This window comes from Uranotaenia lowii, chromosome 3 (assembly GCF_029784155.1).
Source record: "Uranotaenia lowii strain MFRU-FL chromosome 3, ASM2978415v1, whole genome shotgun sequence".
NCBI classification, from domain to species: Eukaryota; Metazoa; Arthropoda; class Insecta; order Diptera; family Culicidae; genus Uranotaenia; species Uranotaenia lowii.
The window spans coordinates 172,976,905-173,121,083 of record NC_073693.1 but is presented as its reverse complement, the minus strand read 5'-3'; the positions used below and the strand labels follow the sequence as shown (position 1 = coordinate 173,121,083).

The 144,179-nt window shown below is 36.8% G+C and overlaps 4 protein-coding genes, 1 long non-coding RNA gene and 1 pseudogene across 8 annotated transcripts in view; 5 read left to right on the top strand and 1 right to left on the bottom strand.

Moving 5' to 3' along the window:
- LOC129752853 (cell adhesion molecule Dscam2) overlaps window positions 1-47,785 on the top strand; it is a 507,703-nt gene extending 459,918 nt beyond the window's left edge. The window contains exons 8-18 of the mRNA XM_055748639.1: window positions 10,632-10,783; window positions 10,852-11,124; window positions 11,839-12,123; window positions 35,872-35,991; window positions 36,214-36,387; window positions 36,453-38,816; window positions 38,875-39,015; window positions 39,085-39,207; window positions 45,489-45,691; window positions 46,028-46,332; window positions 46,891-47,785. Of these exons, the coding sequence (XP_055604614.1) occupies window positions 10,632-10,783; window positions 10,852-11,124; window positions 11,839-12,123; window positions 35,872-35,991; window positions 36,214-36,387; window positions 36,453-38,816; window positions 38,875-39,015; window positions 39,085-39,207; window positions 45,489-45,691; window positions 46,028-46,332; window positions 46,891-47,218 (4,468 nt within the window). The 3' untranslated portion in view covers window positions 47,219-47,785. The remainder of the gene's footprint in view (window positions 1-10,631; window positions 10,784-10,851; window positions 11,125-11,838; window positions 12,124-35,871; window positions 35,992-36,213; window positions 36,388-36,452; window positions 38,817-38,874; window positions 39,016-39,084; window positions 39,208-45,488; window positions 45,692-46,027; window positions 46,333-46,890) is intronic.
- A 10,422-nt stretch (window positions 47,786-58,207) lies between these two features.
- LOC129755910 (probable methyltransferase-like protein 15 homolog) lies at window positions 58,208-60,931 on the top strand (annotated as a pseudogene).
- Window positions 60,932-70,410: 9,479 nt separating this feature from the next.
- On the bottom strand, window positions 70,411-71,024 carry LOC129757965 (uncharacterized). Its single transcript, XR_008739864.1, has 2 exons — window positions 70,667-71,024; window positions 70,411-70,545 (listed from the first exon to the last, which is right to left on the bottom strand). It is a non-coding gene; the product is annotated as an uncharacterized LOC129757965 (long non-coding RNA).
- A 5,711-nt stretch (window positions 71,025-76,735) lies between these two features.
- On the top strand, window positions 76,736-77,588 carry LOC129756728 (transmembrane protein 70 homolog, mitochondrial). The gene is made up of 2 exons (XM_055753723.1): window positions 76,736-77,285; window positions 77,347-77,588. Exons 1-2 carry the CDS (start codon window positions 76,818-76,820, stop codon window positions 77,551-77,553), a joined length of 675 nt encoding a protein of 224 aa, XP_055609698.1. The 5' UTR covers window positions 76,736-76,817; the 3' UTR covers window positions 77,554-77,588.
- Window positions 77,589-99,526: 21,938 nt separating this feature from the next.
- On the top strand, window positions 99,527-121,105 carry LOC129756772 (catalase-like). The gene is made up of 3 exons (XM_055753780.1): window positions 99,527-99,615; window positions 99,782-99,991; window positions 119,426-121,105. Exons 2-3 carry the CDS (start codon window positions 99,938-99,940, stop codon window positions 120,884-120,886), a joined length of 1,515 nt encoding a protein of 504 aa, XP_055609755.1. The 5' UTR covers window positions 99,527-99,615; window positions 99,782-99,937; the 3' UTR covers window positions 120,887-121,105.
- Window positions 121,106-131,129: 10,024 nt separating this feature from the next.
- On the top strand, window positions 131,130-141,580 carry LOC129755257 (deformed epidermal autoregulatory factor 1-like). 4 transcript variants are annotated; one of them, XM_055751648.1, is made up of 5 exons: window positions 131,130-131,390; window positions 135,607-136,246; window positions 136,925-137,512; window positions 137,572-137,804; window positions 139,628-141,580. In XM_055751648.1, exons 1-5 carry the CDS (start codon window positions 131,322-131,324, stop codon window positions 139,796-139,798), a joined length of 1,701 nt encoding a protein of 566 aa, XP_055607623.1. In that variant the 5' UTR covers window positions 131,130-131,321; the 3' UTR covers window positions 139,799-141,580. The 4 variants fall into 4 exon arrangements, with proteins under 4 accessions (XP_055607623.1, XP_055607624.1, XP_055607622.1 ...); XM_055751649.1 differs by having other exon boundaries at window positions 131,131-131,390; window positions 136,934-137,512; XM_055751647.1 differs by having other exon boundaries at window positions 131,131-131,390; window positions 135,607-136,255; window positions 136,934-137,512.
- The last annotated feature ends 2,599 nt before the right edge of the window (window positions 141,581-144,179 follow it).

Sequence of the window (144,179 nt, the reverse complement as noted above, 5' to 3'; positions counted from 1 at the left end):
CAACATCATGCAACGGTAGCACCTTTAGTTAGGTCTATGGGCTACAAAGTGTGCTTTCTAATGTTTCATCGTTTAAACAGTGTATATGTTTCCTGATGAAAGTATTATTATTTTTAATGTTATATTATCATGTTGTCGAGATATTTTTGAAATAATGCTGATGAATAAGCCTCTAACTAAACAAAATGGCTGACAACTGTAAAAATATTGGGGAAAACCAAGAGCAATTTATTTTGGCTAGATCATCAACCATGTGTCACATTTAGTACAAATTTGTGACTTTTGAGTAGTTAAAGTGTTTATATTAATAATTAGAATCTTTAATTTTTCAAATGCAACCAACGATGATTTTAAATATAATTTTATGATCCCCGGAAAAGATTGTATTTGTTCGTAGAAAATATTTTCAAATTTTTAGAAAATAATAATTAACATTTTTTTTCGGCTCACTACTTAATAATGTTATACCCTAGTTTGAAACATTAGTCCCATAATGTTCTTCAAATACTTTTTATCATTTGTATAGTATTTATGATAACAGCTTTAATGTTTTCAGTACGAATTTAATCATCATGGTGAGACGAAAATGGCAGTTCCATTTACATAAGTCCTACTTATAATTCTATTTACTCTTCCAAACGCGTACCATATTTAACAAATGTTATACGGGTAAAACCATTTTTAATGTATTTTATCCATCGGTTTTTTTATTATTAAGGAATAATAAAATTTTTTTTTTTTATTGTAGGTGTTTGAAGAAAAAACGTAATTTGTTTCTTCAACAATTTGTATTTCCTGATTTTCAAGTTACTTGATTCTTTGAATCTAAGTATACCATTTTTAAGGTTTTATAATTCAAACATTGTTATCAGCCGAGAATAAACTTGTTTCTAGATTGCTGTATATTGCGCTAAAAAACTATGAGCACGAAGAATACCATTAAACTTTTCACGAAAAATGAAGTTACTGCAAAAGAACTGAATACAAGTCCAAAACTTGAATGTTATCGTCAAAATATTGATTTTGACAAGGTTATTTTTCAAAAAAGTTTCAGCTTACCATATAGCACCTTCAAGCAAACGTAATGAATATTATCGCATAACTACCCTCCAGCTCCCAAAATAATACTGTGTCTGGGAGGTCTAGCCGCTAGCGAATACGCTGGCGTGAGTCTGGTTTTGGTATGCTACGCGTAAAGGGTTCGATTACGGGTGTCGGGAGAAAACTTTTAGGTCCAAATTACATAAATGGCCAACAGGTAAGATGTGCTTCCTTGAAATTCTCATATATAAGAATGTTCAATCAGTTTTCCAGGTCAGCTAAATATACAGGGATACCGGAATTTATGTAGTAAACTAGCCCACCAGATTGACATGTTCTTCCAAAATATACTTTCATCAACATAAGTGATACATTTACTCGATAACAGATCAAACGAAGCCATGGGGTCCGGGTGAAACGCTGCATTGGAAATTTGTCGAACTAATTGATCTAAATAATGCATGTAAGCACATACTTAGGCAGAAACTTAGGTGAATCCGTGCACCCATGGTGGGTAACCAACATACTTAGGTACTAACCCCAGCTAAATTTGGTCCAGACACTAGGCTTAGGGGGCATCCATAAATTACGTAACGCTCCTAGGGGGGGGGGGGGGGGGAGGGAGTATTCTCTAGCGTTACGAATTGTGACATAGGGGAAGGGGGGAGGTATGCTCATCGTTACGTAACGATTGTGTCCCTAAAAAAATTCAGTTTAATTGCAGCTTTTTTGATATCATGCAATTTTCGCTGAATGATAAGCAAACCAAAATCAGCTTAAAATTTGTTAGCTTTGACAAGATCTAAACTGATTTGTAACCATTCCTTTTTAAAGATTCTAAGATAGACTAAACGTGTATTGGATATCCGTGAATTAACCGTTGGAAAACCAAAAACTATTTTTTCTCAATTGATTTTGATTATTCCGATTAGCTATTTTGATTATTCCGACGAATATTACCAAATGGAGTATATTTTGCATAACAAGTTATGCTGCTTGAACAAAATTAAGTAAACAAGGTAGATCACCAGTTAACAAGCACAGAGCAACTCGTAATAAGGCAATTAATTTACTTTATCAGAGAGTTATCAACAACGAGTACTAAAGAAGCGATTGGATGGATAACAATTCCGTTTTAAAGAAAGTTAAAAAAATTATGTTAATTTTTTTTACCTTCGAAAATCATTGTTTAAAATCACGGGAAGATGGGGGGGGGGGGGGGTAATTGTTAGCGTTACGTAATTTTCATAGGGGGGGTATGTCGAAGCGTTACGATTTGTGACATACGGGGGGGAGGGGGTCAAAAAAGTGCATTTTTTGCGTTACGTAATTTATGGATGCCGCCTTACGAAGTTCTTGAGCTTTAACTACGATTAGTGCTGGATAAAATAGGAATAAGCATTTATTTCTAGCTGTATTGTATGAGGAACGAAAAGGTATAACCATTTCATGTTGTTGCAAATTTGCAACAATTAATATTTCATATCCTCGAAATATGAGAAAATAATATTTTTTCATTATTTTTCCCTTCATGTACTCATCATTGCGCACTATTGAGAATTTTTTCAAGAAAAAATAAAAAATCATGAAATGAAGGGTTAAGCACAGTTAACACCGTACAAACAATCGCCGATTTGAAATAGAAACTTTTCACTGTTCAATCAGTTAATTGTACAAAGGAACACTAAATCTACAATTCAAAACTATTATTTTCGCTTTAAATTGTTGAATTTTATAATCAAAATTTTGCAGCTCCGAAAATACGCGTGCTGCACGTTCAACCAACGCCTGCTTCTCATTTGCCTTAACTAATTTTCTGTTTCTATTTAAAAAAAAAACTTTAATAATATTAATAGAATACATTTCTGCATTAGTTGAATTTAGTTTTGAATTATTTTTCGAGAAAAATAAAACATACTCCAGTTTTACGCTCTGATAACAATCAATGCATTTCCCAGGACAGAAAGTTTTTGATAAATCTGTTGTGCATTAAACCATTCCTGAGACAAATATCTCTACAGAACAGACTAGGACCAAGCGATTGATAAAGTTTAGGATGATTTTAATTCTCTTCATAGGGGCGGGGATGAGCTAGCACAAAGCTGCCAAACTGTAATAGTCCGTCTTGGGGAAACATCCCCGATCAAAGTTTTCCATACCACAAATGGGGTAGTGCTCGTGCGTTCGGATGTATACATGAGTATAACCATGCAAGTTTTGCAAAAGTTTCAACAGATGAAAACGAAAAAGGGGAGCTTGTGACTTTCCGCCTCGCAAAGTAGCGACCCTGAATCCAATTATAAGGACAGAAGATTAAACTTGAATATTTCATTTACCACGGTTGGGCGAATCGGGATTCTCATAATTTTGAATATGTAATGATATGCTCCTAGCCCATGTGAGCCGCACTAGTGCGACAGGAATTTCAACTATTTGTAGTTTTTTTAGTTTTGAGGTTCTTAATAAAACTCATTAAGTCAATATCGCTGTCGAAAAAATCTGACTACAGTAAACTTAAATCCGTTTCTTAGACAAACATAATTTAAAAAAAAGGAAATCGAAATCATCAAACACAGGAAATTCAAACCATCCTAATGTACAGCCAGGTCCAGCCAGCAGCGTTTGATGTTTCGAGGATGTTGCTCGAGATTGGGTCAACCGATTGAATCTGCCACCTCGTTCCCTGGATGGCTTCTGGGATGTTTCATCTCGCTTGGTCGATAGCTATTTATAGTGGAATAGGACCTACCTATTGGCCGCTTTGGAATTGATTCCAGTCAGATCAGGCAGGAGAGACGTTACTGGGTGAAAGAATCGTTGAATTATTTACGTGAATAATTTGTTTATGCCAATTTACAACCGACATTTGATATCGAAGATGTCCGATCCATTTTAAATATCGCTCAATATTATAACAATAGTTTGTTTTGTAAAATGTGGTCCTTTGAAAGGACTCCTTTTCCTTTAATGTTAACCAAACTTTCAAATTCTAATTATTGTATTATTTATTTTATCCATATGAGAAAAATAGAAATTTGAAAAAATATATAAAAATGATGAAAGGTCCTAGTAGTGAATCTTTTAGACAACATCTGCACGAAAAAATAAAATATTAAAACTCAAGACGAAGGAAACTTTTCAAAATTAGTTTAATTTAAGTTTCCCATATTTTTGTTGCGGATTTGTTTTTTATGTTCACTGTTGTTTCACTGAAATGAAGACGGCATGAGCGAATGTGACTTCAAAAAATGAAAAAGTGAGGGGAATATGAATTCATAAACCATTACAGCTACATTACAGACTTTGAAGAGAGTTGTCAGTCCTGAACAAGCTTCTGTGATACCATTGCAAGTTTATTCGAAAGGAATAATTTGAACCAACCGTCAAATTATTCTTTTCGCGTCATGTAACAAAATTTACATCAAGTTGACTTCACGGCTTTAGGATATCCCGAATGACAAAAATATCAAAAATTACCTCAATAAAAAAAAACAAAAATTACAAAAATTTCAAAAATTACAAAAATAACAAAAATTACAAAAATTACAAAAATTACAAAAATTACAAAAACTACAAAAATTACAAAAATTCAAAAATTACAAAAATTACAAAAATTACAAAAATTACAAAAATTACAAAAATTACAAAAATTACAAAAATTATAAAACTTACAAAAATTACAAAAATTACAAAAATTACAAAAACTACAAAAATTACAAAAATTATAAAAATTATAAAAATTACAAAAATTACAAAAATTACAAAAATTACAAATATTACAAAAATTACAAAAATTACAAAAATTACAAAAATTACAAAAAATACAAAAATTACAAAAATTACAAAAATTACAAAAATTACAAAAATTACAAAAATTACAAAAATTACAAAATTTACAAAAATTACAAAAATTACAAAAATTACAAAATTTACAAAAATTACAAAAATTACAAAATTTACAAAAATAACAAAAATTACAAAAATTACAAAAATTACAAAAATTAAAAAAATTACAAAAATTACAAAAATTACAAAAATTACAAAAATTACAAAAATTACAAAATTACAAAAATTACAAAAATAACAAAAATGGCAAAAATTACAAAAAATACAAAAATTACAAAAATTACAAAAATTACAAAAATTACAAAAATTACAAAAATTACAAAAATTACAAAAATTACAAAAATTACAAAAATTACAAAAATTACAAAATTTACAAAAATTACAAAAATTACAAAAATTACAAAAATTACAAAAATGACAAAAATTACAAAAATTACAAAAATTACAAAAATTACAAAAATGACAAAAATTACAAAAATTACAAAAATTACAAAAATTACAAAAATTACAAAAATTACAAAAATTACAAAAATTATAAAAATTACAAAAATTACAAAAATTACAAAAATTACAAAAATTACAAAAATTACAAAAATTACAAAAATTACAAAAATTACAAAAATTACAAAAATTACAAAAAATACAAAATTACAAAAATTACAAAAATTACAAAAATTACAAAATTTACAAAAATTACAAAAATTACAAAAATTACAAAAATTACAAAAATTACAAAAATTACAAAAATTACAAAAATTACAAAAATTACAAAAATTACAAAAATTACAAAAATTACAAAAATTACAAAAATTACAAAAATTACAAAAATTACAAAAATTACAAAAATTACAAAAATTACAAAAATTACAAAAATTACAAAAATTACAAAAATTACAAAAATTACAAAAATTACAAAAATTACAAAAATTACAAAAATTACAAAAATTACAAAAATTACAAAAATTACAAAAATTACAAAAATTACAAAAATTACAAAAATTACAAAAATTACAAAATTACAAAATTTACAAAAATTACAAAAATTACAAAAATTACAAAAATAACAAAAATTACAAAAATTACAAAAATTACAAAAATTACAAAAATTACAAAAATTACAAAAATTACAAAAATTACAAAAATTACAAAAATTACAAAAAATACAAAAATTACAAAAATAACAAAATTACAAAAATGGCAAAAATTACAAAAAATACAAAAATTACAAAAATTACAAAAATTACAAAAATTACAAAAATTACAAAAATTCAAAAATTACAAAAATTACAAAAATTACAAAAATTACAAAAATTACAAAAATTACAAAAATTACAAAAATTACAAAAATTACAAAAATTACAAAAATTACAAAAATTACAAAAATTACAAAAATTACAAAAATTACAAAAATTACAAAAATTACAAAAATTACAAAAATTACAAAATTTACAAAAATTACAAAAATTACAAAATTTACAAAAATTACAAAAATTACAAAAATTACAAAAATGACAAAAATTACAAAAATAACAAAAATTACAAAAATTACAAAAATTATAAAAATTACAAAAATTAAAAAATTACAAAAATGACAAAAATGACAAAAATGACAAAAATGACAAAAATGACAAAAATGACAAAAATGACAAAAATGACAAAAATGACAAAAATGACAAAAATGACAAAAATGACAAAAATGACAAAAATGACAAAAATGATAAAAATTACAAAAATGACAAAAATGACAAAAATGACAAAAATGACAAAAATGACAAAAATGACAAAAATGACAAAAATGACAAAAATGACAAAAATGACAAAAATGACAAAAATGACAAAAATGACAAAAATGACAAAAATGACAAAAATGACAAAAATGACAAAAATGACAAAAATGAAAAAAATGACAAAAATGACAAAAATTACAAAAATTACAAAAATGACAAAAATGAAAAAAATGACAAAAATGACAAAAATGACAAAAATGACAAAAATGACAAAAATTACAAAAATGACAAAAATGACAAAAATGACAAAAATGACAAAAATGACAAAAATGACAAAAATGACAAAAATGACAAAAATGACAAAAATGACAAAAATGACAAAAATGACAAAAATGACAAAAATGACAAAAATGACAAAAATGACAAAAATGACAAAAATGACAAAAATGACAAAAATGACAAAAATGACAAAAATGACAAAAATGACAAAAATGACAAAAATGACAAAAATGACAAAAATGACAAAAATGACAAAAATGACAAAAATGACAAAAATGACAAAAATGACAAAAATGACAAAAATGACAAAAATGACAAAAATGACAAAAATGACAAAAGTGACAAAAATGACAAAAATGACATAAATGACAAAAATAAAAAAAAATTGCAAAAATGACAAAAATGACAAAACTACAAAAATGACAAAAATTACAAAAATGACAAAAATATCAAAAATGATAAACATTACAAAAATGACAAAAATTATAAAAAATACAAAAATTAAACAAAATACAAAAATTATAAAAAAATACAAAAATTACAAAAAAAAACAAAAAAATACAAAAATCACATACATGACAAACATTAAAAAAATTACATACAAATACAAAAAAAAAATCACAAAAATTACAAAAATCACAAAAATCACATAAATGACAAAAGTTACAAAGATGACAAAAACTACAAAAAATACCTACAAAAAGTACAAAAATTTCCATTGTATAGATCTTTGCAAATTCGGCATATCGATTTTGCTTCTTCTAGACAATAATACGGTGCTGGACAAATGGTCTTGTACGGCAAGAAGTTTTCTCATAACACGCTCTTGGGTCATTTTCAACACCTTTCCTGCTTCCTAATCTAATCTATCTGTCTATAACTTTCATTTGATAAAACGATTTAATATCTGCTGATGAGTGTTCATGAAAAAAGAAATTTCATGTTTTTTATTGTTGAGTAATTCTTGAATGTTGACTTATTTGCCCGGATTTTTTGACGACAATTTCGAAATCAAATGCCCGGATTTCGCCAGGTTTTTAGATAAAATTGCCTGGATACGTGCTGAAAAATCTAACGATCTTAGGATAAGGGTAATATGGCATGAAATATCACCTTGGTAAGCGATTGACCATTTGAAGGCAATATACTCCTAAGCAGTGATGGTAAATTTCGCCCGTCACGCTTGACCCGACTAGTTTTGTTTCATCAAACGACTGGCACTGTTCTCAATTGACGGAGCCTCACTACTCGCATGACGGATAAAGCACGACAACAATCAACATCAACATTTCTCCATCATTGACTGGCGAAGCTCCTACACATGGTCAAAATTTCTCCTGAGAGTGACTGGCAAATCTCTTCACACTTCGATCGGCAGCTGACGACAGGTACAACTAATTGAACGACTTGCTGGCAGAGAGCAACAATAATAATAAATGCTTTTCTTGTTCCTCTTCGGTCGTCTTCGGCTTGCTGGCAGGAGCAACAATAATAATAAATGCGTTTCTTTTTCGTCATCGGTCGTTTGAATGCGATTGCTTGACTAGGTCATTCTTTTAGCTTCAAATGACTGGGGAATGAATGACTGGCAAACGAAGTGACTGGTCGTTAAGGAACAGTCAATTGAGTTTGACGGACCAAGAGGCTTCACAGTCACAGCTTCACGCCTCATGACGATGACTTTTGCCAAGCCTGCTCCTAAGCTCCTAAATTTCTAAGTTTCCTTTTGGAATTTCTGATTTATCTTAAAAAGGCCTTAATAAGAGAAAAGAAAATTTTAGCTCGGCAGTTTTTGAAAAAGTTTAAACTAAATCGTATTATATTCATTTTTTTACGTTCAGAGATAACGTCATTACGACAACTTTGTTCCTACAATTGGCATAGGCATCATAGGTAAAACAGATAATTACTCTAAATTCAATTTTAAAATGCAACTTATTAAGCATCTTTTAATTTTCTGTACGTAACTTGTTCAAGCTAAGATCCCCAACCAATTTTCCGGCAACCACTGAGAAAAAATGCACATGAAATTAACATCATTATTCCTTCAGCAATAATTTTTATTATGATTGGATCAGTGTTTGTTCCGGAACGAATGGGTCACCGTGAGCAACCCTGATGAAGAAAATAACCCAGTAGCAACATGGCGATGCTGCGCGCATTAATGGCCGTGATCAGAGTTGCCAACTGGTTTTCAAAAAAGTCTGGAAGATTTTGAAAAAAATGTCTGGAAAAGTCTGGATAACAAACTCTTAAGGTGGTGACCTTTGAGTTTTGGTTTCAATGTATAAAATCGTATAAAAATCAAATATTGCTGGCACTATCAATGCCAGTGCTTATAATGCTCTGAATAGTTCTCTGTTCCACATGTTTCTTCGCAGCATTTCCCATTTCTTATATCTTTCAAACATTTTATATTCCCAATTATAATCATTTCTTGCCATATTACAATATAACAATTTTGAATTTTGATAGTTTTGTAGAACAATTTATGTCCAAGCCCAAAAGTCTGGAATAATCTGTAAGAAATGTCAAAAGTCTGGAAGTCTGGAAACTGTGATGCGCACCAAAATCATCAGCTTTTCCTCGGCTACGAAAAGGATTTTCCGAAGGGTCGAAGAAAAGTCTATCCTAGGCTCGATATCTTTCCCCAGCCAACCACCATCGGATACGGATCACGATAACGAAGTCAGCGGCCCATGTGGCCATTATTCGGAAGCCAAAAGTATCATATTTAAGAATTTAGAATAGTGCTAATCCGGATAATAATTTTTATCCGGGGTTTTCATCCCGAAGGATGATTCTTCCCTGAAGAAGGCTGAAGGAATAAAGTTACGGCTGATTATGGGATTGGATGGGACGTAACGCTCAAACTAAACAGATGCCTTATCTAGCAAGAAATATACATAAATAAGTGAACGAAGTATTGTTTTCTATGTTTGATATGACACTAAACGGAACTGAACTAGGAAAAATCAACTTTATCCAAAATCATTTGAAGGCAAAAACTAGCCCTCAATTGCTTACACAAATTAAATAAAAACATTTAATAAACCATTAGGTATTTTTCCGCTGAATTCAAATTGAGAATATGAATAAAGCGAGTTATCGATAATATAAGGACGATTATCATTTCAATTCATCTTTTGATCTCTTTTCAATAACTCAATTAATAAATTCAAATGTATTTGAAAAAAAACTGAAAAATACTTAGCTCTTGACAAAAGATATCTAAATCCTTGGACATCTTCTAAATGTTAGAAACTCCGCCGGAAGGAATGAAGGTAACCTCTTGTTTGGCTTCTTCCAGAAATTTCCACAGATCCAAATCGTTGTCCGAATGGTCAAAACTGACCAGTAACAGGTTATTGCACCAAAGCCTACTTTTGTTCACATTTGTCTAAAACGATATTTATTTATTTTCTCTTGTTGTATTTCTTTTTTTATTTTATATAAAACATTCAAACTAAATTCACCCTCATTTGAACACAATGACTTGAGGTACTTGTTAACCCTGAAAGAAAAAAAAAGTTATACCTAACTATATGTTAGAAATCCTGAAATGACCAAATTTCTAAAATTTTAATCCTTGTTCATTCCCATGTTTAATGACACCTACGCCAATTCGGCAATTTTTTTTTAAAGAAAACTCAGATAACTCAAAAATTTGAACTTACGATCTATCTAACATACAAAAGATGGTCATTCATAACTCTTTTCATTATTCTTCATTTCTAGATTCATGATCGGACAGTACGTTACGGTCCATGGCGATGTGATATCACATGTGAACATAAGTCACGTTATGGTTGAAGACGGTGGCGAATATTCGTGCATAGCGGAGAATCGCGCCGGAAAAACATCCCATTCTGCGCGGCTCAACATCTACGGTAACGAAACAATAACCTTAAATTATAAAAATCATGCTCATAAATGGGATCCTCTATTTCTCAAACAGGTCTTCCGTACATTCGTTTGATTCCGAAGGTGACGGCAGTGGCTGGTCAAACGTTGTACCTGAAATGCCCGGTCGCCGGCTATCCGATCGAGGAAATCCACTGGGAACGGGGAGGCCGGGAGCTACCCGAGGACATGCGCCAGAAGGTTCAAACCGACGGGACACTCGAGATCAAGGAAGTGCAAAAGTCACTGGACTCGGGCGTGTACACTTGCTGGGCGCGAAACAAACAGGGCCACAGTGCCCGACGGAGCGGCGAAGTGACCGTTATAGGTTGGTCTATTAATTGAATAATGGTTTCAAATTGTTTGTAAAAATTTGGAGCTGAAAGATACGGGGGACAGCTTTGATGTTTAAGTTAATAGTCCATAATTTAGGCATTCAAAATTTAAACTACAAAAATTGTTTTGGAAAAGAGTGGTACAACTGTCCAAGTATATTCCAGCTCCCGCTAACCTATCTTGTTGAATTACAGTTCCTCCGAAGCTCAATCCGTTCCATTCTTCGATATTGTCTCTGAATGTGGGAGACCGAGCCTCGATCACCTGTTCCGTAATCAAAGGGGATATTCCTCTAACCATAACGTGGCGTAAAGATGACCGTCCGATCGATCCGAGCCAGCGAATGTCTGTAACGAACGTAGACCAGTATAACTCCATTCTAGTGATCGAGAATCTATCGGCAGACCACACTGGCAATTACACATGCGTCGTCCGGAACACAGCCTCCGAAACCGAGGGCAGCCAAGCACTGCTCGTCAATGGTAAACGTGCCCTGTTATTTATACTCACATGTGTTTTTTTTTCTTTTTCTCTTTCCGTATCCGTTGTACTCTTCCACACTACCACCATTTCTACCACTACCACTACTACAACAACTACTTAAAACCACCTAACCCGTGAATGGTGGGATTAAAATACTTAAAACCACAAACAAAATAACGTCAAATGTGCGCAAAACTCGAAAAATATCAAACTACTTGAAAAGTTCCTCCCAATATCGAGCCCTTTACCTTCCAAGACGGCCTAGCCGAAGGGATGCGAACTCGCACCGTGTGCGGAGTATCCAAGGGCGATCCACCCCTGTCTCTCAAGTGGCTCAAGGACGGTGAACCGCTGTCCTCGCTACTCGGTGCCAACGTGTCCACTCTCGATCAGTACTCGTCCCTCCTCAATATCCCCTCCCTCTCAGCGGCACATTCCGGCGACTATACGTGCGTCGCCAGCAATCCCGCGGCCGAGGTGAAGTTCACTGCGTCGTTACAGGTAAAAGGTAAAGTAAAGTCATGCCACTGTTTGCAACACTGCACCCGTTCCTGCATTCGTTTCTTTTATACGAAAATCGATGCATACATATTACATAATCTTATGCGCGCAATTATAACCACCATTGTGTGTCCCTTCCCAGTTGCTTTGGCACGCAGTGGGTTTGCGGCCGATCACCAGGTAATTGTTTTCTGCACCGACTTTCTTTATTTCATTACTTTCCTCTTTCTTTGATTCTCTATTGGTTTATTTTTCTGTTGCTCATCCTTCTGGCGTTTCTATCTCGATGTCCTCTGCCCACATTCACCTACATTTCCTGAAACTGACATCCAATCGATCGATGGTGTCAATCCCTACAAACGCTTAATATTTCTTACGTTTCCTTCGATCTAACCTCGATCCTCGAATCGATCCTCTCGAATGAACTACCTCAAACGCTAAAAATGCTCTTCGAAAATTTATCTCTGTACACCGTTATGTCCATTTGGGTTGTGTTAAATTTTGTTCTGTTGTATTATTAGTGCTCGCATGCCGTAGTCGTTGAATTCACCGTAGCCTAGAGCAGTTAATCCTGATTCATAATTACTCACCGTTAACACATTCTCTCTGTTGAACTCCTAACTATCCCTCAACAAAGCTGTGTTCTCGATTCGGAATGAAAATATTCCTATGAATCTCATCCAAATGATATTTTTTTGAACCATTCCATCGGTTCGGCCTAGCGTTTGAGTGTTAACAACTGTCCACTCAAGCGGATTGGCTAAATAATTAGAGCATCAGATGAACCCGAACCACCGATATCTCTAGTAATCAAACCCCCTTTCCCTCGAACCTTGCTTGAATATCGATATTTCTAATCAGCTTCACTGCTTCACTGGTATAGTTTCAGTTCAATATTATGAGTTCTTCTTGTTTGCTTTATCAAGGTACTTTTTAAAGTTTTCATTTCTTTCCGTTGTTTACCATTTCAGTTTCGTTTTGGACAGAAGGCTTTCGCAAACCCCACTCACAAACGCTAGTGTTTTTTCTCTCAACCTTTCTCTAGCTCTATAAATATATAAATATCAATAATCCAAAATCTACATCCTCTTCATTTAGTTCCACTAACTATTCATCCAGTTATCAGTTATTTGTTCACCCATTCATAAAAAAAATTACCACCGGCAAATGCTTGTGATATTTGTCTATGACTAAACCGTACCAGGATATCTACCAAGATTGGACTCGATTATCGAAACTGTTTGCTTCACTGCACCAAAAACTAACAACCCCGTATCATCACAAAACCACCTCATTAAAACGTAGACCGGGAGGGAAATCTACGGAGATTCCATTAATGTCCGTCGTCCGTCCGCTCATTTTCTCCTGACGCAAGGTAGATGATCCTACTTGCTTGCTTTTTGATTGAAAATAATTGTATTAATCTAACAACTATTTCTACATTCTACAAGACCTCGTTAAACGTGTATAATTATAACTAAAACTATAATTTAGAAACGGGTTTTCATATCGCTACGAGTACCCTATACATCATGATGACGACCAAATGGTGGTGGTTAATCTAGCTTTTGCATAGTGCGGACAGAAATGAATGGCCCGCCCTTCAAGCATCTCACGCTGTTAAGTCATATTTTTGCAAAACAGTTTGACTTAGTAGATTTAACGATCATTTTAACTCCACATTCAGCATTCATACCAATGCACAATGGGGAAAAAGTGTATAACCGCGAAGGACCAGGGGGAACCAGGGGCTATTCCCTGCTCACACATATAAAAAAAAAGGAATTCAATATCTTCCCTCCTACATGAACTAAATCTGTGAAAATAGACTTTCCTATAATGAAAATGTCAGGAGAATCGCAACGGCGATATATTGCCTTTTTATACCCTAACTTCCCTATATTTTGTAAACAATCCAGAAAAACACCGGTTTGGACAAAACCAGTTTTTAACAAAAATAGACCTATCTACTGTGCGATTTTTTTTTCGTGGAATAAAATGAAGGTTGCCCAGACAACCAGAAGTCGTATTTAGATTTTTACAGATTATATCGTATAGAATGTTGTTTAAACTCATTTTCGTATATCCTTTTAAACATATTTCGTATATCTGCACCTACAATGTGCGGCCTGCTGCATTTCTTTATCGTATTTAAATACATTGCATGATTTTTTCACGACAATATATATATATTTTTTTTTATACGGGATTTTCATCCTCTGGGATGATTCATCCCTACTCCAGTCGTGTCAAATTGATGTGTTTTTTTTCCTTTTCTCTTTTTTTTGTGTTTTTTTTTTGTTTTTTTTCTGAATTTGTTTTTTGTATATTTTTCCAGTCTTTGTGTAGTTTTTTTTTTGTGGTTTTTTTTTGTAGTTTTTTTTTTTGTTTTGTTTTTGGTAAGGGGGAAAGAGAAGGATAGAAACATTGAAAAAAGAAATATTTTTGCTTTTTTAAGATAGGATAGTTAAGGATAGAGTAACATATGTATGCTGATGACGTTTCACGTATTTTTGATGGGTAGGAAGATTTTAGCTTTTTCTTCGTCAGGGCAATTTGTTTTTGTACTTTTCTGTGTTTTCTTTTTGAAATAGGGGGAAAGGGAAGGATAGAAACATCGAAAAGAGAAATTTTGTTTTCACATTTTTGATAGGAAAGATAAAGATAGAGTAACACATGTTTGCTGATATCGTTTCACACATTCGTGAAGTTTTTACGTTATATTTCGTGAATGAGTTTTGATTTATTGAGGAAGGTCATCAGCTTTTTTTCATCGTCTGGGCTATTGGAGAGTATTTCGCGTAGGTGTGGTGAAAGGGAACAAGACTGTCTGAGGTTTTGATACTGGAGACAAGATGTGAGGATATGTTTGATAGAGAGGGGGGTTTGGCATGAGGAACAGAGAATGGGGTTATTTTTGGTGATGAGGTGGCTGTGGGTGAGCCGGGTGTGTCCGATACGGAGCCTAGTAAGTGCTCGCCTTTCAGCAATGCTGTGTCTGTCCAACCACTTTTCGGTCGTGTTTTTGATCTCACGTAGTTTTGCCTGGTTATTGTTGGACCAGTTAGTGTTCCATGCATCATGAATGATGTTTTTGATAAATCTTGTGGCGTCAGATTGAGGAATATTGATGGTGGGAGGGACAAGTTTGGTACCAGCTGAGGCTAAACGGTCGGCCACCTCGTTGCCAGGTATTCCCGAGTGTCCCGGTACCCAGCAGAAGACGATGTTTTTACAAGGGGCTGTTTTGGTAATGTCCATGATCCAGGGATGTTTGACATTGCCTGCAGCTAACGCAGTTAGGACACTTGCTGAATCCGAGAAAATAACGGTGTTTGGAGTGGCTTGTTCAATAGCTTTCATTATGGCGTAAGCCTCGGAACTGTAGACCGAGCAAAGTTTTGGGAGAGGCAGGCTTCTATCCGATACGCCATCGTGGATTCCGCATCCAACATGACCGCTATTATCTTTGGAGCCGTCGGTGTATACGCGGGGGTGGTTGGGATATTTATTATGGATGAGTTGTCGAAAGAGAGGAAGAACGACTGTCGAGGAGCTTCCGGCTTTGATGTTTTGTTTAAGGGAAAGATCAACCTTTATGACTGCGTCGTTCCAAAATTTTATTTTGAGACCACTTCTAGAGCATACAGGAGGAAGGGTCAGTCCGGTTAGTTCCGTTAATAGAGAGTTTGTCCTAAGGACTATAGGGGAGTCATTATCCGAGCCGTTGGAAAGGGCTCGAAGGGCTTTAGCGGAAAGGTGTTTAGCTACCAGAAATTTGAAGGGAAGTTGACCACTTTCTCCCATTAGGGAGTGAATGGGGCTGGTGCAGAAAGCTCCGCTTATTAGTCGGATACAGTTGTTGTAGAGTGGTTCAAGTTTCTTCATCACATCTTCCATTGCCAAACTGATAAAGCCGAGACCGTAAAGGAATGAAGGGATAAGCCAAGCATGAAGAAACCGGAAAAGAGCGTCTCGGTGGGCTAGACTGGTTTTGTTCGTTAGTATACGGAGGATACTTATTTTGTTAGTGGCGTTTTTACGAACCTTGTTCAAGTGGGATGAGAAACTTAGCCGATCGTCAACCCATACTCCAAGTAGCCGGGTTGATCGGGTTAGAGGTATTGTTTGGTTTAGCATTTTAAGCGGGGGTAGTTTGCCAAGCTTTCTTCTGTTGGGGCCAAAGTGGAGAAGGGAAGATTTGGTTGGTGAAAACTGGAAACCAACAGTGGGAGCCCAATCGGCTACCGAATTAACAGCGCCCTGCAATCTTTTGCGGGCCATTCTGGCGAAGGGAGAGGTCGAAATGAGCAGGATATCGTCGGCATAGACTAGTGTTGAGGTGTTGTTGGGGATGTTATCAAAGATGCTGTTAATAGCTGTTAGAAAGAGGGTGGGTGCTATAACTGACCCCTGAGGCACCCCCCCGGGGACTGGTTTGATTATTGATCGAGTGCCGTTAATAAGGACATGGATGAATCTGTCTGATAAGAAATTTTTTATGTATTGGAACATTCTACCCCCAATGTTCCATTTGATGAATTGATTTGCGATTGCCGTCCTATCCACTCTATCGAATGCCTTGGATAAATCCAACGAGAGGAATTCAATGTGGTGTCGCTGATCTAATGACGAAGACAAGATAGATTCCAGCTTTTCAAAATAATCATCGGTTGATCTTCCGGTCCGAAAGGCGAATTGACGGGAATCAAGGAGTTGTCGCTTTTCAAGGATGGCGTGTAGGCGTCGATTTACCATTCTTTCTAAAATCTTTCCGGAACAATCGAGGAGGGTGATGGGTCGATAGTTGTCGATAGTGAGGGGGTTTTGTTTTGCCTTAGGTATTGGTATAACTAGTCCAATTTTCCAATGATCGGGGAGTTCCCCTTCAGACCAGATTCTATTTAGGATATCCAGAAAGCTTTTTTTGCCCAGAAGCGAGAGATTTTTTAAGAGGGGGTAGCCAATATCGTCGGGACGCGCAGATAGCCCCTTAACTTTTCGAAGAACGAATTCTAGTTCCTCAAAGGCAAAATTGCTGTTGTAGTCTAAGTCATTGTGGCAGGGAGAGGGGGGAAAGTCGGGTAGAGGTAGGGTAGATTGGGTGGAAACTGAAGAAAAATGATTACAAAACGAGTTGGCGAGAGCTTGGGGGTCATTAATGTACTCATTATTTAAGAGGAGAAGGTAAGGGTTTCTGCGTGAGTCGCCATTCAATGCCTTAATTTTGGCCCAGAGTACATTAGAGGGAGTATTAGGGTTAATTCCTTCGGTGAATTCTTGCCAGCTTGTGCCTTTGGCTATCCGTACGGCACGTCTGGCGCTAGACCGAGTAATTTTGAATTCTTCGAGAGCGGTGAATTTTCGTGGATCGTCGTTAGGAAGCTTTTTTCGTCGGAGTTTAACGGCATCTCTCACTTCGGGAGTCCACCAAGGGACTGCAGTTTTCCCTGGTATGCCAGTGGTTCGAGGGATGTGTTTCTCGGCTGATTCGTAAAGGATTTTGGAAAAGCAAGGGATGTTAGTTGGATTTTGTAAAGATAAAAGATTATCAACTTCTAGTTGATAGCTGAGCCAATCTGCGTTTTCATATTTCCATCTTGGTCTAGCGGCTACCAGCGGGGTAGGGTGTCGAAATTTAATAGTAATTGGGAAATGGTCACTGCCGAAAGAATCCTCGAATACGTCCCAAAAAAATTTTGGCCCAAGTTCCCAAGATACTAAGGTAAGATCCAGGGCAGACATATTGCCGGTCGAGGGGTCTAGGCGGGTTGGTTTTGAATTATTCAAGATGGTTAAATTGTAAATTGAAGCTAGATTTTCTAGATGGGCTCCTTTTCTACATGTACGGTTACTGCCCCAGAGGGTAGAGTGGGCGTTGGGATCCGTCATGACTATGAATGGTGATTGCAATTGGGAGAATAAGTCATCAACTTTGTCGGTAAATTCGGAGAAAGGAATTTGAGGGGGGATATAAAGCGAGACTACAGTAATTTCGAACGGAGAACGGAGTTTGGCACCTACAGCGTACAATGTGGTGTCTAGATTGATTAAGTCGTAAGGGATGTTGTTTTTAATTGCGAGGCCAGCACCTTGCCGAGCATTGGTGTTGCCAGATGTGTGGAGGTGGTATCCTTTGATAAGGTTTTGTGGAACAGTGGAGTTGATAAGGATATCTTGGATAGCCAACACTAGGGGGGAAAACTTTGACAAGATAAGCTGAATGTCAGGGAGCCGGCTGGTTAGGCCCCGAGTGTTCCACTGGATAGCAAAATCGAGACACTTCTTGTATGCAGGAGATTTTTGGGTCTTACCGGTGGAGAGATTATTGGAATTATTTATGGGAGTAACGAATGCAGAGTCAGAGGAGAAATTAGCCATTGCAGTGTGAAATTAAGAATGCGTTCGAAGGGTAAGATGCGATTTGTCAGAATAAGGGTCACTTACCGGAGGTGTTTTTATGGGCCGTGATACTACCTTGGTTTCTTGGATCCCTTGTCTTTTTGGATGTTGTAGCGAGGTCAGGTGGGCTATCAATAGAGCTGTTCTGGCGGTTTCGTTTGGGGGTGGATGTGTTGCTCGGGGTGCAAGAGGTCGTCATTCGGCGGTCACAGTCGGAAGCAGAGTCGTCGGAATCTTGGGTAGTTGAAGAATCCCCTACGAGTGTGGAGTTGTTGTTTTCTTGGAGGATTGCCAGCTGTTCCATGAGCTGACGAACTTGCGCTTCGAGTTCTTGGATCCGTTTGTCTTTGCCGGTTTCGATTTGTTCCGCCTGAGCCCGCTGCATCGCCGCTCTCTGGTTTAGAAGACGGTTCCGGTACTCCTTGGCGGCCTCTGTTTGAGAAATTCCGAGGTTGACTCTCAGTCGGACGATTGCTTGCTCCTCCTGGAAAACTGGGCAGTTTCGATCCATAACAGAGTGATTGCCCTTGCAGTTAACACAGTGCTTTGGGTTTGGACATTCCTTGTGTGCACCTGCTTCACCGCAATCAATGCAAATAGCTGGATTTTTGCACCGATTCTTGGTGTGCCCATAGGTGCCACAGTGGTAGCACAACAACGGACGAGGATAGTATGGCCGGGTGGTGACTCTCAAAAAGCCAAAATAAATGTATGGTGGGGGAATGGTGCCGTTTAGTGTGAGAACCATCGAATTAGTAGGAATGGATTGTTCACCGGATTTCTTAAGAAAGCGGTACACCTTAACGACGCCTTGATCTGCCAGGTACCCTTGAAGTTGGTCCTCGGTCAATCCGCCAATGTTATCGCAGGAAACGACGCATTGACAGTGGTTGAGAGTCGGATGATATTCGATAGAAATGGGAGTTTCGTCGATGAGTTTGTCCATTTTGAGAAGCATGTTGATTTGCGTAGGGCTCCTGACTTTTAGAAGGTAGTTTTCCCCCCGGTCGGTGGGATTTCCGCCTTCGATTCGTCCGACAAGCTGTTGAATGCTGGTGGAAATGATGAACGGATTTTTGGGGAGGTTGAATCCGGTGGCTGGTTTAAGACGGAGAAATTGGACATCGCCGTGTTCCCCTCTGGGATCCATCCAAGATGGAACAGTTCTCAGGTTCCGATTTCCTATTGGGTTTGGTGTGGTTCCCCACACCGGGGGAAATTCCCCCATCGTGCCAAACGAAGCGATAAACTTTTTCGTAGCACCAATTTAATTCAGTAGCACTCGCGAAAACTCAAACGAATTGGATGTCCGTGTTTTAGAAAGCGCTAACGCGAACGAAAAACTAACCACGATAACGTAAGAAAAGAAACGTCTGCACGCGACGACAGTTCGAGACAGAATGTTTCACGACAATACAATCCAAATCAAGAATATATGTGCTAATGTACCTATATGGCCTCCAAAATGATACGTTTATACTGGTTTTGCTGCATTATATACGATATGTTTACACGTATATTTGCACGTATATTTGTGTTGCAAATTCGAAACACCCACCAAATGGTTGTCTGGGTGAGCTACCACAACAAGCTTCGTAAAATGGAGTGTTGGCTGATCTTACCCTCGAATCCGATATATTTTTGTGGAAACCACAGAGTTCCAAATTGCCTGTTGTACTCATTCCTAAATACCTTCAGGAACGGTCCGTTGCACTAGTGACAGCCAACAGCGACAGTAGTGTTCAACAATGTCTTCATTATTTCAGGCATGCACTGCACTGTAGTTATAAGATAAGTTCTTTCTGCGTGTCTTTCGACAAGCATTGTAACTGCATTTAGCAATCTTTGCGTGCCCGGCTACTTCGAATACGCTAAATGCGCCTTTACCCGATCCGCTAAAAATGTGTTTTCCTATCTAGCAGAAATTTGAAACCTTTAGGGTAGCATTTCGAATTCACTAAGGGCAGCTTTAATATTTTGTTTGACAAGACACCTTCAAATCTCACAAATTTATAACTTCTTTAGTTTAAATTCAACGCAGCTCTTTTTGATTGCGTATTAGCACTTCTGCAGCTGCTCGGGAGTGCCTTTTTTGTGTTGAATGTAGCCCTTTTAGCTCGCGTTTCCAGCAGCCCTTTCGAGGGCTGCTTATTGAACTTGCACTCGGTTACAGCTCACTTGAATTTCATTCGTGCGTAGCATACATACATAACTATGGGTATAGCAATTTAAGCTAGCATTCTCTTGCAGCATACCTCACCTCTCGTACAGCATACCTCGCGCAGCATTTCTTGCTCGCATTTCTAGCGCAGCTCAACGAGCTCGTAACAGCGCAGCATTGCAAGCCCGCATTATTTCTGGCGCAACTCATCGAGTTCGCAACCAGCGATGCCACATTACCACATATACTGATTTAACGGTATTTAAACCGATTCTTGAGGAAATCTTCGACCAAGAATCGGTATGTGCAGAATACCGATTTTTGACAAAACATACCGATTTCATATCGATTCTTGAAATATTCAGTCAGGCAGAAAAAATGTTTATAAAATAAAATCAGCGTAGAGGATAGCATTCTTGTCTTCTATACTAACTGTTTTGAGCTCGATTCTTGGTCTTCGAATAATATGGTAGATTAGAGATTATAGCAGTTGTAGGCGTTAAAATGATCGCCAAATGTGGAAACCACATAGTGCCAAATTGCCTGTTGTACCTACTCTTTCTTGAATGCCTTCAGGAGCGGACCGGTGCACTAGCGACAGCTAACGAGCTAAGATGGTGGGCGATAGATGTGCTCGCATGATGTTATGACCCACACACACGTAATTTTTCAGTTAATTATGGAAACAGTAAGTTCGGACTTGACCATTTTGAACGAAATCAGACCTATCTTGTAGGGAGGAGCATCCATAAATTACGTAACGCTCCAGGGGGGGGGGGGAGTAAGCTCGAACGTTACGAATTGTGACATAGGGGAGCGGGGTAGGTATGATCATCGTTACGTAACGATTTTTTCCTTAAAAAATTGACTTAATCGCAGCTATATTGATGTCAAGCAATTTTTGCAGAATGATAAACAAACCAAAATCAACTTAAAATTTGTAAGCTTCAACATGATTGAAACTGGTTAGTAACCTTTCCTCTTTAAATATTCAAAGACAGACTCCTTTCAATGTGCACAGTAAACGAAAATTACCGAGTTCGGTAATTTTTTTACCGAAATCCTAACATGTGTAAATCGTTAAACTGCTCGGTAATTTTTTCGGTAAAAAATAAACAAACATCTGTAAATGAAGAATCGATTTACCGATTTTCGTTTATTTTTTACCGAACAGTTTAACAATTTACACATGTTAGGATTTCGGTAAAAAAATTACCGAGCTCGGTAATTTTCGTTTACTGTGTGTATTAAATATCCGTGGAATAACCGTTGGAGAACCGAATATTAGCTTAGCCAGCTTAGCTTGTTTGACTACTCATATCCACCTTAAATCATTAAGCCCGAAATGCTTCAATTAGTCTTCAACAATACCACCATTTTCTCATGGTTTTAATAAAAATATAAAACTATATTGTATCAAATCATTCAATGCATTTCGAATTTCATGATCGCTGGCGTGGCTAAGTAGAACGAGTTCCACATCGCCAATGGTTGCTACTCCGTGATTGATCGAGGCCATCAATTTTGTACAAGAGCCAAAAGAATGCAGCTTGAGATTAGCAACTCATTCTCAATGTACACATCTCATGCTCTCCCTTTCAAAAATGATCAATAACGGCGCCGGCCACGTCCTAGTTGTCAAAGGAGAATAAAAGCAGGATTGTTAGTAAGATACTTTTTAGGATCAACCATACACCTGTTATTCCAGTTTTCTTCAAAAGCTTGTTTTGAAAAACTCTGAACAATTATAAGTCAGTATCACCAGCTATAGAAACCGTCTATACGTCTGCGAATCTATATTCAAGTATCTCAGGAAGGGTTGTGTTTGTAAGGGAGAGGTTTGGATCAGGAGCCATTTTTGGAAAATGGTGCGATCTTCGTTTTACCTACACCTTCTATGCTCCTAGACATTTCCTGAGGAAACTCCTATTAACATCTACGGGGCGTTATTAGTTTTAAAATTTAAAAAGAATTCTGAACACTCAAATAATTTACAATTCCTGTGCAATTCTCTAATTTATAGAACGGCTTTTGAGATTTTATTTAACTCACCAACTATTTCAATATCCTAAATCTTCACGAACAGTTTTGTATTCAAGAATTATATAACACTTTTATATGATAAACATGATTTAAAGCTTTTATATGAAACTTGAAAAAAGTTGAAAATTCTGAATATTTTCTTTTGTGTTGAGGATAGAACCGTTCTTTAAATTGTTGAATTTGTTTCTAATCTTCGCCTCGCAACAATCAAATTCTATTATTATTCGTTGGAAAACCGAATATTAGGTACATTTTCCCCCAAGAACTCAAGTCAACCTTAAGACGGAAATTTTACTATTTTTTCACAATTGATTTAAAAAAAATGCAATTTTGATTGTTTCGACAATTGTTACTAAGTGGAGTAAATTTTGTCTAACAAGTTATGCTACAGTGAACAAGCACAGAGCAACTTGTATTAAGACAATCAATTTATTTTAACAGAGAGTCATCAATGAGTAGGTAATAAGAAGCGATTTGGGTAGATATTTATTCCGTTTTGAAGAATGTTACAAAAATTATTTTAAAATCTTTTTTTGATCTTCGAAAATCTGTATTGAAAAACATGAGAAGATGGGGGAGGGGGTAATTATCAGCTTTACGTAATTTTCATAGGGGGTACGTCGAACCGTTACGATTTGTGACATACGGGGGGAGGGGTCAAAAAAGTGCATTTTTTTGCGTTACTTAATTTATGGATGCCGCCTAGGCTGTTTGAGCTTCACACACGCTTAGGAAAATGGAGTTATGGTTGATTTCACCCTCAATTCCGCTACATTTTTTCAAATATTTCAGAAAAACCATGTTCGGACTTGAAAATTCCAAACATACTTAAGTAATTTTTTACCAATAAAGCTAATAAAAGGCTGTTTGGGCCACCGCACGCATCGTAAAATGGAGTTATGGCAGTTTCTACCCTCAATTCCCCCACCTTTTTCAAATTGTAAACCATGGCCATAACTCCATTTTCAGAAGCGTGCGGTGGCTCAAACTGTCTTCATTCGCTTTCTCAGAAACAAAAAACATAACCTAAGTCTCATTGGTTTAAAATGTTCAAGTCTGAACATGCTTTTTATGGACTTTTTAAAAATGTTTTGAAATTGAGGATAAATCGGCCATAACTCTCGTTTCCAATGCGTGCGGTGGCTCAAATAGCCTTCATTCGATTCCTTGTAAAAAATAACTCAAGATAAATCTCATATGGTTTACAATTTTCATGTCCGAACTTACTGTATTCATCATTAATTGAAAAAGATTGGGGAATCGATGGTAAAATCAGCAGTTACTCCATTTTCAGAGGCGTGTGGTAGCTCAAATAGTCTTCATTTGCTTCCTCGGAAAAAAATCACACAAGATAAGTCTATTTTCGTTGAGTTCTCCAGTCCAAATCAGTGTTTTTCTGGATTGTTTACAAAATAAAAGAGGAATCGGGGGTTAAAAAGGCACTATATCGTTTTTCCGGACATTTTCACTAAAGGAAAGTATATTTTAATAGATTGGTTCACGTAGGAGGGAAGATATTGAATTTCTTCGCGGTTTATACACTTTTTTCCCTATTGTGCAATGTTTCAAGAGAATTAGGATTAACTCAAATAATGCTTATATGTAGATTACTCTATCAAATCAAATGATCTGATAGCGTCTTTGGTAACATTTTGTTCCTGGCAGTTATAAAATTTTTAAAAGTGATAGTAAAACTTACCCGTATCCGCTCTAGAGTGTGAATATGACACTAATGGAAGTCTTAAGACTTGCAACTTTATTCAGCTGCATCAGAAAAAAACTGGGACTCTCGATTAATTTATGAAATCATTAATTTTCCATCATTACCATTTTTATGGACGCTCTCTGAAACCCCAGCCATAAAACTACCTCTCGCGAATTAGAGTGCCAATGTGACACTCCTTGCTTAAAATCGTTGTATCTCTCTTTCGGAAACCTTGTCACGTAAGTTAAATATGACTTGCGCCACACGGTTATCTATCAGTTTTATCAAGTGCTAAAAATTTTTAGATTTTTTTCTATTCTCTATAGCTCCAGAGCACCTTCATAGTAGCCAAAAGAAATTCCTATAATAATGTTGATAAAATTGGCAGATTTTTTCTCCTTTTAGGTACGAAAAGAACATCGTTGAATTTGTACAACTCCGATTCCGCTTTCTCTAATATCCTTCAAAACAGGGTGTCCGTTTCGAAGGATCTTCGGATAAAATTTCAGCTTTTTCGAAGCATTCTTGTCAGATTGTCAGATTGTCACACAATTTCACTCATGCTGAAATTTCATTTAAAACGAATCTAAAAACTTCATCTCTTTTAAAGAAATAAACATAGAAAAGAATTTAATCTGTTTCACTATACTGTGTGTAAAGTAAAGTTTTTTTTTAAATGTTCTAAGATTCTAAAAGTTCGTAAAGTCGCGAATAATCCTAAAATGGGTTCAAATTTCGGAGTTTTGAACAACCATTTATCAAGGTTTGTTTCCCGATGGGATCGGAAATTTTCATCCGAATATTGGTATGAATCTTCAATAAAAATAAATAAAAATAAAAATATTCGAACTACAAAAAATAGTCAGAACACAGCTTTTCTAAAATTCACATTCATTTAATCCTGTTTTCGTAGCAATTAGTTGTTGAACTGCAAAAAAACTCTCATGCAAGAGAACGCAATTTGTGGAAGCAAGAGCTTCCGCGTCGGGCAATTTTTCACATCTAGATGGTTTAAAAGAAGCGCACAAAAACTCACATCCGCTTCCGAAAGGGATAAACGAGGCAGAAGCGAATAGCGGCAGTCTCCCGAGCTTCGATGGGTTTCAATATCGCGAATAGCCAGCGTACCACCACTCGGATGCCTTCAAGGCTTCTTATGGGGAGATGGGAAGAGAGTGGAAAAAAACAACCGACAGACGAAATATAATCCTGGGTTTCGGTCGAGCAACCTAAATTTCCCAAGCATCAATCCTGGGCAACTTTTTAGTTCAGTCGAACAGTCAAACATCCATCCCCTCACATCCCTAGAAGCAGAAATAAAAATCCATACGAGGCACCTATGGAAATCCCGAGAAAATCCACCCACTTTGCACCGCGCGCACTCAATTAAGCTTGTTCCGAAGTAGGAAAAATCCATGGTTGCATCAATTGAAAAGAGAGATTCTTGGCTTGGAAAATAGTGGATGTAAATATTACTCATCCTTGTCGTTTTTAATACGTAAGAGATCGTTGTTGGTGAATTTGTTTTGAATTGGTTTTAATTGTTTCTTTTTATGATTTTTTTGCCGAAAACTGAGTCTGAAATATTCCATAGTGCATTCTTAAAAGAAGTTGTTGTACCACTGACTAGAAATTTCATCAAAATAAATGAAGAATGTCAATTTGAGGCACACGTTTGAAGGGCACAGCACCTTTTGTACCTTTGCTTTAAAAACTGAATTTGGAAGATATTGGCGCTCTACACCCAACTTACTTTCCAAACGCCTTGAAGTAGGCTATCAATTCCAATATGCAATATGCCAAGCAAAGGAGGTGAAAATGCTTTTATAAAAACTGAAACCCTTGGTGTCGAAAACTAAAATTTAATGTTAAGAGCTAGATTATCGAGAGGTTTTGATAAAAAAAATATACTTAATTTTAAAACTTTCGATTACTAAAAAAATTAAGAATTAAAAAAAAGTCTGACTAAAAAAAACAATCATATACTAAGTGGAAAGGCCAAATATTAGTCAATTAATTTATTAAATATGCGCTGAAACAAGCAGAGATCGTTGAAAAGCAGATATTTTATCCTACTGTTTTTTTTTAATTTTCTCAACTTCAATCCGCTCTTGAGTGTCAATATGACACTATTGGAAGTTTGGCGGCCTGTATCTTTATTCAGGCAATAATTCTTCTGGAAACCTTACTGAATTCATGAAATCTTTGATATTGCATCATTACTTTTTTACGGACGCACCCTGGAAGCCCAGACAAAAAAACTCCCTAATCAGTCCTTGAGTATCAATTTGACACTCCTCGCTTAAAATTGCTATATCTTTCTTGTTTCTCATAAGATTTTTACAAAATTTTTAGCCTTTTTTCAGACAATAGTCAGCTACAACTATGAATTTTGACATTATTCAAAGTCTAAGAAAAAATCCGAAAAAACATGCTTCGGAAAAAAGACTGTAGATCAGCTACGAAATGCTCAATATGATTTCACTTAGCGTTCAAGAAAGCTGAAGTTAGAAGCTATACGTTGCGCACAACGATATTTCTTTTTAATTTTTTTAAGATTGTAACCACAAATAATATTAAAAAGTGATGTACAAACCGTACTTTTCAATCAATGAACCGCCAAAATTGACGTAGCTGTTTTTTTTAAATTTCTTATTAAATCACAATTTCGCAGATTTTTTAACACCTGAATTCAACTTTGCACAGGGTTTTGAGTATATAAATGTAAAAATTTTGCCATAAATTATATTCACCAGAAAGGTAATTTTGTACAAATTCTAGTGGTGTAATTGACGGATTTCACATCAAATCGACGAAAAGTTGACATGACCCTCTTAGAATTCAAGGAAACTTTGTGGGCATAAAGATCTTACCTAGTAAAGCAACTTGGCATACTTAGTTTTCCCAAAAATTATCTATACTAATATTGGAAAAGGGCCAAACTTTTCAGGCAAAAATTTGATAAACATTTTTAGCTCGAGAATAACAATTTTTTCACAAATGTGGTTTATAAGAGAATTTAAAAAAATGCTTGAACTTTTAGAAAAAAAAAAATTGATTTTTTTCTAATGCTACACTGAGAAAAATGCATTTAAAAAACTAAAACTCAATTTCCCAAAAAATACCATCTCAGAATTTGATGATTTTTTTTTTGAGGGAAAAAGATTTTTATAACAAAAACTTGTTGATTTTTTTTTTTTTTGAAAATCATGTAATGTAATTTTTTTTAAACTTTCAATTCAAAAACTGCTTCGTTGAATTGATTGTACTAATTTTGAATAAATAAAAGCTACACTTGTAATAATTGATGGTAAAAGTAAGTAGAAACCCTACACTAGAAAAAAATCAAATCAAAGGCGTTAAAAAAAATTTTTTTTTTCGGAAATTGAGTTTCAATCTATAAAATGCATTTCTCTCAGAGTAGGATTGGAAAATATTTTTTGGCAATATTTTTTCTAAGAATTCTATCATGTTTCTAAAAATCTCCCGTAGAACACATTTGTGTAGGAATTGTAATTTTAGAGCTATAATTTTTCATAAACAATTCGCTTGAAAAGTTTTCCCCTTTTTAAATGGTGAGGACTATACACACACAAAGTTTCATTCTATTGTGAAAGGGTCATGCCAGATACTGTATTGAGTTGGCGCGAAATCCGTCAATTACAAAAATTCTTTTAAATATTATAAATTCCAGAATTTATAAAAAAGATTAACACTGTCTATATAACGACGTGTTCAAATAATTTGGAATGCTATTATTGAGATTAACATTTTTAATATTTTATTTATATAATTCTGTTTATACTCAAACACATGTATTCTATTTAAAAAAAATCCCCATTGCATTGCCTCAACAAATTTCCTAATAAAATTTTAATGAAAGATTTATTATTAAATAAAAAAAATATCTGAAAGAATAAATTTTAGCACATCACAACGAAAAATATATTGAAAAAATACTATGACACAATTATCAAATATTCTTTTGAAGAAAGTGTAACTCATTTTTTTTTTATTCCAATTGACTGGGATTCTCGAAATTTTTTATCATGATACAAACCTGAAATGAATCTTACCGAAAAACAAATGTTGTACCCTCGTCGAGAAGAATTATAACGCCAAAATTTATTTTTCTTTATCCCCGATCAAAAAATTAAAAATCGCCTAAGACTTGTTGTAGGATCCTTTCTTTTTGTCTGGTTTGGCTACTTAATGTTTGATTTTGACTTCCAGTTGATTTGAACGAATTTGAAAAAAATTATAGCCAAACGGGCTCACTCAAAAATATTTTCAATTTCAACACAAATACAACAAACGTATTTAACTATTGTTAAAACATAACTGAACCCAAATTTTGATTTTTATTACTTGAACGTAGGTATTCCTAGCGGATCTCTCTTTCGTTAATGTAAACCCGAGGATGGATAGAAAAAAATCACCATGCCAAGCGTATTTTTCCTATAACGAACTCTTAAAATATTTCTGTACCTTCTCAATATTTGTCACAGCCAAAATAAAATTTGCACTCTCTATCTGTCTGTATACAACACAGTCCATGTGTTTAGAAACGTTTGAACCCTCTTCAGCACCGTTGTTATGATCAGCTTCCGCAACACTTTATCCAATCCTACCGATGAAGGATTTTTTTTAACAAACAAAAAATAATACACTACACACTTGCACACATCCTTATCCGAACGGCGACACACATTTCAGTACTTATTATTTATATTTTCTGTTGGATAATTCATAGCAAAGCACGTCCGATTTGCAAAGCTAATTTTTGAAAAAAAGTCGCAGAAATAATGCATTTCTGAAAATATGTAACAACAGCATTAACAATTTCTGCATCTTTTTTTTAGAGAATGAAAACCCCTTCCTGATCCAAAATCCCGAGTGTTAGTTCTATTCCCCTAAATTTATGTTATAATTTATTTTGAGAATCAATTGGCTGTAAGCATAAAATTTTCGGAGAAGTTTGAAAACCAATATATTTGACAAAAATGATCCTTCTTAAAAAAAACTAAAGAAAATAAAAGTCCAAACGTAGACCCACAGCGTGGTGTGCATAACGAATGTAAATCTGATAGGAAGCTGTTGAGCACACATAGCTTAGCCGTACCATTTCAAGCTTAAATCCCTATTTTGTTGTACAACTTGGAATGCGCAGTTGTCTCCAATTCCCAGTATCAAGCCCTGTGACTAATTTGCTTTGTTCTTAGATGGATTCTTCCCCAGCGCTGATAACGGTAACTAGAAAATAAATCCTTTGCTTGCACCGCTTCTGGCCATCTGTATCAAATTGTATAAACAGCAAAAAAAAACAACAAAACAAAACAATCCGCCAATCTCTTGTTTCTTAGGAAAAAAAAACATTGACATTGTCCTGCACAAATCAGTAGTGCAAGCTGCAACAATCGACTTTTTAGTTCGTTGACAACCTCATGCAGTTTGTTTGCACTTCTCAATTCACCTCAATTGAAAGGTGCAATCAACGGCGATCGGATCGAAACTAATCCTGTTATAGTAACGCTACCTGACAGATTCCATCAGCAGTATTTGTATGGGAGAGAAACAATTGTCAGCGCTCAATTAGTTGAGTATGTACCTACACTGGATGAACTCCCGAGGTCATCAATGGAATAAACAAAACTATTTGAATCGTTCCTTTGAATACAGTGTGAAGTTAGTTAGATTTAACAACCAAATAATGCATTTCAATAAAAGAAAAGACAATTAACGAACATAAATTTAATGTTTCCTCGAAGAGATTCCATTAACTTAACACTTAACACTTACAAATGCTAAAACCACCAACGCATAGAAATATTTTTCACAAACAGAAGTCAGAATTTTCATAGAAGAAAATAAACAACTCATTTATAGCTTGAGAACAAAATTTGTTTTAAAATGAATTTTGTGATGCCTTGAAATAATTAACCACTCTATGGAGCCACTTATGCAAAATTTGCTATGAAAAAAAAAATTGTAATTTTCAGCAGAATTATATACCGTAAAATGAGGGGAGTAGGGACATGGAGGTAAATCGGGACGCAAATGGGAAAAATTGTTGTGATCCGAATATCGTTTAGGGTAATTTTTGAATTTCTCAAACCCTGGAGTCTAAAAAACTTTATTTTGGTTTCAAACTCATCTATGATTTTTGCAAAATTTTTGAGTAACGTTCATGATTAAATTTGCACATTTAGGTTTGTATGGAAAAATTGAATATTTTGTACTGAAAAATCAACATCATTTTTGTTTCGTCTGTGGAATCGAGTCTGCTTATAGAAATTATGAAAATTTATAAAATCTCTTCAAGAAAATTTTCCGCTGAACAACTTTGTCGAAGATCGGAACTTAGTATTGGGGGAAAAAAATGTCTGTCAAATTGGAAATTAAGCTACTTAACATGTCGGAAGGACCTATATTGAAATATGTTTACTTTTAATTGATTTAATAAATAAAAAGAATATTTCGAATTTAAAATTTTTAGCTTAGCTAAATATATAGTGAATTCGTTTTCAAAGGTTCAGTCAAAGCAAACGAATAGGACGTTAATCTATGTGTCCTTCATTAGGTCTGGTGACCAAAACAATTTAAGGATATTCGACAGTTTTTATCCGACAGTTTTTAATCACATTATTGCAGAAACTGGAAATACCGTTCCTATACAAAAAATAGACAGGCACAACATGGAACGAGAATGATAATTTCGATTGAAACTTTTTTTGTTTATTCGAAAGTTATGAATTTCCCTGGTTCGCACCGAATTTAAAGATGAATCCTTTATTTATTTATACATGGCTTGAAAAGTATGTAAACAAGCGGTACACATGCGACATCTGCGATTTTAAAACAGGAACACGAAACTCGACCGAACTGTCAAGTTGCCAGAGGGTTGACCTCGCTCATAAAGGGTGATACGGTCAACATTTGGTCAAGGGAAAACGCGTGTACATCGGTGAAATCGTTTATTTAAAAAATCAAATTAAATTTCTTTTTGAAGTTTAATTAGTATGAAATTCACGAAAAATATTCAGTTAGGCTTTTCCAAATCCGAATTGCCGGGTCTTACGCCTAACCCCTGCCATCAGATTTTGTACAGCCACCTTACCCACCTTCTTCAAAGCAGAAAGCCAGTTTGCCTTGAACTGCTGCTCGTCCTTAGCAGGTTTTTAGGACTTCTTTAGGTTCCGCTTGACAATAGCCCAGTATTTCTCAATTGGGCGGAGCTCTGGCGTGTTGGGAGGGTTCTTGTCCTTGGGAACCACCTACATTAGACTGTCTCAAATTTGTATGGGAAATTCAAAACCTGTGAAATGTTGTGCGCTGCAGGCTAAAATTGATGCTAGGCCTAGTACAAAATCTCATGCCAAATTTGGGCCAGATCGGACCACGGGAAGGGGTCGCTCAACAAGCCTGAAGTTTGTATGGGATTTTAAGACATTTTGTTCGGGAGAAACATGAAAATCCAGTTTTTCATCAATAACTTTGGTTCCCGTCTGCCAAAAACGGGTTTTCTCAAAGCCTGAATTATGACAAATATTTCATCCGAAGACTGCATATCGATAAGAGTTAAGATAAAAAAGTTATTAAGCTTAAAAAATGGGGTAACTTTTTTTACGGTGGTATTCATCACTGTTAATGAGGCGTCAATATGTTCGACCGCCCCGACTCATTAACAGTGATGAATACCATCCTTAAAAAAGTTAGCCCATTTTTGAAGCCTTATAACTTTTTTATCTTAACTCTTATCGATATGTTCATGTCTTCGGATGAAATATTTGTCATAATTTAAGCTTTAAGAAAACCCATTTTTGAAAGAAATCGGCCGACGGGAACCAAAGTTATTGATGAAAAACTGGATTTCCATGTTTCTCTCGAACAAAATGTCTTAAAATCCCATACAAACTTCAAGCTCATTGAGCGACCCCTTCCCATGGTCCGATCTGGCCCAAATTTGGCATGAGATCTTGTACTAGTCCCAGGATCAGTTTAAGCCTGCAGCGTATAACTTTTTCAAAAGTCGGGTCATTTGGGGCAGTCTAACCTACACGTTGTTGGCGCCGTACCACTCCATGGCCTTTTTACCGTAATGGCAAGATGCCAAATCCTGCCAAAACAGTACGGAACAACCGTGTTTCTTCAGGTAAGGCAGCAGACGTTTATTCAAACACTCTTTCACGCATATTTCTTGGTTGACAGTCCCGGAAGCTATGAAAATGCTGCTTTTCAAGCCATAGGTACAGATGGCTTGCCAAACCAGATATTTCTTCGCGAACTTTGACAGTTTCATATGCTTGAAAGCATCTGCTACCTTTCCCCTTCCTTTTGCCGTATAAAACTCCTGTCCCGGAAGCTGCTTGTAGTCGGCTTTGACGTAGGTTTCGTCGTCCATTACCACGCAGTCAAACTTCGTCAGCATCGTCGTGTACAGCCTCCGGGATCGCGCTTTGGTCGTCGTATTTTGTTTATTATCGCGATTTGGAGTCACTACCTTCTTGTAAGTCGATAGTCCGGTTCGATTCACAGTTGTAGACGATACACCCAGCTTATTTGCGGCATCTTGGAGAGATGTCGTCTCAGCGGCTTCCGGTTTTCGATTTACCCCCGATCCAGACTTCCTGGCTGTCGACAAACGTTCCTTAAATACTTTAATTACATTTGTAACGGTTGATTTGGCAACTTTTAGCGATTTTGCCAGCTTTCCGTGCGAGTAGCTCGGATTTTCCGCGATGCGCGAGCTAAATTTTGATACGCTGCTCTTCTTCCTTGGACTGCATTTTGACAACTGAAGAGTGAATTCCAAAATCAAAATAAGAGTAACATTCTACACACACACACACCTTCAAAATGAGGGATGTTCAGGTTTTTTAAATGCAAATTGAAAGAAATACGTCAAGTTGATATTGACCAAATTTTGACCACATCACCCTTTAGTACATGGAAAATAACAGGTAGGCCATTGCGCTTAACCTCACTTCGAAGCTCCGTGTATGTACCTACACAGCATGCTTGCATACCAACAAAAATAGTTATGAGAATTTGGCAATTTTATATAGAATGGCAATCAAAATTATTAATTTCTCCGTCGATAGCCATTCGATTCTTTTGAAAAAGGCTTCAGATTAAAGGTTGTTTTTTCAGGGTCATCAGAAACGAGTTTTTGCATTGGATTTTTGGATCTGAACCGACCTCGCTAGGCACCCAGCAGTGATGTCAATTGATTTTATTATTTTTCCATATCAAAAGACATGTCCCCATTTACAACCATTTTTTTTTATCTGATAAAATACGAAGTAACGGTCTTCGACAAAGTTGTTCATCGGAAAATTTAGATTTTTTTGCCCCTGGATGATAACTCGGGCTCGCAAAATTTAATGAAAATATCTGCAGATCGAAAAACCATGCACTAACTTGTCTTCTAAATGATGAAAGCTAAAATGAACGAATTTTTAATGTTGAGCAGTTTCTAAGAACACGATTTTCTCAATAAACAAACAACTGTCACTCCACTTTGGGGGAGAACAAAAATTAAAGTTTAAAATTGATAGTGAAAACCCCTTTCAACTTTTTTTAATTGAGGTTGGTTCAGGAGAACAAAATGCTTAAAAAGCCTCATTTGACAGAAATATTACGGAAATAGTCCAGAAATTGTCCTGATTCACCCCATTTAACGGTATTCAGTTTTTACTTGGTGAAGAATTTGAAATTTGAATTTGAACTAACAATCAAAATTACAAGTATGCGATCGATTGCAATTTGAATTTCCCAACGAAATAGTCATCTTGATAATTATATCTTGAATGTGAAACTCATTCACGAGAAGAATTTGAATCTGAATTTTAAATACATTTTAGTTTTAAATCTAGATTGTGACCTGAGCTCAGTATTCGAATTTCGGATCTGTTTCCAATTTTCATTGAATATGTATAAGGAAAAAAATATAAGGAAAAAAAAACGATTCCTGAATTAAGATTCCAAATCAACATTTTCATTGCGAGTTAAAAATGGAAATTTATTTCAGAATCTCAATCATTAATCTATAATTTTAATTCCTACGTTTTGAGTTTCAATTTATAATTTCTATTCAAACTTTAAATCCGACTTGCAAAGTCGAATTAAAATGTGAATAAAGTGAAAAAAGATTAACCTGAACCTGAAAACTCAGAAAATTTTCAATTCTAGATCCCCATTTTGAAGCTTAAAAATGTTTGAATTCTGCATAAGAACTTATGTTTAACTTTTTTAATAGGATTTCAAAGAATTGAGTTTGAGAACTTTGAATAAATATCAAACAATAACTCAGGATGTTTTCTATTTTTTTCATATTTGGTAAATTATTATTCAATATTAAAAAGGCATGTGAGTTTCAAAAATCATTAATCATTAATTTAAATTGTGAATGAAATGTAAAACCAAATTAAAACGATTTCAAAACAGCTTGCATCAACCACTCTAAGGAGCCACTTCGATGGATTATTCGTTTTAGGCTATGAATAGATAAAACATCACTTTCAATTTATAAGAACAAATTTTACTCCAACTTACAGAAGATAGACTCTAATTTGTTTGCTTAATTTACAAACAATATTGTTATCCTTTCAAACTCTCACCATACAAATACTACTGAAAACATAGAGAAGAACATCACTTCGTACCAAAGTGATGTATTTTCCAATCGAAAGGTGTAACACAAACCGCTGGCTGTATCCATGGTATTTTTTGCTGAGCTTTACCTGTTTCATGCATCCTGTTTGAAAACACCAGATTGTGCTTTTCCCAGAACTGATAATTATATATCTCGACAAAACGTGCTACCGTAGAATATGAAATTTTGTCCGTGATGTTGTAACATGCCGCCACACTGCCGCTCGAAAAATCCCACTGCAACAATACGCTCAAAGTATGTGATATCACGCGCTTACCAGCCAACTGAATTTCAAAGTAAATAAACATAACTGCACCCGTGCCTCCAAATAAAAAATCCGCACTTCCGCACCACACCGAGAATGGAATCCCGTAAAATCTGTGATATAGTCTTTCCAAGCACCGCTTCCGAATGAAACCGAGAACAAAAATTTAGAACTAACACTAATCTGACCATTGGCTCGTGGCGTATTCTCTGATAAGTTTCTTCAGAATGCATGTTGAAAATTTTAGAACAAAAAAGATAACTGACCACTTGAAAATTTTGAAATACGCCATGAATCAACGGGACAGAATTGATTCGGTAAAAACCATATGCTTCACTGATTTCGGTGAAACAAGCTCCGGAAAACATACCGCAAAATTTCCCAAACTTTCAACAACTTTCTCGTCTAATAGCAAGTCTGTCGTCCTCTTTTTTCCGTACGGTCTCTCCCATTCCATCTTTGAAATAAAACACGCTGATCCACGGAACATTACAACCGGCAAAAACAACAACAAAAAACTACCAGTTCCACCCCGTTGGATTGTCGAACCGACGGACGTGAGCGTGGAACGAAACCGGCACATTACTCTACACTGCCAAGCGCAAGGAGTTCCCACCCCAACGATTCAGTGGAAGAAAGCAACAGGTGAGCCCAACTTTTGGAACAAGTACTAGCAATAATAGCATAAATCACGCGTTACCCACAAGCAAGATACGATTCAGCTGCCAGGGCGGGTTTTTCCTGCTCGACATAATTCCAGCCAAATGTCTATAACGTTTTTTGTGCCCCTTAATTCCAATTGGCAAGACTATTTTCTACTTATACACTTGAATGTCTCCATGTTTCTTTTTCCCTTTGTTCTCGCAGGAAGTAAATCGGGAGACTATGAAGAGGTTCGGGAACGACCTTACACAAAACTGTTGACAAATGGGTCGCTTCTGCTGCAGCACGTGAAAGAAGATCGGGAAGGATTCTATTTGTGTCAGGCACACAACGGCATCGGGACAGGTATTGGGAAAGTCATCCAATTGAAAGTGAATTGTAAGTTGATTGTTGTTGAGCTTACTCGGCGGAAGAGGAAAATAATGAACGTAACTTACTTTTAGCTTCACCATACTTTGCTGGACAGTCCAAGATGGTTACAGTCAAAAAAGGGGACACTGCCATAATGCAATGTGAAGTTAAAGGCGACAAACCCATCAATGTGGTATGGCTTAGGAATGGTAAACATGAACTCAACCCTTCCACCAATTATAGAGTTTCGATAAAACAGGATGCGACACCAGAAGGAATTCATGCTGAAGTTCAAATATCAAGTGTGGAAAGTAGTGATAGTGGAGCTTATTTCTGTCAAGCCAGCAACCTGTACGGAAGGGATCAGCAATTAGTTCAACTGCAAGTGCAAGAACCACCTCAGCCACCTTCCTCTCTGGAGGCATCGATGGTAACTAGTAGAACGGTTAACTTGAAATGGCAACCACGCGGAGGTGACGCGGCTGAAGTGTCAAAGTACATTGTCGAATACAAGGAAATTGATCGTCAGTGGATGTATATGGAACTGGGAGATCCTCCACAATATGCAACCATGATCGAAAATTTAAAACCAGCAACTAACTACGTATTTAGAGTCATTGCTGAAGGTCCAGCAGGCAGAAGTTCTCCTAGTCAAGAGTTGTTCATTAAAACTGAACCACAAAGACCAGCAGGTGCTCCACTCAATCTTTCAGTAAGGCCAGTTTCCTCCACTGAAATTTTAGTCAACTGGATGCCACCGGCTTACGAATTGAGACATGGAGAAATTCAGGGCTATAACATAGGGTATAGATCAATGCACACCAACTCAAACAACTATAACTTTACATCGATATCCGGAGACGGTGAAGATGGGACGGGTGAGTTCCTATTGGGCAATTTGGCCAAGTATACAAGATATACAATAGTCGCTCAAGCATTCAATCAAGTCGGACCAGGTCCTCTCTCAGAACCTGTAACAGCTCAAACTATGGAAGACGTTCCCAGTAAACCACCTGAGGACATTCGCTGCGCTGCACTAACCTCCACCTCGATACAGGTATCTTGGCAGCCTCCGCAAGCTCACCACACCAACGGTCTACTGCAGGGATATAAAGTATTCTACGAATCTGCCGCTGAGGAGTTGATTAGCAATGGCGACATGGAAACACGCAAAACCACTGCCCTCACTATGCTACTGACCAGTTTGCGGAAGTTTTCCAATTACAGTGTTCAAGTACTCGCATATACTCGAATGGGCGATGGCGTCATCTCACCACCTTCATTCTGCCATACCGAAGAGGACGCCCCGGAAGCGCCATTCGATGTTAAGGTAGCTATAAGCTCACCATCGTCATTATACGTATCATGGCTACCACCTAACGAACCCAACGGAATTATAACAAAGTACAATCTTTACATCCGCGCCGTCAACGGTCGCGAAGAACTAAGTAATGATAAACGCAATCTACTGCCACATCAACTTCATTACGAAGCGAAACAGCTTCAAAGCCACACTGAATACCAGTTCTGGATATCGGCTTCGACACGCGTCGGAGAGGGGAAAAGCACTCAAGTGGTATCTCAAATGACATCGAACAGAGTTCCGGCCAAGATTGTTTCCTTTGGTGGTCTGACAATCCGTCCGTGGAAGACTTCGGCCTCCCTCAACTGTATGGCTGTAGGCCAACCTCGTAGAGAATGGTTCAAGGGCGATATTCTACTGCGGTCGGGCTCACATCACAATGTTCAAATTCTAGATTCTGGCGAAATCATCATCACCATGCTACAGACAACAGACACCGGAAACTACACCTGTCAGGTGGACAACGGAATAGGAACCGATCGTCTCACGCACAATCTATTAGTACAAGTTCCTCCAGGGCCACCGGTCCTATACATAACCAGTGCTACCTCTAGCAGCATACTACTACACTGGAAAATTGGATCTACAGGAAATGCACCGATAACAGCGTTCTCACTACATTATCGACGCTTCCACGGAAATTTAGAGGAGATGCAGCTCTCCAGGCATGCCTCCAGTCACGAGCTGAAGGGTCTTTTCTGCGGTAGCACCTATCAAATATATCTGGTTGCTCACAACAAAATAGGTCCATCCCCGGCCAGCACCATGCTCAATGTAAAAACTCAAGGGCAACCTCCAGGCGTACCCGTTAACTCGGTCTTAATTGCTCCAAACTCCACTGCTGTAGTGCTACGTCTCAATAGTTGGCCAGACAATGGGTGCCCCATTCTTTATTACGTTCTTCAATATCGTTCAATTTCAAACAGCCTGGACGACGAATGGCACTTGGTTTCGAACGCCTTGAAACCGCAGAGAAGATTCACTCTATCGGGATTGCTACCGACTACCGCGTATCAACTGAAAATGGAAGCTCACAATGTAGCCGGCTCAACCAATGCCGAATACACATTTATCACACTTACTAAAGATGGAGGTGAGTCATTGACTATATTTGACCATACACAAACCTAACCGATTGCTTTCATTCCCAGATCCACCACCACCAGATTTGATTCACCGGGGCAATCGGCCTCCGATATTTTACAACAACATCCAGCTGCTGATTCCGATCATCATCACGATTACGGCCACTATCATTTGCATAGCCTTCACGGTAGTTTGCTACAAATATCGTGAGTATATTGTCTTGTTCTGTTTAGGGTACGATGGGTCTGACGGGGCTCCTCCTCGTTACTTCCCAGGCCAACGCGGTCGCGAACGGAAGGACACGATGGACGGCAGCCAGCAGAGCACAGATGCCCAACGGGACCGGTACTACGCGACGATCCACAAGGTGGCGCTGCAGGCTGGAGACAAGATTCCTGGTGAGTAGAATAATATCTGAAAGTGTATTATGGTATTAGGCGCTCGTTGATCGAGCAGTTCGAAGAGTTTCAATCATTCAGATAATCGCGTTTCAAAAGCACTGTGTGAGGCAAACTGAGCAACCCTCTAGGACACAATAGGCAAAGAGCCCTCTTAAAATAATTATAAGCATCTGTGAAATAAGGATCACCGTCATAGGCAAAATTATGAACCATGTTGAATGAAGTTGGGCCTTGCTAAGAAGAAGAGAGGTGTTTCTTCCTTTTTGGCTCCGGCTAGCTCGTTAAATGTAGAAAAAAAGAAACTTAATTGCTATCTCTAAGCAACATCCAAAATACCAAATTTTCATGTTCATCTTCTAAAAGAGATCTTAATATTTCGACTTACGCATAACGCTTGTTGCACATCATTCCATTCGACGAATTGCTCAACGCTACGGGCCCTTCCGAAGTGTTGCTGAGTACGACCGTCATCTGCTGACCACAATTCACGCTCGCCACCAGGCAATGTGCTTCCGAGAACCAGCTAACACACCCCGGAAGCTCACGGAGCAAACGACCACCCGACGCTGTTGCTGCTTTTAGCAGTGTTGTCAACATTTCTTTTATAAAATCAGGGATCTGGTGAAATAAAAATCAGGCTACGTCAAAGTAACAGAAATTTCTCTCAAAGTGATTTTTTTTTTTTTTTTTTTTATTATAGAGACTTTGATCAAAGTGATGACTTTTTTTTGTCATTGCTCCACATTTTAACTCTAATATGTACGTGAGCCTACTTGGTTGATAAATTATACTGAATGATAGCAATCGAAAGGGAATCTGCTTTGATTTAGCCACATTTTCACTTTTTCACTTCAGCAATGGTACCTAATCCAGTTCCTTACTACCCGTTTTTCATCACATTCGCAAAAATCAGCCAAAATCAAGCATATTTTAAAACACCAGGGAAATTCATTATCAGATTGTCAGGATGAGCCTCGAAAAATCAGCAAATCTTGAAAAATAAACACTCTTTCAAACTTTTCTTTAAAACTCTACTTTACTGCACTTGACTTTCCCACCATGGGGGAATCAGTATTTTTTCCCTTCTATGGGGTTTCGGACGGGTTGTAAATCACGATGTTTTCGATTGGTGGTTGGAATAGAACTTCTTTTTCAACAAAACGCTAACACAAATGCATCTCAATACTTGGGATTCCATTTACTATTGTGAATATTGTTAACATAACATCGAACTTAAAGTCACATTGAATATGATTAATTTCTTCATAACAGTAACCATTTTTGGCAGAAGGAAGCAACTCACACAGTTTCACATTCACACTTGCTGAAGCTATCGCTTTTTGGATTCTTTAATCCGGTTCGATAGAACCAAATTTTCAGGATCGCCCCTGACGGATTCAGCAATAGCCTCAGATATTTCTCGTAGGAATTAAACACACTCATTCCAAAACATTAACAAACTTAGTGGACTGTATTTTTACGACATAACGACTTAGAACTAATTTCCAATTGCTTAACCATACAAACTACTTAGGCCACTTAGGCCTCTGACATGGTCCCAAGGACCGCTTACTCTGATGGTTGTTGGTCGGGAAAAGAGCTCGAACCAAGGACCAACTTTGGCTCGACCCTGTGTTAATCGTCTTAGGAACCAATGCTGCCCTATGTTTTTTGGCGCGCATAGCTGCCGTTAAAGCTAGCAGCATGGCGATTTACTACTGGGCCCTTTTGGTTCAATAGGATGGTTCAATTTCACCTGCTCGTTCCAGAATAGTGTCGAACACTACCGACACCCGCCACCAGATGGCTCGGTAATGACCACTGACTCTCCGGACGATAATTAAGTTGCTGTTGATGAGGAATTTCATAATCCGATCGTTTTCGACGGTCCGGATGAAACAATCATGGCTCGGTAACAGACATCATTTTTTTCCGAACATTGATGAAGCTGCTGTCGATGGAAATTCGATGGTTCCCAAAACTCCGTACACAATGACCGTGGCTCGACTGTGGACGCCGACCTTCCCCGGACAACACAAGCTGCTGTCGATAGGGATTGATTTCGGTCGAGTTGTCTGCTAAAGACTAGTCCACACTCGCCAACTTGAAATGCGATTCCAGTTGCTGAGACTTGTTTGTGTTTACATCTTGGTTGCTGAAGGTCTCCCATACTTTCCGGGAGGCTTGAGACGTGCATCTCATCAAATGAAAACAGAAACAAGTCTCAGCGACCGAAATCGCAGTTCAAGTTGCCGAGTGTGGACGGGGCTTAACTTGCCAAGTCCCTCGATTTAGCGCTTCTAATTTCCGCCACCAGATAGCGGAGTGAACATAGTGAATGATACCGGCGCTCCCCGGAGAGCAACCGAGTTGCTGTCGATAGGGATTGGTTTCGACCGAACAAACGAATGATCCGCTTCTTGTCGCAACCCTCCGAATGAACGTGGTTGAGATCCAATTCTGAACGCCAACTTCCATCTCCTACAAGGGCCTTGCAGAATGGTGCATCTGAATGCCGGCTCCTTCGCACTCTCGAATCTTCCGGAGTCGACGAATCTACCGTGATGTCGTTCGCTTTTGCTTGAGACGAGAGAATAGAAAAGAGGAAAAGAGAGCCCTCGGACACAGTTCCGTCAGCGCACACGCACAGGGGTAAAATATGAAAAAGGCGATCAAAACTATTTTCCGCCGAAACTATGCCTTTTAGACCTATAGTGTCTTCGAGACAAATGATCAAGGGCTAAAAGATACAAGGGCTAAAAAATTAGTTTTTTGAAAAATTGATTAATCCACCTAGTAGTGAGTTAGAAAAACTAACTTTGTACCAATTCTAGCAACTTTGCTAAAGAAGTCATAGCTGTAACATTAATCGTTTCAAAGTTATGACAGTTTTTAGAAAAATAACATCAATTTTCAGTTTTTTAAACATAACTTTTTTGCGCGTGATTTTTCATATGCAATATGTTCTAGAGAGTTTTGAAGACAGAAAAGTTGTACACTTTTGTTGAATGTACTGTATAAAGATGTTGAAGTTTAAACGAGATATCTTAAAAAGACTTAACAAAAATAGTCATTTTGAACTGGTTATATCTCCTGAGTTCGGACGAGTTCGGTTACATATTTTACAGTTTTTCAATTAGAAAACAATGTACAATTCAAAGTGACCAATTGTGGCCTTCATAGTGTAAATGTCAATAAAAGTGAGCCGAAAGTGAAGTTTTTATACAAATTTGAGCATAACTATTCCCGATCAGGAGGAAAAATCAAAATTATATCAAAATGAGATATTTTGATACTTAATTTTTGTCTATCAAAATTAGTTATAATTCAGTACTCGTAGGATGTTAAAATATCTCAAATTATATCAAAAAATCTATGCGATCATAGCTAAATTTTATCAATTTCAGATATGCTCATATCAAGATTATATCTCATTTAGATAGCATAGTTTGATATTGGACAGAACAAAACCTATCAAAATTATAACTTTTCAAGATATGAATGCTTTGAGAAAAATTTCTAGTGGAATGTCAATAAACCACATTATATGCTAAAAACATGCTCCATTTTTGGTTTCCCAAAAATAGAACTCAATTTTATGGATCGCTGTTGAGCGAAACTCATTAATGCACGGTTTGGGCCGTTGACTTCGATGTCCGTGTTTCATAAAAAGTTGCACGTATATAAAAATATGATATAATCATTTTATTTTAGGACAATCCGAAAAAAAATCTTTGTGATTGAAAATGAGCTCAACCCCATTCAAGTCTGTTAATCAAAATAAGATATAATTCAGATTGGAGAAACTTGAAATCGAAAATTTAGAGTACCTAATCATAACTGAATCAGATGTAAATATCTTGGTGAGATACGTTTGAGTTTTTATTTTGATATGCTCTCCTGATCGGGTTATTATTAGGCTGCAACATGTAGGGTTCCTAACAGTAGGCCTACTTGAACCACTTGGACTTGAGATGGTAGATGGGCTCAAATTAGTATAAAAACTTCATTTTTATCTCACTTCTATTGACATTTACACAATAAAGATTGGCCACTTTGAGTTGTATATTGTTTTAAAGGCGATACTTTTCTGATTGCAAAACTGTAAAATATGTAACCAAACTCAGGAGATATAATTAGTTCATTATGACTATTTTTGTTAAGTCTTTTTAAGATATCTCGTTTAAACTTCAAAATTTTTATACAGTATATTCAGCAAAAGTGTACAACTTTTCTGTCTTCAAAATTCTCTAGAATACAGCTCAGACATTTTTTTTTTCTTTCCGTTTTCTATTGCCAATTTTGTTGGCGCTTTTCCAATTTGTTTCCGAGCCTGCTTCGTTTCGCGAGTTCGTCGTTCTTTTTCTTCGGACTCAGAGATGACGGAATTTGTTTCAAGATATCAATAATTTTTCGTTGTTTAGACTCACCGTATTCATACGGTTCTAGCAATGATGGTTGGCACTTTTCCTATTACTGGTCGTCTTTCTCGACAGTCCGGGGGTAAAGTCGATCCGATTGCTAGCGACGCGAGTCTGTCGATATTCGCATGTATGAAAATGGAGGAATTAGTTTTGGTCTCCGCCTTTTTTTTGTTTTTGCAACTAACCGGTATCTCTACGAATCCACCAGGAGATTGTGGTTTGCCCTTTCCCAATTGCCGGCCGCCCTTCTCGGCAGTCTTGGGTCAAAATCAAACCACCTGTTCCATGTGCGAAATTAGTTGAAGATCTTGAAGTAAGTTTCTGTTTATTAACTCACCCGTGTTTTCGCATATCCACCGAGTAATTTTCGCTTCGCTCTCTTCGAAAAATGGACCGTCTATTTCGACATTTCTGGGCCGAAATAGAAAACTTCTAACGACGCGAAAACTGAACACACTGGCTCTTTATGCTTCTGCTCTCTACGAGCTTTTCACAGCAAAACACGGACGCCAATGGAAACAGAAAACAGTGTGTAGTTGTTGGTTGTTTTCTTGATTTTCTTTCTTTTCGTCAGATTTTCTTGTCGATGACAGCAGAACGATTACATTTCATTCAGGTCGATACACACCCAATCTACATACTTTGCGAATTGTGTCCCGCTTTTTAACAAATTTTTATCCGAATTGGTTTTCATTCAAATAAAAATAAACCAAGTATAATTCTATATGTTACAACAAGATGTGCAATATATTACTTGCTCTCTCGGAAGGTGATCGCCAATAGCTCCTAGTTCCTGGTCAAGCCACGGCAGCCGTCTTTTGATGGGCCAGCTAGAGCTTGAGAACCACTTTGGGCTCAAGGCCGTCTCTCGCTTTAGGAGACTGGTCGGATGTCCAATTAAAAACACTTGAGACTTTTTTATTAAATTTGTTATGTATTCTTGTGTAGTGTGGGTGTGTATAGTGTGCTCCTGCTGCTTGTCACTAGTGCCGGCCAGTTGTAACGGGTATGGAAAGCGCAAACCCGGCCTTCTTCGTTTTGGCCTATATTGGCCACGATCAGGGATTCTTCCGTAACCTTGCTGCGTCTGCTTGATCCGCGGGTTCGTTGAGTCCTTTGCTTCGTACCTGCAACTTGATGGACTCAACTAGGGGAATACGCCAACTGGCTGGAGACCCGGAGTTTTGACTACCGGCCCGTTTTCCACGTGAAAAATGGATGCCGTGTCCAGTCAGATTGAGGGACTCGATACTTATGATTCCGATTGAGCCAAGGATTTGACTCACAAGACTGTTCGCCTGGTGTGAACCGTAGTTTGGTAGGGTCACTTGGCCGGAATGTCCGCCCAGAACCTTTAGGGTCCTAAGTGGGAACTTTGGTTAGGATAGGATAACTATTTATAGATAGATATCGAACACTCACTTGACTCAGTAGATTTTCTAAATGATTTAGGCTCTTTCCATTAGTAAATGTCTACTGATTAATTCCACGTTTTATAAGTATAATTTAACTAGAACACTTGACTATCGTCTAGTCACTCTCGTGGTTGTAGGTGGAAAGACCTTATTGAGTCAAGGTGTTAGTTACTCGTCCTTACCAACTTCATTTTGCGTTGACGTTTAACAGTTCCCAAATACCCATTACTGTTCAGTAAGTGTAGCCTCATATAAAGTCTTAAACAACCATGACCAGACAGAGGTGTGCTAATTTTGCCCCTACTTGCCCTACGTTCTACGAATAAGGCGGCGTTTGACGTATTGGCCAGTTTGAGGAGGGAGAGGGGGACAGTGGCTAGTCATATCACTACATAACTTTGTTTCGAAATTGAATATAATAGTTAATTACTACTTTCAGAAACGTCAGAGGACATTTCGCCATACGCGACGTTCCAGCTGTCGGAAGCAAGCACCCTAGCTCAACCCCATCACAGCGGACCGGCCAATACGCTACTGCACTCCTTCATGTACCACGAACGTGCCATGACCGAGGGATGCGCATCCCCACCCCCAGCAGCGGTACTAAGACAACTTCATAATCAGTCGCCTTACTACAATATTGTGCGTTTAACTATATTTTCTTTCTCTTATGAAAAAAAAACTCACACACACACGCTAATTGGCTTCTAGTTGATGCTTATTTTTTGTGTAGTAATGGGCACTGTTCAACAAATTTAGTATGGCAAATTTCCGTTGGACAGTGACCGTTTAGTACATTCATTTGTTTTTACTGTTTGTTTTCTCAAAATTACACACTTCATTTGTGATGTACTTAATCTTTGCATTCATTTCTAAGCGCACGATAGAGGCTCATTAACTGCGTGAACACGTGAGGCTGAATTCTATGAAGTATACTTGTGCTAACACATTTTGTTTTCTCATTTCCTGTGTCGATAGAATTCATCCAAAGGTCGACGGAGGCATTCGCGTAAAACTGAGCCCGAGAGCGAAGAGTCTGATTCCGACCAAGACCAATTAACGTCCAGCCGTACCGAATCGTCCAACCAATTGGATGCCAAGATCAAGCATAGTAAGGATGACCTCCTACAACCAGCTGCCTGTGGGGATGACGAGCTCGTCTATAACCAGCATTTCATGCGTTCCATTCCAGGTCTCATCTATCATGGCACGCAATCGAGCACCTCATCCGACCTGTCACCGATGTCAGAACAGAAATCACTACCTCGTCGTGGCAGATCAAGGTACCATCACCTTCATCTCCATAACACAAACACCACACCACGACACAAGTCCTCACTCAGTAGCAAAACCGTTCAGTCGCCAATCGCATCCCCTCGTAGTAGTTGCCCGAACGATACTCAGACGATTCAACTCCCCCGCATGCCGTCCCAGTTTCGTCCCATACACAGTAGTAGAACAATCAATACTCCATCACGTCTATCTTCCGATTGTTGATGAAATTGTGCCAATCCGATCTAGAATTAGGCAATTTGTTTATTATTGCAAAAAAAAAGATATAAATAGAACACAATCAAAATCCGATTAAAAAAAATAAAACGAACCATTAATACGATTGTTAAACCCTGCGCAAGAATTGAATATGTAAAAAAAAACAAAATGATGGATACGAAAAACAAACCCAAAGGTTTCCTCAACAACCAGTTAATCTAACTAGTTTTAAAAACTCCGTTTTCTCATTGTTAAACCATTGCAATACCAATCAATAAACCGTAAACCACGTTGTTTGAGATTAAAAAAAATACAAACAACTACAACCAAACACACATCTATATGTATAGGGGAACAATGAGATCCTTACTTACACCACTACATTTACCCGACAATACAATGGGAGGCGGTGGTGGCGGTCCGCTGTTCCACCAGGTTCCGATCGAGAGTGGCACCCCGGACAGGCTGGAGCTGTCGGAGGCCGAGTGCGACATCGACACGATCAAGAAGCTGAAGCTGGGTATGCGTTCGTCTCTGTGGTCGCGCCCTCAACAGAGCACTAGTCCGGGTGGCGGAGGCGCAGCCCTCTCGATAGCCACCGGCGCCGTTGGAGCTGGCAATGGTAACTCTACCCCGGGCCAACCGACCCATCCGTCGGATTACTCGATCGCGGTCTAAGATCAAGATCGATCATCACCATCATCAAAGCGTTGTTCCGGAGCATTTCACCTCATTGAGGTACGAATGTGGCAATTTTTTCACGAAACGGTCATTCAGAGCTATGCACCTATCAATAATACGCATGTCCCTTACAACACGCAGAGAAAAGTTACTCAAAGTGCGTGTATTGAATTTTAGGTGAAAAATTTTTTACGATCACTTTTTATGAATCTGTTTCGACTGTGACCGTTTTTATAAAGATTTATAAGTAGTTTAAGTTATGACGAATTTTCCTAACCCTTACAAAACGAAAGTTCGGGAAGTACTTTTCAAACACTAGACTATTTAAAAAAAACTGTTCGACGAATACTAAACGAATATTTTGCCATCTGCTCATTCTGCCAATTCTCATAATTTTGAACATATTAGTCACATTTAAAGAGAACGAAAAGACTAAACATCCAGTTCAAAACAAAATATAAGTTCATTCACGATCATAAATATTCCAAAATCGAAACTAAAGATCAAGATACAATATATAGAACATACAATTGATGATTCAGATTCACAATTGAGAATTCAGGCCCAATAATTGGAATAAGAAATCTGAATCAGAGTTCAGAATTAGAAATCAAAATCACAAGTCAGTTTCAAAATTCAGAATGCAGATTCAGAAATAAAACTCAGAATTCAGATTCAGAATTCAGATTCGGAATTCAGATTCAGAATTCAGATTCAGAATTCAGATTCAGAATTCAGATTCAGAATTCAGATTCAGAATTCAGATTCAGAATTCAGATTCAGAATTCAGATTCAGAATTCAGATTCAGAATTCAGATTCAGAATTCAGATTCAGAATTCAGATTCAGAATTCAGATTCAGATTCAGAATTCAGATTCAGATTCAGAATTCAGATTCAGAATTCAGAATTCAGATTCAGAATTCAGATTCAGAATTCAGATTCAGAATTCAGATTCAGAATTCAGATTCAGAATTCAGATTCCGAATTCAGATTCCGAATTCAGATTCAGAATTCAGATTCAGAATTCAGATTCAGAATTCAGATTCAGAATTCAGGTTCAGAATTCAGATTCAGAATTTAGATTCAGAATTCAGATTCAGAATTCAGATTCAGAATTCAGATTCAGAATTCAGATTCAGAATTCAGATTCAGAATTCAGATTCAGAATTCAGATTCAGAATTCAGATTCAGAATTCAGATTCCGAATTCAGATTCCGAATTCAGATTCAGAATTCAGATTCAGAATTCAGATTCAGAATTCAGATTCAGAATTCAGATTCAGAATTCAGATTCAGAATTCAGATTCAGAATTCAGATTCAGAATTCAGATTCAGAATTCAGATTCAGAATTCAGATTCAGAATTCAGATTCAGAATTCAGATTCAGAATTCAGATTCAGAATTCAGATTCAGAATTCAGATTCAGAATTCAGATTCCAAATTAATATTTCTAAAAAACGTGATGAATGATGTCTGGACAGTGAATGGCTTTGTTATGGTACAATATTAAATGATTAAAGGTGAAATTCTGAATCAGAACTCAAATTAAAATTTAATTTCAAAATTCAGAATTATAAGTTTAAAAAAATTGGAATCCTTCAATAGGTTTATACACATTTCATTCTTTCTGCAAATGGTTTCGTCGAACATGTTTAATGAAATGGAGTCCTTATTTAAGCATTTACCCTTTAATCCAAGACCAATAGACAGAAATGAACACTTTTGGTGCCAAAAAATCTTAAACGCATGCCAAAAAGAAAAACCCAAACCCAATTTAATTAGTAAAAATGACAACATCCTTCGAAAAAACAAACCATCGACAGCGTTTTGTTTTTAAATGAAGATGCGAAACAAAAAACAACCGATATCGAAAAACAATCGGTACAAAAACAACGGTTATTAGTAATCAAAATTCGAATGTAAGACAAGTTTGTAGATAAATTTTATACTGTGGATTACAGAAAATATACAATCGGTTAAGTCGTTTAGCAAAAACCTGAGGAGAAAGCCTTGTTTTCGTTGCATGATCGTTTAGACCTTATTTTTTAGATGCTGTTGATGCGTTGGAATAATCTTGCCCTAGTCGAAATAACTCCTCGAAAAACGTAGTGCTATGAAGAATGTTCATGGAGCCAAAGATATTCTTTCTATTTTTATTGTAATTAGAGACGTTTTACAGGGGTCACGTTATAGATATGAATTGAGATTTAAAAATCGGCCGTGATTCTCCTATATTTTATTTCTGCATTCCACTTTAATCATGTTGTCATGAACTGGTTTTTCTGTCAGAAGAGTATTATAAAAATAAGGTGAAACTTAAACCTTGGATACCTATTAATGCTAGAATTTTGTATCTGTGTATAAAGACTGAATTTTCATTAAAAACAATACCTTAAACTGAAACCAAAATTATAGATAAAAAGCAGTTTATCAGACAAGCTAAGGAATCAACGGTTTTTGAAACGTCAAAAACTGGCTCACAGAATCCAAAAGTAGGCGAGAAAAGAAAGCCGGGTAAAGCAGCATGTAAGTGTACATCAATCAAATTTACAAAATGGCCGACAACTATATGGCCTCACCTAGACAAAAGAAAACTAACCGAATAAAAACGATCATTTGCGATTGCGTTTTAAAAGATACGTATGTAGTTAAGTAGATAAAATGATGCATCCTGTTTTACCCTGTTTTGTGACATAGTGTTTTGTTGCCTTTGTCACAATTTAAAATGGATTTCAGCCATATTTGTTGGATTATATTGGAAATACAAGTTTTTTACAAGATAAAATAAAGCAAATTGCTTCTCATTAGTCAAACATACAACAAAATGAAATAGTTACAATTAATGATATAAAACATCAACGAACTGTACGAATTTAATGAAAATGATACACCCGTTCTCAACACCTAATACCACTCTTTTATGTTTTTCATATCATATCTTTTCAAGAAGATAAAACAGAAAAATAGTGCTCAGTAAAACTTTCGGAAATCAACTACAATCCAAACTATGTAAACAAATTGTCCCGATGCAAAGTAAAACGCAAATTACTCACTACAATACAGTGTTTATGAGGCAAATAATACTTTGTGATATGTGTAATCAAATTACTATTAGATACAAGAAAACCTGCAGTTAAAATGTCTCATAGAAATAATCACGCATGAAAAAACCCGTTAGAGAAAAAAAACACAAAGTTTAGCTAACAAGGATACCAGTTTATATTGCAATAATCGAATTTGTTTCCATTACAATGTAAAACCGAGCAAACAAATATCAACACATTTCCCAACGATGTCAAAATCAAGTGTAGTAGAAAAGTTTCCCAATTTAGCAGTGCACCCTTAAAATATGCAACCAGCAGTGACACTTAACCACAGCACCACAAAAAAACATCTACAGACTAACGCATACAAACACCAACGTTTCGGCATATATACGTTTCGGCCAATTTGTAAATGAGGAAAAGCAACCACAAAACTACCAAAGGAAACAGAAAAGAGTTCAAAATTTTGCAGCTAAATTTACCGACAAGAGAAAAACAAAATTTATGAAAATTAAAAAAAAAGGATAATACACAAACAAAACAAACTGCCCTTTTTGACGATGAAAGATTATAAACAAAAAATGGAAGAGAAATTCAGAATACCTAATAACGTCACCAGTAGGAACAAACATCTACTTGCATGAATAGTTACATACACAAAGAAGCGAACAAGAGGGATAATCAAAATACAAACCAATAGAACGGATTGAGGAACAAAACAAAACAGTCAGCGAGAACACAATGTGCCACTGGTGAGAAAGAAGTAATCAGCAGTATAACAACTAGAATACGCAATAAAACAAAACAACAGGAGATCAAACCGAATGTACAGGACGAACGAAACAGAAACAACACAAAGATAACAATTAGGCAATAGTGGATAATAGTTAGACTTGTATAGTTTGTGCTGTATGGTGTCAAACGGAGATTTAAAATGAAAATAAACAACAGAAACGTCACGAGCAAAGCAAACAATGTTGAATGAATGAAATGGAGAAAAGTGTAGTATTTATATATATTTCATACACCGTGGCAGGAAGAATTGTGTGCTGAGAACAAAGATTAGAAATGGCCAATCCAATTGGCGGCTAAGAAGCAAGATCCCGAGGGTATTTATGATTAAATGAAAACATAACAATCGTTACTCAATGATTAGAGATGAAATAAACTGAAATTACTACTCTGAGAATGGCATCTTGAAGAAGAAATTCACCTTCAAACAATTTATCCAAAGCTACCTTAGAATGCACATGTGTAGGTCAATTTCTTCTTTAACGATGGAATATTTTTTCTATTTTTTATCGGGTCATGCAGTTTTCTAGAACCATATTTCAGGTTTCGGGTTTCCGGGGTCAATCTCGAGTATCGTCAAATAGGAAGGACACACATGCAGTTCTAAATTTGGCTGACGATCTGTGGAAGATGCAAATCGATAAGTGGTACATAACGATTGGCAAAATTAACGGCCGAATATACCAAAGCATAAACCGTACATCTTTCAAGGATATGATGGCTAGCATCTTGCAAATGCTAAAACCACCAACCCAGAGAAAGTGTACTATTTATGCCGTGACCAGGATTCGATCTCATGACTTCTAGCTGAGAAGACTTGAACGCTATGCTATACGCAACGGTCGGCGGCGAAACTGAAAGGCGGAAAATATCTGTATTATTGAATTATCTAATTATTGAACTGCTACGTAAATCAATATTTTATTTCCACTCAAATAAATAAATGCAACAAACAACATTTTCACCACTTTGTTAGAAATGGATTATGCACTCGCTCGTTAATCGGACACAGTTGGGACCGAAGGGTGTATCCGACTATCGAAAACGTCCGATGACCGAGGGTACCTTGTTAGAAACATTATTTTGGTCAAATGAAAAACTGTTTTTCATCAAAATAATTGATATATTACTGAAAGTTAAGTAAAAAGTGGTGAGAAAAACTTAATCGAATGAATTTTTAAAGCTAAAAACATTTGGTAACAAATATATATAAACCTGGGGGAGGAAGACTGAATAAAAAAAGAAAAAAATATTTTAAACGTCAAATTTCTCTCATCAATCTACCGACCAGTGCAAAGGTTCAAAATTTTACTTTCTTATTTAGTGATTTTCAATAAAACTTGTTTGATGCTGATATGCACTTGTTTTGCATAAAACAATGATTCAATTAGGTTTTATTTTGCTCTGGCAAATTCTTGCATGATCAGGCGTATTGAGTCACTCAAATTTCGTTAAAGTTTTGAAGCTGATAAATAAAAATGGTTTGATTAATAGTTGTTCTAAAAATAGCTAAATCTAAATTTAGCACTTAAACAACTGAGTTGCATGACTCGCTACACGAAACTGATCATCTAAAGTTAAAATTTGAACGATTACAAATCTTTTCAACAATTACTGGCTTTTGCCGAACAGTATAAAAACGATACAGAAAACGATACAGCAAATTTCAGTCCTCCCCCAGATATAAACAACAGTTGATATCATAGCCGAGCATAAAAACCATCTATCATCGAAAACGTCCGATTTTTTAAATTGTTTTTTTAAATGAATTTTTTGATTTATTACAACAATATTTCCGATTATTGTGAGAAACTGGCTTTGGACTCAACTCCCAAATCGTTGGAATTACCGAACATGTCCGATTCAACGATTTCGATTAACGAGCGAGTACTGTATTTGCATTTTGAAATATCCTGTCTACTTTAAGGCGATTTACTCCATGGGAATGCACCATAAAAATAAAATGTTGAATAGGTGTCGATAAATTGATTTTCATATGGAATTTCCAACGCCAATTTTCCACAGCTAACGAATTCCGTTTTAAGCTTAGCTTAGCTTGATTGACTACTCACATCCACCTTAAATCATCGAACTCGAAAATAATAATAAATATTTGTAAAGCAATATTTCTCATTGTAACTAAAACGCTGTTATAGTGTATAAACATTTCGAATTCCATGATCGCTGGCGTGGCTAAGTGGAACAAGTTCCACATCGCCAATAGTTGCTACTCCGTGGTTGACCGAGGCCATCAATTTTGCCCAGAGGTCAAATTAATGGTGTCTGGGATTGACAGCACATTCACAATGAACAAAACTGATGCTCTCTCTTTAAACATCAATAACGGCGCCGGCCACGTCCTAGTAGTCAATGGATAGAAGGAAAATAGAGAAAAAGGATTGAAAGATTCATAACTCATGCTTAAGGACCGAGGTCACCTCTGCATCCTTGCAAAACATTTTTGGTCTGGAAATGGAGGGTAGGATATGATCAGGAGACACCTTTGACTAGTGCGATTTAATATTTTACATCCTGTTCTTTTGGTCTTCCTGTGTTATTGAGATTATCATTTCTCCTCTTTGTTTTTCTAAACGCTTTTTAAAAGTCTGTTTCCAATTATTCAAGAGATTTTCGAAAATTTCTGTTTATGCTATTACAGTTTTAATATGATAGACTTGCTTTTTAACACAACTACTTATTGTATAGACTTACTCAATCAAAACTAGGTTTTAATAAAAACGCATAATAAAACTTGACACTTGTCATTGTGATATATTTTCTTCTATATGGTTTCATAGATGAACGGCTTTTCTTTTTATTGCAAACTTATTGAAACCTTTTCCAATAAGATCGAGCTTTAAATTAACAGTGCAGGATATCGTGTTTTGAAAGTTGCATTACGAAAGAATAACATTTTATTTCCAGTGTCCTAGATTTCTTTTTAAATTTCTAGTAGTGGAACTGGACTGATACTTGAAGTTGAAATGTTTTAAATGAACCTAATTCGTCGATAAGTCGAATTTGAAACCCTGTTACGATATACCATTCGAGTTATTTGAACCAAAATTCTTGTAGCTTTAAGTTCTGTTACAATATTTAACATGTTTTTTATTGAAGTGTTTAAATTACGTTCACTGATGTATGCTAAACTATGTTTTTTATATACGTGTAGAAGAATTAGAGATATGAAAGTAAGATACACGAATACAACAACTTGTATCATTGGACCATTATTGCATAAATCCATAAAATTTTTAACTTTATATTAAGCCTAATTTTTTTATGTGAACACTAACAAATTCACCTAGTTCTTAGTGAGAATAATACTATGACAATGTGTATCGACAATTTTCCTTTAAAATATTTGTGTGTCATTTTTAAAAAGTTATGGTTATGAACAATACGCTCAAAGCGATTAATTAGGAAAAATTCTGAATCTTAAAAAATATCACATTTATTAAAAGCATTAATTGGGCCTACGAGTGACTTCTCTGATTGTTTATTGTGTAAGGGATTGTTTCAGATGGTTTTTACATATTAAAATCTGATACTTATCTTTCGATCTTGATTTCAGTTTTCCCGTCGTCAATTGTTCCAATTTTCCCGTACCGTCAATTATTTCTTGTTTTGATTTCCATTCCTCGTTTATCCCATTCCCGCCACCACAGTCTTCAAAACTTTACGGCACAAATTGAACTTTTCAATGGATGGTTTGAGAGTCTTCAAAATTTTCCTGCCAAAAAAAAACACAACCGTCATCGACGACGACAGCCTACCCAGTCCACAGCTAACGAATTCCGTTTTGAATCGATAAATAAATAAATTCAAGGAATGCAGTCAATGATTGAAAATACAAATTTTAAAACTTCTGTGCCTTTTGATGAGTTCATGAAAAATAAAAGTTAGGGTTACCAGATCACCCAACACCAAAAAGAGTACATTGAGATCTTTTACCCATAAAAGTCAGGAGAAACGATATAACTTCGGTTTTCTGAGCACCCAGCCATCAGATAGATACAAGATCCATTTAATTATCGAGCTTTGCGCCCGGAAGGTATGCAAAACAAAAGTAAAAGGATGTACATATTTCTTTTTTTTTTTTAGGAGACTTCTACTACCTTGACTGTAATATTCAGAGATATTTCAATTCACTCAAATACGGTCAATTTGTTGAGGTTATGCAAAAGTTGGATTATTTGAAGAGAAAGCAGTATTTAGAGGTTGCTGATGCTGAGCAACCTCAAAAACGTTATAAAGCAAACCATTTCCATTTTTTTTTATTGTCGCGTACATTTCCTTTATAATCATTATTTGAGATTTTTGCGCATTTAAGCATATTACCTAAATTGTGTATATTTTGATTATTGTTTGCATAAATACTTAAAGGCGTTTATCGCGCTCACTTTATTTCGAATAAATATGCATGTTAATGAAAACAACATGTTAAAGTAATTTGTTGTTAGCTGTATGCCTTTCGTAGTTTTTGCATTTAATCTGAAACAATTTCATAAAATGGAAGATATACATAGGATTTTTTGATCAAATGTCTTTCAACAAAAAAAAGAGTACATTTGGTGAAATTTCATAAAAAGAAGAGTACGCCCATTTCTCGATCGAAAAAGAGTACATATACTCTTAAAAAAGTACATATGGTATCCCTAAAAAGTTGAATTTTTCATCATATTTGAACATCTCTAGCGTAACATTTCAAAAGGGCGAAACTGCCAAATGTAAACAAATCGAGTTAACGGTCATTCCGGATGCACGCGGTTGCACTTTACCTATCAAACGTGGTTTCATCTTAAAATTACTTAAAACTTTCAAAAAATTAATAAAATTCAATTGGGCGAAACTTCTTGTTGATGCATTTTCGTTGGAACGTGAAGTTACGCCTATTCAAAATGGAGTGAATTTTTCTATTCGTGTAGAGCCAAAAGGCGTAACTGAGTTGATCGTATGTGACAAAACGGCCTAATTAGTTTTTGCGTGTAGGATGAATGGGCGTAACTTCAAAACCAAAACAAAAACGGCCGATCAATTGGGATTGGGCCTGCTAAAACGAATAAAGCTTGCTCTTTACTCTTACACAGATTTCCATAAGAATGACAGCTAATCGGAGTGAAATTGGAGTGAAGGCTATTACCACTGACCACACTGACATGACACTTAGAACAAAAATTCAACCATTTTCTGTCTAATTTTTTGATGTCAGATTTTGCAGGTTCGCAATACCGACGGCAGGTGGCGAACCTGAAAAATTTAACAAAAAATGCCCTGTAGGAAAAATTGTCCTGTTTAGCCCGATTTTATCGTAGAAATTGCGTGTTTTATTTTTAAAGTTGGGTGACATTTCCTAACTGGGATAGCATTTCTTCAAATTGATCGATGCGCACTCTGGAATCGACATTGCGCACTGTTGGAAAAATTATCCAGAAAACGAAATCGAGTGTCCAGTCAGTATGGTCAGTGCTATTACTCTCTCTGTTTAACACACGAGAAATCGTATACCGGGATTGCGAGCGCGCCCATCGCCCATTGGGCGAAACTTGCAGGCGTAACTGAAATCGAAAACAATAATAGGGCGAAACTCGAAAATCTCAGAAATTACGTGAAAAAAGTTAAAGTTCTTGATAACCATCGAACAATAAGTGAATTTAATGCACATTTTTTGATTTTGTTGAACAAAAAGTGGTCGATTTTATAAATAGGATTTGAATAGGTGTTCCGAATTCTAGCGTAACATTTAAAAAGGGCGAAACTAGCAGTTAGCTCGAAACGAGAAAAACGCGTTTGAAAATTCGGAACACCTATTCAAATCCTATTTATAAAATCGACCACTTTTTATTCAACAAATTCAAAAAATGTGCATTATATTCACTTATTGTTTGATGGTTATCAAGAACTTTAACTTTTTTCACGCAATTACAGAGATTTTCGAGTTTCGCCCTATTATTGTTTTTGATTTCAGTTACGCCTGCAAGTTTCGCCCAATTGATCGGCCCTTTTTGTTTTGGTTTTGAAGTTACGCCCATTCATCCAACACGCCAAAACTAATTAGGCCGTTTTGTCACACACGATCAACTCAGTTACGCCTTTTGGCTCTACACGAATAGAAATATTCACTCCATTTTGAATAGGCGTAACTTCACGTTCCAACGAAAATTCATCAACAGGAAGTTTCGCCCAATTGAATTTTATCAATTTTTTGAAAGTTTTAAGTAATTTTAAGGTGAAACCGCGTTTGATAGGTAAAGTGCAACCACGTGCATTCGGAATGACTGTTAACTCGATTTGTTTACATTTGGCAGTTTCGCCCTTTTGAAATGTTACCCTAGAATTTTCAAACGCGTTTTTCTCGTTTCGAGCTAACTGCTAGTTTCGCCCTTTTTAAATGTTACGCTAGATCTTTCTCCTTTAGCCTTCAGTAGGGGAGAGTGGGGTATCGTGGGCCATGGGGAAACGTGGGCCACTTTTAATATCTCAGATGTGTGTTGAGATAAAAATCTCGAACCAACTGTCATCGTCGTCACTTTTTGTGAGCATATATTTCAATATGTTGACTTAAATACGCATCATATGCTTCTTTTATTTATCAAGCTGAAAAAAGTTAGAAAAATTTACTTTCATAATTAAAAATACACCCGCTAATTTCATCGATGGGGAACCTTAAATTCATAACAAAAATATGCTCATTCGCTTAAATATGATCTTAGTTTTGTCATGATCTTTCACGTGGAAAAGGAATTTTTGATGAAACATCAATAAGTCACACAAACGCAACCAATTTGCAAATCATAGCTTGTGGGGAATCGTGGGCCACACATCTTGAATCACCTTTATTATTAAGTTTTTATACACATTCAGAACTGAAAATACGTTATAACTATATGTTAAGTTTTCTTATGCCAAATGAAGAGTTATGAAAAATATGTTTCCATCCTATATATAAGGAATTTTGCCAAAACGTTCGCTACACGATCATTTTTATCAAACCATTTATGGTTACAAAATAACCATTTTATGGTTTTTGCTCCAAAACTATCAATATGGTTATTTTTTAAGATTTTTTCTTCGCGAAATTTTCACCATTTTGGTAGTTTTCGTGTATTAACCACAAAACGGTTGAAAAACTTGTCTTCGCCATTTTGGAGTTAACGCGTAGAGCAAACCGAGCGCGAACGAATAAAATGTTTAAAAGTAAATCTGTTCCTGTGATCCGGATGGAGCTGGGGCTGGTCGGTCGGCGTCTCTGCTGGAATATCACTGTCTCAGGAAACTTCCGGTACATTCAGTGCTAGAAGCAGAAAACTTGGACTGGTAATTTTCCTGGTATTCGGTTTTCAATATTTCATGTTTATAACTATTGGATTTTTTTTTCAGCCTGTCAATATTTTTTTGCCAAGTTTTGGTAAATTTTGATTAAATCCGCCGGTGAAAATCAATCGAAAATGAGAAAAAAAGCCACTCTGGGACAGTTTCTGCGGGATCAGCTGGTCGGAGTGCTGGGTAGTGTAAACATTATTGCCGTGAACGACGAAAATCTCAGCATCGAGCGTTGGAGAATCTGGTTAACGACGTGCACCTGAAGGCACAAGGAAGTTGAAGCGCTGCGGCGAGTTTCGGTTTCGTGTGTATTTTTTTTCTGTTCGTTTGTAAGTTAAAAATTACCTCGAACTGGCTATCAAAAGAAGAGCCCTCGAAAAGTCGTGAGAAAATTAGGCCTCGAATTCCGAATTTTAAGTGACCCTTGGACAAGTTGCAAAAAAAAACGAAAACGAAATCGGTCTGGCTGGAATCATCCGTGTTGTAGAGTGGCTAATCTTGCGGTTCTCTCTGGGGGTATTTTTGTTTCGACATATTTGTAGTAGTCAGGCTTAGTCGGAATACATCCCAAGTGATTCGAAAGCCATTGGCATGTTCAAGGTTTGTTGACTACGGAAAGACGAAAATCGTGGGTATTCTTTCCCCTGAAGATCAAAGAGGGTTTACCTTAAATTAAAGGTAACTTGCCGATTATTTTGTGTCCGGAAGAAAGTGAAGAATTATCATAGCTGGCTGAACCGTGAAACGATTGATCGAACCAACATTTGAAATTTAGCTGTTTCAAGGTAAGTTCGCATTTTACGTTTCCCGTTGAATCCAATGTCCATGAATATACAATGTCCTAGGTTCGTTTACCTGCCTTGTTTATTGATGGCAGCATTTATGCGAAAATCCATTCGGGGGAAGCGTATCCTCATTGTTTCCGATTGCGGTTCATCATCGTCAGTCAAGCAAACATCATTCGGGAAAAAAACTGCCTGGAAGCCGCTCCCCTAGAATCGGTTACTAAAGTTTTTTGAAGCCAAAGTTATAGAACTTATTGTAAGTATTCTACCTAATTTGTCTCTGAAGTGTTTAACGTAGCCTTGCAGTTACAATTAACTATTAGTTATACAAGAATTTATTTTACAGCTTCCGGTCGGTGCGTATAATGTCCCAGTACTACAATCACTTTCTCAAGCTTCTGGATCGTTGGCCGGTGGATCAGAGTAAAATCGGGCGGGATCTGGGACAGTTTCTGCGGGATCAGCTGGCCGGAGTGCTGGGTAATGTCAACATTATTGCCGTGAACGACGAAAATCTATCGCGACAGCATCGAGCGTTGGAGAATTTGGTTAACGACGTGCACCTGAAGGTACACCCGAGGACGCTTCAATCGCCTGACACCGGGCTGTCCGGGGAGCAGTGCCGGGACGTGCTTTCATCGGAGTTTATGGAATACTTGAACAAGCAATGAGGAAGGTATTAGCCGGCGGTGTTCAAAGATTAGGATTAGTTTTAAGCAGAAACTTTGCCACGAATGTTGGCCATGTTCCGGTTATGGCCAGAGAGACGGTCACGTTTTTGAAACTTCAGAACGGAGAGCTATTTGTTGATATGACTTTTGGCGCGGGAGGTCACACCAAAGAAATTTGAAAAACTGCTCCGGAAGCCAAAATTATTGCATTGGATCGAGATCCAATTGCTCATAGGATTGCAACTGATTTGGCTTCCTGTTATCCGAAACAAATCATACCTGTACTTGGGAGGTTTTCCGAGCTTCCCGCAAAATTGCGAGAATTAAAGATTCATATTCGATTTCGGTTGTTCCTCGATGCAGTTTGATGAAGGACTGCGTGGTTCTTCAATTAGCAGAAACGGTCCCCTGGATATGCGAATGGATAAGGATCGATGCCAGGACAGTCCAACGGCCGCTGAAGTCTTGGCCAAAATTGACGAAACCGATTTGAGCCGGATATTGAAAATTTACGGGGAAGAAAAACAGTACAGGAAAATTGCCATAATCGAGGCTCGTCACTCAATGCGTAAAATCGAAACCACACACCAGCTGGCCGACATCGTTCAGTCCTGCTTCGGAACGGGAATGCACCGATTGGACAAATTTAAAAGACCAAGCCATCCGGCCACGAAAACTTTCCAGGCGCTGCGAATCTTTGTCAACAACGAACTGAACGAAATCAACTACGGGATGCTGCTGGCCCAGCGATATCTGAAGCTTAGTGGCAAACTGGTGGCCATAACGTTCCACTCGCTCGAGGACACTATCGTGAAGCGGCACGTCATGGGTAACGTGTTGAACGATATGGCCAATCGGTTGCCGCTGCGCTACTCCAGCCACACCGTTTATCACGAACGGCAGGCGATGGACAGTATAACGAAACCGTGCTCCGGATGGCAGCAACTGACCAAACATGTGGTGCTTCCGGGTGACGAGGAGGTCGAACGAAATCCCCGGAGTCGGTCGGCCAAACTGAGAGCGGCGGTAAGGGTGAGTTAAATTTCATGTTCCTGGTCAGGTGTGCTAAGAAATTGCCAATAAATTCGTATTAGAACGCTGGATGATGATTTATCTTTCGATCCGAAATCCCAATTCTAGTATTTTTAAGAAAAAAATTACCTGTTTTCCTTCCATTCTGCGATATGGATCAAAATTAACCGTTTTTCAACTTCTCCGCAATAATTTCTTGCGGTTAAAAAGTAACCATATTTCCACTTCTCAAGAGAAGTCAAAAAATGACTTCTATGGAAGAAACCAAAAAATAACTTAACGCGGAAAGGTGTGAAAATGGTTACTTTTTAACGATAATTGGTTAAATAATTTCCAGCGTGTAGCCAGGTTTTGGAATCTATTCGATCATATTACGGAAATTGCACCTATTTAGACTCCTGTGCAAATAATCAGAGTGCCTCCAGTAGGGTGGGTGCATACTGAGGAAAAGTAGGCAAGGGGTACTAAAAGTTTCTCATTGGTGGGGGGTGGAGACGGTGCGCTTTTTGACAGCGAATTGTTCGCCTACCATGCCTACGATTACGATTGCCTGTCACAAGGGTCACAAGATGGACGATTCCGTGCATTGGTATAAGAACACACCTAGCTTTACCCGCCTTGCAAATAATTTCCACGCAGAAATATTTTCGCACTGACGCACACATAGACAACCTGTGTCAGTTTTTCAAATCAGCCGTTGCTCGCTTCTGATTTTCGAATCACATTTCCAAACGGCATAATCGTTATTGTTCTGGCGAAAATTATTATGAAATCTAGCGTAACATTTCAAAAGGGCGAAACTGCCAAATGTAAACAAATCGAGTTAACGGTCATTCCGGATGCACGCGGTTGCACTTAACCTATCAAACGTGGTTTCATCTTATAATTACTTAAAACTTTCAAAAAATTGATAAAATTCAATTGGGCGAAACTTCCTGTTGATGCATTTTCGTTGGAACGTGAAGTTACGCCTATAGTCCTATTTGCCGCTGGTAGTGTTCGTGATATTATGCTGGTTGTTTCACCAACACTTTTCAGTTTTGGGACAATTAACCTTATAAACGACCAAGTGTTTCGACCTGCTGCCCGTTTTTTGTACCGAGAGTTTTTGAGGTTAATTGTCCCGTCTCATCTGTACACGCTCAGCAAGTGTGCGTAAGAAATGTCAAAAACAACTCTATTCAAAATGGAGTGAATTTTTCTATTCGTGTAGAGCCAAAAGGCGTAACTGAGTTGACCGTGTGTGACAAAACGGCCTAATTAGTTTTTGCGTGTAGGATGAATGGGCGTAACTTCAAAACCAAAACAAAAACGGCCAATCAATTGGGCGAAACTTGCAGGCGTAACTGAAATCGAAAACAATAATAGGGCGAAACTCGAAAATCTCGGAAATTACGTGAAAAAAGTTAATGTTCTTGATAACCATCGAACAATAAGTGAATATAATGCACATTTTTTGGTTTTGTTGAACAAAAAGTGGTCGATTTTATAAATAGGATTTGAATAGGTGTTCCGAATTTTCAAACGCGTTTTTCTCGTTTCGAGCTAACTGCTAGTTTCGCCCTTTTTAAATGTTACGCTAGAAATGCGAACCAAGGAGTTTAATAACGAAAATTGACCGATCAACAAATGAAAAGAAACGAACAGAAAACAGAATGCATTCTGTACATTTGGGTACAAGAATGTAAGTGGAACAAATAAATCATGCATTTCGGGCGTTGTTCGAATTACTGAAAAATTAGCCAAAAAATATGGATTCACTGACAATTTTTACTGACACAAGAGTCGCAATTGTTTTTAATTCAATTTTATTCAAAGATGTAAAGAATATCGATATGTGTCATTGTCTATGTATAGGTCTGTAAGCAGATTTTACTGCGCTCAAATTATTTGCATGTGGGTCTAAATAGGTGCAATCAGCGCAGTTTGTTAAAGACTGCAACGGTGCATATGAAAGTTTATTTTTTTGGTAGAAATAATTTGAAGTAACTGAACTCTGATGTTGGTCCTTTTTCCATATAGTCCCTTTTCAACTTTTAGCACATGATAGTTTATATAAAGAATGTGATGGTGTTAGTGAGTGCGGAATTGTTATCTGTCAAATCAGATTCTCTCAATAGTCTAAAAATTCATGCAATTGACAATACACAGCTCTCTTTTTTATTTCATCATCTGAAATTGGTTTAAAATAACGCAATGAATTATGAAATCACAGTTTTGGGTCAACTCATAAATTTTGCATGTTATTTGGTCAATTTGGATTTAGTGGCCCACGATTCCCCACCATTTTTCAAAATCCAAAAAATATTGCTTTTTTTAAAACAGTCAGAATGTGGGGAAAATAACTTATTAAAATTTTTAAAAAAATACCTTACCTTGGAAATGTTGAAAACCATACCATTTTTTATTTTCATTTTATCTTTTATAATAAAGAAGTTATGCAACAACGAAAAAAAGTGGCCCAGATTCCCCACTCTCCCATACACGCTAATTTTTTATTAACCATTTATGTTTAAAAAGTAACCATTTTATGGTTATCGCTGTAGAACTGCCAATATGGTTACTTTTTAACGATTTTTCAAAGCGCAATTCTAACCTTATAGCTAGCTCCAATGCAATAACCAAAAAAATGGTTAAAAATTTGATCAAAAACGGTGTCCGCCATTTTAGCAACAATCTTTGACGTAACTTAATTTCTAGTGCCCACTGGGTACTGTAAATCGGCCAAAAACCGATTCCGTCGAAAATTAGTTTTAGTACCGATCCAACTACTTGCCAGGTTATCGTTGCTGGATCCAACACGAATACACCGCTTCCAAATCCGGTCCCTCGCTGACAAGAGAAGTTGCAGACATCAACCAACAAGGTAAGCGCCGACAAGTTATTAGGTATCTAAAATCTAAAGATTCGTTTCGATATTTTTTTTTAAATCTAAATCAGGAACAACTCCAGATTTAAGCCAGGGGTCGAGTGCGAGCATTGGGGTTATTGGTGGTCGGACGCTTGTGCGGTAGTAATAATCGGATTTTTGTGAAATTATCTCAAAAAGAAATGCTGATGATACAACAGTTCGATCCGGGAAGAGACATTTTACTGAAAGGTTAGTGTTTTTTAATTGAATTATCTTCGATTAACGAATTACTGCCGGAAGATTTTCCAAATTATGTAGGATCCTTTCTTTCTGTTTGTTCACGCTCTTACTGCTCCCAGTCGCTAGTAGCATTTTCTATTTACGTCATCTTCTGGCAGTATAATTCTATAAATTTATTCTATTTCAGAATTACAATGGATATCAATAAGATTCCTACCGAAAGATATTCCGGTTGGAATCTTGTAATTTGAAATAAAATAACGAGCACTCGTAGTTTCATTACCGCAATTTGCTCTAAATTTACGAAATTTTGTTTTGTTTTCAGAATGTTCAACGAGGATCAAGAGAACATAAACGGTTGATGGCGGAAACAATTTTAATTCATCGGTTCCAAGAACGCCTCCTACTCTCGCCATGATCCTAAAACCGTAAACCGTTTGGAGCACCATCATAGAGGTGTAATTCGAACGTATATTCATGAAATTTTCAGTCCATATAAGATTCGTAGAACTACGTCTGCTATATGGAATTTCTTGATTCCTAGCAGCGGGCCGGGTTAGGAGAGGGAAAGTCAGGACTGGTAAACTATCCTGTTTTTTGGATAAATTTTGAACATTTTTTAACAATTTCATTTTACTTTTAAGGTTGTTGAAACACCCCCTTGTCACTGGCCGCCCGCTTAAGCAAGACTCAACAGATGGTTATCATACACCCACTTTCACAGGAACCGTCGTTACGCTTTTTGGTTTCGGCCGTGGAGCCACCTTTGTATGAGCGATGAGTTTTGGTTCCACAGCGAATAAAATGTATGAAAATTTCAACATACTGAAAACAGGAAGATTTCAAAATGATGAAAAGATTTTGTTTTTATCTCTGCTCAATAAAATTGCAATTAAAATTTGTTGTCTTAATTCTATGTCTTCCGAATTCATTCGAAATAATTATTTTTTCATTTAAACGAATCGAAATTCCTCATCTCTGTAAAAATAACCATTTTCTTACTTATCTGCTAATATCGACTGCGGTTAAAAAGTAACCATATTTCCACTTCTCAAGAGAAGTCAAAAAATGACTTCTATGGAAGAAACCAAAAAATCACTTAACGCGGAAAGGTGTGAAAATGGTTACTTTTTAACGATAATTGGTTAATTAATTTCGAGCGTGTACTAAAATACGATTTCACACAAATTGTTCCCCGATTCTGTCATAAAACCTTGAACGAACTATTCACAGCGTAGCAACCGTCAAATTTGAGTGCAATCGAATTAGTGTGTACAATATTTTGGCGCCAAATCAGCGCGTCCCACATACTAGCACAAAGTTGAATAGTACATGCTGTATTACACAGAATATAATCTGGCTTCACTGGTCCTAGGTCAGGCAACAACAATTTAAAATGGAGACGCATTCAGTCGACGTGGAACCGAGCTCCGGTGTGCTTTTAAACTAAGAAAAGGTAAGTTGAGCGATGTTTATAAAAATCCTCTTTATTAATTTTCCTTTATTCTGATTACAGCCTTACGAGCCGGGCAAGCTGCCAGAACATCTTTCTTCGAAGGATTCAGGTCTTAAAAATCCACAGCAGGAGCTCTGAAGCAGGATGATGACAACCCGAATGTGCCCCAGGAGATCATGGCATTGTTCCGTCCATCACGACGGTGCGCTCCATGCAGTGATCACTTCAGCCCCAGCCAGCGTAATACCGCGTTGAGCCGAAAACATGAAAAAATCCTGTCGTCAGCACCTAAAAGGCAAACAGCAACAAGATCCGGCTGCGGTGTCCAGTTTTATTACGACCAAGTCGAAGGAAGATACCATTTTTGTGTGAAATTTTTAATTATTAAAGTGAAAGTGTTCTTAAAGTGATAATTATAATGAAGTGAAATAAATAAAAGTAGAGAACCTAATTGTCTTTTTTTCATTTTGAAATCATTTTGAATGCCATGGAAATTTGGAGCTCACTAATACATACAAATTCACACTAGAATTCACTCACACATAAGCACTTACATATTGCACAAATACATTCAAAACATGAGAAATGTCAACGAGATCTGTCATCCTGAACCGGGAAACCAGTTTCAAGTAGAATCGGTTGGGCCATTTAATGCTTGAATTCAATGGGAGGAATGCTTGAAGAATGCTTGGAATCCAAGCATTCTTCCAAGCATTTATTTTATTAAGCGGGTTAGTACCCGCTTAACAAAATGAATGCTTGGAATGCTTGAAAGAATGCTTGGATTCCAAGCATTCTTCAAGCATTCCTCCTATTGAATTCAAGCATTAAATGGCCCAACCGATTCTACTTGAAATGGTTTTCCCGGTTCAGAGTGACAGCCCTCGTTGACATCTGTCATGGTTTGATAGTATTGGTATGCTCCGTTCGTGCTTATGTATGAGTGCATTGAAAAAAATATTGCATATGTGTGGGTGGCATTGGCTAGTGAAGTAGACAATGTGCAACTCGAGACCCCATACACCCAACCTTCGGGTAGTGGTCATATCACCGCTTGTCTGCAACTCCGATTCTCTACCTCCCCGTGGTACTAGCTGGGGTGCGAGCAACCTTAGCGGAGATCGGGTACCCAACCCCGGTGGATGCTTTGGTCGCATGCAGAATGAGTTAGGGGGCTTCGTACGCGTCTGTTCTCCATGTTAGGGGCGGCGTGCGGAGTGCAACAACGTCCTGGTGGTGTTCGGGACCCAAAACAGCAACATCACGACGGTCCTCCTGCGAGATAGTGGGGTTAGCTGCGGGCCTTGCGAGCCTGTGACTACTAAAAAACATAAGCAACGAATAACGAACAACAAATTTCGGATGGAAATCGGCAAAGACCCACGCGACGAAAAGGGACTAGCGATTGGAAACTTGGAACATGGAACTGCCGATCTCTAAATTTTGTGGGCAGTACCCACGTGCTCTCCAACGAATTGAAGAGCCGCAAATTCGACATCGTAGCGCTGCAGGAGGTATGCTGGAAGGGCTCCACGGTACGAACGTATCCAGATGGTCGTGCCATCTACCAGAGCTGCGGCAACACACACGAGCTTGGAACAGCTTTTATAGTGATGGGAAAGATGCAAAAGCGCGTGATCGGGTGGTGGCCGATCAACTCACGAATGTGCCGGTTGAGAATCAAGGGCCGGTTCTTCAACATCAGCATCATCAACGTGCACAGCCCTCACCTCGGAAGTACCGGTGACGACAAAGACGAATTTTACACGCAGCTGGAGCGTGAATACGACCGTTGCCCAAAACATGATATCAAGATCGTCATCGGGGATTTCAATGCTCAGGTCGGCCAGGAGGAGGAATTTAAACCGACAATTGGAAGGTTCAGCGCGCACCAGCTGACCAACGAAAACGGCCTCAGACTCATTGATTTCGCCGCCTCCAAACGAATGGCCGTACGTAGTACCTTTTTTCAGCACCGCCTCCCACACAAGTACACCTGGAGATCACCGTACCAAACTCAATCACAGATCGACCACGTTTTGATCGACAGCCGGCACTTCTCGGACATCATCGACGTCAGATCCTGTCGGGGCGCTAACATCGAGTCGGACCATTATCTGGTGATGGTGAAGATGCGCCCAAAACTCTCCGTAGTGAACAACACGCGAAACCGGCGCCCGCCTCGGTTAAATATCGCGCGACTGAAGCAACCTGAGGTCGCGGCAGACTACGCGCAATCGGTCGAAGCAGCACTGCCGGCAGAGGGCGAGCTTGACGAAGCCCCTCTCGAGGACTGTTGGGATACCATCAAAACAGCCATCAACAGTGCTGCGGAGAACGTCATCGGTTATGTGGAGCGATCTCGACGGAACGACTGGTTCGACGAGGAGTGTAGGAGGGTGATGGACGAAGAGAATGCCGCGCGGGCGGCAGTAGTGCAAAGAGGCACCCGTCGAAATGTGGAAAATCACCGACAGCGGAAGAGGCAGCGAGTTCGACTTTTCCAGGAGAAAAAGCGCCGCCTGGAGGAGGAGGAGCTCGAGGAGCTGGAGCAGCTGCATCGTTCCCAAGAAACACGAAAGTTCTATCAGAAACTCAACGCATCCCGCAAAGGCTTCGTGCCGCAAGCCGAAATGTGCCGGGATAAGGACGGGGGTATCCTGACGGACAATCGTGAGGTGATCAAAAGGTGGAAGCAGCACTTCGATGAACACCTGAACGGCGCACATGCAGGAGATCAAGACGGTGGGGGAAGGTACATCGCCGGAGTAGCCAACGACGAAGAGGAGCCACTCCCAACGATGAGTGAAGTTAAGGAAGCCATTCGCCAGCTGAATAGAAACAAGTCGGCTGGGAAGGATGGCATCGCAGCTGAACTCATCAAAATGGGCCCGGACAGGTTGGCCGATTGCCTACACCGGTTGATAGTCCGGATCTGGGACATAGAACAGCTACCGGAGGAGTGGAAGGAGGGGGTAATATGCCCCATCTACAAGAAGGGCGACAAATTGGACTGTGAGAACTACCGAGCGATCACTGTCCTCAATGCCGCCTACAAAGTGTTGTCCCGAATCCTACTCCGCCGCCTCACGCCACAAGCAAACAGATTCGTGGGAAGTCATCAGGCCGGCTTCATGGAGGGACGGTCTACGACGGACCAGATATTCACATTACGGCAAATCCTCCAAAAATGCCGTGAACACCAAGTCCCTACGCATCATCTATTCATCGACTTCAAAGCCGCATACGACACGATCGACCGTAACGAGCTATGGAAAATCATGGACGAGAACGGCTTTTCCGGGAAGCTGATCAGACTGATCAAGGCGACGATGGATGGAACGCAGTGCTGTGTGCGGATTTCGGGTGAATTGTCGAGTTCATTCGAATCGCGCAGGGGGCTTCGACAAGGTGATGGTCTATCCTGCATGATGTTCAACGTGGCGCTAGAAGGTGTTATTCGACGAGCGGTGAGCGAAATGCGGGGCACGATTTTCAACAGATCCAGTCAACTTATCTGCTTTGCCGATGACATTGATATAGTCGGCAGATCATCTGCGGCGGTTAAGGAGATCTACCGCAAACTGAAACGCGAAGCAGGAAGGATTGGGTTGATGATTAATACGTCCAAGACGAAGTATATGCTGGCCTGCGGATCCGAGACCGACCGAACCCGCTTGTCCAGTAATAACAAGGTCACGATCGACGGCGACGAGCTGGAGATAGTCGAAGACTTTGTCTATCTCGGCTCACTGGTGACCACAGACAATGACACCAGCCGTGAGATCCGGAGGCGAATTATCAGCGGAAGTCGTGCCTACTATGGACTCCACAAGCAACTGCGGTCGAGAAGACTTAGCCCTCGCACGAAGTGTAACCTGTATATGACGCTTATTAGACCGGTTGTTCTCTACGGGCACGAGACATGGATATTGCTCGAGGAGGACCTGCGTACACTCGGAGTATTCGAGCGACGAGTGTTAAGAACCATCTTTGGCGGCGTACAGGAGAACGGAGTGTGGAGGCGAAGGATGAACCACGAGCTCGCGCGACTCTACGGCGAACCCAGTATCCAGAAGGTGGTTAAGGCTGGCCGGATACGCTGGGCGGGACATGTTGCGAGAATGCCGGACGACTGTCCTGCAAAACAGGTGTTCGCTACGAATCCGGTAGGAACAAGACGAGCGGGGGCGCAACGAGCAAGGTGGTTAGACCAAGTGGAGCGTGATCTGGCGAACGTGGGGTGCCCGAGAAATTGGAGAACGGTTGCTATGAACCGAGTGAATTTTAGGAATTATGTTCGTCAAGTTATGTCGTGAGACGGAATACTATGTAAATAAAAAATAAAGGGTGGCATTTTTAGAATTTGAAAATCAAGGGAAGTTCTCAAAATTCAATGAAATGAGTTTTCAATTTCCTGTTTCACCTAATCAACATGCTTACAATTATATTTATTGATTCAAAAAAGCTCTTCTACAATTTTGCACATAATTTCAACACCTGTTCCGCCAGCGGATCATAATTTTTGTGGACATAGATGTCGCAGAACCCGCATAAGTAATGATTATAACCAAACGTTACCTGAAAAAGTCAAACGACGATTTGATGAAGCGTAAAAAAACGTTTAGCAAACTGTTATTGATATTGTAAAAAACATTGCTTGAATCGTGAATTTTGATTTGATGTTATTTTAAATATGTCGTTAGGTTATGTAATTGTTAAAAACTGTTAGGACACTTATATGGAAGAACCGTTCTTCAAACAGTTTAGATATCGTCCAAAAATCGATCATGGAAAACGTTATTTGATATTCAAACTGTAAATATTAAAGTAATTCTTGAAGTTATTTTATAAAAAGACGCTTTCAGTAAAAGTCTTGGCAAAATTTGTCATAATGATCTTCCAACGTAATGCGTACGTTATTTAGAACCGTACGTGAATAACACGCACACATATGAAAATATTTTGGAGTTTGCGGATTGAAAAAACTAAAAGTTTCCGGATTATCATTTTATTTATATAATCATTATCTTATTGCATCTTATTGTTTATTCCTCAATCAGGCGTCAGATGTCCGGTTCTGATAGCTTCCCCAGTCAATTTTGTGCCAAAATTGTGTAGCAGAAAAGCCTGAAAGAAAAAATAAAATTGTTCTCAATATTCTATATCTAAGATAAATTCTTTCACCAGTTTGGTTTTTTACTACCTTTAGTTTCGTTGAAAAAAAAAAACAATAAATTTAATGACCTACCTGTTGCAAAAAACATCCCGATGTTCTTCGCCGCGGTGTTGAAACTTTGACCGGCATCGCGTCGCCAGAACCGCCTTCTGATGGCTACTTGATTTGGTCATCCTTTGGAAAATTAGATGTAGTCTATCGGAAGATTGATACCGGCGTTCCAAAATCTCTAAACTTGATGGCACTTCTTTGTAAATTTCGTCCTTCCGTCGAGAAGCAAAACAAATACCGCGGCAAACATGGCTGGCGTGGCGAAGGGCTGCAAACAATCAGTGGTGCCAAGCGAAAAGATTTTTCAAAAACACAGTTTTTATCATTAAGATTGTTTGAATCATTAGATATTTATATTTATTGTTAATGATACATGAGTTTAAAACAAGATAAGCAAGTATTGGGTGAAGTTAAAAATAACTGAGAAAAGTTGATTTTATTAAACAATTTTTTTGGAGTGCAGCCTGCCATGGCAATATAGACGTAAAATTCAGACAAATGCGCGGCCTCAATTAAATGCTGTTTAATAGGGATGAATCATCCAACAGGATGAAAATCCGAGAAAAACTGTCATATCTGAAGCAAGCTTGCGCTAGAAATGTCAAAAATTATTCATTATAAAAAAATTCGGCAGGAGTTTTTATAAAACTTGAAACTTCTGTCAATATCACCGGTAGAAGTGTCGAAGCTAATTGTTATTAAATAATTTTTTTTTAAACTTAAATTCGAGACTATTTTTTGTTCTAATAGTGTTATAATCTATGATTTAATCTTATATTTCAATAAATTGAAAAATCTATTCAATGAACTGAAATATCTGTACTATATATCGGTACTCCAAGCTCTATTTCCAACTGGAGCGATGTTAAAAACATCGCGAAAAGCGATAATTAACGTATTTTAGTATGATGTATGAGCATACCTTCAAGTTCCATTATTGTTTTTGAAACGCTACAGAGTCGTATCAGAATATAAAAATTATATAAGATATTTTTTATAAGTTCGTACTGATTTTTTGTAAAACTGTCTGGCATCTCTGACCGGCGTTTCGCTCATTTTTGACATAAGTCATGGACGGTATGCTTTACGGTTCGAGATCATTTTTACGATTACAGAAAAATTGAAGGAAATCGTTCGTACCATTGTATCACCTTTCCAGATACCATCACTTTTTCACATAAGGTTCATGTTTCGTTTTTATCGTTTAAATTTGTCATCGAAGTAAAGTTTAATAGAACAGCTACGTTTACAGAGAGAATCACTTTTTCTGAAGCAGTTGAGGAATCGTATAGACCGTTTGAGATATAGTTTTTTAGTATGCGGGAATCTCGGAACCAGAGGGCTGTCGGAGCTAGCTACGAATTCGGCAGCAGCTTGTCCATCTCCACAGCCGATAGTCTTGCTCTAGTAGAACCATTAGAGGGGGGGGGGGATGGGAAGTACGACAAGCACAAGAAATGCGGCCCCTTCCGGTGCGACGAATGTTAATTATCAATCACTGCACCTGGATTCGTTGCCTTCTAAATTTTACCCACGAAGCTTCCGTTTTCACCGTCTGCTGAAATGGAAAATGTAAATATGACGATAAGCGTTCAAAATCGACAATGATCCAAAAATACTTACTATTTTATTATCCGATGTTGCTGCAACAAAGAACGGAAACGAAATGGCCGAAGATAATTTTTATGTTATTTGGCCTGGTTGAAGTTGTGTTTATCTACACTCATGATTGGATAGGTGTACACTCAGAAATGAAAAAAATATGAAAATTATTATATTTCAATAACTCCGATATTTCTCTGACATTAATATCCAGAAATATTAAAAAATAACTATTTCAGATATTTAAATTTATGCATCCGAATAATTTCTTGGCGTGTAATGATCCAATGCATAAAATTTAATAACCGAGAAATTATATATTATTTTGTTCAAACAAACGCTTTGTGCGTTTGAGTCCCAACTAAACGGGTATGAGCACATGCTAGATTCTTCAGTTGCTAAATGCCTTTCAACTTGACTGCATGCAGATTCCATTCTCTTTAAATATTTATCTGAATCGTATTTAAAAAGGATGGACTCAATTGCAGCATGTAATATTACCAGCGAAATGCACATGTTTTTATGCTATGGTCAATTATGCACATTGACCATAGAACATGGACGAAAATCAAACGATTTTCGTTTGGTTTTTCTGTTTATTTCTGCTTTAAGCGTTTGCCTTTACGTTACGGCTCAAACTTTTATTTCTGACCACCAGATGTCGTTCCATAACATTTCTCAATGCATAAATTTTAATCGCAGAAATATTTCCCAGTGAGAAATATCCCAGTAATTACACCATGAGAAATATCCGTGTGCGTAAAGAGGGAGATATGTGAAAATACCTAAAATATAACTGTTTGATATTTTATTTATTTCTGAGTGTATATGTGCAATCGGTTCAAACAGCTGACTGGACTGATGCACGTTTAGAGTAGAAACCCCAATTTACGGCTTTGAACACAACCCTACGCGCGAAATTGCTCGCTCAAGGTTTTAAAATGGCCTGTGGGTAATAATTTGTCTTGTTTTAAGGAACGTATTTTAAAAATTTTGTTTTTGATTTATGGATGCAGATCAAAAACTTCCAAATTCATGCTCTACAATCAATTTAATTCATAAACTGTCGAATACAAAAAAAAATTAAACCTAGTTTATCTACCCTATAAATCATCAAACAAATCCCGCATACTAAAAAACTATAGCTTAAACAGTCTATACGAAACATCAACAGCTCTAGAAATAGTGATGGTCTCTGTGAAAGTAGCTGTAATATTAAACTTTACTTCGACAACGTCCAAAACGAAAAATTAACGTTCTTGTTGAAAAGTGATGGTGTTTGGAAAGGTGTACGAATGGTATCCACGATTAACTTCAAATTTTCTTGAATCGTCAAAATTATCCCGAACCGTTACCCATAGCGTTCATGTCTTCTGTCAAACCCACGTCAAAAATGGCCGAAATGCGAATCAGTCATGCCAGATTATTTTGCAAGAAATCAGTACACATTTATTAAATCTTTAATATTTTTTTATATACGTATACAAAAAGAAGTTTCTCTTGAAAACGCCTGCATGCATTGGTACTCTATTCTCGATTCAACTGAGCATTCCAAAATAATTCTTTAGTTCTGTTTAACATGTCGTATACATTAACATAAAAATGGTATGTTAATCATTATATTAATTCTTCATTCAAAAATAAATTACATCAAAATCTATAAGCATTTAAAAAAAATTAAACATTAGAGACCTGTTAGTAATTCATCTTTCAAGTCCTCATCGATTCCCTCCATTATTTTATTTTCGCCTGAGGTGTGAATAGCAAGATTCACGGAGAATCTCTTAAACATGAAAGTAGATCTGTGTGGATCTTGCGAGCCAGCTCATCGCCAACAACGATTTTCTAAAAATAAACAAAATCTCAATAAAAGAAAAGTTCTAATTAAAAAATATCGATAAAACTGGCACCACGGCCTGCTGGGACTGAACGGCGCGAGCTTTGCTAGTGCAGTTTTTTTTCGCGGTTTGCTTTTCAATAATTGCTTTCAAAATTACGGCTACAACCCGATCTACCGATCCGGAAAAACATCCGTTTAAACAGCTGGTGGCGTAACCGTGAACATATAACCGGTTGGAATTGTTGGCAGCGAAGCGAGCCTCCGGCAGTCGGATATTACGGGGAAATCAAAATGTGTCGGATGAACTTTCCTCCTGCCGTAACCAACCTAAAAATCCGTAAGTAATAATTGTTTCAATATAGTTTATCAATTTAAAATGATTATTGAATGGCAATAAATATATTTCAGCTTTCCGAACGTTCATCATCCGGGCGACGACGGTGATTTCCGAACATCTGGTAGCTCTACAACGAAAGTATTTGTTTTTCTGTACTGGTGGTGAAGCGTTCCCTGATAGAATTATCGAAATATAAGACGCTAACTTGTTCCAGATACTCATCGTAATGTAAGTAGAAAAAATAATAAAGATGAAGTGAAAATAAATCGATTTGATATTTACTATCCGAAAATTCCCAAAAATTTTCCATCATTGTGTATGTGTGAGTGTAAGCGCCATTCAGCACGGTTCTGGATAACATTATAAAAGGACGCTATATCAAATCGTTCGACAACTGTTATCGTTACTGTTTAGCTAAAAGATGACTGTAAGAAATCCTTTATGACGTTATCGTCTCCACCATAAAATAAACAGTAATCTTAGTACAAACGGTTTGTACAATAATCATTCTGATTTCCGTAACAGTTCGATTAACGGTTTGATAAATCGTTTAAAATATGCCTACACATGTTCATTCTAGATACAGTTCAATGTCCTCACGCAGAGAAAACTTGGATTTTGATACAAAACAAAACTGACTTTGATTTAAAACATTCAGTTTTTAGAATCAAACTCCTGTTTTCTTTGAATCAATGAATTATCGTTCTGATTCAAATGAATAATTTTTGAAAGAAAGAATTAATTTTTCGAACTGAATAATTTTGGACTTTGATTTTAAACAAATTCTTTGATTCAAAAGAAATTTGTTCAATTGCACATTTCGTTTAAAACAAAGTAAATTTTCTTTCAACCAAAGAAAATTGTTTTCAACAGAAAGGAATAATTTCTTTGAATTAAAATTTTAAACTTAGAAGATATTTTGGATTGAGCAAGAACCGAATTTCGAATAAAGTTTGTCCGGTTGTGTTGAAAATCAAAACTAGTGAATCAGAGATAGCTTCAGGAGGATTCAGGATGGAGAATGGTAAGTGAGTGTTAATCCATTAAACAAAAAGTGAATGTTTAGGATTTTATATTAACTCTTGCATTACAGGACCACGGCAGATTCCGCCCCAAATCCAGCGGTCTGATTATCTTCGGCCCGATCTTCAGCGGTAATCACCAGTTGAATGACTAAAGTTAGCAACCGGAGCTGCATCCGGAAGTCTATTGAGCGGCCCTAGAAGAATGCCCTCAGGCCAAAATTAGGACCGGATTATTCAATTATAGTGAACCAGTGTTAGTGTTAATTTTGTAAATAAAAATGAATTTAAAATGTAAATTCTTTCTTTTTATTGTTCAAAATTCCTAATAGGAACTTCGGGACAACAGAAAATATTTCTTCCAATTGGAATAAAATGAAAAAGGTTCAATGAACCAATCCTTTTATATCTAAATCTAAATTACATTGTAGCAAACGAGAACAACTTTGCATCAAATGGAACTGTTTTTTGTTTCAAAGCATTAATATTTTGATTCAAAGATTTTTCAAAAGAAAAATTTTTTGAAACAAAGAAAAATGCTTTTGAATCAAAGGAATTTTTATTTATCCCAAAATCAAAGGAAAAAATCCTTTGTTTTTGCGGCACTTTCCTTTGAAATAAAAAATCTTTTCGCTGCGTGCTGAAAACGTTATTCATAAGCGTTTTAAAAACCACACCCTAACTGTTCCTAGAACAGTGTCTCCATATAGAGGTTTTAATAGTTTTAAACAGTAACATAACTTAACGCCATATTCAACAGACCGTCGTTTTGGAATTCAAGATAAGTGGAATGTTTTTTATGGTTTCAGATATCATTTTCTAAACGTTTTTTTACTCTGTCTCAAATCGTTTTATAACTACTACAGGAACTGTTATGTTACAATATTTTCGTATTCGGGATACCTTCACTCCTATGAATATTAAAGGTTCGTTCAATTATTTATTAAAATAAATCTATACGAAAAACACATAACTCACACACATGGTTTTTATTTCTGCCACAGCTGCATATCATTTTTAGAAGATTTTCACAAACTTTTGTTTAATTTGAAAACCTTAAGAAATTTCGGTTTCAAAATGAGGAAAAATCGACAAAATAAAGATTTGTTCATTGAAATTTTGGCAACTTTATTTTTTCCGTGCTGATTATTTACTCATTTCCGTGTAAGTGCACACTAGATCTGATATAATGAAATTGAGTATACCTTTACTAAAAAGCACATGCGAGTATGCCAGTGGTAGAGTGTAGTCTGTCAAAATAAAAAAAAAAAAATCTGATCAGTTTTTGTTTTGATTAGTTTTGTTCAAAAAAGTTGTTATACAACACTCGTGCAAGATTAATTTTCTTGTGGATTACTTCTTGTCATCGAAATGGTTTTGTTAAACATACTGGCCCGGGGATTACGCCAGCATTCGAGAGAAATAGCTTCATACCCCAGTGGAATCGCTTGTCTCAAAACAAACAGACAAACACGATGGCTACCGGTAACTCGGCACCTCTGCTCAAAACCTTCCGATTCCAAAACTGAAAGTACTAACTCAGACGAATTCAAAGTGTACTACGGAATATTAACACCCCAAATTCGAGCGGTCAAAGTTTTTTCGTTGACCACCAGTCTTGGCGGAATCATCGCACAGCCTGTTCTCATGGAACAAGCCAGTAAGATCGGCGGAACATCGGTGGTCTTAGCGGTCTGCGGTATTGCAGGATTCTTCACATTTGTCACTCCTTTCCTATTGCACATGGTTACAAAGAAGTATGTAACAGAATTGCATTACGATGTTGTTAAGCAAGAATACACGGCCAGCATTATAACATTCTTGTTGCAGAAACAGCAGGTTGGTATTGAAATCACATGAGATATTCTCCGTTTTCATTAACTGTGGTCTAAACTTTCAGATCAAGTTTAAGCTGGAAGACGTGAACATTCCCGAAGTACCCGGCATGTTCACTACGTTCGAGGTCAAAGGTAAATCTTTGTTTGTTGATCCGAAATTGTTCCCAGATCCAACGCACTATATCAAAATAATGGGTTACGACAAGCCAATCGATTTCAAATTTGAAGAAGCTCGACAGAATGCTGAAGAGAGCTCGAGAAAAAAGTGATGCGGCTACCTAGAATAAAGGTGATGTTCATGTTTTCAAGTTGTTAATACTGTGAGCTAAGAAATCTTCGAATTCATTTTCATTATTTTGATTTAATCCAATAAATAGTAAGATATTTAATTGGAATGAATGGGAAACGGGTAAAACCAAACGTCCGATGGTCACTATCAATGTTTTTTTTTCTTCAAAAGAGCATTGTTTTGGTGTTTATGATATTTTACCATCCTTGTGGCATTAGTGTCTAGTATTTTATACATTTCAAAACATGTTAAAGATATGAACATCAGATCGTCTTTTAAGGAGTAGAAATTTTCTATGAAAAAAATTCTATTTGTATCATACATTAATGCGTGCAATTTACATTTTGCAAAAAAAAAACAATTTAAAACAAGCTACGCGTTAATTAGACAATCAACTTTGTAAGGGGACAGTTGCACAAAATCCAAATTAATCGATAATTCATCACTCAAGGTACTTCAAAAACAATCATGCAGCCTTAAGATTGTCATATTAGCACATGGCTACTGTATTCCTAAAACTGACAGCATTTCAAAGGCAACGTTGAAATGCTATTTTCGAACTGAATAGACTACATTTAGGCGTTTTTATTTTGCATAACATACTTGGAGAACTTTTTTATGGTATACCAGGGTAGATTTGGTCGCGGGGTAAGTGGGGAAGATGGCTAATAAAACAATGCTGTACACTATTTTTTTTTTTTTCAAACTTTTAATGTTAATGTTAAATTTACTCGTTATCTATCCAATAGCTGTAAAAAGTATACGATTCGATAATAAGGGATGTTAACAGCGACTTTTTATTTACTTCCGATTTTGAACAACTATGTCGAGTTGATGTGCAAAAACATAACTTATTAAATCAAGAAAACACAAGTTTATTGAAAATTTTATGAGAATTCAAAGCAAAATCTCCCGTCCCCACTTACTCCATAAAACGGTTAAGTGAAGACACATTTACGTGATAACTTTTCGCGCTTTGCTTCTGAGGATTTTTTTTTATTATCTGACGGGTTTGCGCCGGGGGTCGTCGGATTTTTCTCAAAAATTTCAAATTTTGTTCGTTTCAGCACCATAAAGAAACAAGTGTTTTTGCAGATTTCTAAGACTTTTATTTTTCGAATCAGATAACGTTTAAATTTTTTTGGAAAAAAATTACCCTCTTTTCAAATGCCCATAACTTTGTCAATTTTCAACGTAGAATATGTGAAATTATTTATCGGCTATATCGGTGAAATTTATATTCTTTGAGAAAGAATATTCAAGAATTGAAAGATTATAGACGGATAGAAGATTAGAATAAGATGAAAGATGTTGAAAATTGAGCGGAAGGGTAATTTTAATTTGAAAACTTTTCATCACATTTCATCGATTTGTTCCTCACGGGCCTACTACCTTGTAGTGGTTGAGACAGATAGAATTGTAGCAATTGTTCGTTCGTACTGCAAGTTTCCGCTTGTGGGACGAACCACGCTAGGCCTACTATTGTGTGGTGGTTGCTACAATTCTATCTGTCTCAACCACTACAAGGTAGTAGGCCCGTGAGGAACAAATCGATGAAATGTGATGAAAAGTTTTCAAATTAAAATTACCCTTCCGCTCAATTTTCAACATCTTTCATCTTATTCTAATCTTCTATCCGTCTATAATCTTTCAATTCTTGAATATTCTTTCTCAAAGAATATAAATTTCACCGATATAGCCGATAAATAATTTCACAAAATAAAATTTACGGTGATTAACTCTCCATTTAAAAAACGTAGAATATAAAATAGCACATCAAATCATATTAAAATTTTACCAGCTATCCCAATAAAATAGTAACAAAAAATTATATATTGATTCTCGGTGTAAAATAAAGTAAATATGTCAAAAACAACGTCCAAAAGTACCGACTGCACCACCAAAATTTTTGAAATATATTTTATTTTATAGTCCTACTAGCTGACCCGGTGTGCTTTGCTACACCTTTCAAAATCAAATGATATTTTCAAAAATTATTCAAATTTTTATTGTTTTATTGGCATTATTTTAAATCAAATTATAACATATCCGCAGCTGGAGCTGGAGCTGGAGTTTCGAATTGCAACAAACAGATAACTTAAACTAATATTCTGAATCTTGCTCTATAAATTTGTGTTAATGATCTGATAATTTTAATTTGTCTGAAGGGTCTCAGATTGATCGTACGCAAACAATCTAACTTATATAATATGGTTGTTTTTTTTATATGTTCTGGATTTATGCTAAAAAAGTGATAATAGAGCCCCCTCTCCTGTCCTTCCCTTCACCCACTGCTGAATTGAGGTCATGATCTTTAATAATCATACCCATTTTTTTCGTTCCCAAAAATTCTCTTATATCAAATATAGTTCCATTGGTTGATAAGTTTTTAAGTTTTACAACAAAATGTATATGGAGCCTCTTTCTTTATTCCCCTCTCTACATTGTAAAGCGTGATGGTCTATAACAATCGTAGAAACATATAATTTTCCATATGAAATTTTGTCTATTTCTCGGATTTTATGAAAAAAAAAAAGGTAAATGTAAGCTTCCTCTTCGCTTCCTATATTCCCAATTCCATCATCCTACTTCAAGAAAGGAATTGTTTCACATAGAAAAGGTATTTTTGTACTCAAATACTTGTACTCAAATACTTTTTGATGCCAAATTTGGTATCATTAGCTCGATCAATTCTCGAGCTATGCAAAAAAATTGTATGGAAGCCCCCCTTTCCCCCTTAATATCTTTCCACTGAAAAAATATGGGACTTCAATTTATGATAGAAACATTTCTCGTACCCAAATACCATCATATGCCAAAAATGGTTCAATTTGCTCGATCAACTCTCCAGTTATACCGAAAATTGTAAGGGAGACCTCTCCTCCCCCCCCCCCCCTTTTTCATCCGCCTCTTTCAAGGAGTGAGGGATATCAAATATTCATAGAAGCATTTCTCGTACCAAAGTATTGTTCCATGCCAAATTTGGTTCCATTTGCTGTTTTAGTTCTTGAGTTATGCAGTGAAATTCTATGAAACTCCCCTTCCTCTTTCCTTTCCCCCCGCTGGAAGAAGGAAGGGGTCTCAAACAATCATTAGAACATGTCACGTTCCCAAATACCCGCCCATGCCTAATTTGGTTCCATTTGCTTAATTAGTTTTCGAGTTATGTGAAAAATTATTAAAGAGACCCCCTCCCCCCTTTATATCTTCCTACTGGAAAGAGGGATGGGTCTCAAAAAATCATAGAAATATTTTTCGTATCCAAATTCCTTCCCATGCCAAATTTCGTTCCATTTGCTTTATTAGTTTTTGAGTTATGTAAAAAAATATGAAAGAGGCCCCCTCCCTCCTTTGTATCTCCCTACTGCAAAGAGAGAGATGGAAGGGGGAGGGGTCTCAAATAATCATAGAAATATTTTTCGTATCCAATACCTTCCCGTGCCAAATTTGGTTCCAATATCTTGATTAGTTTTCGAGTTATATGAAAAATTGTAAGGTTGCCCCCCTCTCCCCTTCCTATCACCAAACTGAAAGGAGGGAGGGGTACCTTATATTCATAGAAATATTCCACGTTCCCAAATACCACCCCATGCCAAATTTGATACCATTTGCTTGATGGGTTTTCGAGTTATGCTAAAAATTTACTTTTGATTGCGAGGCCCCTCCCTCCCTTCATGAGAGAGGGAGGGGTCTCAAACCATAATAGGAACTTTCCCCGGCCTCCAATACCCCCACCTGCCAAGTTTCACGCAAATCGGTTCAGTAGTTTCCGAGTCTATAGGGAACAGACAGACAGACAGACAGACAGACAGACAGAAATTCATTTATATATATATAGATTAATTTCACAAATTTCATCTGAAGACACCAAAGTGGGCCAAAAACTACTCCAAGAGTTATGAAAGAAACAGTGACAATAAATATCTTTTTTTAACGTCAAAAACTAACAATTTTCGAACAACTGCACTCAGATACAGGGACTTCTTCTCTTACCGTAAGCATGTGCACCGGGGGTTAAAAATCTGCAAAAAATACCATTTTATAGTCGCTTTATTGTCATTTATATTTGCTGTTTTAATGCTAGCATCTCTCGCCATTCTTTTTATGTTACTGCCTATAGCACCACAAGAACCTTTTCCGTGTGCAGTAGAAAAAAAAGACGATCGAACGAACATTAGCGATGCGACCATTGTTAAAATCGAGGTACCCAGGGTAGGGGCAGAGTTGCAACCAGAGCACGTAGATATTATTTTATTGACAAGCTATTTATCATCTCTTAAAAAAAAAATAGATCAAAGGACAATCAATGAAAAAAATCGTTTCTAGGGTATGCTTAAGAATAAACGTTTGTGTAAATGGTGTTCTGTGTATAAGCACGTGCGAGAATCGTTATACCCTCGCAGGCGCAAGAATGCATTATGGTCCTTATTTCTTCCATAACTCTTGAAGGAGTGATTGGCTCATTTTGGTGTCTTCAGGTGAAAGCTGTAAAACTAATTCGACTGTAAAATGGTATTTTTTGTAGATTTTAACTCCCGGTGCACATGCGTACGATAGGAGAAGAAGTCCCTATATCTGAGTGCAGTTATTCGAAAATTGTTAGTTTTTGACGTTAAAAAAGAGATTTAATGTCACTGTTTCTTTCATAACTCTTGAATGAGTTTTTGGCCTACTTTGGTGTGTTCAGATGAAATTTGTGAAATTAATAGGACTATAAAATAAAATATATTTCAAAAATTGACGTTGTTTTTATCATATTTACTTTATTTTATACCGAAAATCAATATATAATTTTTTGTTAATATTTTATTTGGATAGCTGGTAAAATTTTAATGCGTTTTGATGTGCTATTTTATATTCTACGTTGAAAATTGACAAAGTCATGGGCATTTGAAAAGAGGGTAATTTTTTTTTCAAAAAAATTGAAACGTTATCTAGCTCGGAAAATAAAAGTCTAAGAAATCTGCAAAAACACTTGTTTTTTTTATGGTGATGAAACGAATCCCACAATTTAGCCTATTGGTAAGGTGTCGGAGAGGTAATCAAAAGACTAGAGTTAGATTTCTGTTCGAGGTGATTTTTTTCCATTCACAATTCATGATCGATTTTTTTAATGTTACATTATACGGCTAGTAGCATCATCCGCCGAACAAAGCACTTAATGTATGAGCGTGCGTGAATTGTTTGTATTCTACAAACAGACCTAGATTATTTTGTTATTGCTTTGTTTGATGAATCTACGACTCACCTGACTTCATCGAATTGAATTCGCTGCTAGATTCCCCGGCAAAGAACGCACATCTTGCTCTGATTAATGGTGCTCATACTGCCTCAGGGGGGGTTCTCATTATGCCTCCACAGTGGCTGGTTTTCAGCTATTGGCAAAATATTTTAAAATGCATTTTTTAACGTTTTCATCTAGTTTTTCACGTTTCAGCCCGTTAGGGAATAGGCTTTTCAAGTGTCTGAGTCTGAACACGAAACAATAATGTAACCTCCATATTATAGCTATTTTCTATGGTTAAATAACCGTTTTCCTTAAGGTGGCCATTATGCCCCCATCTCCCCTACTGTGTGTGAGCGGTGAAAAAGTAGGCAAACAATGTATTAAATTTCTACAAAGTTCAAATCAAGCATTGGAGTGAAACACATGATCGGCAACTACGGTTAGGGGTCATCAGGGAAGTCAAAGTTCATACCAGCATTCTTATAATTTTGAATTATGCGAAAAACTAAGTGTAGATCGCTGAAATGTCCAAAATTTTCCTCTCGGGTAAGCTGAAAGTGTTGCCTAGTGATGAGTCATTCAAACCTAACCTCAAACAACAATTTTTAGATAGTTTCAGATCTCGTAAGCTGTAAAGCCGGTACCGAAGCTATGGGACAGTTGATTTCTGATGAACGATAAAACTTATGAAAAATCCTATTTCAAATAAATTCCAGCGTTTGAATCCTATACCATGTCTGCTCATGGCAAGGTCCCTAGCATATTAAAGTATGCTTTTGCTGGTCGTTTTGTATAAAATATAATCATTTGCCAAAATTCTACTCCTGTGGAAAAAACCACAATTTTCGAAACGAAAACTTTGGTTTTCTCTATTTTCAAAAGCCTAAAAAGAGTAATCTTGTATAAGGTACACCGGGGTAAGTGGGGACGGTTTTTCATATAGTTCAACTTTCAAAAATCATTAAAAAATCAGCAGTGGGTCAATTTTGATAAAATTGCGTTCAATGGCATGCAGAACATGTTGTTCACAAATGCTGAAGAGATGAGCTTGATAGACGCAAAGCGAAAAAAGTTATCACGTAAATTGTTATGGACGGCTGGTGACCCCGCTTTATGGGGTAAGTGGGGACGGTAGATTTTCCCTTTGATTCCTCAGGAAATTTTCAACAAATTTGTGTTTTTTTGGTTTAATACGTTATTTTATTGCTCGAACCGTCCGAAATTTTGAAAAAAAAATCATGGTACTATTAATAAGGCATCTTTCAAAGATTATTGTGTGTAATCCGATATTATCGAAAATATAAACTTATTTTAAGAAAAACAAGTACTTTTCCCAACTTTTCATGATCTGAATGCTAAATAAAGCTAAATTGTATTGAATGAAGGTGAGAAAATTGAAAAAATGTGTAAACATCAAGTATGTATAAAGCCGTCCCCACTTACCCCAGGTAGGGTTTGGAGACACAATTTTAGATTTTTGCAAATAAACCCTTTTTTCGCAATTTTTAATCGTCGTTTCTTCTCCTAACTGGGTATTCCGAATGTAATGATTGTTTCAATGTAGAGTTTTTCGTCAAGAGCCAGCTAGTTTACGAGAAATTGGCTATTGAAAAAGATGCACATCAACTCCACATCGTAGTTAAAAATAGAAAATTTACAAAAAGTCACCGTAAACATCCGCAACTGTCGGAACCGTATCTATTTTACAGTTATTGGATAGATTACAAGTAAATTTAACATTCTGCATTAAAAGTTTGAAAAAATAGTTCACAGTATTGTTTTAATAGCCACCGTCCCCACTTACCCCGCGTCCCCACTTACCCCGGTGTACCTTATACCTGTGTAGCCGATGATTGCGAGCGCGACACTCTCTCGGTCGATAGGCCTTTCCGTGTTGATAATCTCTCTCCATCGTCCTTACTACACGCACACACATACGACGGCTGAGCTACCGTGCCCACCGTGCCGCGAGCGGTCGTCAGTTAGCTAACGATATTCGGTGAGATAGGTCGCGTGTCTCCCGTTCAGCCAAGGACGCGAAGCGGAACCTGCACAATACCCTTCGCAACCTACAATCCATACTAACCGATCATACTTTAAGTTGGATCTCATGATGGTTTTAGTTCGTTATTGTCAGATTTTGCCAGCAGAAATTCCATTAAAAACACTTTGAAGAGGCTCATAAATAATCAAGTTTGGTCAATTTCGAAACAGCTGTATCCACAATATTGGCTCCAGTTTCTTTTAAAATAGAAGAATTGGACCCAAAAGTAGCAGAAATTGAAGGAGAAGAATGTAGCCACCTAAAATTCAGATTAGAAGAAGTTTAAGTTGAAAAAACTGATCAATTATCATGACTGACAAAAAGTGTGCGCCGGCCGATGGGAGGTATAATGAATAAAGTAGAATTTTTTTTACAAAAAACGATAAATATTTTTTTTGAAATTTTTTTTATGAATAATAATATATAATAAGGCTGGAACAAATATCAATTTCTTCTTTTGTCACACACCCCCCCTCCCCCCCCCCCCCTTCGAAATTTCTAAATAAAGTTTGAAGTAATTTTTGTAACTTTCGATAAAAAAAATCCATTAATGAAAGATTACAACTTTAAGAAGATAGAAGTTATTTTCACCTTTTGTTTTCTCGATTTTATTGAATTATTCGATAAAAAAAAATACTTGATTTATAAGTTTTGAGAAACGATATAGTATGCAATTATGTTGCATACAAGCTTCCGTGCAATTTATTCCAATTTATATGTTTTTCGCATTATTTTTTATTGTCCCCCCCCCCCCCCCTCGCGATGTTCCCACTCCGAGTGACAAAAGAAGGAATTGAAATTTGGTCCTGCCTAATATTAGCTTTATTTCCTTTATAGAAAGTATTTCGATCAAACGAATGGTTTTTGAGATACACGCATTTGTAACTGTCCCATTTTTAGAAGAACTAAGCTTTATTTTTTTAAAAAATACCTTCTTCAGCCTTGTTATTCAGTTCTTGGAAGTCATTTGGTGTTTCTGGACCTGCAACCTGATGAAGTTCTGCAAATGTTGCAAAGGTTAATTTAATGTCCTTTATCTTCGGTTTCAAACACCACCGGTGAATCCTTTGTAGCAGAACGGCCTTCGACAACCACCTCTGTTTCACTAAACCGTGGCTGCACTTCGTTGTATGCATTTTGTCTTTTTACGAAAGAGAACGTTAAATATTATTTCGATAGCGATAATATAAGTATGCTGTGGCTAAATTTCTTCATCCGATAATATACAATCGGCAGAAGTGCGAAGAGGAATGGAGCTTCCTCGCACGAACTTATAAAAGGCCACAACTAAACCAAAACTTGAATTTCCATCTTTGCATGTATTCGATTAGATAGATCATAAATTACTCACTTGTTCCTTGGGGTCATCAGTCGACACGTGATCGATGAACTTCGACGCTCGACTTGCCAGTTGGAAGAATGGCCGCATGCTTCGAATCCTTTCAGCAACTGTACCCGATGCAGGATGAAGGCCAGGTGAAATGCGCAGGTGAGTTGAAGAACGAAGAACAGGTTCCACCAAGCGTACGGTTCCACCGCGCTTCTTTATTGCCGCTGTCGACATACATCCGCTGCTTCGAGGTTGCCGTTTTCGTCGATCTCGAACCTCGGGCGACGAGCATAAACCAATTCGGAAACTGCAATTCGACTCCCACGCATAAGCCGATCGAATAAAGTTCGCGCTGACAGCCTCGGCTGCACTGCACTTGGTGGCCCGCGGAGGGCTGTTAGATTTCAACCTTGGCACTGCAAACCCAAATGATTTCCCGTACGAAAAGTGCGGCTCCTCTGCCGGATGTGTGTGGCGAGATGAGGTGTGGAGGCGGCCAAATGACAGAAGTGGTGTTCCACCCCACACCCTTTATCTGGTGACTCTCCTGGCGAAAGGACCTTCCCTCATGCAACGCTGCTGACGCTCGGGCCCAATTAAACATGCGCGGACACCGATTCTTCAAAGGCCTTTTGCTGACGATCAGGTGGCCCAACCAGGTAACTAGGCACCTGACTTCCGGAGTTTTCTGGTGATGACTTGCCACGAGGAGAATATTAACCTTCGCCTGCAGCTGCTGGGATAGAGTAGCGGAAAAAAAAACAAAAAGAAGAAGCAGGAAAAGAAAAAGGCCCCAATAAGGGGCTGTTGTTCTTAATATCTTCGGCTTCTTACGTCGTGTTGCATGCTCCGAAGAAGTGGCGTTCTCTTATTGTTCCTCGTCCACGTTCTCGTTTGTGCCGTTTTATCGGTTTTTATGAGCGGATTTTCAAACCGCAGACGGCTCACGGTTTATCCTTTTTGGATCCGGAAAGCCCTCGGCCGGAACAACCAGCAGCTGACCAGTCTTGGCGCAATCCGTTCCAAAATCCTGGTGCAGATTTCCGCTATTTAGCGCCCACCGATGGAATCTGATGCTGGCTGTCCTTCGGGGTCCAGGAATCACCGGAATCCGTTTTGCACTCCCACGAACCGCCACCACTTCACGTCACGACTTCTTTGATTTTTCTTTTTCTCTCGTGCACCGTGAGAAATATCGTTATCGTTTTCTATATTTTTCTTGTGACATTTCTTCCAAAACCAGGGGTATCCCGAACTGGCGTAAAGTGTTTACACTGAGGGGATTTTTATGATGTGTTTTTGGTTTTGAGTTTATGATCTGATTACGAATACATGACTAATCCAAAATAACTGTTACAATGCTATAGGAAACTTGATGATGATTTCTTGATGTAAAAAAAAGTAATGGTCCAGATGATTTCCCAGTGGAAGTAGTAAAATCGTATGCTCCGCACTTTTCAGAAATAATCTCGAATATATTAAAAAATATAATCTCGACAGGAGTGTATCCCCATTGCCTTAAACTAGCGAAAGTAATCCCAGTCCACAAAAGTGTTGACACCAGTAATCCTACTAACTATCGCCCGATATCCTCATTATCAGTATTTAATAAACTCATAGAAAAGATGTTAGTCACAAGCAGTGATGGTAAATTTCGCCCGTCACGCTTGACCCGACTAGTTTTGTTTCATCCAACGACTGGCACTGTTCTCAATTGACGGAGCCTCACTACTCGCATGACGGATAAAGCATGACAACAATCAACATTTCTCCATCATCGACTGACGAAGCTCCTACACAAGGTCAAAATTTCTCCTGAGAGCATGGTTGCCACATGTACAGATTTATCTAGACAGGTACAGATTTTTGAGCTCATTTTTGGTACAGAATCTGTACGTACAGATGACAGATTTTCAAAATTTGGTACAGATTTGTACAGATTTTTTACTTTTAAAAACTGAAAAAAAGTTTCTACATTTGCTTTCATCCAGTTTTTTGAAAACTTTAGGGTAGATACTCTAGATTTCGACAGGAGCTAGTTTTCGACAAAATTTTAAGGAAAGGCTAATCTTTCTGTTTGGTGACTCAAGCTATCTATCTTCATATTTTTCTATTTTTGCTCTCCCACTTTAGTATACCTTGAATATAAAAATTCCTCTAAATACGTTATTGAATAGTTGTAAATAAATAGTTTAATAGTAACATTCTAAATCACCTGTGAAATTCAATTCCAACGACCAAATAAGAATGATTTTGAATCACGAAAAAAACCCTTTTATTTGATTAAAAGCAGTCTAAAAGGAATCAATGGAAACGTTAAGGTTCTGAGATTAATCTTTTCGGTAATTTATTGAATATTTTTGCTAACATTTAATGAAATTTCAACTGTTTTTTGAGCTGTCGAAAACTAGCGCTGAAAATTCTCCCAATAATCTATTTTTCGACACCCATCTTCTTCTGTATGTTTATACTGTTTCCATGGTGCAAAAAACGCCGTGAAGTAGACAAGCAATTCCAATACGCAAATACTCATATTGCTGAGCTAACAAAGGAGGTGGAAATATGCTTGTCGAAAACTAAAACTTTTTGTGTCGAAAACTAAAATTGAATGTCTAAAACTAGATCATCGAGAGATTCTAGTAAAAGGCTAATAAAAACGTTGTTTTGAAACGTTTGATCAATAATAAAGGTAGAGAATGAAGAAAAACATCTGATTCATATAACCAATCACATTTGAAATGAAAAACTTTAGTCAAATAGTTTATTTACATGGTTTTTCTGAAAAAACAAGCCAAAACTGTCGAAATCTAGGTATTTTACCCTATACAAAATTAATTCAAAAGTTGGCCTTTTTTATTCTGACGATAGGAGATCCTTACTGGGAAGCACACAATGGAACAATTAGGTTTAAATACAAATTTGTTACAGATAATAAAATATCTAATTATAATCCCACACTCGTCAGCAGTGGTTGATCGCATTTTCTCGCAAGTAAATGCCAACAAAAGTTCGTAATCGTCTGAGTGCTGGCACATTGGACGCTATCCTTAGAACGAAAAGTTATTTAAGATTAAACGGCGGATCTAAAAATGTCCAATTAAATATGATTCTCATCAATCGTTTTGATAAAACTATGTATAAACATTAGCAAGTGTTTATTTTGAAAAATATTTTTTATTGTCAGTTTTTTAAAGAGAGAAAATAAAAATGATTAAATAAGTTTCACAAAAAGTGTTTAACTAAAAAACTATACTATGTGCTATAAAGTATTTATCATTTTTAAGTTTTGAAATAAGGAAACAAAATCATCAGATATCAACACATTGAATGCAAAGCTTTGTTTCCTTCTGTACAGATTTTGGTACAGATTTTTAAGATTTCGGTACAGATGAAAAAGATTTTTTCGATGAGCGGTACAGATTTCGATGTGGTAACAGTGCCTGAGAGTGACTGGCAAATCTCTTCACACTTCGATCGGCTGCTGACGGCAGGTACAACTAATTGAACGACTTGCTGGCAGAGAGCAACAATAGCAATAAAAAACCGAAAACGGGCTTGCTGGCAGAAGCAACAATAATAATAAATTCTTTTCTTTTTCGTCTTCGGTCGTCTCGGCTTGCTGGCAGGAGCAACAATAATAATAAATGCGTTTCTTTTTCGTCATCGGTCGTTTGAATGCGATTGCTTGACTAGGTCATTCTTTTAGCTTCAAATGACTGGGGAATAAATGACTGGCAAACGAAGTGACTGGTCGTTAAGGAACAGTCAATTGAGTTTGACGGACCAAGAGGCTTCACAGTCACAGCTTCACACCTCATGACGATGACTTTTGCCAAGCCTGGTGGGTACACATTCATCCTGTGTTCGGGACGATTTTGTCCTGTATTTGCAACAGCTTGAATAACAGGACGATTTCAGGACAGCAAAGCAGCTCAGGAAAAGAACTATCAAATTGTCCTGTATGATGGAAACGGTTTTCTCCTGTGACTTTCAGGTAGGTACTTTTTCTATATTATCATGTAAGCTCGTGACTGTTTTTTTCTCGAGTTCTACATGCAATTCAGGATACTTATTTTCAAACTTTCTAACTTTATTTCAGATAAATATTGAATACATTTTCAAATTTAGCCCAAAATGTTGAAAAAAAGTTTTGGTACAGTAATTCAATGGTGTAAAGTAGGTAAAAATTGGTTTCGATGAGAAATGGATGATCCTGGATGTTCGTTTGAGCACGATTTTTTGCCTGATAAAAACATCAAAAATTTCAGTCTCATAATCAGATATTAATTTTTTTTCAATTACCTTCTTTAGCCCTTTCATCCAGTTCGTGGAAGTCATTTGGTGTTTCTGGACAAGCAACCTGGTGAAGTTTGGGTGCCTAGCAGCGGTGTCATATATACAGATTTTTCTGTATTATACAGATTTTTCAACGTCAATACAGATAAGATACAGATACAGATTTTTATACAGATTTTCGAACAATGATACAGATTTATACAGATTTTCCAAAAATAAAAAATATCAAATTCAATTGTTGATGCAACCGGTTTCCATGGGCTAACTGAGTTAAATGTTTTTGAAATTTTATCTTTTCAATTGCAAGATACCGCAAATGCTTGCAACAGCGCAAATAATTTATCCAGACCATTTACTTCTACAAGTAAGTTTTTGTGACGATTATAGCCATATACTTATCATTCATTCTAGGTTAGTAGGAGCTTCAATAGTTTCTTTTTCTCAACAGCATAACTTACCTAATTGTTTTAACGGCGAATGATGCCCCCCTAACAGAGTATACAGATTTTGATAATAAAATCAGCATAAAATTTCTTCTCCTTAAGATTGATATCTATAAAGTAGGGTGGTATTTAAGATTATCACTTTTAGAGAGTTTTAGAAAGAAAAGAGTTTGAGAATCATATAGAAAACTCTCATTTCAGATTCAATTAGGCTTGCTACTTCAGTTTTTTAATTCAAAACTCTTTCACAGAATAAAGAAGAAGAACACTTTAGAATTTAAAAAAAATCATTTTCTTTACGATATGCAGTTAATCTTTTTTAACCAGCCCACTTATTGAAACGAGTTTCATATCATATATACAGGCTCGAAATTTATTTTCGATATTTCATTATGATAACAAAAAGGATTTGAAGTGGTTTGAAATTAACTCATTAATAAAATTTTATCAATAGATTTTGAAATTAAACGTTTTACATCTCGACAATCACTGAAGTTAATATTACATTTAATATTTTTAACTTAATGTGTCGAGTTTTATTTTGCAGAATATTGTAAAATAGTTATAAGTATTTCTAGTTTTTGAGTTAGTTTTCTAAGTGTAACATCAGGCGTGATGTTTATAAGACTAAATTTTTCGTAGTTGGTCCTAAATGTGGCAAAGATTTAAAAATTAGATTTAAAATTTTTGTCGATAACACATGGCAGAAAATTTCAAGCAATATAAGCTCTCATTTAAGATATAAATACTAAAAATAGGTTAAAAAAAGCATTCAATAAATTAATGCGCCGGCAAACTACATGACAAAGATATAAAAAAAATAGTTTCGATTCAGTTATCGGCTTTCCCGAGGACCACGAGTTATCTTGATTTCGGTGGATTTTCCGTTTTGACAATTTTATCCCAATTCAACAAAAATGGAAATTTTGACCTAAATTTAATGAACAAAATACAATCTTTCATTTTCTTGAGGCATGAGTCAAAACGTTTTGTAGACTTCGGCAAGGTTGGGAAATAAGTTAAAATATGATTTGCAAAGACTTTTTGATTGCTGTCAGAAATAGATGATATTTAATTTTTTAAAGCGTTGTGTTTCTGAAACTAAAATATCTAAGCAAGATATATGAACGATTGAATAAATGAAAATTAACAGAAAGGTTGAAAATCTGTTGTACGTATTCATGTACATTTATTATTGGGTATAAAAAGAAAATATTAAAATTTCTATTTAAAATCTGATTGATTTGAAATAAGGAACCCAAAATCTTCCAAAATCAATTAAGTATTAAAACATAGGAACCAATACTGACTTTCCCTTGTGTGATGTAAATTCGAAAATCAAGTTTCGTTTTTATTACCGATAACATATTTATATCAAATATAATATAATCACTAATTGTGTGATTAACTTTCATCCATAACTTGATTTCAATTTTTTTTACATTTTTGAATTTTAAGATTTTAGAAAAAAAGGTCGAGAAAATTTAGTAAACAGAAATGAGATTCTGAATTCAGAAGCACATTCATAGTTATTTGGTTAATTCTTCAGAATTATAACTTAAAATCATTGAGCTAAATCTCACGCATTTCGCTTTCCGATTTAGATAATAACAAAAATAGTTTAAAAGTTTTATGTATTAAAATGAAAGGATGCTCAACAAAATGCTGCTCAAATGTGAAAAACTTTAAGAATTTGGTCCTAAGATTGTTAGGTTGCGGCCAACAAAATTTCATTTTTCCATCTGTTGTGAGTGAATTAACCTTTAGTAATAATTTTCATATCTAGCAAAAAAAACTTATGACTAACATTTTCTCCCTCTAGATTAAGCTCAATAAATGAAATATTAAAAAAAAATCAATTTTTGAATAATGAATACGTTAAAACCATTAAAACTGATTTTCTAATTGCACATTAAGCAATAAGCTAACATAGATAACAATAATAGAAGTTTTTGGTGACTTAAGTTCAAATACAGATAAATACAGATTTTTTCATGAAGCCGATACAGATTTTTTAAAAAACCATCGGACAACCCTGGTGCCTAGCAAGGTATTGCATGACTTCTTTTCTTGCAATACTTCGCGGGGCACAAGCAGTGGTGTCAATTAAATTTAACGTTTATCAACGCCAAAAGACATACCCTTAAGATGAACAATCAGGCGGCAACTTGGTCGAACCTTTGGCACAAATGACTGGGGAAGCGGAAAAATTATGCATTATGAATAAGCATCAATGAAAGTACCTACACAGTAAACGTTGTTGTTCTGAAAATTTAATGAGCTCTTGAACACTTGAAGAAGAGCTTCTTCGAACTTCAGGAACAATGGTGTGTTACGAGATTCGGACTGTTTTCACTCCGTATCTCGAAAATGACAGAATATTTTCACTGAATTTCGTGTAATTTGAGCAGTTTTTCTGTAATTCGGTAGCTCATGGACCCGAGCGGGATAAATACAATTTTATTGTGAACAATAAATCTTTTAGCTTCTCAAGATTTGAATCCTGTGGGCTAGCTTATTATTATTATTATTATTAAGATTAAAGACATTTTACCATTAATATGGCTTTCATGTCTAAACAGTTTAAGTTTACAATTCATAGCTTATCCGTAAGTTTACATAATTTAATGAATTTTATAACATTATCTTCTTTGTCTGACCTACTCAAAAGAATGTCAAAAATAGAACCTGCTTCCATTCCACATGCAAGGCGGGCCTCGTCATATCCTCGACAATCAACCAGTATGTGTTGAACCGTTAATCGAACTCCGCAAAAGGTGCAATTTGGTGGTGTTGATCGTTCCATTAAGAAGCTGTGGGTCAACCTTGTATGACCAATTCGTAGTCGTGTTAATAATCGTTGTTCGGATGCACATTTTCTGTCAGTATGAGCATAGACGTCTGGTTTCACACGTCGCAAAAGGTTGTTTGATTGATTCCACTTTGCTTGCCATGCTTCTTTTATCCAGGTTTTTATCGAACGGATAGCGTCTGCTGCTGGAACAGGTATAGTTACTGGGGTTTTTTTCCTTCCTTCGTTTGCCCAGTAGTCAGCTTTCTCGTTTCCTGGAATGCTACAGTGACCGGGAACCCAAGCAACAGTCGCGTTGTTTTCGACCAAGGCCTTTTCTGCATCTAATATCCAAGGGTGTCTTGTGTGTCCTTTCGTCAGGGCGTCGATACAACTTGCCGAGTCCGTAAAAATAATAGTGCGTGGTTGAGAATTCTCAGCTGCAATTTTAAGAGCATACGCCTCTGCAGAAAAGATACTGCATGATTTTGGAAGCGAGCAACATAGTTCTACCTCCCAGCCAACAACAGCTGATCCGATGTCGTCACCAAGTTTGGATCCATCAGTGTACTTATGGTGGTAATTTCTATATTTCGTTTCTATCATTTCGTTGAAATACGTAACCACTTGAAGGCTTGGATTACCTGCTTTAACTTTCCGTCGCATATAGTTGTCTATGCAAGGCGCTTTCAGGTACCATTGGCGGTCAGATAGCCTTAATGGTGTGCATATATTAGGAATGGTTAAATTCGTTAGGCTTTTCAGTAGTTCATTTGAGCGTTTGATTAATAAACAATCGTTACTTCTCACCCCTTTTTCCAGCATCCGGACTGTCGTTACAGAAAGGCGCTCTATCATTTTATGTCTAAAGGTAAGCCGACCTGCCTCTGCCATGATTGAGTCAACAGGGCTTGTGCGGAAAGCACCGGAGGCTAGACGAATCATCTGGTTATACACCGGGCTCAAGATCCTCTCCATGTCATCAAGGCGCAAACTTGTTAAAACTATTCCGAAAAACAATTTGGAAACAACGATAGATTCCCCGACATTGATAAGCGTATTACGGTTGCTTCTTTTTAGACGACTACCTAGTATTTTTAGGACGTTGAGTCTTTTAATACAGCTCTCTTTTACAGCAGAGAAGTGTTGCAAAAAATTCATGTTCTGATCAAAAATAATTCCCAATAATTTCATTTTACGAACACGTGGAATGGTGATGCCATTTATTTTAATAGCGCGGCCGCGTTTACGGTGAGGAATATCGCATAAGTGCATTAAATTGCATTTTTTTGGAGCTATACAGAAACCAACATTTGAAGCCCAGCCATTCACTGCTTTGACGGCATTTCTTAGTTGTCTTCGTACTTCACCAGAGTTTTTTCCCTTTGCCACGAGAAGCACATCGTCTGCGTACAAAAGTATTTGTACATTTGTTGGGATAACTGAAAAGATAGGTTGCATTGCAATTAGAAACAAGCTTACCGATAAGATTGAGCCTTGTGGGACACCATTTTGGGCCGTTCTTAAGTTTGAGGTTGTACCGTTAGAAGCAACACGAAATGTTCGGTCGCTCATGAAACTTGTTAACATATTTAGCATCCGCCCAGAAATCTTCCATTTTTTCAGTGTTCTAATAATCGTGTGTCTACAGGTAGTGTCATAAGCTTTTGAAATGTCAAGAGCTATCATTTCAACGTGTTCATCTGGTTCGTGCGAAACTAAAGGTTCGAGTTGTGAAAGGTAAGTGTCTATCCCACTGCCAGTTCTGAAAGCATGTTGTTTCCTATCTAGGCGGTTGCATTTTTCAAGTTCTGCTACTAGACGGCGATTTATCAGCCGTTCGAAAAGTTTACCTAAGCAGCTAAGAAGCGTGATAGGGCGATATCCTTCTGGTTTGCTGAGTATTCCATCAGCTTTAGGGATGGGGATGACTATACCTTCTTTCCATTCAGATGGGAATACACCACTTTGCCAAACTTCATTGAACATGTTTAGCAAGCAACATTTCGAAGATGCTGGTAAATGTTGCAATAACGGGTACCCTATGTTGTCAGGTCCTGTTGACTTCCCACATCTGCGTTTTAGTGCGAATAGAAGCTCGTCAGTTGTGAAATCTATGTTATATCGTGACGAAGAGTTGATTGAAATGTTCTGATTATTCATGTTTGCTGTTTTATTCCTTTTTCTGATAAATGAGTCTGAATAATTTGAATCAGAGAACCTTCTTTCATACTCGTCTGCTAGGGCGTTTGTTACAAGTGAACCATCGTTGGATGGACCATTGGGTAAATGTAAAACAATTGTTTTAGCTGATTTTTTCCCTTGTAGTCGGTTTATGCTGTTCCAAATGTTTGCCATTGGTGTATCAGGGTTAATATCTTGAACAAACTGTTCCCAACTTTTTTGTTTTGCCTCAAAAATTGCTTTCCGACTAGCTGACCGAGCCTGTTGAAATGATTTTAAAGCAAATTTTTTTCTAGGATCGTTTTCGTCTAGCTTCCGCAGAGCTCTCAGTAATTTCCTTCTGAGTTTGATGGCCCGAGCAACGGTTTGATTCCACCAAGGCACGCTTTTTTTACTAACTAAACCACTGGTTCTAGGGACACTTGCTGAGGCTACTTCGATTAATTTTTCGGAGAATTCGGAGACGCTGAGAGGGTAGTCTGGATTGAGATTTTCGCTAGCAAGCTGCTCAAATTTAACCCAATCGGCCCGGTCGTAAATCCATCGTCTGTTACATTTTATAATATTAGAAGAACCAATCAAATCCACAAAAGTAGGAAAATGATCACTGTTAGCCAGGTCTGTATGAACATTCCATACGAATTTTGATGATATAGATGCGGAGCAAAGGGTTACATCTAATGCTTGAGATTTTCCAGTGGCAGGATCAATCCGGGTGTGAGAGCCGCTGTTCAATACAATCATATTATTGTTAACAGCAAGTTGAAGTATTGCATTTCCGCGCCTGCGACCATGGTTTGATGATCTTGGAATCACACTGCCCCAAGCTGTGTGATAGGCATTGAGGTCGCCGAGAAGGATCACAGGTGTAGGTAATTCATCCAGAAGTTCTTCAAGACTATCTACAGCATTATCAAAAGTTGGTGGGAGGTAAACGGACACCGCCGTCAATTCGAATGGTGTGTAGATTCGAATAGCTACAGCTTGAATGTCAGTTTGTAAGTGCAGTCTTTCGAAAGGTACACCCTCTTTTACTGCCAAACCCACTCCTTGCCTGCCATGGGTAGAGCATGGTCCAAGTAGCAAATTGTAGTTGTTTCCAATAATATTCGGGGCCGTAGAATCTTCGAACAGATTTGTTTCTTGTAGGCAAACTAGGGATGGTTGAAATTCGGCCAATAGGATTTGAAGTTCGGTGCGGTGTGTACGAAGACCGCTTATATTCCACTGCATGGCAAAGGTGCTAGATGATGTCTGTGGTACTGGCGTTCCATAATCTGTTAAATTGGAAGAAGAAACAGCGAGCGGAAACACAGGAGATATACTTGAGGTACTTGCCTGAGAGTGGTTCAGGCTCCCTATGTCAACATCTGCCAAGAAAGCCGAAGCCTCACTCGACAGTGCTGACAAAGGGACAGACCTGATGGCTGGAACTCTGCTACTTTTTAAAATCGGGATATCATTTCGGTGATGGTTTCGTGATTCGGTTCCGTTTTTCGATGTGGTTACTCTGGTAGTGGAAGTCCTACACGTTTGTTTGGAAGATTGGGAAGCATACAAGTTCACAGCAAAATTGTTTGATATACTTGCCTGGGGTTGAGTCAGGCTCCCAGTGTCAGCAGCTGCCCGAAGCTCATCGGTTCTAACCGGGACATTTCGTGGCAGGGCTGACACAGGGAAGGGCCTGGTTGCTGGAACTCTGCAATCGCTTATACTATCATTGTTTTCTTGCCATTCGGCTCCGGAGTGTGTTAGCGTATCCAAGAATATTTGTCCTGTTTCGTTGCGTTGGTCGTTATTCATTTTTTTCTTAAGTTCGTTATTATCCATTGTATAATCGATAGAATGTCCAGGGCCATTGCAGATGTCGATACCGGATAGGAGGATATGAAACTAGCTTATGTCAAAATCATCATCGTCTAGGTCAGTGTTACTTTCCCTAAGGACTTTGGTGGTTTGATTCTGTCTTTTGACGTTAGCTTGAGATGTTGGGGAGGTATACATAGTACGCTTCCTACTTGTACTTCGGTGCATTCCTGTACGAGATTGTTTGGGAGATGACTGGTGAGATGTTGCGCCTTGATCGGATGTTCTCCTGGACTGATTTTTTCCGGAGTCTACGCGTGATAACCTTGGTTTTGGGGTAACGAAGTGGTCAAGATTTATCACAGATGATTCCTGTGTAAGAGGTATGCTTTCATGGTGTTTTTTCAAAGATTCGAGTTCCTTTTTCATCGACAGGTAGTCTGCCATCTGTTCTCGTATCTTTTTGAGCTCGTCACGTAGGAGCTGGATTTCTCGGTCTTTATCCAAACTTTGGTCCAAACGTTGCTGTAGTTTACTGGCGTATGTTGGTTTTGCAGTGGCTTTTTCAACTTCTGATTTCGCTTCGTTATATGAGAGTCCTCTATCTACTCTGAGCCGGATCACCGCTTCTTCCTTGCGGAAAACTGGACAGACCTTACTGACCGGCGAATGGGCGCCAGAGCAGTGATTGCAGAAAGATGGATTTGGACAATTCTGATGTTCAACTATTTGGTGTTTCTGAGAGCAGTTCATACATACCGCCGAACTGGTGCAACGCTTGCTAGAGTGTCCATAAGCTGCGCAGTTGCGGCATATCAAAACGCTGGGATAATATGGCCGAACATTTACTCTTAACATGCCAAATCGTATGTGTTCCGGACGTTCGGTTCCACGAAAAGTGAGGATGAGCAGAGGGGTGTTCGTAGATTTACCATCGGCTAATTTCTTAGTGATCCTCCGGACAGTAGTGACACCTTCAGGTTTGAGTTCTTCAAGTAGGTCTGATTCTGCGAGATCAACTGTATCGTAATCAAAGACAACTCCTTGCACGAAATTCAAAGTTGGGTGATCTAGTACTTCTACCTCTGTTTTGCATTCATCAGTTAGATGGGTCATCTTTAGCAACTCTCGATAGGCTAGTGGAGATTGGGTTCGTAACACGTATCGAGAACCTCGAGCTTCTCTATTTGCGGATACCAACATTCTGTTGTTGTAACCAATTGCAGCCTCGATGGAGCGAGCGATCAGGAAAGGATTTGCAGGGAGGTCAGGTTGATCATTTTCTTTATCCGGTATTGGCTTAGCACGTAATAGAAGGACTCTCGTGATCCCATCACTTTTAGCATTTGTCATGAAAGGTGGTAGTCTACTTCCTGAGGCATATGGCGCATCGCCAGGCGATTTACTCGCCATGGCGGGGTTATAGTCAGTGGACCTAGTCCACTCTATTCGATACACAAGACCGACCGATGAAAAACGCTATATATCTCCTCGAACAAATGAGGTCTTCAGATCACTTTCTATGCAAAGCAAACAATAGCTTGACCTTGTAGGTTGAAACAAAGGAAACGAACGCACTTCAAGATAAACACGTCTATCTAGCTTGACGGAAACTATAAGACTGAACTAGCTTATACATCCCTCATTTTGTGAATGATTGTCATACAAACCACCTTATAAAAATACGATCATCGTTAAAGACTTTGCGGAATCCTGCGGCATACCTCTGCCTTTCTGTTCTCGGCACAAGGGTTCTCGGAACAGTGGACAGACCAAACCGAGAACCGATTGTAAACCGGTTGGCTGGCTTTAAAAGCAAAGTGCACGTCACCAAACATTGTCAGTCAGGTTCAGTCGAGCTTACCGGCAATAGGATAAGAGTGTTTGGATTACATTCCCCCTTTTGTGATTTCAGTTGAGTGTGAGTGTGTTTTTGTGCCTTTGAAGAGAGATACAATTAATCGTCACTTCGTATCAATTAGGATATTTTCTTCCATCACAATTCCGAGATTGATAAGAATTTCACAGTAAACACAGGCTTATCTCACCTGTACTTTTTTTTTATTCTGTTTCTTCATTTTCTTTAGCTGTGTGCTGTATTCGCTAGGTGTCTTATATAATTATCATATATCGCTGCTTCTGTTTTGGAAAAGTACAAAAGCCGGTGCTGAAGCAAGTTAATCGTTCAGTGTTTGTTGTTAGTCGAAGTGATTCAATAGCGATACTCTATACCACGGTGCAAAATGTCTCGCAACCCAGCCGAGAATCAGCTGAATTCCTTCAAGGAAACTCAAAAGGTGAGCTTAAACATATTTAAATTGAGTTTCCCGGATTCGTGATGTGTACGAGTGGGGTCGATACAAGAGCTCTAGGTTATTGTCCAGCTTTCAGGGCCGTGATGTCTTATCACTTTCTTGTAATGAGCGGTTCTCACTAAAGTTAATCTAAATTCAATCTTTGAAAACAAACATGAGCCATGTTTTGATGTCATGCCTCACAGCTTTGAGAACGTTTATGGATAAACCTTATCGTGTGAGGAAGACATTCCGCATTCTATATCTCAGAACCCAATGGACCAAATCTTACAAATTTAGTATCTTTGAGTTACTGGAATTGGCGTGTTTAGTTTGGTTGAATATAAATAAATATATAATTCGTAACATTGGATTTATGTTTCGTAGAGTAGCACACTAGTGAAAAAACGAGATACCTCGTACTTGATCCGCAATAAGTTAATAGAAGATCATCACGCAGTGTGGAATGTTCAGCTTACACCCATCAGATTTTTTTTTTAAATTGACAGAAAAACTTTTTCTTAATCTAGAATATGTCGCCATTGTTTAATTTTTAAGTTTATTTAAGTTGCTTCAAAAAATTAATTGAAGACTAGGATTTAAAAAAAAAACGCGATGTGAGATTTTTTCTTCTCGTTAGATTCTGTCAATCTTTAGAAGTAAACAAAAAAAAAATTAAATAAAAAAAGAAATAGAAATAGTCTTCAAAATATCAATCTCCTATCATGCTGCGCCTTCAGGCAAACCGCAATCCTAGAGAGGCTCACATCAATTCTACTGACAAACAACTCCTGATAAGCTATAGTGGGCAGGGATAAGAACAGCGATTAAACCCCAGCTTTTGTTTTGACCTGTATTCAAAGTTTTCAATTTCATTTTGGTCTGGTATTTCGAAAACCGCAATTTCCACTTCTAAAAATCATCTTGTTTCGATATGTTGGAAATCCACAAAATTTTCAATCATTTACGAAATTCAATCCAAAGTCATATTCCTAGCTGAAGCGAAACTTTAGCTCGATATGTGTATTTTTTTTTTGTAATTTTGTAAAAGTACGTGCAAATATGTGTGCGTAGTTGAGATAATTTGTTGAGTGGTTTTATTGATCGGTTTAATTTAAACGAAGGTTATCTAAAATTCAACATATCATTTTCAAATGCATTTGATGTACAAACCATTTTTGTCACAGTTATCTTTCAACAACGGCTGTTTGTTTGAGTTGTGATCATAAAATTGGTCACAACACATTGCGAGTTTTTATTAACGATTCAGATGCTGGTTTGGTATTGCGATTGTGATGATCACCTTCATTTGTGTATTTTTTTGTACAAACTCAAAAACCATTTCCGCAAAATTTTTCCTAATCATATTTATTGATTCGAAATTCTAGACAAAATTAACGGAAATAGAAACTCCAAACCCTACGAGATTGGCGGATTTGTTGAAGATTACAAGTTAAGGAAAATTATTATGCTGACAGAAGTAAAATATCTGTTATTGGCTTTCAAGAAATAAGGAAAAGGTTTTTTTTTTTGAGAAAATAAAATAAATATTTTTTGGAAATGACATGACGTATGACATAAAAAAAAATCACAGAAAATTAGTCTGCTGACGCGAGTCTGCTGGCTTAACGAGAAATTTGTTCCCAAGTCTGCTTATTCTTGAGCATAACTTTTATGAATCATGTTTTTGTTGAAAGTAATAGAAGTAAAATTGCCTCGTTGCTATTAATCAAATTCCATATTTAATGAAATATGTTTCCCCGAAAGCTTTTGTTCCCAAGTTTAACTTAAAGTTCCTGTATTTAAAAGATTAATACTAAATCAACTCATTGCAAACACAATATATGCTTACCTACTATGCTATTAGTATTCTGCCCAAAATACGAAGTTATCACAAAACGCGTCAAGGCTTCTGGATTTCCTGAAGGTGTCTGTTGATATTTAGTTGATAATGGCAACAAATTATCAGTTCCAGACAAAGTTATTTTTCAGGCCTTTTTTAACAGCCATATCTTTCTTGTTTTTTTTTTACGAGCCTAATAATGATAATCGCTAGCAAAAGGTTGAAAATAGAAATGTATGCGGTTCAACATGCCTACAATAATTTTCTAAAGTGATAAGTCTTATCAATAGATTTGCGCGAAACCTCAGGCGACTGCAGGCTCGCTTAAAAATACGCTCAGATATCAGCCATCTCTAAACAAATAAAACCCCCACGAGCGTGTTTTCAATTTTGGCAAGCTTTTGCCGGGTAACAACATGCGATTTTAAAGAGTCACCTTCCTTATCTTGCCCAAATGCAAAATGGACACATTAAAACCGGCCGGTCGAGGACAATAAATAATACAAGGTTTTTTATTGTTTTTTTTTTTTGTTTCAACCCAGACATGACTGATTAAACAGACCCTGATAGCATCCGAAATTACGAGAGCTGGAATCGTAAACACATTTGATTTGTTTTTTTTTTCTATTTCAATGATCTTCTTCCAGAGCAGGAATACCATTAAATGTGTTCCAAGACCGATCTTTGAAAGGCAAATCTATAAACAACAAGTTTAGAAGAAACGAGTTGAGTTTTTGGGGGCTTGACTTCCCACCTTCGGTTCAGGTTTGTAAATCAACAGTCACATTCTTTCGTTGAAGTTTTTTTCTATTTTTGAAAATAAAAAGGTTACTTTTTATTGTTTTTTGCCTTTACTATGGCATTGTCATAAATTGATATTTGTTTTCGGATTTGTTTCGGTTTAAAACTTTCAGAATCATACGTTTGAAGTATTCCACAAGGAAGTCATCTTGGCCCAGTGATACTTTTGCTTAACACCTTCTATGACTATCGTATGACGATGATGCGAGTCCGATCTACAACTAAACGCCACTGTATCAAAACACGTTCAAATCCGTTATCTCAAAGTCAATATGATCAGTCTAAGATTAATTTACTTACAATGCAAAACAACCAAATAAACCTGCTGTGCTCGTCCAAGTTTTAAAATAGACATCCAGTTCATTTCGACATATATGTAGATTGTAGATATTTTTTGGTGTTTTTTTTTTTTTGCACCAAATGCATGCTCTGGCTCACAAAAACACTCTCAGGTATCAATCATCTGAACACAAATAAAACTCACCAAAGCCTGCTTTGCGTTTTTTGGCAAATTTTTACCGAGCGACTACCGGGCGTTTCTACCTTATCTCGGATGCAAAACCGGGACGTACCTACATAAAAACCGGCCGGTTTTTATACCATAAATAAATAATACAAACAACTTTTTTTTACCTAGACTCGTTGATCCTGATAACATCCGAAATTACGAGACTAGCAACTCTAAACAAATTTTATTGTTTTGTTCAGCTTCTTCCAAACAGGGAAATCGCAACCTTTGAATCCGGTGTTTCAATATCGATCGTAAAGTTTTAAAATAGTTGTGTTCGATGAAATAGTTTCGGAAACGAGTTTTTAATCAAACTTATTTGCTCAATAAAGTTTCGCCTAAATACATTAAATTGATCATATTCACATTCACAAAAATCAAAATATCCTGACAGGTTGAGCAACAATCAATGTTAAATTCCATCCAGTCGCAATCACCATTTACTTTACTGCACTTAAACGTGCACTGCGAAAAAGATTAAATCTTTTCTCCATTAGGTTGTTGATTTTCAAGGGAACAAAAAAAAATTTAATTGCCCAAGACATTAACTTCTATCCATCCCGGAGTCCTCCTGGAACATTAATAACTCCCGAGAAGACAAAAAAGCAACACCTGATTTCTATTTTTGGTAGGCAATAACGTTGTTTGTCTCCACCTCAGCAGATTTATTCCGGTTGATAAAAACTGTGGACACTATAAAAGTTTGCGTTCACGCTAGAAACTTGTTTAGGCAATTTGTTTTGATTCAAAATTTAGTTACATGGCTTTCATCGTTGTGCGAGTCAGCTTGTATGATTTTATTTGTTTCCTTCTAGCACTTGGTTTGAAATTATTCTCTAACATTTACATTACATTATGCCACAGAAAAATTATACATTTAAATTTAACCATTATTTTCTCTTATGACAATTTGCCTCTCTTAAGATTATAAATCATGATATCTACTTTCAACCCTTTAATGCATGGTGTTGTTACAAAACAACTCTAATCAAAATCCAAATATTTCGGAGAACCGTGATTATTCTTGAGTTATGTATTCACAAAAATAGTCTTGAGATTAAAAGAATTTGATCCATAATAATTTTATTACGATATTTTATGGTACATTTGAGATATCAAAGAAAGTATGCAAGAAAATTTCAATAAGCAAATTTGTTTTTTTTTTTGTGAAAAGTAGTTGAACGAACGAATTTGAAAAATACCTACACAGCAAATTTTTTTTTGCTGGAAACCAGCAAAATTTTGCTGGTTTTTGTCCCACTGACTTTCCAGCAAAATTTCCAGCCATTCGAATTGCTGGAAAAAACAGCAAACGTGAATGCTGGTTTCCAGCAATTCAAATTGCTGGAAAATCAGCAATACCGATTGCTGAAAACCAGCTATTTTTTCAACACAACTGACAGTATTTAGTATTAAATTTATATTTTCATTCAAAATAAAATTTTAATATTGGCTGTGCATATAATTAGCAATAAAAACAATAATTTTCTTTTATTTTCAATGAGGGATTCATTTATTTCCAAAATAAAATTATTTTTTTACATCCAACACCGGCTCTGGGGTGGCAGCTTTGTGCCAAAGTGTTGATCATCCGCCACCTGTAAAAAAAAATTTGATTAGTATCTTTTATGGAATTTCTACCTGTACAATAAAAACTTACCCTTGATTTGAAATGAAATGAAATGATTATATTAATCTAACCAAAATTCGTGAAATACAGTCTCACCTTGCTTCAGCTTACAAAAACAAACAGACTCATATTTGACTACTCGATTGCTGATTTTCCAGCAAACTAGATCAATTGCTGCGGAAAGTCCACCAATTTGAAAATCGATTGCTGATTTTTCAGCAAAATAGAAAGGAACACAACCGAATGCTGAAAAATCCAGCAATTAGAAAACCGATTGCTGGTTTCCAGCAAAATTTAGGATTGCTGAACGTTTCCAGCAATTTTTTTTTGCTGGAAATCAAGGCAAAAATTTACTGTGTAGTATTGATATAAATGAACAATTTCAAAAATTATTTTTCAACATCGATGGGCCATAACTTTTATAAAACACAAAATAACGGCTTCAAACCTGTTTAGTTGTTTTATTTGAATAAAAATGTTATTATTTCACTGTCTCAATTTTTGCTATTCTCATTTTATAGAAGTCATTCATTGAACGGTTAAAAATGTTAAGCTTGATCTTTGCCCCGAACTTTGAAATCAATTTTCTAAATTCAACTTGAATTACAAGTTTATTATTTTGAAACTCTAAAAAATATTCCTCGTTCATATTACAATACAAATCTCAAGTACTTAATTTTCGACTCGCAAATTTCAATCCTTGAACTGTGATTATCTCCAATAAAACCACATTGGGTTTTACTAATTTCAGTGCTGACTTATACGATCTGGAATAAATATAACCTATGTATAATAATTATATTAAACTACCTATATGCCTCTTCAATAAAACCATGCACTTTTTTCAATGTTTAGAAAGAACTGTTCGAGCTTTCATAGCTCAACGCATTCAACAAAAAAAACACAAGTGAGTTGAAAATATACTGAGAAATGGAAAGAAAAAATGTCGTCTCCTCTTACCCCACAAAGCGGGACACCAGCAGTCCTGAAAAATTAATGTGATAATTTTTCCCGCTTTGCATCTATCAAGTCAATTTTTCCAGCATTAGTAAAAACATGCTCTGCCTCACAGTGAACGTAATTTTATCAAAATTGATCCACTGCTCATATATTTGACGTTACTCCGATTCAGAGTTCAAAATTAAAATTGAGAATAAGATCAAGAAGTCACATTCAGTAAAGTATACTTTTCTAGTATCAAAAATTATTTTCAAATTTACGGGGGAGAGTAGGCGTGTGCTAAATAATTGTCAACACGCCTTTTTTCGTCTCCGCAAATTTTGAAATAATTTGATAGAAAAGCAACAAAAAGTGCCAAAGAATCCGTTTATTAGAAAGTTATAAGTACAAGTTGAAGAAATGTGTGGTTTAGTTAAGTTTAGAAACACTTAAGTTTAGACTGAGAAGAGCTGGAAAAGGTCTTGATGTGAATGCAATAGTGTTTCAAAATTAATTGAATTCGGTACACAAGAAATTCCATCATTGCATTGGGTTCCAGATGGCCAGCAAAACCTGCCATTTTTAAAAAAATTTGATTGAATTCAGATTTTTTATTTTGAAATAGCTATTTTTTTTTCTTTGTGAAAGACTACTTCTCATGTTACCAAAAAATAAAGCTTAAGAATAGACAAAACCAATAATTAAAGACAAACTTCATTTCAAGCATATTTGTATTTTTCGGATGATTTAATTCGCAAAAAATTCTTTTCCATACAAAATTGAATCGTGTTCCGCTAATTCAGGAATCAACCAAATAATCTCAAATTTTACACTGATGCTTTGTGACCCAACAGACATCGAAAAAACATATGGGAGCAAAAAGTAATTTTTTGCAGCGGTCAAATGTTGATTTTAGAAGAAGCAAAATTATCATCAATTTACAGAACTACCAGTCGATTTTAAAAAGAGACATGAGGTGCATAAAGGGCAAAAGCGAAAATTATTGAGACACCGAAAATGTCATGCCAATTTTTTAATAGTGTTTAGAATCAAACGAAAATTTTAGAGTAGTTTTATACTTATATTTACTTCAAAAATCAAAAGATAAATTAACATATGGAGCCTTGAGTGTAAAATTGAACGCATTTTAGCTTGATGCCCTCCATCAAAGTCTTTACAGTGTCATCCGGTACCAGTTTCTCAGTTTTTTTCCATTTTCCTAACATGTTCTTTTCGTTTTTGACTGTCTTCTTGCTCTTCCGAAGTTCCCGGTTCATTATTGCCCAGTACTGCTTCACCGGGCGCAGCTCCGGGCAGTTTGGCGGGTTCATGTCCTTTGGAACAAAATTAACAGAGTTGACCTCATACTACTCCAGGACACTTTCAGAGTGGTGGGATGATGCCATAAGGCGCTTCTCAAGGCACTCAGATTTGTAGATCTCGTCATTTACTGTGCCCTTTGTCACGACACGAAAGACTCACTCCTCAGCCCGCAAGAGCAGATGGCCTGCCAAACGAGATATTTGGGACGAACTTCGACATTTTCTTCCTTTTAAATTTGTCGTCCACATCGAACTCGCTCTTGCCGATGAAAAACTCCAACCCCGGAATTAGCTTAAAATCGGCTTTTATATACGTTTCGTCGTCCATCACACAGCAGCCATATTTTTTCAGCATTTTCTCGTAGAGCTTCCGTGCCCGAGTTTTAGTTGCCGATTGTTGCCGCTCATCGCGGTTTGGGAAGTTCTGTAACTTGTATGTATGTAGTCCAGCTCTCTTTTTTGCATTCTGGACGTAGCTCTGCGACTTTCCGATCTTTTCAGCCAAATCACGGCTTGAGACGTTGGGATTTGCTTTAATCATCCGCTTCACATTTCCCTCCGTCTTTTTGTTCTCTGGTCTCGGTTTTGTTTTAGCTACTTTGCCGTGGTTAACTGCTCCTGGAACCGCTTCAACACTCTGGAGACGGTTGAATGGTGAATGTTCAATATTTTTCCCAACTGCCGGTGCGACAGGTCAGAAAATGCAGGGTGTTTGGAAAGAATTTGTTTTCTCGATTGCGTTGGCGTTGGTTCACCTCCATTTTCGTTGAATCGATAAACACGACTTCGAGTTTAACAGCATGTAAACAATACACATCAATGAGAAAGTGTGCAAAATTTGCTTGATTTTTATCCTATGGTAAAAAAGTCATGCCCTGATGAATATTTCGCAATAATTTAGTGTTCGCCCTTTATTCTGATATGCTATTTGTGGATTTAGAATCAGATCAACTTTTCAAACATTAAAAAATCTCAGGTGATGAAAAATCAGAAAACAGTTGAAGTTTTCAATATGTACTGTGAAAAATTTAAATTCGAATACGATTCGAAATGTTTTCAATCTGGAAGGGCTCCCCTCTTTCAATCTCGTTTCATTTTGGGTAAATACAATTTAAATCAAGAATACGATTGCAAAAATTCATAAGTTGATTTAGAAGAAAAATCTCACTGATTTAACACTAAACGTACCGGAGGCGGTCAAATGACGGTTTTTGAACTTTAAACGATGATTACGCCTTATATAATTGTTTTTTCGCAAATTTAACGACAGGACTATTTTTGTTTTTGAAATGCAAGTATTTTTGCGTTTTTAAATTTTTTTTAAGTGTTACGGTTTTCGAATAACGTATGTGGTATACCTATTCATACCGCGAGCGGTCAAATGACGGCAAACACCGTTTTCGCTAAAACTCCCTTGTTTCTCAACCGATTTCTACCAAATTTATAGTTTTGAAAAGCTTATAATTCGACTCAAATATGTTTTTCAGACAATTTTCAGCTACAATCAATAAATTTAAAGTTAATTACAGTACAAGAAAAATTTTATGAAAAAACATGCTTCAGGAAAAAGGTTGTAAATCAGTTATTAAGTGCTCGAAAAAAAATTCACTTAGTGCCTGAGAAAGCTGAAGTTAGAAGCTATATGTTGCACATATGGAAACATTTTATGAAAATTTTCTAAGATCATGGCCACAAAAAAAATAAAAAAGTTGTGTAAAACCCGTACTTTTCAATCAATCAACCGCCAAAGCTGTTCCTGTTACAGTAGAAAATTTTGAAAAAGTGAATTGAAAAGTAGACGTAATTTGTCACATTTTGGCATCTTTAGATTTTTGAAATACGAAGTACATAATTTATGACGACTTTTCAAAGGTAGCTGTTTTTCGAACTTTTTTTCAATTTGGATTTTCTAAGACAATTCCTACAGCTAAGCTCAGCTTTGCACTGGATTTTGAGTACGTTAACGTAAGGTTTAGGCAATAAAACTATATGCAAAAGAAAGCTTATTTCATACCGGTTCTAGTGGTGTAACTGCATTGGCGGTGCAATGCTTGGAAAAAATATGATAAATAAAACAGTGAACTAGTTTCTGAATTTTGAGAAGTCAGCACAAATTCTTGCTTGGCAGACGGGCGCAGTGGGTGGTAATATCTCAAAGCTATTTTGCACACGAAGACGGATGAAAGGAAACGAAAAAACAAACAAGCATTAGCTCAAATTTTCTAGTTTTACTTTCAGAAATATATTTATTATACTTTTGTAAAGCATTGCACCGCCAATGCAGTTACATCACTAGAACCGGCATGAAATTTGCGTTCTTTTACATATAGTTTTATTGCCTAAATCTTACGTTAACGTACTCAAAATCCAGTGCAAAGCTGAATTTGGGTGTAGGGATTGTCTCAGAAAATCCAGATTCATAAAAAGTTCGCAAAACCACTACCTTTGAAAAGCCGTCAAAAATTATGTATTTAGTATTTTAAAAATCTAAAGATGCCAAAATGTGACAAATTACGTCTACTTTTCAATTCACTTTTTCAAAATTTTCTACTGTAACAGGAACAGCTTTGGCGGTTGATTGATTGAAAAGTACGGGTTTTACACAACTTTTTTACATTTTTTGTGGCCATGATCTTAGAAAATTTTCAAAAATTTTTTCCATATGTGCAACATATAGCTTCTAACTTCAGCTTTCTCAGGCACTAAGTGAAATTTTTTTCGAGCTCCTTATAACTGATTTACAACCTTTTTCCTGAAGCATGTTTTTTCATAAAATTTTTCTTGTACTGTAAATAACTTTAAAGTTATTGATTGTAGCTGAAAATTGTCTGAAAAACATATTTGAGTCGAATTATAAGCTTTTCAAAACTATAAATTTGGTAGAAATCGGTTGAGAAACAAGGGAGTTTTAGCGAAAACGGTGTTTGCCGTCATTTGACCGCTCGCGGTATGAATAGGTATATACAAAGTGTCGGTATGTTTAGTGTTAAGAATGTTTTTCATTTTTTTTTAATCAAAATTTTAGATCAATTTTTTTCAATCAGAAAATGTAGATGACTCTTTAAAAATCAATCAAAATTTATATTGTTCAATCAATTTAGAGAACCTATCAACTAATCTAATTGAAATTGGAAGTAAAAAGGATATCACACATTCAAACTGCAAACTATGTATTTATCGTTAATTATTTTAAAATCCTCATGTTTGCCTAAACTTTGAATTTAAATTAAAAAAAAAACATTTGGATGGTGTAAATACAGTTGGCAGAAATATTTTATAAAAGTGGAAAATGAAATGATGGATAAAACAGACAACATAGCGGAACAATTTTATTCTTTCTTTGAGCTGCTTCGATTAAAAAAACTTGAGCATTCCGAATATCTAAAGTTTTTCCTTCACTGCTTACAAATATTGTCTTTTTATTTCGTAAATAAATAAAATTAGTGCCTCATGTTGTTTGTCCAGGCGTCTAAAAATGTTTGTATTGTATAAAGTTTGGTGCGGAGTTCATTGACGTTTAGATTGGCAGTTTATGCAAGAAATTTCTTTATTTTTTCAAGTTTTAAATATAAAGCTACTCGTTGAATACTTTAAGATTTAAAATCGATCACTTAATCTATAGGTATAGGCAGCAATACATATGGTTTCCTGCTCTCATCGACAAGTTAAAATAAAAAGCCAAAAGAGTTCAAACTGATGCCGATTAATTGTGGCTAGGTGTAGTTAGCTCTCAAATCAGAAATTCATGGGGCCAAACCGTTCGCCGTAAAGGAGCTTTTCGCGACGAGACGGTTACGATGAAGATTTTGCCTGGAACACGAACGCAAGTTTTAGAGCATGCGGTACTAAAAATGCAAAACCAGTTCTTCAATCTACCTAGGTAGGTACTCCTTTCTCCAGTCTGCCTGACCGGTGAAATGGGTGGGAATCGAGTTCGAGAAGCGAAAAGTGCGGTGCGGCACATTGACGAGGACGGTGGCGCTGACTGATTAACGACTACCCCAACGCCTAAGCGACTCCCTTCTTCGATTAAATTATATTAACTAGAACGGCTCATGCAAAAAAAATCATTTTAAAATGATGTTACCTATCAAATTCATGAGGAGAAAATAAATTCATTCATTTTAATCCAGAACTTTCAAATTAGGTTTGACCACATTTGGCCAATCGGAATCAGCAAATATCAAGTCGCAAATTCAAATCGCAATCAGTTCTGCAACTGAGTACATACCTGGTACTTCAGCAAGGAGATAGGTGATAAATGATAGGAAAGAAATCGAGAATGTGAATTTTAACAGTTATATCATAACCACTTGTCTGAACCATTCTAATGTTTACTATATGCTTGAGTATAAGTAAGTCGATTTTATTGGAAGTGCAACCGGTTTCCGGTGAGCATTTCAAATGCGTTCGAAGAACAACTACCTTTACAAGAAGTGCCCGGCTTGATGGGGTTCGCTTCTTTGGACAAGCTTCTTCTTCTTTCACTCAGTTTGATTCTTTGTTTTTTTGTTGATTACGTCCATATGAACGCATACCGGTCTTGTGGACATCGCTTTGGTCTGTAAGCGTCGCGGTACAACTTTTGAGTATGGCTGCAGGCAGAGGTCCAATCGCGATCTTTGGATCAGAGTTTGAATAATCGGGGCCTTAGTTTAGATGAGATATTCAAAAGAGAACACTTTTTTCCAGCGATTGAACAAATTAGAAATATTGAACTCCGAAAAATTTACATTACTTCATGAGCTTATCGCGCTTTTTCAAAATGACGATTTTAAGCTTTATCTTAACGCACGTTGAACTCATGCTTATCGCTGTCGCCTAGCCTCCTTTCAAAAGTAAACTTAAATCGATTAATTTCAACGGTCATTATCGCAACTGGTGGAATATACTCCATGAAGCCGTGGGTTTGTTCTTCGAGTAAGTGAGGTATAGGCACAACTTTGGCTTTGGTTCAAGTGTTTAAAGGAAGAAAAACAAACTGTACGATGCCTGTCTGATGTGCAGTGAGCGTATCAATGCAACGATGATAGCAACGTTTTCTGCATATTAAATCATACACGAATGGCGGAGAGAAGATGCAAAGATAGGAAAAATAAACATTCTAGAACTGTTAATAACTCCATCAACGAGATGATGTTAAAATCTATTATCGAGACTTAAAATAAATTATCTAACGAAGCAAATATAATTTTTGTAAAATGGCTGCTTATTGATTTTTTTTGAGAAAAATTAAATTTATGCTGTTCTAGTCTTCGCCACGTTTCCCTTTACCTTATGTTTGATCGGCATAAAATCAATTGTGTCTCTTACCGAATAAGTTGAAAAATGACATTTAATTTAAAGCAATAAAATAAACAAGCAGAACAGAAACAGGGAACACTGAAGCTTGCTTCAGGTTGAATTGGAACTACAACAATTGCCTGTATTTCAGTTGAACTCAAGACCTTTTTTATACAAATGTAGCGTTTTCTTCATACTTTAAAAAAGGATAAAATTATTTGTCACGATTTCGAAGGAATTTTCGGACTCTTCCTGCAACACGGCTCACTAGGCGGCGCACACCTTCTTCGTCCATCGTTTTAGCTATCTTATTCCACCAGATCTTCATCTGATTGATGTCTTTGACAACCTTTCCCTTTGCCTTAAGTCTCCTCTTCATGATTGCCCAGTATTTCTCAATAGGGTGGAACTGAGGGCAGTTGGGTGAGCTAAGGGTTTTCGGAACAAACTAGACCTCTTTCGGGATGGTCGTGGGATCGAAGGAACGGCAAAAATCGGTTATGGAGACACTCTTTTTGGTATAGTTTCGACGTCATTGTCTTATATTAACTTTCGTGCAAATTTGTCAGCAAAAACAAATTTACACACTGCTCTGTTTTATGGTCCGATTTGGCTGTTTGCAAGCTCGATATGACTTGATTCCTTCCCGGAGTCGAATTCTCCTCACGGCACTATGGGCAGCACCGAATTTGCTGGCCAAATCAAGGTCCGTTAGAATGGAATTCCTCTTTATCGTCTTCAAAATCTTACCACGCAGTTTCCGGTCGACTGTTCCACTCCGATAATTGGCTTGAGGCTTCCGAATTGTCGTCAATGTCTTCTTATACCGTTTGATAACGCGCCATACGGTATTTCTGGGCAATTTCAGCTTTTTAGCTAGCCTAGATGCAGACCACAATGGATTTTCAAATAACAGTGCACATTTTTTCCTTTATTTTGATTTACATGTTGATTGTTTACAAAGTACAGTCGATTTGCGGAATGTCAAAAATACATACGTGAAGCTGACAAAATTCCCGACACGTGGGCGCCAAGAACTTCGAAATCCATCCACCAGGAGCGGCACAATATGAGCAAAAGTTTGTTCCAAATCTAAATGAAGCAAGCTTTAGTAAGTATATTATTTAAAAGTTTAGATTATATGGTTTGGTTGGATTACTGAACGTGTCCAGCATTTTTTTTTTGTTGTGTTGCTGGAAACCGATTGATCTTAGTGTACAAGTAACACACTTATTGGAGTTCCCATCTGTACACTATATAAGCATTCCATAATTTCGCTTACACGTATCCAGGTCGTACAGATCCGGGCTATTATTATTAAATTATTTACCGGCAATATCCGTAAAAAACTGATTGCTTTGAATCAGTAGAATTATTCAACCGAGTGTATTTTTTTACATCACTGTTTCTATTTCAACCGTATGTGATAGAAATATTGCTATTTTTGCATCACAGCATGCGAAAATACAACACGTGTTGTAAAAAAAACTATAGAAGTCCACAGATCTTGAAAATGTTTTTGCATGGGAAAATTTTCAAAATGTGCCGTAAGTGTCAAAATTTCTACCACTTTTTCCCAACTTGCTCTTAGAGAAAGTTCACTGGTGTTGGTAGAAAGTGGTAGAAATTTTGACACTTTTGGCACATTTTGAAAACATTACCATGCGAAAACATTTCAAGATATGTAGCCTTCAAGAGTTTTTACAACACGTGTTGTATTTTCGCATGCTGTGATGCAAAAATAGCAATATTTCTATCACATACGGCTGGAAAAGAAACAGTGCTGTAAAAAAATACAACGCCCAAAGATCTTGAAAACATTTTTGCATGGAAAAATTTTCAAAATGTGCTTCAAGTGTCAAAATTTCTATCACTTTTCCCCAACACCAATGAGCTTAGAGAGCAAAACTCGATATACAGTGAGGGGCAAAATAAAGTGTCCAAATTATTTTTTTTCTATTTCTTTTATTTTCCTGGTTAAAATTCAACGAAAACACATCGTAATCATTTTTTAAATATTGTTTATTATGTTCTTTTCAATTTTTGTTAATGTTGCGCTGGTAAAAAAAAAGTTTTTCTGATAGAAAAAAAACAGTTAATATTTCAAATAAAACAGAGGCAAAATAAAGTGTCCAGATCGGTACAGCTTCAAATTTATTCAAACCGAAGGCAAACAAGAACGATTTAATAATGGGTATGGTCTCCTTCGGCCTTCAACACCTCCTGCAAGTGCTTTGGTATACTTTCAACCAGGGTTGTGCAAGTATTGTGGGTCGAGTTCCTCCCACGCATGCTCCATGGCAGCAAAATAAGTATTTTTAATTTGTCACACCATTCTTATCAATCAGAGCATCGAGGATAGCCCACAGATTTTCGATAGGGTTCAGGACTTTGTGGGGGCCATTCAAGGGGTTTGATGCGGCAGGAACGGGAAAATGACTTCATCAGATTGGCCGTATGCTTCGGGTCGTTATTCGTTATATCGTTATATATATTCGAGGCCCGTCTTGATGAGGGATACCTCGAGGTTTTCCCGCAGGATATTGGAATATGACTCAGCTGTCATGATTCCGTCAATTTTTACCAAATTACCCACCCCACCCCAAGAAAAGCACCCCCACACCATCACGTTACCTCCTCCGTGCTTGACTGTTCCTTGGATATGGCGATCTTGGAGCTCCTCACCCGACTTGCGCCACATATGATCCCGCTTCTTCCGGTTGAATAGCTCGAATTTGGATTCGTCGGCCCACAACAATGTTTTCCAGTACTCGAGCCGTATATCGACGTGTTCCTTGACTTGAGCCGCCTAGCCTTGTTCACCTGGCTGATGTTCACCTGGCCTTCTCACTGCGATCTTTCTATGGTACTCCTTTACATGGATGCGGCGACGGACAGTACAACGCAATACCGAAAATTGCAGCTCTTCCTGTATCTGCCGGATCGTTATTATTGCGTTTTTCTTCTCTTCAAGAATGATTTTCTTGTCCGTTCTGGCATCTGTCTTGAGCTTCAGTCCTCTTCCTGGGCGATCCATCTCCGATCCGAACGTTTTCATCTTCTTCATGATTTTTGATACTGTCTTGCAGATACTACGCTGTCTTGCTGATTTCGTAGTGCTTGGCCACTTCCCGGTGCCTTTGACCGTTATTCACATCACGAACAACCAGTTTCCGAATGGACAACGGAAAGGAACCAGAAATTTATGCGTTCTCCATATTTTACAACTTATTCGAATGTAGACACCTGTTTGAATACTCCAGAGCCAAGCCAGTTGTTTATGAAACGTCAAAATACACAAAACAAACAAATTCGAGGGGCCTCGCGATGGAAACTTATCGAAATTATATTGATTTTTGAGTTGGACACTTTATTTTGCCCATTTTTTTTTTTTTTTTTGAATATCAATTTTTTTTTCTATCAGAAAAACTTTATTTTTTTACCAGCGCAACATTAACAAAAATTGAAAAGAACATTATAAACAATATTTTAAAAATGATTACGATGTGTTTTCGTTGAATTTTAACCAGAAAAATAAAAGAAATGATAAAAAAATAATTTGGACACTTTATTTTGCCCCTCACTGTATATGATATATCAAGAGAAATGGGGGAGAAATTTGAAATTTGAATTTTTCATAATATATTATACTACCCAAAAGCTACCCAAATTGTTCATCATGTTAATTTTGCTCAAAATAACAAACTTTGTACCCAAAGTCAAAATTAAAAACTTAGGTTAAGTTAAATTAATGAGATTTTTTTAGGACTGTAAATTAAATATATTTGATTAAACCTGCTTGTTAAACACAAAAATCACTAGTGATTTTTCCGTGTTTTGTTCTTCAATTTACCGTCTTATCAGTTTTATTTTTCTGTGGCATAAAAACCAAGGGGCTGAAAGAGAAGAAAATTTCCGAACTGACATTTCTATACCGCACTGACGTTTTGGTACCAAAATGCCATTGAAATGAAAAGGAAACTGACGTTCTGGTTCCAAAAAGTCAGTACGGTCCGTTTGTATGTGGTTTGACAGTTGCTTCAGTCCTTTGATAAAAACACAACGCGATTGCATCTCGAGTTTGTTAAACTGATTTTTAAAGATTGAAGGAGCAAAATAGCTGCATCCAGTACTCAAGAGGCTTTTGAATGTCCTCTTCATATTTTCATCCAAAAACAATATTTGCATAGCCGAAAAATACCTACTAAATCTCTCTTTTAAAATAAGTAACTCCTATACAAGTACTGTATAAGGTTACCGAAATCACAGAAAAATCTATAATTTCACAGAATTTTAAGCAAATTTTTATCACAGAATCTGTGTCACAGATCACAAAATTTTTAAAATATTCACAGATTCCAAATTTTCAAGTTTTGGACATTTTTTAAAGTTATTTTTTTTGTCAATATAAATTTTTAGTTATTAACTTGAAATTGGAACAAAAATACCCGAAAATTGCTTATGTTGATTAATTTGTCTACAAAGTGTTCAATAAGTTCGAATACACATTAAAACCACGATAACTTTGAATTCACTCGTCAGAATTTATAAATTTTCATCGAATTGACAGACCGTTTAAAACTGCTGCACACCAATTATTGTGGTAATAGTAATATTGAGGGGACTGGGAATCTTTTGTTTTAAGATTAAATATGCAAATAACTCATTTTTTCTGCGTGAAATAGTCTGTAAAATTGACACTACATGCAAAAGGATCCACAACAAAAATACCCATGTAAACTTTCTACTAGTTACACTAGCATATTTTTTATGTTTATCTTCTATATCTGATGTTGAATAACTCTATCCACCATCATTTTGACAAGCTTTTAGATTTTAGATGAAATTCAGTTAGCACGCAACTGTTTTTTCGACATTCAGTACCAAAACGAAGAAATATGGTTTTGAATGGGACTAGTAAAGGAATTCTGTATACGTTTATTGTTCACAACATCTATGATTACGAGAATTAAGCCAAAAAGATTACAGTTGATGAATTGTGAGCCATTCATTTTGTTCAAAAAATCAGTTAAATAGACTTTTCGGTACCACCGATAGTTGGTCTGATAGTAGTACAAAATCACTCTAAAAAAATATTGGATGTAGGTATCGGCTACGCGCTTACCACAACAAGAAGATCAGAAGTGTATTCGTACTTATTGAACACCCTTAAATATAAATAAGACTCACTTTGACATGATTTTTGTATAAAATTTATGGAAAAGTCTCACAGAAAACCGTCACAGAATTTTTAGCTTAAATCACTTAAAAGTCAGATTTTTTTTCGTTAAAACACAGATTTTTTTTCGGCAACCTTGGTACTGTATAATCCGTTTGCTAAAAAAAGAACGAAATTTATTTTTGCACAAGACCAATGTTTATTTCAATAAAATGTTTTTTTGGAAAATTACAACAAAAATATATATGTTGTAAAAGACCGAAATACGGAATGATTTTTTGATAAATGAAGAAAAATAAGACCTAATCTTTTTTTTTAAATTTTGAACTTTTGTACTTTTTTCTCGATTTATTTGCTAACTAGGAAAGGATATGAACTAGAAAAGGAAATTCGATTAACTTCAGCAATGTCACTTTCTTAGTGATCAGCATTCTCCCCATATGGAACCCAAATGAGCAATTTTTATGAAAATTTACTTTGAAATTTTGTTCCAAGTTCATCGAACTCTCGTACGCATGAGATGTGGAACCCTTCTAAAAAAATGATAAATTTAAAACATGAAGGTAACCGTTACTCAAGAGTTATTGATTACAATTTAATTTTCGGCTTCATCTGCCCAGTCATTCTGAGCAATGTTTTCTTGACTTTGGCGCAGTTTCGTACAGAGTTTGATGAGTCAGAATGACTCGAATACAAATACATCAAATCCCTGAGGAAGTCGAAAAAGCACCAGCATTTTTATGTTTTTTGGTTCAAACTTTAGCAACCATAACAATAATTTCAAATGTCTAATCTTGATTTTTTTTCATTCAAAGTGTTTAAATTGAAATGAAAAATTGGTTGCTGGTCATCAAAATCGTTTGTTTTTAGAGCTCGGTAAAATCACCACATTCAAATGACACACATTCATCAGTTTGAATTGGAACTTTGCATGTCAGCCGTGTCGTCGAGTGACCTTGTATGCTAATTCTAATCGACTATTTCAAAGTTCTTATCGATCGTGTTGGGCTGACCAATGCTGCTGTCATTAATTGCAAACTTTGTGTACCCATAGGGAGACTTTCCCTTTCACCACGCGACTTTTTCCTTCGCATTCGAATAACGAATTTCTTAATGCCTTGTTCGTTACAATGCTCTCGCGAATTTGGGTGAGGTATGTTTTCTATAGATATCCCTTTGAGATAGATTGTTTCAGGGACCTTATGTATTCTACAAATCCCAAAGGTCAAAGAGTTGGCTTTTATTCTCACAAACATATGTAGATATTCCTTAAAGGGCAATTAGCAATGTTTCTGTCCTAGAATTAAGCGAAAGTGGCGAAAGGTTTGGGAGCGTTCCAGGTGGGGATCTCATTTATTATTGCTCACTCGGATGTTTTTTTACATTGAACGACCTACGTAAAATGCAAAGTCATTCACCGGTCTTTTTTCAATACAGGTAGAGTGAAAGTGTCTCAATTGGCACAGCAGATGTATCAGCGCAACAACAAGTTCGCCTTCTGCTATCTGCTATCAGTTGTTTGATTTAGGTTCTCAGGTTTATTATTCAACATTCACCGTAAGTGTTTTAAGAATGACCATCTTATACAAATCAGTTGAACTTAAAATAATTTATCAAACTGAAATACTTATAAAACGTAGCTTTATGTCAATGATTTGAGTTTTCTTATATAAATGTTTGCCATCGTGCACATTTAGAAGGGCATAAAAAGCTTATCAACCCGTTTCAGAACGCTACAAGATACACAGGCCGTTCCCGTTAGACGTCAAAATCATCAATTACAATTTTTTTTCCAAATTGTAGAACTAGTTTGGTAAAATAAACTACTGAAGCTCTATCAATATTTTGAATTAAAACCACTGCACTCGTATCAAAAGCATGTTTAATATACTGTCAAATACTAACAAAAATCTCTTCTTCTTTGTTTTTCAGGAAAAGTTGGTCTGCACCGACGCCAATGGCGCTCGCGTTGGGACGATGTCGGCGGTAGTAACCGCCGGTGAGCGTGGGCCTGTCATGCTCCAGGACTCGACTCTTCTTGAGGTGCTGGCTCATTTCGACCGCGAGCGCATCCCGGAACGTGTTGTGCACGCCAAGGGTGCCGGCGCTTTCGGTTATTTCGAGGTGACCCATGACATCACGAAGTACTGTGGAGCCAAGCTTTTCGAGAAAATCGGAAAGAAAACTCCAGTTGCGGTGCGATTCTCCACGGTAGGAGGCGAGAGCGGATCGGCTGATACTGCTCGCGATCCACGTGGTTTCGCCGTCAAGTTCTACACCGACGATGGCGTCTGGGATCTTACTGGAAACAACACCCCAATCTTCTTCATTCGTGATCCTATCCTGTTCCCTAGCTTTATCCATACTCAGAAACGTAATCCAGCAACCCATCTAAAGGATCCTGATATGTTCTGGGACTTCATCACCCTGCGTCCGGAAACCACTCACCAGACCATGTTCTTGTTCGCAGATCGTGGTCTTCCTGATGGATACCGTTTCATGAACGGATATGGATCGCATACTTTCAAGTTGATTAACTCAGATGGAAAACCCGTGTACTGCAAGTTCCATTTCAAGTCCGACCAGGGTATCAAAAACATGGATGCCAAGCGTGCCGATGAACTCTCTGGATCTGATCCGGATTATAGCATTCGCGATTTGTACAATGCTATTGCCACCGGAAAACATCCGAGCTGGACCTTGAAGATCCAAGTAATGACTTTCGAGCAGGCTGAAAAATGTAAATTCAATCCATTCGATCTTACTAAGATTTGGCCCCAGGGTGAATACCCACTCATTCCTGTTGGAAGAATGGTTCTGGATCGTAACCCAAATAATTACTTTGCTGAAGTTGAGCAAATTGCGTTTGATCCCAGCCAAATGGTCCCTGGTATTGAAGCATCTCCGGACAAAATGCTTCAGGCTCGTCTGTTTGCGTATGTCGATACTCATCGCCATCGCCTTGGTGCCAATTACAGGCAGTTGCCAGTAAACTGTCCTTACCGCGTATCAGTCAAGAACTACAACCGTGATGGGCCCATGAATTCTACGGACAACCAGGGAGGAGCACCAAACTATTTCCCGAATTCATTCGGAGGTCCCACTCCGTGCCCTGAAGCATTCAAACTGCTAAACAGCGAGCTCAAGTGCAGTGGCGACATCAAGCGCTACGAAGCCGTTGATGACGATGAATTTTCACAACCGGCTGTATTCTACAAAAAAGTACTGGATGAAGCTGCCCGCAAGCGCATGATCGCAAACATTGTTGCCCATCTGTCAAACGCTTCTCCGTTCTTGCAGGAACGCGCCGTCAAGAATTTCAGCCGGGTTGATGCTGATCTCGGACGTCAAATTGCCGAGGGTGTAAAACTAACCCGCTCGGCCAAAATGTAATCCAGAGAATTATTTTCAATGAAATATAATACTGATCACACACATACAAATTTAATTATACACTATATTCTATACACGAAGGAGAATCGAAGGTTTAAAAGGGATATAATTTACATTTCTTATTTCCATTTTACTTAGAGGTATCTTTTTACAACTTTAAATGTTAACATTGTCTTGGGATAAATCATAATTCCAATAAAGTTTAACGATTTCCTATAACAGCTGATTTTGTTTTATATCACGTCCTTATAGTTAGAAAATATCCCAACTTGACTGTTTTATCGATGTCGTAACTCATAGATTTTGTAAAATATACTGTATTTAACGGTGTTAACATGTATATTTTTATAAACAATGCAGGTAGGTGATATACACTGGTGTGTCTTATACATCGTGAAATACGGTACATTAGCATAGGCCTAGACTTTTTTTTATAAGTTTATCACACAGGTGGTAAATCTTATTAACGTATTGCAGGCACGGCGAGCCGCCACGTCCCCCCAATTTGATACTATGTACCCCTATACTATAAAGTCAACCTGTGCCATTTTTCCCATGCGGACCTGCAACGAGGGCAGATGGGTGAGTATATGTTCTTTTCGACAAAATCCACTCGTTAGCCCGATACCAATGTAGTACTTTTTTGCTGTAGCGACAGCTTTCAAAATCTTGCGAAAACTTTACTGGTCCTTTATGAGATCTAATGTACGGACAAAAACGTTTTTCAGTCACTCCTCTTTGTACATTTCGGAGTCCATGGTCTTGTTTTTCACAAAAACCGGGGTTTTTCGTCTGCAGCTGCAAATACCTTGCCAGATCAAACACTTTCTTGCAATGCAAACTTATCGGCAAAAACGAACTCTAACTTTCCGGGGACATCACCCCGACCAGTTCAGTGCATCACTGCAGTGGCTTTATAAAAATTTTGGCCAGGAAGCTGCCCAAAATCCATCTTCACGTATGTTCGTCATCCATAAGGATGCATCCGTCGTACTTCGTTGGAATCTTGTTGTGTAACTTCCGAGCACGTCTTTTGGCTGCTAACTAAATTCTGCTTCAATGGCCCGATAGGATCGTATTCCTTCGCGCAACGAATCCTTCTGACGGTGCACCGGTCGGCGTTGAATTTCTTGGCGATGTCGTAGTCCGACTACCCTGTGTTTGCCTTGATTGTTCTCAACACCTTCAAATGCAGTTTCCGATCCTTAATTCCGCTATGACGCTTGGTATGAAGCTGCCAATCGATAGTATGCATCTCACAGAAACGTTTGAGAACGCTGCACACGGTTGATTTGACAATGGTATAATAAACAGTGCGTCCAGATTCATCGTGATCCATGCTTTACTCTACTCACGGGACAGCTAACCGTTCGCCGCTACTCGTGACTCGAGGTCCACATTCGGCCTCTTGTCATAATTTGAGGCGTTAGGTTCGGCGCCTCTCTTCGTGACCCTCTCGCTCGACCCAATTCAAGACGAGAACAGCTCGCCTCTTCTCTTTCGTTCCGTCTCTTGAACCAACTCGAGACGAGCAGCTACTCCTCTCCTCGAATCTGGAGATACCCACCTCACTTAATGTGTTCTCCCAACTCTTTGAGTCTGAGGCCCGACCTCTCCTCGTAAGACTTGAGGTCTGGGCACCACATGTTTCCGGCACGAGACCCTCTTATCTGCCCGTCGTCTGCCAATCATATCCGCTAATCGGGGCCAGGAACCTCCCCAAAAAGCAGACCGATCAACACCAGCTCGAACACTTTTGATCGCCCCGCATATCGGGTTCGCAACTTCCCGATACACGTGACGACCCTTCCGTCTTGCGACTGAGTACTGGTACCAAGGCACCCAGTCACACCACGTTCGGCCACACTCGGCATGCAGCTGTCGGCAGTTTTTGAGATAGCCATCTATAATGTTGGTTCCACTCGATTATTCCAAAGGTAGGCCTCAAACCCTGGTTTAATAGGTTGGACCTGAGTCGGGACTTTATTCGTATATTCTCCCGTCTCATGTCCAATCATTATTCCATGGATGCGGTACTCTATCGTTTAAATATTGCTGGCAGCAATTTGTGTGGCCGTGGCCAAGGTTACCACGACATCGAGCATATCGTTTGGTCATGTGAGGTCCATCTAGCCGCCAGAGCGGATTTATTGGACTCCCTTTGGGCCCGAGGGAAACCACCCTACACCCCAGTAAGAGATGTATTAGCCGCGATAGACCTTGATTACATGTTCGAAATCTACCTCTTCTTAAAAGCTATCAACCTCCGTCTCTGACCAATCCTTTACTATTTTCCCTATATCTATTCTAGTTGTTAACAATGAATTGTAAATAACAAAAAAAACTGACTTTGGCTCCTTAAAACCTTCGGTATGAGCCGTTTCAAATAAACGAATTAGGCTGGAACAAATATCAATTTCTTCTTTTGTCACCCCCTCCCCCCCCCCCCTTCGAAATTTCCAAAATCCCGAATCCCGGGAATAAATAAAGTTTGAAGTATTTTAAGTAAATTTCAAATAAAATTTCAAATATTCGGTAGATTACAAGACCAAAAACCAAATTTTGGAAGATGGAAGTTAATTCACATTTTATATTCTTGATTTTATTGAATTTTTCTATAAAAAAAATACTTGATTTATAGGTTTTATGCAATGATATAGTATGCTATTTGGTTGCATATAAGCTTTCGTGCAATTTCTTCCAATTTATTTGTTTTTCACATTATTTTTTATTGTCCCCCCCCTCGCCATGTTTCAACTCCGAGTGACAAAAGAAGAATTTGAAATTTGTTCCGGCCTTATAAAAAAAAAAATCTATAATGCATACTGTTAACCATCCTTTTTTCAAATCAAGGCATTTTTTTATTACGTTTTCTGTTTCCTGTAGCTTGACCTTCAAAATTACTCAAAATTTTGAATTTGGTCGAAATTATAACAAATTTAGCCGATTTTTTTCTTTTTTTCTGGGATTTTCCTCCGCGGAGTAATTTAGTCGATTGTCCTCCTTCGGCACAAAAACTAATTGTTTGGCTTTTAATAACTCCATCACAGTTTTTGCGTAATAGAACGATTCTAGATCCAACTTAAACACAGTATAAATTTTGTGGGACCTATTGAAGAGCTTTGCGAAGAAAGCGGTCGCATTTCGGGGCTGTCTTCTTTATATTTTTAGCCATTCATCGTGTCAATCGTTATGAAACACTAACTGATTTACAGTTTCCACAGATGGTTGACGCCCCCAAGTACTAGACATTAAATTTTTCAATTTTTTCTCCTTGTTTATCTCCGAGAAACACAGGCGAGACTTGTAAACGAAAAGTTTCTGGTTGGAAACGTGCCAGTTGACCTCTAAAGAGTTCTTTTTGCTGTCCATTACGAAGTTTTTCAAAATATCTCCCCACTAGCAGTCCCGTTTTTTTGTTTATTCTACCAGCGGGCAGCTTTTCTACCTTGTAGAAATAAAGCCAGGCAAGTTTATTAGTCAGAAACCCGAACAATAAAAAAAAATAACTTTTTTATCACTTGCTCTATTAATATTTCCGGATTAAGCTTGAAAACCCCTCTCACATTCCTTAACTTCATGGAATCAATCATTTTCACTTTTATTCAAACTTTCGCTCTCTATTGGATCCTTGAGGACTTCTTAAACAATTAACCATGTAAACTTTTGTCGAATAATTTATTTCCAGCAGTTTTGGATCTCCCGATGGAACTTCTCTGGATATTTTTCTCGATCCTGCCCAAAAAATTTAGTCAATGAACTTCATCATTTGGCGATATATTAAAAACCACTTGACAGATTATCGCCAAATTTCGTACACGTACACATTACACAACTAGGTAGATTCACAGAAATTTCATCAATTTCCATCCATGCATTCAACAGTTATTCACAAAACAAAGTGTTGCATTTTTTTCGGATACACTCCTTATTAATAAGAATGTTTTCTTCTTACTTACTTACTTACTTATTTAATGTTCCCCCGGTGCATAGGGCTGTGGTAAAAGACCTCCATTGTTACCATCCATTGCAAGACTCTCGTCGACAGTTCGTATTTCAGGGGCTAGGCTTCGCCGCCACGAGTTTCTGGGTCTGCATCTTCTTCGATGTCCTTCTGGATTCCATTCAAGCGCCTCTCTGCAAATCTCGTTCTCATCTTTTGCAACGTGTGCCCAATCCATCTCCACTTCCGTTCCCGAATCTCGATTTCTAGCGCCCTTTGATGACACCGGCGATGCAGTTCCTCACTCCACTTTCTCGACCTGTTGCCCAGCTACCATGAAACTGGAGGGATTTCCTGTGTTGATCTTCATCGACTTGCAGTTTCCGACATTGATTTTGAGATCTGCTGCCTTGGAGCTTTCGGTGAGCTCATGCACCACTGAGACGGCGAGAAATGTCATAAAGTAAAGCAATGTTTTCTTCTGAAAATAGAAAAAAAAGCCTACTAAAAGGACGTGAAGTTGGAATCCAAACAAAAGTTTCACGAGATTTAACATACGATTGTCATAGATAAACAAATATCACAGGACTTAACCAAATCCTCGATATCAGGATTCATTTCCGGCCAATAAACTGTTCCTACCAAGTTTTTCCACTTTTTCAAAATTGTTTCACCGTAGTAAATTTTTGAAAAGTGTATTGGAAAGTTGACGTAATTTGGCGCATTTTGGCATCTTCATGAGAAAATTTTTTTATCAAATACTGAAATACTCTTTGATAACAAATTTTGTTTCATTTGCTCGATTAATTTCCAAAAAAAAATGTTTAAAGCTCGCTTTCCCCCTTTATATCTCGCCAAATTTGGTTTCATTTGGTGAAAAATCCACTGAAAAAAGAAAGGGGTTCCAAACCATCATGAAAATATACTTTGTACCGAAATACACTCCCATCTCAAATTTGGATCAATTTGCATGATCAGTTCTCGAGCTTATTTGTAATGATATTGACGTCTTGAATACGACGCATTTGTCAGATTTTGTCTATCACCTCTTGTTTTCGTGAAGTTTCTAGCCTCACGAAGGGACATTTTTAAATATTAAAGATGTTGATTTATTTTAAAACTGTGCTGAAAAGCGCAAACCGTTTTGACGAATATTTTAAGAAGTTCCAAGGATCATTTTGACTTTAATTTTCATTAAAATTTCCTCAAAATATCCGTTTGTTACAGAACGTGTAATATTAAAAAAAATACCAGGCTGAGGATTGCCACTTTCATATAAGTACAATATAAGCTGCATACTGCTACTCCTCCCCCACTTCAATTTCACTGAACAAAATCAAATGTATTTCGAAAAATATGAATCAAGAGAAGAATAATGAAATCTTTTAACATACTTTTTCAATATTTATAGAACAACCAGCAAATCCATAATATTCACTGCAAAAAAAGTTAATTAAAAGAAAATTGTCATTATTTGTATAACTGGTAGTTTTAAATTTTCACTTTCAAAAATCTTAAAAGAATTTCTTGTTATAAATGTCAGTTTACAAACGAAAATTATCCACACGTTGTTGAGCTTCTGATTATTAGTGTTAGGCCAAACAAAAAGTATAGGTTTTGAGATAAGTTTAAATTAATTATTGCTATGAATTCCGAACTGATTAACGGTGATTAAATATTTCATTGGATTAATTCACTGAATAGTGATTTGGAAATTTCGTAATATTATTTTCCACGTAGAAACACAATCTTCAGAATTCCTCCACAAAATTCTGGTTTTGAATTTTCAAATTTTTAAAAATAAAAAATAAACATTCTAAATATAAATTTAGTTGAAAATATGATTATCAAAATCAGATACTGAAGTATGAAGCTTTTAGAACTTAATTTTAATTGATTTGCTCTGGAACTTCAGTTTATAATGCAAAATTTCCAATTTTAATTGATTTGCTCTTGAATTTCAGGTTATTATACAAAATTTTCAATTTTAATTGTACTGAAACAAATGAAATAGCCTTGTTGCCGAAAAAATAATCGACTGATAACGGGAAAGTGTTAATCCACAAGGGAAAAATAAAACATAGGCAAACTGATTTTGGAAAATTTTTGCGTCCTCAACTCGATTTTTTATGTCAGATTTTTGTCAGAAAACTACATAATCTAAGTGGAAAATTCTCGAAAAAACGATACAAATTTTGTTCCAAAAAAACAACGATTTGAAAAAAAAAATTTAACATTTTTTTTTAAATTCAATTACTTTGTCGTCCAGAAGTCACGGTAAATTACTCACAGTCTTCAGAAAAATTGATCGTGAAGTTAGAACCTTTTTTTCTAAATCTTTTTGATACTGTACACTTTTGCTTTTTTTTTTTGAGTCAAAACACAATACAGTGACAAATTTTAAATTTCCGCTTCCAAGCTTCCTTTTTTTCAAGAATTTTGTTGCTTTGTGTTATCAAAGTTGCACGTGCCCTATAGATGTTTCAATAGCAATTTTATAATTAGTTTATTAAGCTATGCTTCAATCACAACTTCAACATTTTGAATTCACATAACCAAACTCTGGATCTTATTCTGTTTGGTTTCTTCATTCAAAAAAAGATGAATTATTGATCTAATTGTGTCGATTTTTAGTTTGAACAATGAAATCGAAATTTATTTCTGGATCCTGGATTTATTATTAAAAAATATCGAAATTTGAGGTCTGATTTTTTAAGTAAAAAACCTTATTTCAAACGCGCATAACATGTATATCATTTTTCAACGAAAATCATAAAATAGCACATGAAAACGCATTGATACCGTAACATGTAATACTTTCCAACTTCAATGGCTCATAAAAAACTTACGTCCACAGATAATCATACCTCTTATATCTATGCATCCAAAGTTTTAAGATTAGTATGGATCATCAAATTGACGTAGTCAGAAAAAAATTGGTTTTTAATTTTTTTTTTTAAACATTCGATTTTCACTATAGGGGAGAATGAGGATACTTGATCCCTGGGGATACTTTATTCCTTAGCTATATCACAGAAACTGGAAACTGGAATGTTTTACAAAGATCAAATGTTCTAGAAAAATGTGCCAAAATGAGCAAAATAACAATGCTTGTAGTTTAAAATTTTTTTAACAAAATAATTGTATGAGTAATTGAACTTTGTTTGAAAAACTTCACAAAATGTAACTTGAAGATCTTTTTTCATCACTTTAAAATGTTCCTTACATGGGAAAATTATGAAAAAAATATTTGTTCCAATGTATCAATCATTCGAGCGTAAAATGAACTTCATAGTGCCATATTTTCAAAGCAATGGAAAACTCTCAACTTTTTTTCAGAAAAAGTTTTCTAAAATGTTGATTATGGGTACAATTGATCCCCCTTCCAAACGGCATATTCCTTTTCTGAATTGATCGTTATGATTGCTGATTACGAAATTACTAATATTTATCCAAAAACTAATATTTATCAAACAATTGTTTGAAGAAAAGAGCAAAAATAATTAATTTTCTTTTAATTATAAAAAATAGCGCCTTTAAGTATGCAATGTTATTAGCGTTGAGACAAAGTTATAGAATTTTCTTCTTATGTCTGCTATAAATTGTGAAATGAGAACAAACATGACCAAAATAGTCAATTAACATTCTATCTTGGGGTTTTGTTTGATTTTTATACAAGGACTAGCTGATCCCATGCGAACTCCGTTTCGCTTTCAATTTAGAATATGAATATGAATGAATGTCAATTGTCAGGCATTTTCCAGACACATTTTCGAATGCATTGTTGAGCAATCAACAATCAGCAAAATGTGGAACACGTTATACATATGTTCGTTCACTTTTTCTGTCGTTTGCTACTAAATTTGAAATCAGGAATCAATTGACCGTGCCAAAAAAAACTTGTAAATGAATTTTCGTCTTGATGCGATACAAACTCACGTTATTGTTGCTGAAACAAATTTAACAGTTAATATGAAAGACCCTCTTTTTTGTCCTTTGATATAAGCATTGAAATCAGAAATCAATTGACCGTCCCAACCCCCGTGTATAAATTTCGACTCGATCATTGCAGATCGTTGCCTCTTTTACGAAATTTGATTCCCTTCCCTCAAATCTCCCGTATGCAAATTTTCAAAACAATCCATTGCATAATAACGTCAATATCGCAAAAAACAGTGAAAAGTTAATATGGAGTTTGGCCGACCCCTGACCCAAAATTGGATAATTGGAATAATTGTTCGTCCTTAAAAATTTTCACCTCAATCCGATGTATAATAACGTCAATATCAGAAATATATTGAAAAGTTAATATGGACGACCCCTTTTTGCCGACCCCTTACACTAAATTCGATATCTGAAAACGATTGCTTGTCATTCGAAACTCTTGTGTACCAATTTTCATCTGGATCCGATGTATAATAACGTCAATATCGCAAAAATAGCGAACAGGGGATACGGACGACCCCTTTGGCTGACCCCTTACAAAAAATTTGATACCGACAATTGATTACCCGTCCGTAAAAACATCCCAATGCAAATTTTCTTCTCAATCCGATGAATAATAACGTCAATATCACAAAAATATTGAATAGGTTATATGGGCGACCCCTTTTGCCGACCCCCGACCTCAAATTCAATACCTGAAATCGATTTCTTATCTTTCAAAACTTTCGTGTGCAAATTTTCATCGCGATCCGACGAAAAATGACGCAAATAACGCGAAAACAAAATTTGTCTTGTATGGACGACCCCCTCCAGAAGGGGTCAACCGAAATTCTGAAAACATTTTTCATCATTCCTGGTCCTAATGAACATCCTAATGAACTATATATATTTATATATAGATTAGGGCTTTCTGAATAAAAGATCAAGTCTCCTTCAATAGAGGATTAAGTCTCCCCTTACTTCAGAAAAATCGCAATTTTTTTACTCCCACGAAAATGCTTCTAGTTCATCAACGGGTTCAAGTATCGTTCTAATTTTTGGAGCATAGAAACTTGAAGTTACAAGCTGTCAGAAAATGTCAAAGTCGGCGAGTTGCTAAATTTTTCTAAAAAGATATGGTGAAAATAAGAAAAGGGGATCAAGTATCCCTACTCTCCCCTACTTAAAAAAGGGTCAACTGGGAAAACACGTTGTTTTCTATAAAAAGTTTAATGAAAAGGTATGATAATTTATAGTTTTTGATCATTTGTTTATGTCATAAAGGCCATTACGCATAAAAACACCGATTGCAATAATTTTTGGTTCTGTTGAAACTAGTTTTTACATTTATTCTGAACAAGAGGATGTTGCATACATTTAGGCGTAACAAAAAACTACAAAAAAATTTACTTGCTCAAATAATAAAAATAAATGTTTGGATGAATGAAATTTCAATGTTGGAAAACGCGTGATGCAAAACAATCATGTTCCAGTACCTAAACCGACTTTTTTCAAATTGCCCTGATTTTTTATCTTCAACACTTGGAATCCCTATTTCCCAGCTAGCCAATAGTCAGCTGTCATAATTTCGGTTCGTCTCGCCCTCTTAACCGCATCCAACCCTCGTATGTTTTTCGCCAATTTGAGACCACTTTATATTCAATTACGCCTTTCTGTAGACTGAAGAAACAACGGCGTTTTCAACTGGTACAATCACGCTGCCACGCTGCTTAGCAAACGTATGCTAACGTCCGAGCCTATTTGTAGGCGCATTTCTTTACGACCAAGTGGGAATTTCGACTCATCACCAAAACGTTGTAAATTAATTCCTTTTGCACTTCCGATATTCCGGTGTTTCGATGAACTTTGCTTTTAAACAAGAATTTTAAATTCTGTAGTCTTTTTTGAAATGGTGTTTGAAAATTTTATTATTTTTTCAATACTTGCTCGTTAAGCCCGGTTCACAGTTCAAGTGGAAATGAAAGTGAAAAAACTCTATTTTATCAATAACTCAAAAACGCGGCACTCTCGGTAATCGAACGTTTTCGCACCCTGCCACATCCCATCTCAACATTGTCCGATTAACGAGCGAGTGCTGTATTATGCTTTCGTTACTTGTCAATCGTCTTGGAAGTGTATGGCTTTCATAATCAATAACAAAAGTTCGGCTCGGCTTTCGACACGAAATTGGCAGCGCATACGCATCCATTTCACTAACACTTCCTTACCTGGCATTCGTGTATATATATTAACGATCTTTGAAAGTGTGTGTGCTCATTCAAGAACACAACACGAAAGCTCTCCATTTGTCTCGTTATATCTGTGGAACTGTAAAAGCTGCGCTCTTGCTCTGTGCTGTGTAGAGCTGTAGAGCTAGATTGCTTTATTCCATTTCGATTCGTAAAGTTGTCGACGTCGTCGCGAGGTCGGGTCGTCGTTTTCTCGGACATTTCTATCCGCGCGCTCCGCGATCGGGAGGCAATTAAATTTCCGCCAGCAGCAGCGAATCGTAGACAACAAACTCCGGGACAGTTCGCGTGGTGTTCCCGAAACCCGAAAGTTAGAAACATGGACTCGGAAATTCCGGAACTTTCCGACGAAGCCGAAGAACATGTCAAACTTGAAAATGGCGATGAGGTAATCAATGGTCGAATTGTACACACGAATGCATTCAGTGTCAGAGAAAGGAAGGAAAAATCAATCAGCCAGCCCAATCGGGCAAACTTTTACGCTGGTTGATTTTTATTTTTGAGTGCTCTATCCTTGAAAGCCACCGATCCCATCGATATAGATACCTCCGGAATATTTTCTGATGTTTTAAAAACGGGATTTCCGATGGTTTTAAAGACGATCGGAGATCGAGGGTTTGTGCAATTTTGTTTCCTTGTGTCAGTATTTCTTCTTCCAATTGGGGTGAAAAGAACTGAAAAAGTTGTACGTGGATAAATGGTGTTCCGTAATAACGGGGCATCGGCGCTGTTGTGTGAGTGAACAAACATACCAATACTTGTGCCACCAGTACGAAGCCAAGCCGAAGATCGATTCGGGTCATTCCTGTCGAGGCGAAACATTCCTTTTCACTTTAAAAAGCACCAAAGCCAGTGTTGCCATCATAACACTATTCTTAACATAAAAATGGGAGAAAATTTATGTACATAATTTATCGAATTCCCTAAATATTTAAAGTTCGAATAATACCTTTATGTGCCTTGAAGTTAAAGCTAACTGAAATGGATTTAGTGTTATTTTTTCGAATGTTTACTATTTTTTAATTAATCTCCTGATTGAAATTCTATTTGAAAAGCAATTAAAGAAAAAAGATTATTATAAGCAAATAACAATATTAATTACGAATACTTATTATCAAGATTATTAGGATGATTTTAGTGAATTTTAGATTTTGTCCTATTATAGATGTACCGACGACTCAATAATCCTTGCGAATTTCGCAGCTGGCAATACTGTCGAAACACAACTAACTTTTGTCCTTTGGCCAAGTCCATTCAGAGATGCTGTCAAGTCGAAAGTAGAAAGACGTTTACGACCAGACTTGTCAATTTAAACAATGAACTGTCAATCATGAATATTGAATTGATTGCAATAAATATAGCCATTGATAAAATTATAATTGAACCAGGAAACAAATTTCTCATTTGTACAGATTCAAAATCAGGCTTACAATCCCTTAAAAATTTTAACATTAGAGATAACTTCATAGTAAATGAAATACTTACAAAATTATTAAATACTGATAAAACAATAAAACTCCAATGGGTGCCAGGACACTCAAACATATACGGTAATGAAATCGCTGATCAGTTATCGAAACAAGGATGTTCTAACGAACAGATGATCCACACTCAAATCCCCTTAAACGATGCTTTAATTTTAGCGAAAAAAGAATCCTTACAAGAATGGCAAGAGGAATACAAAAACATATCTCTAAGTAAAGGAAAAGATCATTTTAAAATTCTACAAAATCCAACATTAAAACCTTGGTTCTCAAACCTTGATCTGGGTTTGCAACAAATAATAGCCATCGGAAGACTAAGAACCTTCCATACTCTAGATAAACAAAAACTATATCACTGGAAACTAACCGACAATGACAAATGTGAAATTTGTAACACGACAGAAAATATAGAACATACGCTATTTAGATGCTTCAAACATACTCTCTCCAGGAACAACTTTCCGAGCTTAATACTTCATGACGATTTAGTTTCTCTCCTCACCAACGCAAACAGGAAAAGATACCTAGAAATTGCTAGATTTATTAAGCTTAACAATATTTCTCTCTAAGTCACTGAGATCCTATACCAATCCGATATCTTTGAAAAGTAAATATGCAACTGCCATTTCAATTCTGAAAAACCAACAACTTTCGTAACACAGTAACTTAAAAGAGGCGAAAAACTGCCCAACATAAACTTCCCCTTTCACGTTATGCGACAAGACTTGGCAGTATAGTTCGTAAACACAACGCGAACTCGCCATAAATTAGAAAAGAAGAAGAAGAAGAAGAAGACTTGTCAATGGGACTTTTTCAATCCTCCTAGAGCAGGAGACGAGGTTGGATTGGAAAGTATGCGTGCAGTATAGAATACAAATCCAAAAAACGACGAACGAGGTGTTCAAGCTTTCTGCTGTCGTTCGTTAGCAACCCGATCCGATCCGTAAAGTAATTTATTCCTCTACGCGTCGTTCGTGGCCATGTGTTGGACAAACGCGAATGCAAGGTCGTCCGCGATCTCCCATTCGGGATTTTTCGACTTGTGCGTTACCCGAAACTGGAAGTCGCAAAAAAAACAAACGTTTATCTTTTACAGTATGTATTTCTGTTTATATTTTGGCTGTTTCAAACACCTTCCAATTTTGCTTATTATCATCTTTAATAGCTGCAACAGCAAAGGAAAATTTCTTATCCAACGAGCTACGTTAGGCAGATATCACGGCGGCCGTTTGACCAACAAGCAAAATCATCTGCTGTCTTATCGTCAGGTATTCGGCGATGTGACGATGGCAACAGACTGACACAACGAATGAAATATTCTGAGCTGATGGTCCTGGTTTGTCCGTAGATTTGTCTGTTGATTTGATGGGCTGGTCGTGGTCGTCTTTTCTGCTCGGCGTTTATGAATGGCGATAAATAAACAGACCGAAGTTCCGAAGCGATGGAATAATTCGGTTTTATTATCCCGAAGGTGCGACCATGCTGTTAGCCGATCCGATGCCACGCAACGTATACCCATGCACATCGGAAAACATTTGTTTTTGTTTTGTTCTCTTTTGAATAGGTTCTAATAGGAATTTTCGTTTTCGTTTTTTGAATACCTGAACTGAACCACAGATTTGACAAAATTTAAATGTCAATAATTTATTACAGAAATTCGAATACTTTTATTACTGGTGTTCTTTATTCTTTATCTTTATTGGAGGGGAAAAAGCCCATATGAAAAAGATTGAATCCGTCTCATATTGGCGTAAAAACCCTCATCTTTTGCATCAACAGATTACAATTTAAATCTAAATGATACATCGAGTACTTAAATTTATCACACAATACAATTAATACAATTTTCTCTTAAAACTATAATTATGAAAGAGCTCTACGGAATTTACATTTGAGTGTGTTTCGGGAGATATGAAAATCAAATTCTGATGAAACGCGGTTGAACGTTCGGATTGTTCTTATGAGAGGTGCATTTTGACCATAATTAGTAGAAGCATGCGGAACAACTAGGAAAGATTGAGAGCGAAGGTTTCTGGGCCTACTGTTGAAATTTACAAGTTCTAAAATTTGGGAACAGTCGATATGACCCAGTATTATGTCAGATATAAAAGATGCATCAGACAGAGCTCGACGGGAAGACAGTGTTTGTAGACCAATAAGATTGCATCTGTTTTCGTATGCAGGAAGATTGACAGGATCGTTCCATGGTAGATTGCGGAGGGCGAAGCGTATGAATTTTCGTTGAATCTTTTCGATACGATCAATTGAGTTGTTGTAACGAGGATTCCACACTACCGAGCAGTACTCTAAGTTAGATCGAACCAGTGCACAGAATAGAACTTTAAGGCATTGAATGTCTCTGAAATGCTTGGTTATTCTAAAAAGAAAACCGAGACATCTTGAAGCTTTAGTAACAATGTATGAGATATGGTCTTTGAATGAAAGTTGTTGGTCGAACATGACACCTAGATCTTTAACTACGCTGACACGTGTGAGAGGTGTTCCTTGAATGTGGTAGTCGTAGAAAAATGTTGAGTGCTTCCTTGTAAATGATATGATTGAACATTTTGTAGCATTTAGGACCATACGGTTCTCGCGACACCAATTCGAGAAGGCGTCCAATTGAAGTTGTAAAAACTCTGCATCTTTGGGGGTACGAATGGTAAAGTAGAGTTTAAAATCGTCAGCGTAGGAAATATGCATACATCTCAGTGCGAGGTTTACGTCGTTCAGGTACAATAAAAATATGAAGGGCCCTAAGTGAGATCCTTGAGGGACACCGGATGTTACGCGGTGTAGAAAATATTAAAACAAAACAGATAAACCTTGAAATATTGAGTTCACGTTTTCAATTTAAAAAAAAACAAAATTAAATAAATTTGCATTTGAAAATTAACGAGAATGCTATTTCCTCAATCAGTAGAAATGTTTTAAAACTACTAATTATCAACAATTATTTACTAGCTGCATTAGAATTATGTATAAGGAACATTTTTACCACGTGCTTAACATTTCGAATTTTCATGATATTTTATTTCAACGATAGAGCATCAGTTCAGGTCCAACTTCTTTTATATTAACGAAAATATTTACCGAACTCCCTCATCACCATTTTCCTAGGTTGCCTTACCCCCACGTACACGACTTGTAACGGCCGATGTTCAGTCCGGCAATACGGTAGTTCAGGTGCCGGTTTCCTTACCAGTCGGCACCCTAATAGGTGGAACCACTTTCAACGTACTCACACCGGATCAAATCCAACATTTCAAACCGATGATTTGCGTAGATAATAACGGTTTCGTATCGGGCAGTACTGTGGTTGGGGATCTTGGCGGTGATCTCAAACCAACCCACATCGTGATTCAACAGCAAGGAACAGACCAACAGCAGGTCAGTGCCCTCCATGACGATCAGTCGATGGTTGATCAACAGTCCCAGTCGGAATACCGCGTCGAAACGGGCAGTAGTCTTGCCGATAGACTGAGCAATATAGATGTCCTTCCGGTACGATGCAAAACCACGACTGGTGATTTGTACAAAAGCAAGTTGGGTTCCGGGGGCCGCGGTCGCTGTATCAAACACAAGGACGACTGGTACACTCCAAGTGAGTTTGAAAACCTTTGTGGCCGTGGGTCGAGCAAAGACTGGAAACGATCGATTCGTTACGGAGGCCGAAGTCTACAAGCACTGATTGACGAAGGCATACTGACACCGCATGCCACTAGTTGCACCTGTTCAGCTTGTTGTGATGACGAGTCCGGTAAGAATGGTACTAATCTTTTTTTTATTTCGTTTTGTTAAGTATCTTATATTACTTTTTGCTCTTGAGATGGTTGAAACCATTCAAAATTTAGATTTTAGAAGACTAATAATCAAACTGGTTTGAAAAATCTATAAAAAAACAAAAAAGATTAGAATAGAATTTATATTTTATAAGTAGATCAAGCCAATAACGAGCTAAATGTCAAATGATAATAACCAGTTACATGTCATTGCCATAGATATCTAAGAATTGTATTCATGGTCAATAAAAACGCTGACCATGAAGACATTTTGTTCCTATGTATTATCGATAACTTGGTCGGTTATAACTGTTTGAATTAAGAGGACCTTTCAAGGGTCAGACTTCAAGTTTACAGAGCTTTGGCAGCAAGATCTTATGTTCCAGTATTTCTCATTCTAGAATCAGTGGTTAAGGTTGAATAACGTTAACTAAACTAAATTGTCGTGCCAGAAAGCAAGGCGTACTGGCAAGAATACTAATACGTTAACTCAAATTCGAAACAATTTTATAGTTTGACGCAAAAAATTTCCACTAAACTTTGTTTTAATTTTTTTTTTTTTGAGTTTTTTCCGTTACACACAATCATAATTTTGCATTTTTAAGTAAATAATATCATATCCTGATAAGTTTTATGAATAAATACTGAATGTACAGCTTTTCCAGCTGCTACTGGACCTGTACGATTGTTCACTCCATACAAACGTCGCCGGCGCAATCAAATGGATCCTGAGACCCCGGAGAAGAAAAAGCGAATAATTGTAAATAACAATACAAATACCAGTAATAATAACATCCACATCAACAACATGAACAGTACTATAAGTAGCAATACAAGTACGACAACTACAACGGTCAACCAACAGAATGCTAGTATCAGTCATCACCAAGCTACTCAACAACAGCAGCAACAACAACAACAGCAACAACAAGTTCAGCAACAACAGCAGCAAGTTCAGCAACATGTGCAACAACAGCAGCAGCAGCAGCAACAACAACTTCAACAAGTTCAACAGCAGCAACATCAAGTGCAGCAGATTCATCAGGCTACGGCTACAATCAATGCAACTCCGATAATCACCAACAACACGAGCACAACCACGACAACAACCACCGTTAAAGTAGTGCAACAAGAGCAGCAAGAAATTGAGAATGAACTCGCAATCAGCACCAAAGACGAACCATGGCAGGCACTAACGGAAGGCATGGAAAGTGCTACGGAATACGTTGATCAGTCAACTCAATGTGGGTCATTTAGCTTAATTAAGTATGAACAAATGTTAACGTTTTTTCCCCAATTTTAGTGATAACGGAAACGAATCTCCCCTACGAGAAGCTGAAAGCTCTGTGTTCGCAGGTGTCCAAAGCCATGCAAGAGATGAAGAAATGCATCGTCGAGGCTCGGGAAGTGCACAACCGCCAGTTGGAGCGATTACAGCGGGAACGAGATGCTGCGATCCTGACCGTAACGCAGCTCGAAGAGCAGAACAGCATCAATAGTCAATTGCCGCCAGGATCGGTTCACGCCAACAAGAAGGTAAGCCTCAAAAGAACACAACACAAGAGAATACATAAAAAAATAGTCTGACTATTTCACTTTACCTTTTTAACTCCGTAAAAGGCCCCTGTGAAACAGCTTTTAAAACGGTGTGAAAAATCTTTTTTTTTTTTTTTTTTTTTTTTTGTAGCGTTTAAATAGCTGTGGGAAGCTGACGCTGAAAATGAAATGTGGGTAGAGGGGTAAGGGAAGTAAAAGTTTAGAGTAGGCAGCTTAGAATAGTAAGCGATCTTGAGACGTTGGTTATACCACCCTGTACTTCCTTAAGTCCACTTCAGATGAAGATGAACTTAAAGCAGAGCAAGATAGTGAACTAACCCCTCATGATACCAGTTGGAGGAAGTACGTTGGCGGTTTGAGAAAGGTCGCTCAATTAATCCCAACGAAACTATCTACTATGCATTAAAAATTAAATGATAATAAGAACGTCCTCACCCGAAACTTTCACCTCCTTGTCGGTCATCTTGCTGGGTTTGGCTGCTTGGAGTGCTTGCTCTGTTTGGGGTGTCCTTGCTGGACTTGGTTAATTGGGTTGTTGGTTTGATCCGGGGAGATCCTTTCGTGTTGCCCATCGCTTCTCCGTCTTTGAAATATTGTATCCTTCGTCCCTCTGGCTCTCCAATGCTCCTCTTGTCATCCTACGACTTTAGCTCCGCATGCGATTAAAAAATAAAGAGAGAAAAAAAGAGAAGAAAAAGAGAAAAAGGAAGCAAAAGGAGAGCAAAAAAAACAAAAAAAAAAAACGTATTAGTTTGATCAATTAATTTAAAACTGTAAGATTTCATATCTAAAAAGAAGCCTAGCTCAAACTAATAATAAATCGAGCTCAAATAAATAGAAGAAGTAATCTACATTATTCCTGTCATATCACAGAATCATACAATTTTACCAAAATATGGATGTGAGAGCCTTCTGGGCAACCCTATTTAAAACTTATAAAAATTTCTAGCTCAAATTAATAGTAGAAGTCTTATCACAACATCACAAAACCATGCAAATTTACCAAAATATGGATATAAGAGCCTATCTTACCGTTTGAGCATCGCCCTATCCTACCTGCCTCACAAAGTTGAATGCCTACTTTTGAATGAGATTTAAAAATTATCAAAACTGTTTGCTTTGAACTATAATACTATCACAACAACACAGGAGACAGATGCATTTCACAAACCTAAAACCACAAAATATCATTTCCATCCAATTAGCCCCCAGTGATTGAAAAAAGCTAGATTTAAGAATAAACCATCGTAATTCATAAACCGCAAATACACATCCACTGGAGCATTGGGGAGGAGACTGGTATTTACATATGTTAACCTACTCCTTTCTAATTTTCTAACTGTTTGAATATATTTGAAAAAAAAAATGAAAAAAAAACTCCACTTCCGGATGACCTGAAAAATAAAAAAGAGCATTAAAGAAGGCACATAAAATTACCATAAAAGGTCAAACAATCATTTCTGATCGGACCAGATTGACCATGTGATTGAGCTTTAGTTAAAAGCCGTGGGACCGACATCTAGGGGTTCCGTTTCACTTATGGTCGGAAGTGATCCGTTGATGCCTATAGCAACACTGAACTGTGATACTCTCACTATTCTATATTTAATGTTGCTATACGTCAAGGTATACCCATTTATATCAAAGTGATATAAATGAGCACTCAATCACGCCCACGGAGCTTTTAAAACGGTGTGAAAAATCAGGTCCAAATATACAAAGCTGCAATTTAATAAAGTCGATCGATACACAATACTTCCTATAATAATTATTGTAATTGTTTCCACTTTTTTCGCTTCCAGTGCGCAAACTGCAATCGAGAGGCCCTAGCCGAATGTTCTCTGTGTCGGAGGACTCCGTACTGTTCGACATTCTGTCAACGAAAAGACTGGATCACTCATCAGAACGAGTGTGTGCGAAGCACTCAGGAAGCAACGCACCAGATCATGCTGATAGTGGACGAAACTCAATAACCCTTGATCTTCTAATTGCGACCAACTGCTGACCGATCGCTGAAGGTGCAACGAAAACGAATCAACCAAACTAAGATGGAAGTGATGTGCTTGCCAACATTAGCGGACGGCATCAGTACCAGCACTTAGTGCGGGTATGTTTTGCCTGTTGGTCGGCGAAAGGCGTCGGTGCTTTCGGAGCGATTCCGCCAACTTCGAAGGTCGCAATTAAGAAGAAACAATGAGGGTGTATCAGTGGGAGGGATATAGAGAAGGAAATTAAGAGGAAACCACAAGTGAGGCGGAACGAATGATGTAAAGCAAAGCGATTATCCTATTACCTATTTTTATAATTCAATAGCAAAATTTGAACATATTATTTCATAGTTTTGAAAAGTGAATTGCTATGAATTCACGCGCTAAATGGGACTTACTGGAAGGTAGGGCAAGGAAGGCTCTACTCCAAACTGATAGCCACTCTTTTGTTTTGATTCTTTAGCCAAATGCGGAAGTACATATATTTAATTGAAAAGTAGTTTGTATTTAAGACGAGAGTAAAGTTAGAAAGAAATTTATTTAAAACTACCGACTATTGAAATGAAAATAATAATAAGAGAATCAAACTCTTCAGTTTTATACATTTGTTTTAATTTGTTTATATCACATCATTTGTTTTGTTGCCGTTCATATTTTTTAAGAATATTGTTAAGTTTTTTTTTATGTTTATTAATTATTTCTGCAATACAATAAACTTTTTTTTAAAGTAACGTTAGCTTGTTGTTTCATTTATTATTTTAAATTTAACTTCATGACTGACTTCGTGGAATGATTTTGTGTAATCGGTAGATAAGGTGGGTGGAACAGCGAATTTCTTTTTTGAACGGAGTTGATTATTGTTTATTTGTATTTTTCAAACAGTACTTTAAAGCCAAGCAGAGTCAGTACTCCTTAAAGTTATGAAACGAATTGTTCTTTTTAGGAAGGAGCCATCTAACATAAATGTATCAACTCTTTTGAAGAGTTTTCAAAAAGTTTTCGTACAATAATTGTGTCGTAGCTAAACTATGGAATGTAAATCAACCGTTTTGATGGATATTCTCAATTTTGTTCATGTAATTTCTAACCGACTTCTATAGGAAGGTTTTCATCATTTCTTTAATTTTGATGGCAATGTTTATTACTCTGTACACCAGATGTGGTAAATTTTAAAACATTTTGTAGAACTTCTCTGACGTAAATATAAAATCAATTTTTTAAAACAAAGGATAAGCACTGTGCTGCAATAGCATAAGTCTGATGAGTTTCAGTTAAGTAAATATTTTTTTGAGAGTATCTATCGAAATTCTAAAACTTTTCCATCGACCAAAACGATAGCTAATCATTTGTACATTTTCCAAAAAGAAAAACAATCGACGTTTACGGTAAAATCCAATTAAATTAATTATCATAACGGAATGCTGACTATATCAATTTCATAATTCAACTATAGAATAAGTCTTGATTGAAAATTTGGGAACAAAAAAAAGGTTCTATGATATGCAAAGATACATAAATTACAAAATTTCTCTAACGCGAGGCAAATTTGTATACAAAATACTGTGTAGACCGGTGGTTCATGTTCAGTCCAATGTCAGTGTGAAGAATATCGGAATATCCACGAAAATTCCGTGGTTGTATCCTATGAAATCAGCAAAATGGCAAAATTTCTCCTGTATGCGCACGGGCATATCGGATACCGTGTGGTGAGAAAACCATTGTCCTGGGAAATGTGGAATCGTAAATTAAATATACAATTCAGTGTAACATTTCTGAATCTTTTCTGATCCGAAAAAGTTCTAACGGTTATTCTGTCCCTACTCGCATAACAGTCCCATATGAATTTTCGTCATTTTTCATCTAACCTGACAGTTCGTCATTTTGAACATAGGGCTTCAATATAAAACAATAAAAAAAGAGATTTTGTTCTAGAAATTTCGAAAAAATATCAACTTGGGGCTGTCCCATATGGAATATACCCGCATAACAGTCCCATATGTGAAATACACGAATTTGGTTACTTTTCAATGCTTCTTTCGGCGAAATAGTCTTTGATTTATTGCTTTGAATCATTTAAAAAAGATTTAACTCACTTGATGTCGAATGATGCACCCTAGTTTTTGAAGCCAGATCAGTAAGAAGGAAGGAATGTCTTCCTAAGCGAAAAACTATCAGATGCAATAAAAAATCGTAAAAAGATTCAACTTACAATCCGAAATTAACGATATTTTTCCAAAAGTATGTTTCTTTTAATGAAAATTGTATTTAAAGGGTAAAAAATGATCAAATTTAAGTCTTAGAAAGAAGCTTGGTGAGAAAAACATATTCTGTATGGGACTGTTATGTGAGTAGATTTAAAAAAGGTTTGAAATATGCTCGCATAACAGTCCCATAACGAAAAAAATGGTGCTCCCGACCTTACCAATGACCCAATTTCGAAAATTTCAGGTCTTACGATTTATTATGACAACCTAGAACACATTCTATCAAATGTTTTTCTTTTATGCTGAAAGTAGTGGTCACAATTTCAAAATATATTCCAAAACAGAAAAAGCTGATTTTCTCGCTTGCTTGGGTTTGCATATGGGACTGTTATGAAAGTAGGGGCAGTATTCATATTGTCAACTTTATGTTGCAAAGGTCCACTAGCTGACTTGATAAGTACCGTACTTGGGTATAAATATATTGGGTGGGACTTGAAACGACCTTATTATGTGTGTTCTTTTAGTAGGAAAGTTATACAGCTGGCTGGTATTTGCTTTATCCGGTAACATTTAACAACGAAATCAATAAAGAACAATTACAATGAGTATACCTATTTGTTCATTAAACAAAACGAAATAAATTTAACATGAATTTGAATTCATGAGACGTAAAACAAAACTATATAGCTGCAGATAACATCTTCATGCAGTGCAGCTTACTGAATTTATACCGTATTCGTAAAGTTACCATAACTTATTCAGTTTTGAACCGATTTCGATAAATATACTTGAAATCTTCGTTTTCAATTGATATTCAATTGATATGATATAAAAACAAAAATTATAATAAAGTCACTAATATCAACAATACTGTTGATCATACGCAAAAATGAAGTTCAAATGATCGATATCAAATTTATTCACCGATGTGCCGTTTTTTTTTTACCCTGATGATCCTCTAGTTGTGCACTAAGTGCTGTCAAAGCGTTTTTTTTTCATACGAAGATGACAGCCGTTAGTGCACCACTGGTTTGCTCCAAGATAAAAAAAAAACAAATACGGCAATAGAAAGAGATTTCTATTAGGTAAATTTTATGCAGATTCCGAGATATTTGAATCTGAGTATAAGCACAGAGAACAGACATACAAGCTAGCCCACGAAACTTGTGTAAAATTTCCAACGATAGTTTTAACCAATTTTTTTGTTTTTTGGCTGGGCCTTTTCGAAAACTGGCCACTTGAAAATTTGATTTGTAACTTTTGAACGGCGCAATAGATGGCACTATTTCAAGTCAATTTCTAACGTATTTTTTTAATGTCAGCATTTGAAATTTTACACACTTTTTTTGGAAGATTTTTCGTTCGAGCTTGTACGTCTGTTCTCTGTGGTATAAGTACTCACTTATTTATTTTTTTCCAAAATTTCATATTTGGAGCATAGCTCAAAAACTATTCTACAGAGATTTTTTCAAATTTCATTGTCGGATTCAGACCCCGATTTCACATTAAAATACAGGTCAGCCAATTAAGTTCACGATTTTTTTAAATTTAGTTAACTAGTTTAATTGCTAAATCTAACCATGTGTTTTTGTACTTAAGCTAATATTTAATTTGTTTTTCTGACTTGAACAAAAAATTTAATTTAAATCTAGAGTTTGTTTTGATTAGGTCGTATGAACCAATGTAAACAAAATTGAGTTATTGGCTGCAAACGTTTGATAAACATGTATTCTATGTTCTGTCGAAACTTGGTTTCAATTGATTAATTAATAACTTTAATAAACTGATTGGAATTTTGGACGTATAATTAATTTCTTTTTTCTGAGTGCATTTTGGTTTTTGCGACTATTTGCGGCACCCTGTTTTGCCGTGTATGCAAAAGGACCCAAAAAACAATTCGACAAGTTGGTTTTTGCGTCGTTTTGCTTTCGCCGCGAAGTTAACGTAAAAAATGCAATATTGAGAACAACTGTCTGCGGGAGTGATTAGAGCCATGCTTTACAGAATAAATGGTTTAAATTAGTTGTGGGGTAAGTACAATAAGCTTTACTTTTGACCGTGCTAGAAAAAAGTTTTTGTTTTCATTACAGTCAGCCGGAATAACTGAAAATAAGGGATACCATTCCGACTACCTTGAACAGTCACGGGTGCGGACCAGAAAA

Excerpts from the sequence above, each read along its gene's own strand:
- LOC129756728 (XM_055753723.1), top strand. The coding sequence starts at position 76,818 with ATGGTTTTGTTAAACATACTGGCCCGGGGATTACGCCAGCATTCGAGA. Across the intron at positions 77,286-77,346 it reads TCTTGTTGCAGAAACAGCAG|ATCAAGTTTAAGCTGGAAGA; the intron begins GTTGGTATTGAA and ends CTAAACTTTCAG.
- LOC129755257 (XM_055751645.1), top strand. The coding sequence starts at position 131,322 with ATGGACTCGGAAATTCCGGAACTTTCCGACGAAGCCGAAGAACATGTC. Across the intron at positions 131,391-135,606 it reads AACTTGAAAATGGCGATGAG|GTTGCCTTACCCCCACGTAC; the intron begins GTAATCAATGGT and ends CCATTTTCCTAG. Across the intron at positions 137,513-137,571 it reads CGTTGATCAGTCAACTCAAT|TGATAACGGAAACGAATCTC; the intron begins GTGGGTCATTTA and ends CCCCAATTTTAG.
- LOC129756772 (XM_055753780.1), top strand. The coding sequence starts at position 99,938 with ATGTCTCGCAACCCAGCCGAGAATCAGCTGAATTCCTTCAAGGAAACT. Across the intron at positions 99,992-119,425 it reads CCTTCAAGGAAACTCAAAAG|GAAAAGTTGGTCTGCACCGA; the intron begins GTGAGCTTAAAC and ends TTTGTTTTTCAG.